Below are 134,137 nucleotides of genomic sequence, written 5' to 3' on the forward strand. Positions count from 1 at the left end.
AGCCAAGCGGTCCCATGCCTGGTTCCCACTGTCTCTGTTGGCATCGCACAGGCAGGATTAGAGGGGCTACGTGAGTATTCGAGGTAGGATTGGGGGTATGTGGGGCTTTAGGGTGCAGCCAGCCAGACCCCCACGTGGGATTTCTGGATGCGAGAGAAGAGGTGATACATCCTCCTGGGCCAGAATGAGGTGGATAGGTAAGTCAAGAGAGGCTGGGGCATGGTTACAAGCCCAGATGGCTCAGATGATGCTGGGGACTAAGGCAGGTGGAGAGAACTAAGCAAGTCCCTTACCCTGGCCCTTGCCTCCCTCCAGTGTCAACAAAGGTGATGTGGTTTCCCCTGTGGTCTGTTGCCCTAGACACCTGCAGTTCTTAGTATACGTATATGTGTCTATGTGCCAACAGCGACATGGGGGGGACATAAGGAGAAAGCGGTGGGACAGAATGGGGAGGGGCAGGAAGCCAAAGACAGGGTCTCCTTAACGCCAAGGTAAAGAAAGCGGAATGAATGCAGAAGATGGCAGAGGTCCCCCCTTGACTACTCTGGGTCCCCAACCGGGAATATCAGGAGAATCAGGGCTCTGGGCTGGAAGTCAGGGGACTTGAGTTCCAGACCCCGTTCTGCCATTCACTTCCTGGGTCACACCTTTCTAAGTGTCAGATTTCTGCTGTGTAAAATAACAGTATCTTCGCAGGGCTGATTCTGAGAGCAAGTGAAGTACTTATTCAGACATTTGTACCACTGTGAGTTTTAGAATTATTGTCCTGATAGCATAAGAAAGATTACAGTTGCCCCTGGGTACACAACACACACACACACACACACACACACACACACACCACAGTGGAGCTAAAGAACGTTAAAGGCAAAAACAAAAACTCAGCCTCTGCCCTCATATTGATCACAATGTGTCGAGGAAACAAAACAAACCTAAAATCCTTGAAAGCTTCTTGTGAAGCCAACTATTTTTAAAATCTCACTGTCTGTGTGATCTTGGCCAAGTCACAACCTCTCTGGGCTTCAGTTTTCTCATCTATCCAATGAGGGGAGCCGGTTTAGGTCACATCTATTTATTTTTCTGAGTCGAAAGCAGTTTTCTAATCCTGTTACTCCAAGCGTCAGTGAGTACGCAGCAAAGAGGAAAGACCTGAGCAGATCACGGCCCGAATGAAGTAGGGAATTTTGAGCTGGGTTTTGGAGGAGCCCAGAGATGTGAATCAGTGTGGGGTTAGGGGGGTGACATTCCAGGTAGGGTGAATGGCGTGCGCAGGGCGCAGGGCGAGGCGAGGAAGCAGGGGGGTGGCAAACAGATTAGCGAGGCTCAGGAATGAGGTTGGTAAGGACTGAAGGAATCTGGAGAGGAAGTCAGGACCTGAGGAGGAGAAGGGGCAGTCACCGGGCTGAGGCAGCTGAGATGAGAAAGTGGGGGAGGAATATGGGTGGGAAGACACTCTCTCAGCCCCAGAGGTGGGTGCCAAAGCCCATCCAGCCAAACTCCACCCAGGAGAGAAGGAAAGAAAGGTTCCCTTGCCAAGAGGCCCCACCCACCCTTCCCTCCTCTCCCAGCCCCACTCCCAACCTCGAGGTAAGCCAGGGCCCCCTGAAGCCAGAACCTCCATTAGTGATGGGAACAAGCAGATGGGGGCACTGCCTCGTCCCCCCCATGGCAATAATACCAGCAACAAAATAGCAATTATAGTAATGAGGATCCTGATGAGACCCACTCCCCACCACCTGCCCTCTGACAAACCCCTCAAACCTCTTGGTATGACTCTTCCGTTGACTAGGATCTTTGCTTCTTATAAGATTTATAAGATTATCTGGTCTATAGGATGCCCCCCAAAGCTGACATTATAGCAAAATCACTTAGAAGAATCTGTGAAAAACAGATCTCTGGGCCCCCTCACGGACTCAATCAGACTCTTCGGGGTGGGGGGTGCTCAGTAATCTATGGCTCCCCAAGTAGTTCTAAGATATGGTCAGGTTTAGGGTGCTCTATCGAATCCACACTACTCCTTTTACAGATAAGGGAACTGAGGACCCAAGGGGGAAATAATTTGCCAGACATGACACGGTTAATCAGTGACGGGAACAGGCAGAGAAATCAGGTGTCCCAGCTTCTAGATCAGTGCTTCTTCTAACAGCCCACATTGCCCAGGCCCGGAGATGCCTGTGCCAACAGAGATTATGGTCAGGGAGGCAGCCACTGGGCCATACTCTAATCATGAGCAAGAAGAAATTCGTCTGAGTTGCATAATGCCTTTCTGCAGCCAGCTCACAATTACTCGCTCCAGTGGGCCCCCGCAGGGATGCTGTGGTCCACCCACTGGTGAGCTTGGGGCTTTGGCCTTGCCACATGCCCCCAGCCGGACCTTCTGTAGCCCCAGTGGCTGTGCTGGCTGGAGGGCAGGGTCGACTTTTACAAGTCTTAATGGTTCTTTTTTGGAAGCACTTATCACTGGCACCGGAATCTCTAGGGAGACCTTAAGGACGTCCTGGCCTAGGGACATATACCAATCTTCCCTAGAGGCATCTTTCAGGATTTAGACTGCGTCCCTGTGGGCCAGGGGTGTAGAGGCAGGAAAGGAGCGAGGAGCTGGGGTGAGGCTAGCTAGTCAGGATGTGAATGGAGTGTCCTTGCTAGGACCTTGAAGTACCCCACTGACATGTGACCACCACTACCCTCTTTTTCACCCAGCATAATTTCATATATATTGAGCATCTTCTCTGTGCGAGGTTATTGGGCACAGAGGCCAAAGGAGCCACAATCGCCATCACTGAGGAATTCTGCGTCTCCTGGAGAGCAGAATATGGCTGGCGAAAAGAGCCCGGAGTGGAGAAAACTGGCTGACCATCAAGGGTCTCTGACACCCATGTGGTCAAGGACGTGCTGGGGTCTGAGTCCCAGAAGTTCCATGTTAGAAGGGTGTTGATGGACCACGGGGTCCCGGTGGGCTAGGGCAGTGGCCTTGCTCTGACCTGTTGCCCTCTGTGCCTAAAGCAGTGATTCTAGAAGTCTCTGTCTCCCTCACATTCCTCACTCTAGCTCTTCCAGAGTGGCAAGGGGTGGGATGGCACAGGAGGCAGAGAAGACACCCCTCTCCACTTGGGCAGATCCTGAGGCTGGGCTCCACGCTCCTCTACACTGAACTTTCAAGGAAACATTTAACAACCTGTAAAGGAACAGCTAAAGAGAGGGCATGTTGTGCTGTGGTTCAAAAAGCAAGAGTTTGGGGTCAGGCTGCTTGGGCGGGAGTTCGTTGCTGGCCCACTGCACGACCTTACAGATGTTATTTGACCCCTGGGATGCTTATGTCCTCATCCTCAGACGGGGGTCCAAAGTGCCTGCCCCATTAGGGTTGACATGAAGACCGACTGGATGGCCGGTGAAGCGCTTCATTAAGAGTCTGCCCACATTGGGCTCTGTTCCGGGTAGCGCTCAACGCGGACCTTAGTAATAAAGGACAGGGTCCTGTCCCTCCGGCCCTCTCAGTCACAGTTTTCCCCTACAAACTCAGTCTTAAAATAAATACTGCCCTAATTTATGCAAAGAAATCCAGATAGTCTAGCCCAAGCTGACCCTTCTGGAATGTACGGAGTAGCTTGGCAGGGCTGTGGGAATGGGGAGAATATGTGGAACCTTTCCTGACCCTCCCGAGATACAGGTGTTGGCTCCGAGGCGGCTCACTTGGGGGAAGTCTGGACTGTGCTGCAGAGAATGCCCGAATGCACTGCAGAAAGGGCCTTGCCGCCTCTCTCGAATCCTGGCACTGTGCATCTGGAGCAATCCGCACATCTGGCTGCATCCCTGGGGCAATGTTCACAGCTGCTGACATTTGAGGGAGGAGAGATGCAGCTCCTCAGCCAGGGCCTAGGGGGCTATAAATAACTAGCTAAGAAGACCAGGGGGATGAGGTTGACCTTGGGGGGGGGGTGCGGGAGCGGCTGGTGACTTCCCCCACCCCTTTGGGTCCAGAGCCAGGCTTTTAGCAAAACAGGAAGAGGCAGCAGCAGCTGCTGGGAAAGTAGGAGTGGCTTCCCTTCCCCCACTTGCCTGGGGCCTTCGGATCCCAGCCAGGACCTGGGAGAGGTGGAGCCATCCAGGAGGGGGGAGGGAAGGGCATACCCACGCAGACTGAGGCCCCGCTCCCAGTGCCCTCCTATGGCTCAGCTGGGGCACAGGCAAGGGAGACTGAGACAGACAAGAGCAGCCCAGGGGGCAATGTCCACCACCCCGGCCCCCTCCTGTTCCCTTTCTGTTCCCCTATCAGTGGGACAACAGGAAGGACAGGCATTAGAAACTGAGCTTAAAATATGTATGCGGGGCAGGCAGTGTATCTAGAGGCCCAGTGTTATGTCAAGCCCACCTTCCTCTCTCATCCCTTCCCAGACCACATTTGGGCTGAGCCTAAGCCCAAGTGGGTGGGAAAGAAGACTCTAAACTGGAGGAAGGATGCCTCTGGGCTGCTAGAGGGGTCTGGGGCCTGGCCCCAGTGGAATGATGGAGAACTTCTCCATGAGCTGTTGGGGTGAGGTGATCCAAAGTGCTGGGGTGGCTCTGGGTGACTGTTTTCCTGGAGTAACAGGGCATCCAAAAGGGTGTACTCTAGAGAGCCAAGGCCTAGGTCAGAGGGCCTCATGAAGTCCAGGATTAAAGAAGTTATCCCAGAAATGTTGCTTTGCTTTGCCTTGCCTGAGGGAGACTGGCCACTGAGAGTCTGTCCTTGGGTGCCTGACCGGTTGATGACATCTGTTTGGAACTTTGGCTGGCCCACATCTCCAGTGGGGTCTGTGTCAGAATCTGTCATGACCTACCATTGCCTCTCAGCCTGGAGCCCCTTGCTTTTCCTGCTGGAACAGCCTAGACCAGCATCATCCGATAGACACAGAATGTGAGCCACGTGTGTAACTTTAAATTTTCTAACCACCACCACCACCAAGTAAAAATAAATAGATGACGTCAATTTTAATACTGTATTTATTTAACCTTATATATGTGAAATATTATCATTTCAGCATGTAATTGAAACAAGAAATTGTTAATGAGCTATTTTGCATCCTTTCTGCATACTAAGTCTTTGGAATCCAATGTGTATTTTACACGTGCAAGTAGTACATTTCAGTTCTGACGGGCCACGTTTCAAGTGCTCCATGGCCCATGTGGCTGGCAGCGGCTGCTATAGTGCACAGAAGAGGTCTAGATGGCTGGTAGCTGAGTTTCTCCTTCAGCCCTTCTAGTCCCTTGCTGGGGAAGGGGCCCCAGAAGTGGAGGAGGGGGCCAGTGAGGTCCATGTGAAGGGTTAATTTGTCCTATGAGGGAGGCCCCCCCACTTTGATTTTCAAGCATCCACCGCTAGACCTGGAACCAAGTCCTAACATTTAGGCAAGCAGGGAAACTGAGTCACAGAGGAGCCTCTTTCTAGACAGCCAATCTTCTCCTCCTCCTCTTCCTAGATCTCTTGCTCTAAGCCGCAGGTTGGTGGAAACCTATTTCCTCTCCAGGTGTGCTAGCCTCCTGCCCTCCTCTTTCCCCTTCCAAACACAACCCCAAACCCAAAGCAATTCAGTCGGCAAAGTTAGGGAACATGGAAGGAGACGTGAATCTGGAGGAAATACAGAGTCAAGCTGTGGATGTGTGGTGTGTAGAGGCCGGTGGGACACTCAGGGGATGTTGGATGGACAGTTGTTGTCTGAGGGGGGAGGGAAAAATAAAGATCTGGGATCACCAGTGAGAGCTGGAGTTGTAGGTAGGAGTGGATGAAATCATAAGAGTAGGGAAAAGAGGGGGGTAAGGGGACAGGAACCGGAAAGATGGCTAAATACAGAAACTTGAGAGAACAAAGGTTTTGGGTGGGCAGGGGGGTGGCAGCCAGGGGAGGAGGCTGAGAGGGAGCAGTCAGAGATTTAAATGAAGCAAGAGGAAGTGCCATGTCAGAATCCAGAGTGGAAGAGAAGGTTGAGGAGAGATCAGCACTCAGTTGCAACTGATGATGCTTTAAAGCTGTTCTTACACAAAGAGCTCACACAAATTGCTAATGAACGCTAAAACAGTGGTAGACTCAAGTTCAAAGCAAAGCAAAGGCTCTTCAGGGAAAGAGGAAATATAGCTAGTAGGTGAGGTAGGGGAATGTTCAGCTTAATTGTCATCAAAGTAATGCCAATTAAAATGAGATGAAGGCTGGGGCGCCTGGGTGGCTCAGTCGGTTGAGCATCTGACTCTTGGTTTCAGCTCAGGTTTTGATCCCATGGTCATGGGATTGAGCCCCCGCATCAGGCTCTGTGCTGAGCGTGAAGCCTGCTTAAGATCCTCTCTCTCTGCCCTCCTCCCCCCCACTCTCACTCTCTCTCTCTATTTCTTTTTTTAACTTTTAATGTTTATTTATTTTTGAGAGAGAGAGACAGAGAATTAGTGTAAGCAGGGGAGGGGCAGAGAGAGAGAAAGACACAGAATCCGAAGCAGGCTCCAGGCTCTGAGCTGTCCGCAAAGAGCCCGACGCGGGGCTCGAACTCACGGACCTCGAGATCACGACCTGAGCTGAAGTCAGACGCTTAACTGACTGAGCCACCCAGGCGCCCCTCTCTCTCTCTCTTTAAAACAAACAAAAAATAAAATAAGACGAAGGTAGACACTGTTTTCAAACATTAGTGAGAGTGTGGTGACATTGACATGTTTTGAAATCATGACTTTCACCCTTTTGAAATCAATTTGGCAATATATAGTAAGAGCTATACACCTTTGCTCAATTATGCCGCCCAATGTACCCTCAACTAGATTTCCACAGCCAGAATTCAGGAGGGGGCGTGGAATAATGATGCTCACCACCGCACTCTGTAGAAGATGGAAAGTTCAAAACAACTTGAACACCTACAACTGGAAAGTTGTGAGGCAAATTATATTTCCACTTAATAGAAAATTATGAAGCTGTTAAAAAGATGTTTATGAACGCAATAGAGCAGCACAGGAGAATAGCGATTTGTTTATGCACTGTGGTGGCAACTGTATTAAAAAAAAAAAACAACCCACCAGGGACATAAAGACAAAGATCAAAAGGAAATACCCAGCAGGCGCTGATTATGTAGGGGAGTGAGTACACATGTTTTTCCGGTCATTTACTGATCGTCAACACGGTGGGGACGGAGAGTGGGGATGAAGGTTGATCCTAAGCCTGGACTGGGCAACCAGGAGGGCCGTGGCAAGGAGGTCACGGATCCGTTCAGGCAGCGGGGTTATTTATGGCGCTCTGTGCACGTGCCAGGTGCTGTCCACTACGTTCGCACAGCACTCTTCCCGTGGGCAAAGCTCGGATCCCCTGTCTGGGTTCCAAGCTCCCGGAGCTTCACCGGCCCCTGGGCCGCTGAAGGGGCCTCGTCCTGGGCGTGGAGGGGCAGACCCTGGAGGACAGGACCCAGAGAAGTCCAGAGAGGGCCCTGGGGAAAGGGAGCAGAGTGTGGGGGTAGCGGTGGCCCCGGGGAGGTTAGGGGAGGGTTGGGGGATCACCAAGTTGCTTAGGGGATGGGAGGACCGCTCTGCTCTGGGGGAGGAGTTGGTGGGCTGTGGTTGCCACCTACCCGCTTCATGTCTCCTCGAAGGTGACAGGAGATGGGAGTGGGCCACCACCTCCACAGCCCCCACAGGAACTCTACCTGGGCCCCACCTACAGGCACCATCCGGCCCGAGCAGCCCGCTGTTCCTCCCCCTCGGCTCTCTTAATACATCGGCACACTGGGGCCTTGAAATAACACATCTTTATTTATGCCCTCATTTCCACATAATTTGCCTATGATTCACTTGTTGTCGAGAGGCATTAAAACCTCCGTCCCCAGCTCCCAGGCACCTACCAGTCCCTGCCCCACTGCCCCTGTGCCCCACTGCTCCCTCCCACTATGACTTACCTGCTCTCCCCGAGCCCCCACCCCAGCTGCTCCCTACTTGGCCTTTGTTGGGGGGGGGGGTATGTGGGAGGCAGGGGCTGGGGCTGAGAATGGCCCGGGTCCCCAGCCCAGAACCTGGCCCGAGGGAAGCCCTGCTGGGAAGACCCTGTGGTGTTAGGACGAGAGGTGACCTCTCACAAACAGGAAGGCCAGGAAAAGGGAAGAAGTTTCTCTGGCTTAAAAGCTGTAGAACCCCCAGCCCCAGAGGCAGCCCCTTTCTGCGACCCCCCACTCCACCCCCTCACTTCCTCAGGCTGGATTTTCCTCATACCTCAAGGCTGAGTCCCTGCCCCCCACTCTGTTTCCTTCAGGGCACAGGGGTATAGAGTTTCCACCATGTGTGTATGTGTGTGTGTGTGTGTGTGTGTGTGTGTGTGTGTGATTGAGAGAGAGAGAGAGAGAGGAGGGAGAGAGAGGGAGAGAGAGAATGTGGAGAGTGTATTAGGGGATAGAAAGAGTTGTCTTCTCACACCCTCATTACCCAGTAGGGCCATAAAGCTTTATTGCCCCCACCCCAGAATCTAGGTGAGTCAGGAGCTACGATGTGGGGGAGGCAGGGGAGGAAGAGGTGGAGGAAGAGAGCAAGGGGCAAGGAGGGGGCTACTGGAAGCCGAGTAGGGGTGAGGGGAGCTGCTGTGGTTGGGTTATCTGATGTGAGGAGCCAGGTGTGCTCTGGGGGTGGGGGAAGAGCAACCGAGAGAGGCAGAAACTGCCAACGCAGCCCGGAGACACAGAGAGGCAGGGACAAGAGAGACAGAGCAGCCCTGAATCAAGAGGAGGACCCGAGGGAGACTTTAGATCTCTCCCCATGGTGGGGGGCGGGGGCAGTCCCTGGGACATCTGCCCCCCCCCCCCGCTCCCTAGCTCCCAGAGAACATGCAGCCTCCTCTCAACACCCCGTGATAGAGGTGGGGGTTGCCAGGGAGTGTGTGGAGTGGGGACAAGTGTCCAGCCCTTATCCCGGAATCAGAGCAGTTGGAGACAGTTGAGGGTCTATAATCTCGGTTGGGGGTTGATGGGTGGAGGAGGCTTTGCAGGAGGAGATAATGGGGTGGAGCAGAGCCCCGGTCTGGAACAGGGTGCCCTCGAGCCAGGCATGGTCAACCGGCTCTCCCGCATCTGCTCCTCCTGCCTTGGGGGAGGGAGGGGGCGCTCCGCTCAAGCAAAAGCTGCCCTGCCAGCAGGTGCTAGAGCCAGGGGGGAGAGCAGGACCGGGAGCACCGCTGGAGTGCCAGCCCGGTCCTTGGCAGGCCCACCTGTGAGTTCCAACTTCGGCCTCCTCCAGCCACGACTTGGCCACGGATGCGCGGTGAGGGGAGGGTGCTCCTTCCAAGCAAGAGGATAGCGCCAGGCACTATTCTAAATGCCATGTGTTCATTCACTCGGGCTTCATAGCACCTACGCGGTTAGTATCACTATTATCTTTGCTTACAGAAGAGGATGCTCTGCTTCACTAGCTTGGCTGCTTCCCTGCAGCCAGGAAGGCAGGAGAGAGGGCGGGAGAGCCCCTGAGCTCCCTGTGTCTATGCTGCCCCCTTAGCCTAATACTGTGCTGGTTTGGGGTAGGAGGACCTGGGTATGCATTTGCTCAAAGAATGAACCAACAGGCGAGCACGGGTCCCCTCCAAAGGCCACAGGTATCCTGCCTTTCCTCCCGTCCACTCCCCTGCCACCTGGAGGCCTGCCTGTACACAGGGCAGAAGGCAGGGAGCCCCTGGGGTGGGTCCTATCAGAGAGGAAGTGGGGCTGGCTTCTCTCCTATCCCCTTTATCACTTCTCCCCATCCCCACTCTACCCACGGCTGGCTGTTCCACATTCCCCTCCCTGCAGCCCTCGCCCCAGGGCTCCATGGTGGGAGAGGGGAAGAAATTTAAATCCGAGGGACCGGGGGTGGGGCTGGGGGTAGCTGGAGGAAACTGAGGCGACACTCTCGGAAGGGGTTTCCCTGGCACTCTGAACTCGGTGCTCACGGTCCTCCGCACCCAGGCCAGGCTGACCTGGGCTGCCAAACCTTTCCTGATGGGCTGCTGGAGCTGCCCGGCCCATCCTGCCCATCGAATGGACGAAGGGAGCTGGGCACAAACACAGAAGGGCAGCCCTCTCCTGACCCTCCTGCTGCCGCAGATGTCCACAGGCATGGGCAGGATTTTCAATGAGGTGGGGTTGGAGCAGAGTGGCCCGGGCCTTTCTAGGTGTCCTATAGGATTCTGTGTGCAGGTGAAAAGGGCAGTGGGGTGGCCTCATGAAGCCAAATGAGGAATGTGGGACCGGGCTACTCGTGACTTCTCCACTCTCCACTGAGGTGTGGGTGCCGAAGGAGAATTCTGCCCACTGCCTCCAGCCTCCCTCTCCTCAGAAGCAGCACCTGGGAGACGAGGCCTTTCTGCCTTGAGCCCAGCTCAGATGGAATTTGCAGAACAAACCAGCTGGGAATTTGATATGTGATCCCTCTGTGCATTCTCGATATCAGATATCCCGGGATCTCCGATCCAGGGCTCAGATCAGGTATGTTCAGGCTTGGGTGATAACGTTGGGTCCCAAAGAGGGGTGGACTGTGGAAGCACTGACGAGTTCCCCCAACTCCTGTGGGCGCCTGAGCCTTTCCAACCACTCCCGTCTCTCGAGACACAATCTCTCGTTGTCTGCCCCCTCCCCTCGCTCCCGGTGAGCAACTGAGCCGAAGCGTTCCTGGTCAGCGAGATAACGTCCACCGCAGCGGGGCGTAGTCTTTGGCTCTGCCTTGGTCAATTCGGCACATGGTCCACCGACCTAAGTTTTGGAAGCTATAAGGCCAGGGGAGATGGTCGGAATATTGAATGACAAAATGAGGATTCAAAGGACTTGAGCAGGCTAAGATGTGGGATAAATCAAGTCAGATACCTATGGATAGAGGCAAGTACGAAGTTCTGCATTTTGGTTCAAAACCAAACTGTCCACACACAGAATGAGGGGGACGTGGCAGAGGCTTTAGGGAGAGGTGGTTAGTGAGCATATGGGTTCTGAAGCCACAGGGACTTAACTTCTCAGTTTCCAAAGTTCAAGGGAAGGTGTTTAAATTTGCATAAGTCCGTTTGCATTTCATTTTCCAGCAGGGACCCGAGCAGAATTTTTTTCACTTGACGTCTGTTGTGAAGATCAGATCTTTTAGATGCTAACAGAAGGTGGGCAGCACCTTGCCTCGGATGCATTCATTCATGTGTCCATTTATTTGGCTGCATTTTTGGAATCGCTCCCTTATTCCAGCCTGGCAGGGAGCCCCAAAGGCAAAACAGAAATTTAAAACCCACTACAAGAAACACTTCATTCTACAAAGCGGGGGTGGGAGGAGGTGCACCCTTCTGCCCTCTGGGAAAAGAGGGTAAAACAGCGTGGTGAAGTTCCAGGAAGAACGTGTGAAAGCCTGAGCTGGCAACGGAAGAAGTGGTAGGAATTTGCTCAGATGAGAAAACTGGGGGGATAAAGAATGAGAGGAGGGCGTGGAGGGCATAGAAGAATGTACAGTGAGGGTCTCAAAGCATAGTCTGGGGATCCCTGTGTGCCGCTGAGCCCCATTTAGGGGCTTTGTGAGGTCAAAACTGCTTTCATAATAATACTAAGGCATTGTCTGCCTTGTTACTCTCATTCTTTCATTGGGTACACAGGAATTTTCTAGAGGTTCCATGATGTGTGATATCCTAACAGATGGAATGCAGAACCAGGTATGAGAATCTAGCTGCCTCCTATTGAGCCAGACATTAAAGAGATTTGCAAACCTGTAAAACAATACCTTCTCGCCACTAAATTTGTTTCCCTTTGGAAAAAGTTTATTATTTCATTTCATTTCATTTCATTTCATTTCATTTCATTTCATTTTTTAAGTAGGCTTCACGCCCAGCGCAGAGCCCGACGCAGAGCTTGAACTCACGACCCTGAGATCAAGACCTGAGCTGAGATGAAGAGTCGGACACTTTTTAAAAAAAAAAAAATTTTTTTAACGTTTATTTATTTTTGAGACAGAGAGAGAGCATGAACGGGGGAGGGTCAGAGAGAGAGGGAGACACAGAATCTGAAACAGGCTCCAGGCTCTGAGTGGTCAGCACAGAGCCCGATGCGGGGCTCGAACTCACGGACCGCGAGATCATGACCTGAGCCGAAGTCGGACGCTCAACCCACTGAGCCACCCAGGCGCCCCAAGAGTCGGACACTTAACTAGCCGAGCCACCCAGGCATCCATGGAAAAAGTTTATTTTTAATAAAAAAATGTATTATTTATGTTAACTTACATTCATTATTGTTATTTAACGTTTTTAAAAATTTAATACATAGTTTAAAATTTTCTCAGTTTAAATTTCCAACATGGCAAATATTGATAGGTATAACCCACATAAACAGAAGTTCCCTGGGGGTCCTCTTTTTTTTTTTTAATATTTATTTATTTTTGGGAGAGCACAAGCCGGGAAGGGGCAGAGAGAGGGGGACATAGGATTCAAAGCAGGTTCTGTGTTGTGCTGAGAGGCTGACAGCAGCGAACCTTATGTGGGGCTCAAACTCACGAGCCACGAGATCGTGTCCTGAGCTGAAGTCAGGCACTCAACCGATTGAGCCACCCAGGTGCCCCAGGGTCCTTATTTTTAATAGGGTAAGGGGGTCCTAAGACCAAGACATTGAGAGCCACTGGCGGGGAGGCAGACCACCGGGGCACATGGTCAGAGAGCGGCAAGTGGTTGGACCCAGTAGGAGCTTGAGTTTCAACATCTGGACGGTGACACATGGGAGGCAGACAGGCTGGATCACCGTGGGCTTTGGACCTTGCCAAAGGAGCAAGTGTCTAGCGGATACTGGTAAAGAAAGACCATAACGGAAAGAAGCTGGGGACAGTATAACTAGAGTTCCATGAGTTTCAGATTTATGTGCTTATCTTCCCATCTCTTCCCCACACTTTTCTCTCCAACACGACTGTGTAGGTAGGGGCTAGTTTTGGCTTATTAAGTTGCACACCCGCCCTCTGGTGGCCAGATGGCGGTGATGCCTTCCCCTGGCTCTAACAGCTATTTGAGGAGCAGTTGCCCACAAGTCCAGAGGCTGAGATATGGAGGAGGGGTCAGAGAGTCCCTCTGGATGAGTGGCCAGAGGGTGGGAGCAATGTCAGCTCCTAATGAAAACTTATCTGACCATCCCTCCGCTCTGCAAAGTAGTAATGATGCTGCCCGGCATTTCTGAGTCACGGCTGCATCCAGGTAGCGTGATAAGCTTTTTACCCAGATCATATCGCAACAACAAACCTAGAAGTAGACACCGTTTCATGGCCCTTCTATAGAGGAAGATTCTGAAGCTCAAAACCATTAAGGAACTTGCCCAAGTTCCCACAGGTAGCAGGTGGCAGAGCCGGGACAGGGACCCAGCAGTTCATGACATCGAATGTTCTGCTTGACATCTCCTTGGTGGCTTCTGCTTGTGCCGCTGGGGGACGGTCTGTTTGTAGGTCTGTCTTCTCTGATTGGACTGTACCTCTCGTGGGGGCAGAGACTGTCATTCGTCTCTGTATCCCCAGCATTGAGCTCAGTGCTTGTGCTTGAAAGCACTGAAGGGGACTGCACAACCAGGCTGGATCTCAGAGGGAACCTGGAGCCAGCATCGAGCGTGTCCAGAGGACATAAGAGCTCAACCTGGGGGGGGCTCTTGGCTAAGGTGTGTCAGATTCTCCCCTGGCTGTGACTCCAGAGGCAGTCTGGGAAGCCAGACAGCAGGTCCCTGGTCCGTCCTGCTTAGTTCCTGGCATGAGGAGATGTAACAGCACCAGGTGCCTCCAGCAGCAGGGAGCCAGAGCCTTGCTGGATCTCAGCCACCTTCACAGAGATAAAGGCCAGAGCAGGAGATAGAGGGAGGAGCAGTGGGGGAGGGGGGGTGGAGGAGAAGCCAAGCAAGTGGCTCAAACCTGTCCCTGTAGGGCAGTAGCACCACCTAGTGGTGAAGATCAAGATGATTTGGGAGAAAGCACTAGATTGTTTCTAGCTGGGGAGAGGCTGGGGACACCCTCCTCCCGGAAGGACCTCGGGGACTATCAGAGAGCCAAAAGGCAGGGCCTTTAAGCCTTCTGCCCCCCTCCCCCACCACCCCGAGGTAGAGCAGCCCGCTCTGAAAGGCCCTGCCTGGTTGTACAAAATGTGAAGAACCCCCCACCCCCACCCCGTCCTACCTGCCCTTGGCTGAAAAGAGCCACCTAGCTCAACTCAAGGTCCCGTTAAGGTCACGCTCCCTTCCTGGAGACCGCCTGCATCCAATGACTACCTAATAATGCAAGAATACAAGAGCCGGCTTCCTCACCCCAACTTGGGGCAACGTGAAGGGTCGTCCCAGTTTCAGAACTCCCCATAAGGGTCAGTTGAGGCCGTGACTGAGACCGCGCGACAGCCGGACTTCTCCCTCTCCCCGATCCTATGGGCTTCCCTGCCGCCAAAGCCAGCGATCCTGAGGCCGCTCTTCAGGAAACTCCCTGTACTTCACGCCGCATTGCAGGGTCCGCTTCCCCCGGAACCTGACCAGTCGCACTCTCACATATCCTGTAAGACGTGTCTGAATACGGAGATTCAAAGCAGTTGTCTGGAGCAGTAACCCCCACCGGCCACTGCTCCACATTCCCCCTCCCCCCTGGGTTCCTGGTCACTTGGAGCACAGGCTCCTCCGGGAGCCTCCCAGGCTTCTTGCCTGTACCCGGCACCAATCCCCGAGAGGGCATCGGCAGAAAGAGGCATCCCCTTGGCCACACTGGGAGGTGGGCCCCAAGCTGCAGAGAAACTCCAAGGCACCCTGGCACATGAAGCAGGAGCCACCGACTGGTGGGTTCTGTCTGCCAGTCCAGATGGGCCCCGTTTGCTTGCACCCCCGGGCCGAAGGAATCCATATTTCCCGGCACACCGCCGGCCTATTTATGCCACGTAAAGCTCTGAGCTCTCGACCCCGTGGCCTGTGAGTGTTTTCCCTTTGTGTCTTTTTTAAGGAGCAGACCTGTTCACAGCAGTCCGGTTACAGCCTTGCTCGATGTCAAGGGAAGCTTCTGGATAAAGCTGTGATTTAGAAGCCTATCACCCACGGCTGGTACCAGACGGGAATGCCCTGTGCAGACGAGCACTTGCCCAATGGGTTTTTGTGCCACGAGGGAAGCGTCCTGAATCTGCACTGTCCGTTCCCGCAGCCCTGGGGCTATGGAGCGCTGGAAACGCGGCCAGTGCAACGGAAGAGCTAAACGTCTGCTTTTATTTTACTTTTTCATGAATTGGAATTTAAACAGTCACCTCTAGTGACGTTACTGAAGAGCACAGGTATAGAACCAAAGCTTGCACTGTGAGAACTTAAAATCGCTCTATTGTAACCGTAAGGTCTGAGGGAGGCACAGACCCCCGAAGCAGGCTCCAGGCTCCGAGCTGTCAGCACGGAGCCCGACGTGGGGCTCGATCCCACAAACTGTGAGATCATGACCTGAGCTGAAGTCAGATGCGTAACGGACTGAGCCACCCAGGCGCCCCTTCTCTTCACACTTCTCCGGCCAGAGGACGCCCTTGTATGTAGCTGGAGATTTCCTTCTCTAAGCCCGTTCGTCTTTCATGACAAAACAGCCTTCAAGCTCGATCCCTAATTCTTCTCCTACTATCCCATCTCATGGCGACACACTTTAGCCTTTCACTTGACGTCTTGTCAGATACTGCTGAAAAATTAAAGTAAATCACGTCTGGGGCGCCTGGGTGGCGCAGTCGGTTAAGCGTCCGACTTCAGCCAGGTCACGATCTCGCGGTCCGTGAGTTCGAGCCCCGCGTCAGGCTCTGGGCTGATGGCTCAGAGCCTGGAGCCAGTTTCCGATTCTGTGTCTCCCTCTCTCTCTGCCCCTCCCCCGTTCATGCTCTGTCTCTCTCTGTCCCCAAAATAAATAAAAAACGTTGAAAAAAAATTTAAAAAATAAATAAATAAATAAAGTAAATCACGTCTACAGGTCCCCAGACTAGCAGACTTATCCTGAAATAAACACACGGATTGAGCACAATTTCCCCACTCACAGATCACAGCTTGGTGTCTTTGGTCGGTTATTTTTGCTTGCTGTGTTTGGGGGGTGCTGCCTGTATCATAAACCTCACTTCCTCGGGGAGTGGAGCGGGGTGCATGGGCTCCTCCGGGTCTCCTGGGAGTCCTGTGTAGGCATAGGACTCATTTGCAATTCCCCAAGTCACCGGCACCGCATGTCGAACGCGAGGCACATTTTTGTCAATAGTGGTTTTCACTCTTGAGGCTCTCAGGTTAGTGCCACACTTGTTCGGACCCAACGCATGTGACCACATGCTCTCTGCGAGCAGAGCGCTGTTTGACCCACCGCCGCCCATTTCCCCTTGTCAGGACCTACTTGGGGAGTGGGAACCTCCCTTACATCCTCTCTAGTAGAGAGCTGGCAAGACTGTCCTTTGTCGGGCTCCTCGACTCAGTGGGAAGCAGAATAGGGCAGCAGTTAGTTAATGGCTTCTGGAGCCAGCTGCCAAGGGTTCAGATCCCATCTCTGTCACTTACCATCAGTGTGGATTTGGGCAGTTACCCCCTCTGTCAGATGGGGCTCACAATAACCCACCTCCACCAGGGTCTGTGGAAGGATAAAGCAAGTTGGTTTGCGTAAGGCATTTATTTACAGTGGTTCTTGCCATAAAGTAAGTGGTATGTGAAGTATAAGCCAATTGCGTTCCCATAAGCAAAGCGCTCTTCATTGGTTTATTTGACAGATTTCTGGCAAATTGTTACTGTCTTGGAAATCACTCAAGAGACACTCGTTAAAGTCTTCTTTTTCTCCTTTATTCCTTGCACCAGATCTGTCTTACATTCCAAGCTTCTCTGTTGGCCTCCCCTGGATTCTCCAACTTGCTTCTCGTTAGCCAGCAGGACTTTCCCATGTCCCAGGATCTTGTCTTTGGCATTCTGGTGCACACTTACCAGCATTTCCAATAATATACGTTAAAGGTTTTAGACTTCTAAATGTCTGCCTTCATTCTCATATTCTAAAACAATAGGTGATAATATTTTCTCCCAATTCAGTCCTGTGAAACCTCACTTTTCCTCCAGTCTTTTCCTCCCCTACTCCTAGACTTCCCTTTGGTAGTGAGCTGGTGCTGTGGGCCCCAGAGCTGAGCAGCTGGTGTTCCCAGGGTGGCCGGTCGGGTGCCCTGGAGAAGGCAGGGGGAGAGGGGGAACTGGGAAAGTAGAGACATTACAAACACAAATGCACTTTATTGATAAGGCAACAGCATGATACAGAGATGAGGCAGAGACCCCGTTCGGCCAGGGCCACGTTAGGGGTGGGGGGTCTGATTCACATTGAGACACAGGCTGAGGTGTCCCTCCTCCTCCTCCTCCTGATGGGTCAGGAGGGTGACAACTCAAGGAAGGAAGGCAGGGGTCCAGGATCTAGGTTTGCTGTCTAAAATCCAGACCTTCCCCTAAGGGACCAGGTTAGCCTTCAGGGGCCCGAGCTTGAGCGTGGTTTGTGAAGAGAACACTGGTCTGGGGGTTCACAGTCCAGGCCAGCTCCGGACCCCTCCTAACTAACTGTCTGAGCTTGGCCAGCCACACTTCCTTCTAAACGTCCGTTTTCCTTAGCAAGGGAGTTGAACTAGTGTAGCGATTTTTAAACCTTTTTTCCCACTGACTAGCCAGTGAGACCAAAGTCTTCTGCAGAATCCAACCAGGCTCTCGCCCTAATTTGTAAAAGAAAAGCAAGGACAATACCAATAACCGGCGTATGGAATTTTTACAAAGTAAGTGTTTCGCCCAGAAATATCTCATCAGTGGCGTCTACCACCTGCTACATTCGAACGTAGTACAAAACGGAGTCTGATTCTGGAAACGGCTCACGGCTGATGAATGTCAGACTTGGTCATACAGATGGTATTGTGCGGTAAGAAACGTGGCTCTCAGGTGCTTCCCCACTGGAAGAAACACTGGGCCCGGTGGACACGGATGGTGCTCACAGTGTGAGTCTGATTGCTCCCGGGGCTTTGGGAGAACAGAGGAGGGTGGAGGCGGCATCGACTGACAGGGACTACCCAGCCCCCCCCCCCACCATTGAGATCTTGAACGCGGCTGTGCTCCCCAAACTCAAGCAGCGACCCGAGGGACCCTCTCTGACTCCCGGAAGAGCCCCGTCTGCAGTGGTCCCACACACCTATGACTCACGTACCCGGGGACCCCACCCCAGAGTAAACAGAACAAGAGCTCCCACCTCCTGGGCTGGGCTAGCTCTGGAAGGGAAAATGGAGTCGGAAGTTAGGTACCCCCCCCACCCCTTCCAGATTTGGGGGTGGTGGTGGAGTGAGAATAAGATGGGAACCAGCCCCACGTGACTCCACCCCTAGGTCCTCCCTCTGCCTAGTCCCCAGCAGCCAGCCCGCTCTCCCTCCTCCCACAACGAGGTGTTGGAGCACTAGCTCCTGGGTCTCTGGGGGACGGCAGTCTGGGAACTACGCCCAGATGGGCGGGGGGAGAGCGTGGCCTGGGCTGTCGGGGTCTGTCTGAGGGTTCTTCTCTTCCATCCTACCCTGCCAAGTGGAAAAGAGGTGGCCTGCTGGCACGCAGAGGGGCACTGCTTCTCCAGACTATGAAGTGTTTGGGAAGGTGCTCCCATCTCTGCATCACACTTGACCATCCTCGGGTGAGGCTCCTCCAGCACCCGTGGCCACCGGTTCTCTCTCTCCTGGGTGGGAGGTAAGGCACTGGCAGGGCTTGGACACCAGACAGCTGTGGCCACCACCCACCACCCCCCTGTGAGGCTGGATTTGCCTGTCCTCTACCTCCTAGGCCCTGCTCTCTTCTCTCCTTGGGCCTCTCAGCAGGTGGGCTCTGGGCTAGCGGCCCCTGCCAGGAGGAGAAAGCCCATCTTACCATAGCGACTTCCAGGGAGACTGTTACCATAGCAATGAGATGAAGGTGGGCATTGAAGTGTCGGGCAGGTGCCCTTTGGCGAACAGAGAGGGGTGGGGGTTGTGACCTCTGTCACCTTGTTTTTGGTCATCCTTGGCAGTAAGTCTCCTGGACAGGCCAGGGTGGGAAGGCAAAGGGAGGAGCCCCGCCGGTGGCACACTGCCTGGGACAAGACAGCACAGACTGGCAGTAGGCTGAGATGGGGGTGGGGTGGGGGTGGTGGCTAGTCATGTACCATGGGCGGGGCAGGGGGAAGGAGATCCCCACTAGGCTCTGGACATGGGGGCCTGGAGTGGGGGGAGGTACAGGTATCTCTGTCCCTGAGGAATGGGTGCGTTGCTCCTGCCCAACTGTCCCCTCGGCATTGGCCAAGCAGTCACTTTCGGAGCGGTAGGGGCATCCCTGGGCAAGACCCCACCTTCGGCCTCTGCCCTCTACCCCCATTTGAGTTTCTTTGTCAAATAAACAGCAACTCCTCACGACTGAGGTCCCAAGGGCTTGGGGGCAGCCTGTGGTCGGCAGGAAAGGGAGACCTGGTGTTAGGTTGGGCAGGAGATGGGAGCGACTGGGGAGGGAGGGGCGGTAGGGGAGGAGGGGTTGAACTCCAGACGGGGTGGGAAGGGCTGCCGGGCAGCAGCCTGCCCCAGGCCAGGGCACAGGGCCCCAGAGGAGCAGCACTACCCAGGTGCCCCTGCCAGCCGCCCTGGTCAGGAAATCTCGTTGCCAAACACCTCCAGCACCAGCGGTGTGAGCTTCATGCTGCACTCAGGCTGGAAGGAGAGGCAGCGGTACTGCTTGGAGTGCTCCTCATTGAGGCTACGCAGGTCAGCTAGCTTCTGGATCATCTTGGCGTAGAGCAGGTGGCTGCCGGGGGGTGGGTGGCGGCAGCGGATGTAGGTCTGCAATGTGTTGGACAGGCGGTCCTGGATGGCCTCGACCAGCGCAGCATCCTGCACGCCAGGACGGTCTGTGAGTACAGGGAGACAGGGGGAGAAGGCATGGGAGCTCTGAGCCAGGTCCTGTAATATTCAGTCTCTCCAGTACCCCAATGTCCAGACCAACGCCCAAGCTTAGCATCCTCCTAGGTCACCCCTGTATGGCTGCTGACCTGTGACACCATCATCCTCCCTAAAGCCTCTCAACCACTTCCTGTTGCATTTAGGATCAAGTCCTAGGTCCCACCTGGCCCTGTCTTCAGCTCAACTCTCTCCCTCCATCTCTATGCTCCATCTTTCCATCAGTATCCTGATATGTCAAGTTCTCTGGCCTCCAGACCTCACATTTGTGTTCCCTCTGCATGGAACTTAGCTCTTGTATCTTTGACTCTTACTGATTCTTCAGGTCTTCCTCAAGAAGGCCATTCCTGATGACCCCCTACCTCCATGGCCCAGACTAAATCAAGTTCTCTCCTTCTATTATACCCTGCTATAGTATCACTTATTTATTTTTAAAACTTTCATCACATTAAAATTAGTCATTGAATAGTAATTAATGTCTCCTCCTACACTTTGTGGAAAAGAAGTCTGTGTCCTGTTGGCTGCTGAATCCCTATGCCCAGCACAATGCCTGGTACTTAGCAGGTGCTCAATAAATCATTGCTGAGTGTATGAATGAATGAACAAATGAATGAATGCTGCATGGGCAGGGGGAGGGTAACCCATGTCCATGGGTCCCCAGCCCATCCCTGATCAGAGGCCACTTTCTTGTTCCCTCAGCATAGTCCAGACTGAGGCACCCTGGCCTCATCACCAATATAACATCCCCAGGACCATGACTCCCTCTTCCTCAACCTCTCTCTCCACCAAACCCAATAGACAGAAGAGCTCAAGGACCACAGCACACTGCCTCGAAAATCAGTCAGGCAAGCTTTCTGGGCAGAATCATCTATAGGCCCCAAGTTTTTGTACCCAACCCCACAGGGGATCTCAGGTAGGTCTGCAAAGTTCAGTCCAATTCACACAAGAGCAGAACCTGCATATTGGGAATATCCAGACCTGTCTGTGACCTGAGAAAACCCATTTATCTCGTTCCTCAGAGTTCCACCTATGGTCTCAGGGTCCAGGGCAGTGAGGGACCCCTCAATATACACACATCGTATGGGCTGTGCAAACCCAGCAAAGTGGTGCTTCCTCGTCTGTCTCTCCTTCTGCTCACTCCTCCCTCCAGACTGCCCTGCTGGCCCTCAGGAGGGCTCAGTGCCTTCTATTTCCCCTTCCCAGGTCACCAAGTTCCCCACTGTTGGGCCCCATACCTGGGGAGACAATGCAGATGGCCATGAGCAGGACATGCTCCTCCTCATGCAAGTTCAGCTTCTTCAGCCCCACCTGGAACTTGATGAGGGGCTCAATCAGCTCCAGGCTGTGTCCGGCTAGGAGAGAGATGGCCAGATGCTGTGGGCAGAGCTGAGGAGCCACACACCCAAACCACCCCACCCCGCCCCCAACCTAGACTGGGCCTGTGTCTCACCCTTGTCTCCCCATTGCTGTCTAGCGCCCTCCCATGTACCTGATCAGGGCTCATGACCCCAGGAAGGGTGGAGCCAGAGTCTGGGAGCTGGAGAGGGTGGAGGTGGAGCCTGAATGTACCTTTGGTCACATCACTGATGCGGTACTTATAGTCCTGGCTGCCACAGGTCCAGGACATGTCGTCCATGAGGAAGGACTGGTTAGAGCGCAACATGATGACCTCAATGGCACTTGACTTCAGCAGCACAATCTGGTCCTCAGAAGTGAGGTCTCTGCCAGGGAGGGCAGGGAGGAGTCAGGTTACTGGTCAAGGACTTCAAGTCAGGCAAATCAGTGTATGTTTTGACAGGTGCCTGCCAGGTGACCCGCATGTGCCCTGGGTCCTCCATTGAGGAGCTGGTGGCCTGACTGGAAAGGATAAAACTGTCTCTTGAGGGAGAACAACTCAAGCCTGTGTTTGTGCACCAATGCTGAAGGTAAATTAGCTCAGCGTCTAAGGCAGGAGAACCCAGGGACGTGCCAGTGCCTCCCAGGCCTAAGCAGCCAGCGCTATTAGGGAAGACGAGCCTGAGGAAGCTGTGAGGGTTAGAGCGTGAATGCGGAGGTCTGCAGGAGGTGTGGCCATGGTCATCTTCAACGCCCCTCATGTCCTCTGGTCCTTCTCAAAAGTACGGCTCAGCCAACTCTGTCTCCAGGACATCTCTTGAGCCTTTGACCTCCTTCCCACTATGATCAGGACTGCTCTGGTTCAGAGCTCCCTCATCTTTTTCAGTTGCCTCTTATTAGAACTCTGGAATCAAGTCTCTCTCCTCCGTGTTTCTTATTGCTGCTTCAGGGAGACATCACCTGTGTGCGGAGGAACCTTACTGCTTCTCGACCCCCTCAGGATCAAGCCCATACGCCACCACTTGGCTCCAACCCGTCTTTCCAGTACTCCTCCCTTCGCAAACTCCAACCCTCCACTCTAGCAACTTCAGACTATTCCACGTTCAATGTTGTGTGTTCTCACACCACCTTGCCTTTGGGCGTGGGACAGCTCCAGCCAAGAACGCATTTCTTTTACTGCTCCACCTTACTGTCCTGACTCTGAACCCAGTGAGGTCTCCCTCAGTGCCCTCCACCCCCTGGTTACCTTCAGAAGCATTAGTGCCATTTCTTCACAGCCTGTGGCTTATGCTCCTACTTTGCTCTTTCCACCTCACCCCTTCTCTTCATATGCTTGTGTGTGGCTCTCACTGCAAGCTACTTAAGGGCCAGCACCACTTCCCAATCACCTTAGAGTTGCCCACACAATGATTATTGAACTCTGAGCACAACGAGAAGGTCACATCTTTACGTGCTGATGAGTCAAGAGGCCAATGACTGGTTCCACTATTCTGAGTCACGAGCTGGGCTTGCCTGAACAATGACAAGGAAAAAGCAGCACCTGCAAACCAACTTGCTTCCAGTTTTCCCTCCTTTTCTCTTCCTGTGTATTTCCACCCAGCTATCTTGTGGGAGGGCAGTCATCCTCTCCATGGCCACACTTTGGTATGTGGAAAGGTGGGAAGCAGATGTTAACTGATGAGAGGGCTGCATCAACAGGTGATAGATGGTGGTTAGGATGGCCGCAAAGGGTCTGCATTGAAAAAGAAGTCTCAAAGTGCTAGAGTTGGAAGGCACTTCATGGAGGCTACGTGCTCCAATTCCTTCTTCCGCATTCCTAACAGATGCAGGATCCTTCCGGGGTCAGGAAGCTCATGGTCTCTGGATACAGCCATAGGGTTGTTAGCTCCTGGGTTAATAGCTTCTTCTTCTATGGAGCTACACCCACAGGAGGACACTTGTACTTCTGTCCTCTCAAGGAACACAGCACCAGACTTCTCCATTAGGCATGGGGCATCCTTTAACTATTGAAAGTTACCCTGGGCCCCTGTGTCTTCTCCAGGACAGACAGCCACAATGACATGGGGTCTAGGCATCTCACCATCCTTGTCACTTTTCCTTCGATGCTCAACTCACATTTTGAAAATATAAACTAATGTCCCATTTTGGTTTTAACTCATTAGACAATAAAAGATGCTCATTATTAAATCTTTGGAAAATACAGGAAAAATATCAAAGTGAGTAAAAATTGCTGTATAACCACAATGACCCTTTTGGTGTATTTCTTTCCTATCTTTTTTTTTTAATGCAGATACCTCTTTTTATTTTTATTTTTAAAATTTTTATTTACATATTTTAAGAGAGAAAGAAATAGCATGCATGAGCTGGGGAGGGGCAGAGAGAGAGTGAGAGAGAGAATCCCAAGCAGGCACAGATCCCGACTCAGGGCTCAATCCCACCAACCGTGAGATCATGACCCGAGCGGAAATCAAGAGTCAGACGCTTAACTGACTGAGCCACCCACGTGCCCCTGAAATCTCTTTTTAAAACATGCTTGAGTTCATAGTAGTTCTGTGTCCCACTTCCTAAACCATGAGCATTTCTGTAGCCCAGTTCATAATGAGTTGCATAAGATTGTATTTCATCAACATACTGCGGTTTATGTAATCAGTCTCCCATCCACCTATTTTTTGGACATTTTTGTTGCTTCTAATTTTTGCTATTTTTAGTAATTCCGTGAGGCATATTTTTTGTACATAACCTTTAGTTCAATGGCCCACTCAAAATGGATGGCCAGAAGTGAACAAACATCCCACGTGAGCCTTGCCAGAGAGAGTTCAGTGGCACCCTGCCAATTGTGATCCAGGCACGCTGCTTCTATGAAAGCAAACCTAGAATGACCTCAAATTACAGCCCAGAAATCCAGGGACTTTTTAAGTGCAATTTACGGCCAGAAGTGGGGATGGCGGTGGGCAGGGTACAGGTGGAAATAAAGGGGATATCAGCAAGAGATCTCGTTCCTGCTGACAGGCACCAGCTCAGGCTCTGTGTCTCCTCTCTCTGACCTGTGTCATATTTATACCCGGGTCAGTTTTCACACCAGTAACTGGCTGCTTCTGGGCATCTGCAAGGTGCTCTGGAGACCCACTGTCTTGTCCCCCCACCTGGGCAGAGCCCGGCCCCTCCCCACTTGCATTCCCACAGTATCTCCAGCAGGCCTCTCTTGGCTCTTATCTCTTTATAGCAGTTGTCTCAGTGTATATCTTTTCCATCAGACACTAAACCCTGGAGGCCAGGAACTATGTCCTAGTCAACTTGTAGCCCTCACAGGAAGAAAGTTATTTGTTACAGAAATGAACAAGGAATACAGAACAGAAGGCATAGGAAGAGGGATGCACAATGACCCCAGGCCTTTGACCCAGGAAGGATCCCCTGGGAATAGAAATGGCAGTGAGGTCAAAGGCCTCACTTTTGCCCAGAAGGCTGGGCCCCAGTTGGTTTGGCCTAGTCCCTCTTATACCTCTTGGCAATGAAACCTGGGGGTCCTCGGTTCTCAGATCCAAGATGGCTCCCGGCCATTTGGATGCCGCTCCTGATGCCACTTCCTCCATGCCTTACTTTTGAAGTGCTGAGGGAGGGAGATTTGTGGGATGCAGACTGAGAGGTTGAGGGAGGGGAGGTGGGAAGCAGGAGCAGGCCCAAGGCCACATCACCGTGCAGTTCACACCCTACACACTCATTCAGTCCCGCCCCACTCTGGTCCCAAGTATGCGCTGGAGTCTCAGCCTCTCCCCTCCATCCCCCTGCACTCACCCACACAGAAGTTTCACTCTGCCCTCCCCACACCCTCCACCCCTGCCTACAGGCAACAGGATCAAAGCCAGGATGCAGCCACTGTTCTCTCACTTCTTGGGAAACCAACAGAGCTGGAGACCCACCTGGGTCCCACCAAAGCCTGGGAGTATCCACATCAGTGTCCTTTCCCCTCACCCTCAGAGCTCTTGCCAAGGCCGGCTCCATTTTTACTGGAACACCTTCCATTCTGAGATTTCTTTTTACTTTTTTAAGTTCATTTATTTTGAGAGGGGGAGGGAGAGGCAGACAGAGACAGAGAGCGAGAGAATCCCAAACAGGCTCCATGATCTCAGCACACAGCCCAACTCGGGGCTTGAACTCAGATGCCATGAGATCATGACCTGAGCGGAAATCAAGAGTCGGATGCTCAACCACCTGGGCCACCCAGGTGCCCCTCATGCTGAGATTTCTTAAGTCAGGCTGAAGAGAGAAGCCAACCCAAGCATGTGCAGGATCAATGTAACTGATTTTGGATCAATAGCTGGAATGATTCAGTGCCTGCTTCTCTATACCTTACTGTGGCCATGAATGCAGGGCTAGACTAGGGAACTCTGGAAATGAGCCTGGATATGGAGGGACGGGGAAGACTTCAACTCATTCTTGGAGAGAGACACCAAGGGGCGGGTCATGCTATTTGTGTCAGGGCGTATGTGGCAAGGGTAAGGGATGGGGGCCAAGGGCGTGGGAGAAAAATGGGGGCTTGGGTTGCTTACTGCAGGGGGCTGCCTTGGGGTCACCTGGTTCAACAGATGGCTTTTTTTAGGACAGTTTCCGCATGTGTGCAATCCCCGCCACCACTCAGAATCAGCAAACGTGAGCATCTGGACAGAGCTTCAGGGGCGCTCTCCCCCAGCTCCCCACCAGCCCAGGAAAGAGGAGCACTGCACACACGGCTCCCTGGAACTAGGGTGGAAGCCGGGTGCTACCGTGTATCCATCGGCACCTTGAAGTGTTTTTGTCTCTAGCTGTTTACACAAAACAAGACTCTGGAACCAAGAGAGTTTGCAAACACTAACTGGAAGAGTGTAGGAGGGAGCTGGAACTCGCGGGAAGTGGAATGTGTTGTCAGTTCCAAGGAAAGGCTCTGGAGGGTAGATCCCAGGCCCAGTTCACCACTCAGCTCACAGGTGACACTCCGCAGCTCATTCCTGCCGGATGCCACGGTGACCCTGGATTCTTTGGCCACCGAAACGTGCAATGCAGTAAGAGCGTCTCAAGGGTGTCTCATTGCAGTAAGGGCGTTTCATGCTTTTCTCTTCTTTACAATTTTCACGTTCATTCCCAGGGGAAGAGCATAGGAGGGCCGCTGGTATCTGAGTTGCTGACAGGCATAAAATAACACAGAGCTAGCCGTCTCAGGGCAGGTACACACTGGGCAGAACTGTGTTTGGCTCTGTAAGCTGTCACCATCTAGCTGGCGATGCAGTCATTTAGACAGTAGCCAATGGCACACTTGCATGGCAGAGAGATTCCCAAAACAATAAATAGCATGTCACATTGATTTCCATCCAGAGCTGACTAATGTCAGGTCTTTCTAGGCTCCCAGAATTCCAGCACTGAATCTGAGCATCGGCCTCTAGAAAGCATCCGAGGCCCCTTCTGCTGCAATTGCAATTATTGTTCCTGAAATTGATGCTTTATAGTGCACGTTAGTGATTTCTTTCTTTCTCTCCACGACATTGTGTACGTATTGCATGGCAATGCTCCAAATGATATAAATCATACGTCAATATGTCAATATAACTAGCTCCCCACATTCTACTGAAAGTGTCAACGCTCTATTATTTTGAGAATATTTAACACTGCACGGCCATTTAAATATATGTGCCATTATTACCAAAACAATAAAACAGGTGAATGAATGAAATTTGTAGCAATGAATCCATAACAGAGGATCTTTACTCCAGTAGAACTCCTCATACCTGTCTGTTTTGGCAAAAGGTCTCAGTATGGTTAGGAAAAGGGCTTTTCATGGAAATTGGGGTGAAGGAGGCCCCGGTTACGTGTGCCAGGAAAACTGTCTCCCTCTGGGATTTGAAATCACTTCACAAGTCTCCTTGCCCAACCCTTTCTCCTCTCTATCACTTCATTTGGGTGTCAGCATTGGGTGTGAGAGATTAATGGAGGTTTAATTTAAAGGATTAACATGAGGGTTAGACCCAAGCCAGCTGGAGGGGAAGTGGCAGTGAACTTGGAATTCTAGACCTTGGCTCTGACACATACTGACTCTAACACTAGAAGATGATCCTGGCTGGCCACTGACCCTCTCTGGGCTTCTGTTCTGTCATCCAGAAACTGTGGGAGTATGGATAGCTCTCCAGTGCTGGCCTGCTGAGTGATGCTGGATGGGCTGTACTTCCCAGAGATCCTGCTATAGGAGGTCTGGGGTAGGGTCTGAGTCTCTATTCTGGGAAGCAGTGGATTGACCTCCAGGCCTTCTTCTAGCTCAGTCTAGGATTCTGACTCTTCTTACCTGAACCCTGGAATCATCTTGGCAAAGCCAATGACCTTTTGGATGCTGTAACTGACCAGGTCAGCCAGGTGGGGCAGCATCGAGAGCTGGGACAGGTCCAGGGTCACAGAAGGGTCATCTGAATCTTCTTCCCTCGGATCCAGATTGGAGAAGCTGGTCGGTTCCATCACATCTGAGGAAGGATGAGGAAAGAGAAAGAACTTCTTGAGGATACGTGAGCCAGACACCCTCCTTCTTGGCTCCGTGAGGACCTCCTGTGCCCTAGCAGCAGGTCTGGCCAGGAATCCCATAGTGACTGCCTCTCTCCAAGGTCACTCTTCAGTCCAGGCTTCCCTCTAGGATTCCCCGGGAATCCTAGAAACTTTGAAAAGAAACTTGAAAGAAAACTTTCAAGCAGAGCAAGGCAGTGAAATCAAAGATCAAAGATGCCCCAAGAAATGAGACTTCCTTGAGCCACGATGTTACAGACCATGTATTTCTAATGACCAAATCAAACGTGAATTTGGAACCAATGAACTTATGGAAAAGATCGTTCTAAGTTGTAGACCTCACTGGTGATTCAAGATCTACAACTTAGAACGTCTACACTTTTCCTCAATAAACTAGAAACAAATGTGTTTGGTGCCAGTGTTTGTAAAGGTGCAGGGAATTAGTCAACCCTTGTGACACGGGGTGCTAAAGGAAGCATAAATTCATGCAAGTAATCTAGAGAGCTATTGGACAGCAGGCATCTGCAACCTACAATTACGTATGCCCTTTGACCAGTAATCTCACTTCCATAAATTCATCATAAGGAAAAAAGTCTGGAATAAATGCAAATCTTCAGCTACAAGCATATGATTATCTTAATGAAACACTGGGACACAATCTAGAACAGATATGTTATTGTATATTCATACCCCAGAATACTAATCAGCTTTAAACATAATATAGAGGTATATTGAATAACATAATGTAGAGGTATATTGAATAACAGGAAAATATGATATAATATACTGTTAAGAGAAAAAAGCAAGCTATGTATATTGTGTCCAGCATAATCTCACTGCGTAAATATACATATGCATTTAAATTTTTTAAAAGATAGGAAAGAGATATATCACAGTGTTAATGGTGACTACCCTTGGGTAGTAGGCTTAAAGATTTTACATATATAAATATATATATTTATTGTGTGTATATATATATATATAATTTAGTTTATATTTTCTGAATGTCTCTAATGAACATGTATTACGTTTGCTTTAAAAATGTTAACTAGTTTGGGGCACCTGGGTGGCTCAGCTGGTTAAGCATCTGACTTCAACTCAGGTCATGATCTCACGATTCGTGAGTTTGAGCCCCATGTAGGGCTCTGTGCTGACAGCTCAGAGCCTGGAGCCTGCTTCAGATCCTGTGTCTTTCTCTCTCTCTCTGCCCCTCCCCTGCTCATGCTCTGTCTGTCTCTCAAAAAACGAAGTAAATATTTAAAAAAAGTTAAAAACGTTAACTAGTTTGATTTATTTATTTATTTATTTATTTTTTATTTATTTTTTTTTTATTAAGTAATCTCTATGCCTAACATGGGGCTCAAACTCATGACCCCAAGATCAAGAGTCACACACTCCTCCAATTAAGCCAGCCAGGCACCCCTTTAAATACACACATGCTATACTGAACATACCATTGGTGGGGGTGAGCACCTCAAATCAATTAACCTCTGAGGGGATCAAAACTCCTAAATAGTATGGAATTATTCAAAGCTGAATGTATAACATGCAGACTGATCCTCATTGGTGCAAAATGTGCCATTAAGTGACAAGAGCAGCTAAGTGGGTAGAGAAAATTAACACACGGGAGGAACCCCTACAAGACAAGGGGCTCACAGGGTCAGTCAGTCTGTGAAATGGCCACTGCTTTTCTTTAGTCCCTCACCACCTCCCTCCTGTCACTCCTGGGTGGGTAGACACAATGGTCTGGTTCCATGGCTATCCTCGACCAGCTGCACTGAGACCCCTCCCAATGCTTTTGGATCTGGGCACGGAAGCACCATATCTGGGGTTCTAGTTCCCCAGAGGGAAGGGGCTTTCCCATCCCTGTCCTTTTGCAGGACTCGCACAGAGGGCAGAAGGGTTGGGTGAGAGGCAGAGGGATGAAGGATGGGGAGGAGAGGGGCAGGACGATAAAGAAGAAGGTAGAAAAGGACCATAAGAGGAAAAGCAAGCAAGTGCCGGAGGTGACAGGTCCTCCCGCGCCTTGGTGGTTCCCCCAGAGCTCCGGGGGGGGGGGGGGGGGCTGGCGGCGGGTGGGGGGGAGGGGAGGCTATGCTCGGACCCACATGTTCTTCCCCTCGAGTACCACCCTCCAAGGCTCTGAGGACTATACTGTCTCGTGTATTTGGAAATTGCTAAGAGAGTCGATCTTGGAAGCTCTCGCCACAAGGGAAAGAAAACTTTGTAAGTCTGTGAGGTGATGGAGAGGACCTAAACTTATTGCGGTAATCATTTTGCCACACCTCCATGTATCCAATCATTACGTTGCATTCCTGAAACGAATATAACGGTCCATGGCAATTATATCTCAACTAAACTGGAAAAAAAAAACAACCAAAAACAGAACCCCTGAGAGGCCCAGGCTCAAAATACCATTTAAAGGAACCAGGTTAGCCCCAGGGAGGGAGGCAGGGGCAGAAGCCTTGTTTGGAGGAAAGAACAGGGACTCTGCAGACAGACCCCGGCTTGGCCTCACCCCAGCACCGGCCCTCGGGCTAGTTAGCCCTCTTCTGTTTAAGAAAAAAAGAAAAAGAAATACCCCAAAACGAAGCAGGGTGGGGGGTTGTTCCGAGGACACTGGCACACAGCTACCCTGCCATCCGCAGCCAAGGGCAGATGGGCTGCGGGAGCTCTGGGCCCTCCTCCCATGCTGGGCTCCCTGGGCTCCCTGGGCTCCCTGGGGGCGGCAGTGGGCTCACCGAACGAGGCCGCGTAGTGATCTGAGCAGGTGGAAGACGAGTCCCCCGAGAGGCTGGGCGTGTGTCTGGAGGAGGGCCTTGAGGGACGGCCGCCGCCGCACGCATCCCCACGAACCGGAGGCTGGAAGGGAAGGACGGGGGATCAGAGGCTCACATTTGGGGGTCACTTTCCCACCTTGCCCCTGATCTCTGGCAGGAGGGGCTCTGAGGAAGGCTGACGGGAGGGGGAGGCCTCCCCGGTGCCAGAGGGACGGAGCAGCCCCCCTTCCCTCGCTGCCCCGGTCTGGATGGCCGTGGTCCTCCGCGCCCACTCCCCACGCCCCGGCTCCCCCTGTGGCTCTTCACCACGCAGCTCATCCTTCCCGGCCAGCCGGCGAGCACGCGTACCCGGAACTGGGTAAAGTCGGCATAGGTGGGGTCGTAGGTCTTGTGGTGGGCATCCAGCAGGATGGCGATGATGCGCTGCTGCTCCTCCGAGAGCTTGGGCCGCAGACTGTCCTTCAAGGCTTCCTCCTCCTTCCGCTTCAGGATCATCTCCCGCTTCCGCTGCACCTCTTCGTCCGTCAGGATGACTGGGGGGGGGGGGGGGGGTGGGTCAGGAAGAGGGATGTGAAAGCTTCCTCCAGGTGCTAACGGCACAAGAGGGGAGGGGCTGCTCCCCTCACCCTTGGAGCTCACAGGGCGGGCGTGCTTCCTGCCACAGGTCCACCCCACGGATGGGAAACTGGGTTTCCCATGGTGAAAAGGCAGGTGCATGAGAGAGGAGGAGAAAGGATTTGAGTGGTGGGATGCTCAGGCATTATTAGCGAGTCCGGGTTCTCAGGAACGAGTGATATGATTCTGGGCAAACCGTGTGAACTCTCTGGGCTTTCCTCTCATTAATCAGACCAAGAAGTTTGTTCCATCATAACTCTTCTAAGGTCCCTTTTGTTGTTCCTGCCTCCGAAAAGCGCGTGTATGTGGGGTGGCAGTGATAACCCCTACCTTGAAGGATGGGCTGTTTTGAGAACTGAATGCATGCCTAGCACAGAGCGGCTGCTCATTCCGGTCTCTTCTCCCCCACCTTCATTGCGCATGATCTCGAGGGAGACATTGGGGGAGGAAGGGTGAGAGGCACTGTGCGGCCAGTCCCAGTGTTGGAAGCTGGCAGATGCGGAAAGGCCCCTCTTCGGAGCCATTCCCACACCCAAGTTTCCAGGCATGGGACTCGGGCATCTGATCTACTCTGACCAACTTAGAAAGACTTTGCTCTTCGGTTCCCGCAAAACAACCCCTCCTCCGGCCTGTCTAGCCTTGAAACTTCTGCCCCAGGAAGTTTTCGAGGCCTCTAGAAGTCCCGAAGATAACACCGTGAACCTCTGATTTGCAGTTCTTTCCAGCTGCTAGTGAGGGTGTCTGACAAGGGGGAGACCCCACCATCAGGCTGTGCAGGGGCCCCAGGGCCGTGCCCACCTCGCCGCACTGGGCAGCTGCCTGGGAGGGCGGGGCTGGGAGCAGGGACGCCTGGCACAGCAGCCGGGCAAACAGACCTCCCGGCCGGGGCTTGCAGAGTGCTGGCGGCGGGAGTGGGCACTGGGGCCCTCGGCCTGTAGCTACTTGCTCTGTGTTGGTGTCGCCAGCGCTTCTGCCCACAGACCTGGGGAGTTTCACAACAGCAGGGAGAGGAAGTAGAACCCCAGGGTGGGTGGGTTCTGGGCTTTAAGAAAGGCCCACTGGCCCGGCCCCCTCAGGTGGGGGGAGAATGCACGAAGCTGGTGGGAGGGGAGGGAGAGCCTAGGGGGTGGGGTGGGCACCCAGAGCCTCGGGCACGGCAGGAAAGGAAGCCTGTGGCAAAGGATGTTGAGTTCCCTCCACAGCTGAGGTAAGCCATACTAAGAGGACCGCAGGAGGCCACGCCCAGGTTATTGACTCACCTGCCCAAAGAGCTGCCAGGCCTCCTCCCACAGAGGGTGTCTGCTCAGACTCCAAGAGGTCAAGTGGGGTGAAAGGGGAAGGAGCAGGGAGCATTCCATTCAAGGCAAGGTGCAAGGCCCTAGCCTGGGGAATCCAAGATTAGGTGTCTGGTCTTTCCTGCTCCCCTGAGGGGGGGTGCTCTGCCTGTCACACCAGACACCCCAGAACGTGTTTCTCAGCCTGACTAGGCTTTGATATCCCCTTGCGATTCTATGACGTCCCTCTCCCGCTCAGAAACCTTTTCTGGGTCCTTCCTGCTTACCACGGTCCAAATTAAAGTCAAGATTCTCCATGCTTTTACGTCTTCCTAACTTTGCAGCGTCACTTCCCAGGGCCTCTGGACACACCGCTTGTGCTCTGGTCACGTCAAGATTGCTGACCTGTGAACATGACCCGCTCGCTCTTGCCACCTCATTTCCACTTACGCTGGATGCCTGTCCAGCTGGGTCTTCTCTCCCCTGTAGTGGTGCAAGCTCTGTCTATTCTTCAGCCCCCAGGTTACAGTCCTCTTTTACCACGAAGCCTTTCTGGATTGCCCTGATCTGCACTGTGCATTCATTTCTCGTTTCTGGGGCATGTCTACTGTCTCCCACACACTGGCACCAAAGTATCTTCCACTCTGTAATATTTATGGTTAGTACAGGCTCCAGTAAATGCCTGCGCAGATAGAACCTAAGATGTTCAAGATCTCTTTCACTAGGGGCACCTGGGTGGCTCAGCCAGTTGGATGTCTGACTCTTTTTTTTTTTTAACTTTTTTAACTTTTTTTTTTTTTTTTTTGAGACAGAGAGAGACAGAGCATGAACGGGGGAGGGGCAGAGAGAGAGGGAGACACAGAATCAGAATCAGAAGCAGGCTCCAGGCTCCGAGCCATCAGCCCAGAGCCCGACGCGGGGCTCGAACTCACGGACCGCGAGATCGTGACCTGAGCTGAGGTCGGACGCTTAACCGACTGAGCCCCCCAGGCGCCCCTGATGTCTGACTCTTGATCTCACTCAGGTCATGGTCTCACAGTTCCCGAGTCAGGCTCCATGCCAATAGCTGGAGACTGCTTGGGATTCTCTCTCTCCTGCTCTCTCTGCACCACCTCTCTCTCTCTTTCTCTTTCTCTCTCTCAAAATAAATAAATAAACTTAAAACATAAAGATCTCTTTCACTAGAACCATAGGATACCTAAGGGGGTGGCGAACATCTTACACTTCCTGTGGTTTCTGCATAAAGGCTAGCCCAGTGAGGCTTCCTGGCCATGGTGTTGACTCCATAGTCTGAAAGATTGCACACCCAACACATCTACGCTGATTGTACCTACCATGTGCTAGTCATTGTCCTTTGCTCAGGAAATGATAGTGAGACGTGCACCAGCACTGCATGTACCCTAAAATGGCAGGATGGCACACATTGAATGCCAGTCCACTAGATAACTGAGCCCAGCTTGCCTTTTTAATTTCAATAATTGTGACTGAAACATTTTCAAGACAGAATACCTTGTAACAGAACACCTGTAACATCATATTACCTTTTCTTGATGATTCAGAGGCATCATCATTCAGAACAATTACTGGACTTTGCAGGAACAAGGTTATAACCTCAGAATTGTATAGGGCTGTGTCCGTGCACTATATGACTTAGCCTGCTATGGTTTGGAGTTCTTTTTCTTTTTTAATTGAAAAAAAAATTTTTTTAATGTTTATTTATTTTTGAGAGAGAGACAGAGACAGAGTACGAGTGGGGGGAGGGGTGCAGAGAGAGAGGGAGACACAGAATCCAAAGCAGGCTCCAGGCTCTGAGTTGTCAGCACAGAGCCCAACATGGGGCTTGAACCCACGGACCATGAGATCATGACCTGAGCTGAAGTTGGACACTTAGCCAACTGAGTCACTCAGGTGCACCAAGGAGCTCTTTTTTTTTTTTTTTTTTTTTTTTAATGTTTATTTATTTGAGAGAGAGAGAGTGAGTAGGGGAGGGGCAGAGAGACAGGGGACAGAGGATCCAAAGTGGACTCTGAGCTGACAGCAGAGAACCCGATGCAGGGCTCGAACCCACAGACTGCAAGGTCATGACCTGAGCTGAAGTTGGATGCTTAACCGACTGAGCTACCCAGGCACCCCTGATGTGGAGTTCCTGTGCTACCTCACATAGCTTTCAGTCGCCCCCTCTCTGGTAAGCTCTGTGTTGTCCCTTTGTATCAGTGCCTGCCTTTCTTCCCATAAACAGCTAACTTCTAGTCTGTTGGGGAGCTGGAAATCCTGGTAATCAAGTTTTATGAAGAAAAAAAAAACAGTGGTAATAAAAATGGATTAAAAATATAGAACTTTTTATGTGCCGGACACCATTCTAAATGTTTCTTAAACATTAGCTCATATATTTAGTGCTCATAAAAACCTCTTAAGGCAGGTGCTATTATCCCCAGTTTGCAGATGAGGGAATGGAGGCCCAGAGGCTATGTACCTTGTTCAAAGTCATACAGCTAACACATGGTGAAGCTGGTATTCGGGCCTGGGCAATAAGGCTCTAGAATCCGAAACTGTAACCACTACTCCCTACCGCCTGTGATTACAATTGGCTCTACTTGCTCAGTGGGACTCTTGTCCTCAGCCGTGGAACACACAGAGTGTTCCAACCCGTCTGAAGAGCATGAAAAAGTAAATAAAGTAGCAAAGTTTGTAAATGATTTACTTTCAAAGGACAAAGTTAAGAAGATCCAAGGTTAACCTTATGCCATTGTTCTTCTCAATCACTGTATCAAATAGCTACTGCCTTCCTGTGTGCAGTGCTAGCGAAGGAAATGCTGAGACCTGCCATTTTCTAACGGGGGCTGCCAATCCCCCGAGCCTCCCTCCAGGCAAAATTGTCTGGAGACCGAGTAAGTCACAAGTGTCTCACATGTGCAGATGCGCATTGTGATTTATCAAATAGGTCATTGTTTAAAGGGGTTGCTAATTTCATGGGGAATGGTGCGTTTTTTAAAAATCACTTTCTCAAGAAATTGCTACCGAAAATGCAGTTACCATGATGTAGGAGGACCCATGTTTTGGAGTTGAAAGCCTTTGACCTAGAATAAGAGTGAACAGGTTCTGAAAGAACATTTGATGGGCTCTCCAGTGAATAAAGCACATGAGCTGTGTTTATAGATTTTGTGAAACCCACATGGCTCCTCTGTAGCTTCTCTGCCTTCCGTCTAGGTTGCCTGCTGAGTGCTAAAATGGCTTTGCACACGGTGCTCCCATGCAGGACGTTCCCTGTTTCATGAAGTCTAGAACTGCATTTGGAAGTCAAACTCTGGAAGCGTGATCAAGTGAATGACACGGACAATAGCAGATTTGGGAGATCTTTCTGATCTATAGACCCGTGGGAGATACAGAGGTACAAATGAGCATAATGGGGAGCTAATGTATTCAACACGTATTTATTGAGTACCTATGCTGTGCCAGGAGCTGTGCTAACTCTGGGTAGGAGACATACATCTGTAAAAACATGGAACAAACTAACATATAGGTGTTTCCACGCAGGATAGGTCAACCAGAAGTAAGAATTCAACCATGGAATTTCTTGGGCTCCAAGGAATAAAGTCAACTAGGACTTGAAGAAAGAGAAAGGGAGTCTTCGGTGGGAACAGTCTCTTAAGCCCATCCCTTTGGGCACCTGGAAGGTGCCTGGAAATGCACAGTGGGGGAGCTCTGGCCCACTGGGGGTACCTGACGGGCCACGCCAGGGTGGAGCCCACTCACCTGGCCCTTGGAAGCAAACAGACCTAGGTCAGAATGCCCATACCATACCAACTTATTAGCTTAAAAGCATGAAATTTTAATTCCTCTGCGCTTCCCCATCTATGAAAAAAACAACAGAAGTATGTACATCTTTAGGGATTCTTATGAGAATTTAACCAGAAACTGCATGTATCTTGCACTCAGTAGGACTTCCCACACCCAGCCCCTTCCCCTTCCTGAGCTGCCTCTAGGCAAGGGCCCCCTCTCTGCCCCTGCCAGAAGGGAGCCTGTGTTTGCAGCTCCCTTCCTAGCGAGTAGCGAGCCCGCCGGGAGGTGTCCGGGGGTTTTACAAATGTTGATACAAAATTGTCTCTGGGAGGCTGAGCCTTAAGGCAATCACCAGCCCAGGTGATAAATGAGCGGCTCTCCTAGGTTTCTGAGTTGGGAGCTCTAGGCTCAGACACTCTGACAGACTTCTTTAAGCTGGGCTAGATTGACGCAGAGAACTACAGCTCTTCCTGAAGGACCCTCCCTTAGAGCAGTGGCAAGAACGTGCCTAGTGCTAGCTCAAACTTTCCATGTAACAGGAGCTCTGGGGCCCAGACTCCAAGAGCTCAGCTCTACCAGCCCACACCTCACTCACTGGAGCTCCCTGCGCGGGCATCCTGAGACTGGGGGACACAGGGCTGCCCTGGCCATACAGCAGGGTAGGCGTGTGGGCCTACAGTGGATATATAGCAGCGTGAGGACCCAGGACTGTCCTGGGCATATAGCAAGATGGGAGCACAGGGTTGCACACAGTAGGGCAAGGACACAAGTGCCCTGGGCATATAGCAGGGCAGGGGTGTGGGATTACTGTGGATATATAACAGGATGGGGACAGGGCTCTGTTGGGGAAGACCGAGGCTGTGTTTGGGATGGCTGAAGGGCAAAGCTGTTGGGAGTTGAGGGGTGGGCATCCATTTCTGGATTGCTGCCCCCACCCACCACCACACGGTGTTCTTGGGGGGAGGCACTTGGACGCACCCAAGACCTGTTCATCACCATGGATGCAGAGCTCTCTTTGCGGACCAGGAGGGATCTAGAAGCAGACATGGAGACTCGCTTTCTGACTCCAGTCCTGGTAGTCTTACTTTTCTGGGTCTCAGATATTTCCAAGTGTTCGCCCTATTCTAAGTGGATGCAACACCTCCTTCCTCCTGAGACCTAGGAGAGGGGCTTCTGGAACAGCAGTGAGGCTGGCACCGACCAGAAGTTCTGGGGCAGAGCCTTACTGAATCCCAGACGTGTAACCCATGGTGGTTCTTGGTTGGCAAAAGCCTGAGACCCAGGCTCCCTGCCCTGTGGAGGATGTGCGCTCCTTGGGGGCAGGAGCAGGGGCTCTAAGTACCGCATCTCGTTTGTGTCCACCCTCGTGCCTCACACAGAGGAGGCCACACTAAGCCAGTGTGTGAGAAGCCGCATGAGGCACTCAGCCTTGGCCTGCTCTGCTCCAGGATAAACACGGGAGTCGGGTGGGGCAGGGGACTGGGCTAGGAGAGATCAGCATGTCCAGGCCTGCCCGCTCCCGTGGGGGCGAGGAGGAACAACAGCCTGGAAACTTCTTCCAGAACTGTCAGTGTTGACTGGGGAGCCGGGATCAGGAATGGAGGGCTGTGATCCCCAGGCCCAAGGAGGAGGCTCCAGGTGAGGGCCTTCACGCTGTCTCTGTTCCCCAACAACAGAGAAGGGTTTTTTTTTCCCATTAAGGAAGAAACTTTCCATCCCCTAAGCCCTATCCCGTGACTCTTCCCTTGCTCCGGACACATCTTCCCTGTACCTGCCTCCCTCGCTCCCCAAAACGATAGCCTCATAGCCAGGAGGGCCTCCCGGGGTGCATGCATCTGAGCACCCCTCTTTAGCCTCCCCGGGCCCACAGGTTAGCAGGGCACAAGCCTTGTCCCGGGGCCAAGGAGGGGATCAGCGTGCAGACTGCAGACAGGCAGGGCTGAATGTGCAGGGGGCACCCATGCCCAGGCTGGCCCAGTGCCCTGGTCTCCAGGCCGGGGAGGGCCAGGCTAGCCCCTCCCAGGGTCTGCTGAATTTAATGGCTACTCTAGTTACCAAATAACTGATACCGCAGCTCAGAAACAAAGTCCAGGGGCTGTTTTTAATCGAGGGTTAGAACAAACGAATTTGCTATTGGTCCTCTCCTCCAACCCCAGAGCTGGACGGGAAGTCCTAGGACCGCTCCTCTCTCTCTCTATCTGGATCCAGAGGGTCATCCTAGAGTCCGGTGCTTCCCCTCACAGACTCTTTCCCCTGGTCTCCTCTAGGCTCCAGCCGGCAGATCCGCCCAGGGACCAGAGTGGCAGGAAGGCTGCAGAGGCAGAGGAGGGGGGACAGACCCCGGATGCCAACTGGGCTCTCAATATTCTCCCCACCACTCCTGTCCCTCCCCAAGCTCAGCAGCTCACTCTCCCAAAGTCCAAAGAACCCTGGGTCATTGAGCAGGTTGGTGAGTATAATGATGCCCCGCGCTGCCCTCCTCACAGGCCTCACTCTGGAGGGGCTGTCCCAGGCCTCTGAGACGCATATACAGACCCTAGAGAGGCTCGCAGTACCCTCTTGGTGCCTGGACCCTGCTGTTCTGGCCTCAGGGCCCCAGCTCCACATGCAGGGCGCCAGCAGCCCCAGGGGAAGGACCGCACACCTCTCGGGCCAAACCTGCACGAACAGCAGCACGAAACCTTCCCCTTCTAGTGCCGACCCCCCGCCCTGGCCCCCGAGCACTCACACTCCTTCATCATGCCGATGTCCACGCAGCGCTTGAGCCGGCACGCCTGGCAGTGGCGGCGATTGTCCTTGGTGATGCGGCAGTCGCCGTTAAAGGGGCAGGTGAACAGCGCCTTCCGCTTCATGCTTCGCCTGCCGAGGGAGAGAGCACCTGCCACCTCTGTGCCACCCACCGTCCAGCCTCGGCCCTGGCTGCCAGCAGGGACTGTGACCACCCAGGCCTGCCGGCAAGACCCCTGGGATCTCCTCGTCTCCCACAGAGGGTTTGGGGCCCGGCCCCGGCCGCTCTCAGTGACCACCGCTCCCTCCCCCCACACTCCAGGCTCCTCCTCCTTCTGTCATTGCCTACTCTGCTCCCATCATCGCTTTCATTTATTTATTTTATTTACTATTTGAAAGGATTTATTTATTTATTTATTTATTTATTTATTTATTTATTATTACTATGATTGCTTTTTTTAAAAAGTAGGCTCTACCCCCAGGGCTTGAACTCATGATCCAGAAATCAAGATCTGCCCACTTTACCCACTGAGCCAGCATAGCGCCCCTGATTTACTTTGATGGCACTCTACTTCTCACTCTATTATTATTATTATTATTATTACTACTACTACTACTACTACACAGGAAATACATCAATGTATTAGCCTAGTGAAATTTTTAAAAATACTGGGGAGTCTGGGTGGCTCAGTCAATTAAGCGTGGGACTTCAGCCCAGGTTACGATCTCCAAGTTGCTGAGTTCAAGCACCCCCACCAGCCCCTTGGGCTCTGTGCTGAGAGCCCAGAGCCTGGAGGCTGCTTTAGATTCTGTATCTCCATCTCTCTCTTCCCCTTCTCTGCTGGAGCTCTGTCTCTGTCTTTCTCAAAAATAAATAAACATTTTTTTTACTAAAGAAACAAAAATCCTGAAATCTGTAGAACAGCCCTCACTGCTTTTAGTGAGCCATTATGAGAGGTGAGGGCACTAGTGGCCACTTTAAGTCATCTAGAGCCTGGAGGTCTGTGATTAGAGTGTCCCTGGTCCAGGAACAGACACGCGCACGGGTGCGTGGAGAAGGGAGGAAGGGCCCAAACCGTAGCTTTAGGCATCCAGGTAACACGTCCAGAGAGAAAAGGCCAGATGAGCGGGCAGAAGCCCTGAGGTCTGGCCTTGGCTTTCCAAAAGGCAGAGGAAGCAAGGATTCTTCAAGGACAGAAAACTACCAAAGGTTCTTAGCTAGGAAGCTGGTCTCCCTGGCCGCTGGTATTCTATGTAAAATTGTGTGTGTGCGTATGTGTGTGTGTGCGCGCGCCTATGCGTGCATGTGCAAGCTTGAGGGCTCATTTTCCTTAATCTGGCTTTCTCCCCTGCTGCCAGCCACACCACATGGGATTTGGGGAGGCTGCATCATCCGTGTCCTACAGGTTCCTCGTGCTCTTCCCAGCCCTAGCAGGGGCAGGCCCCACTTGTTTGCCCCAGGACGGGTGACAGGAGTTAGTTGGGGCGGGATGGTGGCAGAATCACTTTCTCTGTGAGCAGCAGCACCTTCCAAGGAGCTGTGGCGATAGATGCTCAAGCCTTGGAAGCAAAGGCCCGGGTCCAACCGTTTCTCTCCCTTAGAGAGGAGTTGGCCACACATTAGTTTTATTTCTTGGTGAAAAATGGCTCACTGTTCACATTCATTAGAAGACATACGGAGTTTGAGACAAACATACTCGTTGGCGGATAACGGACAGATGGTTAGGGGACCCAAGAGACTACTTACTGGTGGACCTCCTCATTTCATAGATGGGACCACCGAGGGGAAGAGACTTTTCAGTGAGGTGATTTAGCAAGAAGTGAAGGCTCCCTGGTTGGCTGTTAGAGATGTGAGGCTCAGCTTTAGCTTCGTGTACAACCCCTCTCATCTCTAGAAACAAGGTGCTCAGTGAGGTGGAGCCCACAAGCAAAGAGCTCCAGGCGGCTGGCTCTTGAGAACAACTCAAGGCCAACGATGACCCAGTGGCTCACGAGGTAGCTGCTTTTGGTTTTGGACCTTGGCTGCCCGTACCCTCCTGTTATGCCTCTTCTGACCCAAGGGGGCCCCAGTAGACAGGGCTACACAGGGAGGTGGAGAAACATGAGGCTATGGGGGTCAGGTCCAGACCACTAAAGGCCACATCCACCCCTGCAGTGACTACCCAGGGAGGGACTGTACTTTAGGCTTTTGCCTGCCTTTAAGAAGGGCTTTAGAAAGCCCTTCTCCTTGAGCCTCCATCCATCTATTGTAGTTCTCCAGAGGGACAAGCAAATATGGAGGTACCCTGGCTACCCCAAAATGAGATACTGCCATTACCACCGGATGTGCAATGGATTCACTCCTTTACTCCTCCCCCTCTTTCCCACTCGTGGCTCCTGTGGCTCTGCCTATTACCACAAAGGCTCAGGCCCCAGAATGCCTGTAATTCTCTAAACTTATTCAAGGGCCAGAAGTTTCTAATTCAGAGTAAACTCTCATTTCCTTTTTTTTTTACAACTAGGCATTTTGCCCAGAAGTGAAGGGTCTGCTTTTTCCTTCCACCCACTGTCTTGTCTGGCTCAGAGCTCTTCCTGTTCATTCTCCAGGGTTTGGGGCACCAGGAGGAGCCTACATGTGGCACCTCCAGACACGTAAGCCAAAGCCTCCCACCAGCCCTGTGCTGGGGGCTGAGAGCTCCCTGAGGCCCCCCACAAGAGGCAGCCTCACATCCCTTGGAGGCCTGTCCCTCCTTCCTCGGGCTCTAGTGCACCTGCCTCTGACTCTCACTGGTGGGCACCTCCCCCACCTGCAAGGTCGCTCAGAAAGAGATGTGGACCATGACCATCTTTCTTTTATCTTCCTCATTGTAAATCTGAAGCCCCCCCCCCCCCAGGCTTCCACACACAGAGGACTTGGAGATAGCCACTCAGCCTAGCATTGCCTGACAACAGGAGTGGACTCTAAACAAGGCTGGGTTGGAATCCAAAAAAAAAAAAGCAGATCTGGCTTAAAAGAAAACACTGGGGAGGGAGGACCCAGTATCCTTGCTTCCAGCTTTGTCTCTGTAGCAGGAAGTACTCTCATGAGTACTGAGAAACAAAGCAGGAGGAGGAGGAGGGAGAAATGGAGAAGAAGGAGGAAGAGGAGGGGGAGGAGAGGAAGGCAGGAAGGCAGGAGGGAGGGAAGGAAGGAAGAAAATGTTAAAAGCCTTCTGGCCAGGCACATTATCTCCTAGTAAGGCTCAGATCTGGGGTAAGAATGTCACTTGTGGGGGCACCTGGGTGGCTCAGTCGGTGAAGCATCTGACTTCAGCTCAGGTCATGAACTCACAGTTCGTGAGTTCAAGCCCCACGTCGGGCTCTGTGTTGACAGCTCAGAGCCTGGAGCTTGCTTCAGATTCTGTGTCTCCCTCTCTCTCTGTCTCTCAAAAATAAACATAAAAAAATGAAAAGAATGCCGCTTGTGCTTTTCACCGTTTGCCACACTTTGTCCCAAAGCCCACCAACTTTGCTGCGTGTCTGCACATTAGTTGAACAACGCAGAAAGGAGCCCATAAATTCATGCAGCTCTTAATTAGTATGCAAAATTATAGTAAGCAGCTCTGCCCTGGCTTCTCTAAAGACAGAATCAGAGGCAGGACCCTGGAATTGTAGCCAGGAAGATGGAGGTTAGCCATCACAAAGAACACTGTCACACTCTGGAGCGTGGGTCGGTGTTCAGGAGATGGAAACTCCCTCGCCGCCTCCGACGGCCGGACCCAGGTCCTCTTCTGAAATGGCTTTCAGGTACGCCCAGTCCAGCCCAGTTGCCGGGCCGCAGGTCCTGCGAGCTTGAGACCCGGTTCTTCCCCGATCCCCTGCCTTCTAAGGGCACTTCCACACATGTGGCTGTCATCTAGCCTCTGCCCACAAGGAGTCGGAGCAGCCAGATTGGCCAGCCGTGGCTCTGTGCTTTGTCCTAAAGATCCACGCCCTGCCCTGTCTTCCTCCCAGTGCTAATTGCTTGTGAGCTGGTTCGGTTTTGAGAAACAAGAGCTTTGAGTTTCCGTGGGAGCCCATCGCCTTAGCTCCTCTCTAAGCCTGGACCCTGTCATCCTCTGGATGGTTGGCAATTATACCCCAGCTCAGGAAGGAGGGGTAGGGGTGGTGCAGCCAAGCTAAATATAGACACAGTTTCTAGAAAGTCAGGGGTGAGAGAGGACATTGACCAATTCATCAAAACATGACAGGCAATTCACAGAAGCCTGAAGTGCCCAAGGCCAGTGTCTCGGGCTTGGGACAGTAGGGTCCTTCTCGGGTAGGTGGCCCCATCACCAGAGACACACCTTGTGAAACCCAAGCCCGGGGCCAAGTACCAGCTCTGGGCTCTGTCTCCACCACAACGTTGAGTGTCACAGAAATCTTGGAGCCTGGAGCCTGTGTCTCCCTCTCTTTCTGCCCTCCCTTGCTTGTACTCTCTCTCTCTCTCAAAAATAAATAAAACATTAAAAAAAATTTTTTTTAAAAAAGAGAGAGAACTGGTCCAAGGGCGCCTGGGTGGCTGAGTCGGTCCAACACCTGACTCTTGATTTCGGCTCGGGTCACGATCTCGCGGTTCTTGAGTTCGAGCCCCGACTTGGGCTCCGTCCGCATGGACAGTGCACAGAGTCTGCCTGGGATTCTCTCTCTTCCTCGCTCTCCCTGACCCTCCCCCGCTCATGCTCCATCTCTCTCCAATACATTTTTAAAAAGAGAGAGGGAACTGGTCCATCACATCATAGTATATCCTTGCAAGATGACGGGGCTGTGGAAAGGACAGAGGAAGAACGTGGAAACGGGAACCAGCTTGAAGAAATGCTCTGTGGTAGATAAAACCAAGTGCGGGAGGGTGAGTTTAGTATATATGCCCACCTCCCCGTGCACGTGCGTGCCTGTGCACACACACATAAACCCGCACACGTGCTTTCATATAAAGAGTCTGGCAGCGAACACAGCGAGCTGGTGACAGCCACAGCTTCTGGAGGAAGTAGGGGCACGGGAACTGGGTAGGGAAGGAGACTTGCTTGTCACTTATATGCCCTTCCGGACCATTTGCTCCACTGCTGCTGCTTCTTTTGAGCCGCTCACAGGAGTTATTTACACACACATTCCAGGTTCCGCGAGAGAGGAGAGGAAAGGGCTGTCTGTTCTCAGAGGCAACACACTACAAAAGGACGATGGTAATAGCCTCCGCTTCCCGAGAGCCTTCATGCCAGTATTTTGCATATTATCTCCAAGGCTATCAACGACGACCTTTCAGGATGGGCATTATCCCTATTTTACAGGTGATATGAAAAGGACTGGAGGGTTAAATCACTTGCTTCACATCACGTGGCTAATAAGTGTGAAAGCAGGATCCGAATCAAGATCTGTTTGATTCCAAAGCTTCCAGTATTCTTACATAACATCGTCCTCCTTATGAATATACCGTACCTCAATCCAAGCCAGAGTAGCCATCAAAACGTGCCCCCTAGGGGCGCCTGGGTGGCTCGGTCGGTTAAGCGTCCGACTCCGGCTCAGGTCATGATCTCACGGTCCGTGAGTTCGAGCCCCGCGTCGGGCTCTGTGCTGACCGCTCAGAGCCTGGAGCCTGTTTCAGATTCTGTGTCTCCCTCTCTCTCTGCCCCTCCCCTGTTCATGCTCTGTCTCTCTCTGTCTCAAACATAAATAAACGTTAAAAAAAAAATTAAAAAAAAAAAAAACGTGCCCCCTAAAGTCCAGGAACATGCAGCAGAGGCTGTTTGGGGGTCTCCTCTGGCACAAAGCCATTGGGAGAGACACAGTCCCTGAGAGGGGTGGTTTGGAAATGAGGGGTCACCGCTGGCGGTCCTCTCCACTGGCCCTATACTGCCATAGCACAGGGACGACCCCCGCGTGTGCCGAGAGTAACTTCCTGCCAATGAGCCTTGATGAGAGAGCTGAGTTCCCCCCCAAAACGTAAGATCTTCTTCACATGCCTGCAGCTGCCTTTCTTGACAACTCCAGTGACATTCCCTCTGCAAATAATCCGGCCTCCTCTACCCAAGCTTCCAAAACTACTCTTGACCCATCCGCGGACAACCTTCCTCGTTCTCTTTCAGTCACAGTCTCGAGCGGCCATGGAAGAAGCTGCCAGCTGCCAAGCTGAACTGGACAAAGTTTTCTCCGGCAGCCCCGATGTCGTGGGGACACATTTACTGGCGCTCATAGAACGCCCTGCTCCTCTCTCCTCTCTGTTTACTCCAGTGCTCGTAAGCCCTTTGAGTTTTAAGTCGTTGGCCATCTGCCTCGTTTCTCTGCTCCCCTTCACATCACGGCTCTTGCAGTATCAGCTGGGGGGACTTCCCGAAAGCCAGAACATTCCTCGTGTTCCCGGATCCTCACCAGCCTGCCTTTTGCCCCCTGCACTCCACAGGACTCATAATTAACAAGGTCCCTGAGCACCTTGAGGCCCACAAACAAGAAGGCATTTCTCCACTCTGTGTTTGTTAGCTTGGCACTTGCAATGCACGCCTTCACAGTGTCTGGATTAAGGAGGCGTCAACAAGGAGGAAGAAGACAAGAGGAAGAGGCAGTGATCTGTTTCTCAACCCTGCATTCCAAGACCACCTTTTTTATTCCACCTTTTTTATCTGTATTCTTTTTTCCCCTTATTTTATTTTATTGTATTTTGAGACAGAGAAAGAGAAAGCGAGCATAAGCAAGGGAGGGGCAGAGAGACAGAATCTCAAGCAGGCTCCCCACCCAGCACAAAACCTGACATGGGGCTCGATCTCACTGCTGCCAGCTCATGACCTGAGCCGAAATCAAGAGTCGGAGGCTTAACTGACTGAGTCACCTAGGCACCCCCCAGGACCACCTCTTAAACTTCACCATACTCTTAATTCTCTTCTTCAAAGAGGTCCCTCGGATTTTCTTCTGTCCTTTATATCTTTTCCTTTATTTTATATTAGAGTCTGAACTAAGCCACTCATGACCAGAGATTCATTCACATCCACAGATCGTATAATATATATATATATATCCTTTGTAGTAGACCTACGTATTTTTCCCCTCCGGCCCTTACTTATGCTCTGGCTGTTGACAGAGCCAAGACATATAACCTTTTACAAGCCTACTCATGCCATTTTATTCACACTGGAAATATCATTTTTCCCCCCAGGATGTCCATGTATTCCAGAGGAACATGAAGCAGAAACAGCATGAAATAACTTGTAGGACAAATTGGCCAACAGTGGTCTCTAATGGTCTCTATGGTCTGACCATAGATCAATAGAACTGTGGTCACTGTCCAACCTTCATAATCCCATTTTGGTTTGATTATGAATTCTGGACCTGCTGGGATGACCACAATGAGCTCCTATGGTAGGTTAGTTTGACTATCTTGGAAGTCAAACCAAAGACTGAATGGTCAGACTGGTCCCCAGGGCTTGGTAAATAGCCAGTGACTCAGCACGAAAGGGATCCTCTTTCCTTGAGAACACCATGAACGGGTTGAGTGAACTCCCCAAGAGCAAGGACTTGGTTGCACTTATCTTTGTGTTCCTAAGGATGTGGAACCTGACACAGAGAAGGTACCCCCCCCCCCCCAAACGTAGACCTTTCTTCCTGGGATCAGGATTTCACAAACAGACATAAGTGGCAAGGGGGTTCTATCTGAAATAGACTAAAAATAGAAAAATACCAAATAGAATTTGGATGAAGTAAAGGAGAAGCAAGGGTAAGGGGGAGAAAAGAAGAGCAATTATGTATATTTAATTGATTTTTCTTTTTGGCAACAGTTATGTTCTGTGAGGGCACCATGAGCACTGAATTAACACATACTGAACCACTGTTCCCAGGGTTAGCTTCCTGGGAGCCTCTGGTCACAACATTTTCATCAATCAGTACATAACCTTGTTTCACATGTGCTATTTAAAGGGACCTTACTTAATATATATTGTTGATTCATTAAAACTGAACTCAGCCAACAGCACTGTAGCTCATGTCTGAATGAAGCTTCTTGAACACTTGTTTTCTTTGTAAGGCACATCGAAGCTTTCTTGTGCTTAGTTAGGACCACTTAATGGCACTTCAGCACTATGCGTGGGGCCATCCTAAACAGTGGAATCACCACCAAATAGCACAAAAATGCAAAAACTGTGGTACTAAGCAGCCCACAAAAAGGACACTTGTTTGTAGCATGAGAGCTGAAACAAGAAGGCAGGATGTCACCTTGTTCCACCTTGGCTGGGAATGTGTGCGTCGTGGGTCTTGAAGTTTTCACCACTCTGACACCACCATGACCACAAAATTCTGCAAGTATTGATGTGGGGACTACAAGGAAGTTTTAACAAGTGGCCAAGTTTGCAAATACAGAATCTACAAATAACGAAGATTGACTGATTGTGTGTGTGTGTGTGGTGGGTAGGTGGGGGGTGGGTGGGTGGGTGGGTGTGTATTTTTATCAAACAAAATCAAGACAAACAACAAGAGGTGTTGGCTCTTCAGAAAGTGCATCCTGGCCCAGTCATCACGGCAGGGACAGTAAAGACACAAGGCAGACAAGGACAGGGTAACAGGACAAAAGCAGAATGCTGCCCGTAATACCAGCACTTCCACACAGGGGTTGTTGGAAAGGGGGCTCAGGGTGGGTGACATACAAACGTACCATCCCTGTCCATTTTGTCATTTCCCACACCTAGCCCTGGGCATCAGGGAGCCTGTCCTCCCTCTACCCAGATGCCTGCCTATCATGGTCCTGCCTCAAGGAGTAGTGGTGTGTCTGAGGGGAGGAAGCACAGGTGCATGGGAGTTGGAGCCACTCTGGCAAGGAATTGACCTCCAGTATGTCAGAACCCAATAAGCAGCCACCTAAGAGTCTCATCTCCCAGAGCTGAACCCCAGGGATAGGTGACCTAGAAAGAGAGGGGGTTGGGGACAGGGATCTAGGAATTAACCAAACAGCCCCAAGAGCTGTTGGAGACCTTTGGGTTGCAGATGGGTGACGTATGACCTTTGGTCAGAGTCCCCATATTGCCAGCTCTTAGCCCAGTGCCTTGATAACAGATGCTCATTAAAATCCATTGAATGAGTGTGTCAAAGAAAAAAAAAACAAAAGGAAGGTGTGTGGCTGGAGAGACGTCTGTTTATTTCATGAGGGCAGCGTTCCATGAAGGACATAAGTATTGACCCATCAGGTTCCAAAATAACATATCATACTTTATGTTTTTTAAAGTACTTTTGTATATGTCATCGAATCAATCCCCAGACTAACACTATATACGAGAGGAGTCAGATGACAAAGTCAGGTGCATGGTTGAGGTAACTGAAACAGAGAAGTCAAAAGATCTGAGCAAGGGAGGGCAACGGCACGGCCACCGCTATAGCTCACACACTTCTGGCTCCTTTTATGGTAGGAAGCAGCCCTGATGTGCGCACACACCCTCCTTCCCCATTATTACTTCGGAGGCCGTGGCAGGAAAGGGTCCAGGTGGGGCTCTGGAAGGCCCACCCTGCAGGAAGTGCAGAGGAATGAGCCACACGGCAGCAGAGTCTGCAGCCAGCGATGCTGCTGGTCTGGTTCCCCAAGCTGGGGAGCAGCCTGCCAGGAAGCCAAGTGGGCAACCCGCGCCAGGCCAAACAGTCAATTAGCACCCACAGAAACCCCGCTGACCAGCGACTGCTCAAGGCAGGGAAACTCCAGGCCAGCTGGTTCCCAGGACAGGGGGCAGGTGAGTTGGGAGCTGTGTTCACAGACGGCCCACGAGTCCTTGTGCTCGGTTGGGGGAGGGGGGGGGGCAGGGCAGGCATCTCACAATGTCCCAGGCTCTGATTCACTCTGCCCTCAAAGCCAGTGGGTGGGCCCTTCAGTTCAGACAACCAGGCCGACCTCTGCCTTCTTGTTCTGGACCTGATTCACTCTTTCCTCTCTTGATGGCCAAAGCCTTGTCCTTTTCTTTACTCACCTCCAATTAAGACTCATACAGAAGCTCTTTTTTTCATGTTTTCTTCCAGGCTTCTCTCCTGCTTGCTCTCTCTCCAATATATGCCCAATGCTCATTCCTCATGTTTCTCAGTCCTATACTGCAATTCATCACCTTCCCATCCTTCCCTCCTCCCTTTGGATGGGAACACCCTTCATTCAGCCTTTCCAATACCTTCCCCATACTGTTTGCACTTGTGACACTGGGCTCGCTGGAGAAGAGAAGAGGCAGCGGGTAGAGAAACTGGCCCTGACTGAACAGGACGGCTGGCACGTTGCTGACATCGCCTGAGCTTTCCATCCTGGGACAGCCAGCCATGGGTGAAGATATGGGCACAGATCAAGCACAGAGGTCCAACCAGGGTGCTATTTCCCTTGTTCCAAGGAATGGTTTCATGTGGATGGGAGGACAAGCTCTGAGGCCAAGTTCTAGGACGCCCCCAAGGGCACGCCTGTGGTCATCCATCTGTTAGGAGGCCCTGTCACTCCAGGACAGACATGTGGGTTAATAGAGGGGACTATGGGTCAAGGGGTAATGGGAAAGTGGGGACCTAGATGGAAACCTCAGGAAAACCATTTCTGAGAAGGTCAGAGGACGTAGCTGGAGCTGAAAGGAGGGGAGGAAGAAGATACTCTCACCCAGACCCTGTTACTCCCGGTGGCTGTAAGAGCTCGCATGTTCCTTGGGCATGGGAAGGACAGAGACAGGGAAGATGCAGGGGTTCTCTTCATGCAGGGAAATCTTGCTTCCTCTCCTTCCGCTGGCCCCTGGGGAGGACTCACCTGAAGAAGCCTTTGCAGCCTTCACAGGTCATAGCGTTGAAGTGAAAGCCGGTGGCTCGGTCTCCGCATACCCCACAGATTCGGGGCACATTCCGGTCAAAGTCGCCAGGGTCAGGCAGGGAAGTGCTGGCTGCCATCGCTTCCGTCCCTGCAAGAAGAGCAGGCAGGCCAAGGCCAGAGCCGGAGTCAGTGCCAGGGCTGGCTGGCATCCTTTGCACCCCTACCCCCATCTGCCAGGAACTCGGCGAGGTCGGGCAGCTCCCCAGGCTGCAGGCCTGAGCAGGATTTCTTTGGCGCCCTCGTCTCGTGACGCGCCACACCACAGCTTACCCTCCGGACTCTCTGTGGAGCGGAAGATGGGTTCCTTCACCCAAGTCCAGAGCGATCTGCGGGGGGCGCTGTGGTGAGGCCGCTCAGAGCGTGGTTTGCGTTCAAAGGCTGCATCTGCGGCCTACTAGCCAGGCTGCTGTGGGTGAGGTGTTCAGCCTCTCTGTACCCTGCGATCCTCACCCGAAGAGTGGCGTTTTCCTTTACAGGCTGTGAGGCATTGACTCACCTCACGAGCAGCCCTGAAGCAGGCCAGAGGCCTATTCTGGGTGCTTCACCCAGAACAACCCCCCCAAGAGAAAAGGGGGCCCCTTCCCCCCCAAGTGCAGATAGAAGCCCCCAGCCCCTCTGTCTGGGGAACGGACTAGCTCACATGCCCGAGTCAGACCTTGATATTCCAACCCCCGCTCCGCACAGCCACGTGGCTCGGAACTGACAGCCCCGTGTCCCTGCGCCGAGGTAATCAAAATCTTGTTCCCTCTTCTTTTCTCTTTTCTTTTTCTCTAGCAAAAACGTAACACATTGATTTGACCGAATCGTCTTTCCGAATACCGCGAGTCATATACAGTGAACTAATCTTGTTTTCAGAGATGGCTTTGATAAATAGGCATTATCATCTACAGATGGATTTCACACTTGAGGAGCGGGGAGGACCGAGGGAACACAACCTAGTAGCTTTCAGAAATCCTTCTCGGGAAGCGGTTGACTTAACTCTTCCATTAGGCAGATGGGGCCCTTGGCTCCACGCGGTTAGACTCAGAGCTCCTCCGGCCTCCCTAAGATGCTTCAGACCTTGCTGCCTCCTAGCTGAGTCTATCTGAGTCTGAGACTATCTGAGTCATCACAAGAGCCATCGCATGGCCTCTTGGCCCCAGGGCAGGAGGGTCCCCGGGGCAGAAGAAATAGAGGAGAGAAAGCCAGTTAGGAACCAGTACCATGTTCTCCCACCCTGTAGTGAGAGAGGTAGCTTCTGGAGGACCCTTGGGAGTTTCTGAGCTTCTTTCCAATGGAATCTCAGGGCTATGACTTGGCATTTCAAAGCCCGTTTGAGCAAATGGGGTACATTTGCTCTTCAAATCACCCAACGGGAGGTAAGTGCTTTAATGTCACCCTTTACAAATGAGGCCCAGAGAAGCCCAAATCTTACTTAAGTTTTTTTTTTTTTAATACTTAAGGTTTTTTTTTTTTTAATTTTCTAAAAACGAAGGAAGGAAGTGGGATGGATAAGGATCAGGGTGGAGGGGACCCTGATCACAGATGGGTGTAGATCCCGTCTCTCTTAGCTTTTCTTTTCCTGGGAACTTTGATGTACTTATAGTGACACTATTGCCTGTCCCCATCACAGCTAGATTGACATTTGTTAAACTGCAGTGTTTAGATACACACACACACACATACACACACACACACATACACGCACATGCACAGAAATAAAGACTCTAAAAAAAAAAAAAGAACAAAGGAATGATTAATAGAAACCTTTGAGGGACTGAGATCAGGGACAGGCATGCAGAGGCCTTACATAGGCACTATATCCTATTTCTTTGAGTGGTAGGTATAGGCGTCTTATTATTTTTATTGTTATGAATGGGGTTCCTGGGTGGTTCATTTGGTTAAGTGTCCGACACTTGATTTCAGCTCAGGTCATGATCTCACGGTTCATGAGTTCAAGCCCTCATTCAGGCTCCATGCTGACCATGCAGAGCCGGCTTGGGATTCTCTCCCTCTCTCTCTCTGTCCCTCCCTTGCTTGCTCTCTCTGTCACTCTCAAAATAAATAAACTACAAAAATTATTAAAATAGGATTTTACGTTTAATAGGCCCATCTGCGTATATAAAACATTTCGCAATTTTCAAAGAATTAAAAAGCAAGGATAAAGCACCCGTGGGTTTGTCAACATCGTCCCTGTAGCCCATCCCAAGGCCAAGCCAACTCCCCAGGGCTTCTAGAGTGCCGCACACATCCAAGTTGTGGGCAGGGATCCCAGAGGCCCAATACCATTGTGGGGCAATAGGAGAAACTGTTTAGGATGCTTGTGGCTTAACCCCAGGTCAGCTGAGATGGTGCAACTCTCAGTCATCATGACGTTGCTACAGGGTCTGTGTCACCCAGGCGACTAAACATCTGGTGGCTTTGGTGGAAAAAGGAGAAATCAAATGTGGGTGTGGGGGGAATGCCAGACAAATCAGTCCAACGAGGGCTCATCACCACCCGGGCTCGCTGGTGACGTCATGATGCAAGGGCATCAGGACAACAGCCTGCCCCGGCATGACAACTGTGCCTTCCTGAAATGGGCTGAGCTACTACCTTGACATCAGGAAGGCTCCTGGCCAGGGGTTGGGGGGCCTGGGGCCCCAGTGCAGCCGGACAGAAGGCTGGACCCCTCAGCTGGAAGCCCACAGAAAACGGGACCATTTCAGGTGAGCTGAGAGAAAACTCAGCCGGCTTGGGGTTATTTGCTGCTACCGAGGAGGCAGGGCCCGGGACCGGAGTCCAGAGGTGCAAAAGAGACCCAGGCATACATGGCCAGAGAGCTGGCAGGAAGAGACTGTGGAGGCAGGAGAAGCAAAGAGCAGACTGGAGCTGAGTAGGAAATGTCACTATACTGGACAGCTGCCTGGTGTCCTGTCCTGAGAGGCAGCAGGCCTTCTCCCTTCTGAGCCCCTCTCTGAGCCCCTCCCCTGCCTCCGGCTGGCTCTGGGTCTGGGCTGCGGGCTGCTGCCGGTTCTGCTGACACAGGATCCGACCCGCATTTGTGAAGCCTGGGGTAGTATCCTCTTCCTTCCCTTGTCCCCCCTCCTTCCCATGGCCCGCACCTGCTCCTGGAAAACAGCCAGCCACAGAGGTTGTGGCTAAAGAGGAAACACCCACCTGAAGGGGCAAGGGGGAGGGGATGCCCGTCTGTGACCTCACAGACACGTCCAACCAAAAGGACTCTGAAACGAAAAAGGGGAAACGCTTTGTCTACAGCTTGGCACTGACCTCATAGCCAGTCCTCTGGCGAGTCAATAAATGGTACAGGAGGTTCTCTCAAGAGACTTTAGTCCTGAGATTAGGGATTGAAAACTTGACAGAGTGATTTGTTGGGCACAGGCATGCCATGTCATCGCTGGCAGGGGTGAGGGGGTGGAGCCTGGCAGCAGCCAGGACCAGCCCTCCCTCGAGGCCGGGAGTAGCAAGAAGCAGTGGGGAGGGATGGGGGGGGGCAGCAACCAGCATGTAGGCAGATGGAAAGAGCCTCCCTATTTCTTCCACTGCAGAGGGTGTTGAGAGGGAGGGAGGGCTTTTATCTAGGGGAGCTCTGCTGCTCCTGCTGCTCCCATGGACCCCCCCACCCACCCCAGATTTGAAGGATCCTCCCGGAGGGGGGAGCAGAGTCAGAGGATGGCCTAGCATACTGCTGATGGCAGGAAAGAGATCCCACCCCAGCTAGGACTGCCGAGACCCCTCAGGCGCACTGGGAAGGGTGCAGGCTGGGATTGCGGCACAGGGCCTGGCCTCTTGGGACGGCTTCACAGACAGGTGTTCGAGATCCTCGTCTGTGCAGACGGTGTAGGCGGAGCGAGCGCTGCAGGGGTTAAATACAGCAACTCGCTGCTTTCATACAGGATGTTTTCTGCCACTTTTAGCTCTTCCTGAGACATGCTCCACACCCCCGACCTCAGTAAGGGCTGAAGGCGGGCTGACTCTGGTGCCCAGAGTCTGTGTGCTACTGGCATGCTGGGTCACCAAGATGGGGCTGGCAGAATTTCACCCGTCCCACTTCTACCCACATCCAGCCCTGCTTGTCTACCCATAGAGACAGACAGACAGACCACACACACACACACACACACACACACACACACACACATTTCCTCCCTTCCCTGATGCCAACAGAAGGTGCCTGACCCTGAAACCTGGCAAAAGCCTTCAAGCTAATCCCCAGATGGGGAAGGTCCAGACCCCTAGCTTTTGTTCCTCTGCCTCCTAGAGGCCCAACTAGGCAGGGAAGGGAAGAGCCCATGGGAATTACAAACTGTGGGCCCTGGGGCTGTCAGCTCCCCGAGCCTATTGACCATCCCCTTGGGCACTGCCAGCCCCCAGCAAACACCCAAGGAAAATGCCGGTGGATGGGGGAGCCTGGGTGACTCAGTCGGTTAAGTGCGTGACTTCGGCTCAGGTCATGATCTCACGGTTCGTGGGTTCGAGCCCCGTGTCAGGCTCTGTGCTGACAGTTCGGAGCCTGGAGCCTGCTTCGGATTCTGTGTCTCCCTCTCCCTCTGTCCCTCCCCTGCTCATGCTCTGTCTCTCTCTCTCTCTCTCTCTCAAAAATAAATAAACATTAAAAAGAGAAAAGAAAGAAAAGAAAATGCCGGTGGGTGATGCGCTGAAATAACCTGAGCCAGGTCGGCCGGCTCCCAAGGGCCGTGGGTGGGACGAGGCACCGCTGCTGGGGACAGACATGCTGTCACTTACCCCCCAAGCCAGGCTCTCCTTTGCTCCCCGTACTTGTACCGTCCATCGCCTTCAGCTGACCACACTCTTCTGGATTCTACCCCATGGCCTTATCGATTTCCCAGAATCCCCGCTTGCTCCTCAGAGGCTGAGGTGAGGGCCAAGTCGGCACAGAAAGGACCACCGCTTCCTGTCCTCAACCCCTAAGGTTTTCAAAAGCCAGACTTGAGACCCAGGTAGACTACCACCCTTGAGCTTAAAAAAAAAAAAGAAAAAGAAAAAGAAAAAGAAAAAAGAGTGTATGGAGTATCTACTATGTGCCAACCTGCCAGGCTCTAGCCGCATGACCTACGTAAGCCTCATAACAGTCCCGTGAGGTGAGGAGCAGTCCCATTTTACAGATGGCAAAACCAAAGTCCAGGATGACTTGCCCAGGGCGCCATGGCCAGGCAAGTGGGGGGGCCAGGGGCCACACAAGGCAAACTTAGCGCCATGCCCGCGTGCTTCTGCTGTCTCCTGCTGACCCCTCCCATATCCCAGTGATAATCATCAGCGGGGACATGGCGGTCCGCTCTGAGCCCTGCTCTGGGTTCTCCAGTATGCTCTTTCATTCAGTCCTCACAACACCCTCATCAGGCGGGTCCCGTTATCATCCCTTTTCTAGCCATGGGAAAACTAAGGCTCAGGGAAGTTGTTTGTCTTTGGAGTCCAGATTTGAACTTAGACCCTTTTGCCTTGAGTCCCCCCTCTGCTTGCCTTTCCTAAGGGAGATATCTCAGTCATCTCATCAGCCCTAAGTCCTGGAGGCCCTTCGCTTCCACCAAGTCCAGGGGCAAAGAAGAGAACAATCCCCACAGGTCATGATGGAAGAATGCCATGGCGCTTTTCCTTCCAAAGCTCCCAAAGTCTCAGGGTGGCAGGCATTAGCCCGGATCCCCTTTCTGCCAGCCATCCCCTCTTACCGGGAAAACCTCGTTCAACACGCTGGCCGCTCCTCCCCATGCAACTGCGCACTACTGGATGGTCCTTTTAGAAGAGGTTAACCTAGATTTAGCCTAAAGTTCCAAGTGCGAGGAAAGTGGGTCAAGGATACAGGGTAGCAAAGGAGAAGTGGAAAAATAAGCGCTTAATATCACCCTCCTTTGCCACATCATACAGCTCCCCACCCCTGCCCGCAATTCATGTTCTGAGTACACAGGACATCCCATTGCTTCTACTGGGGCTGTCCCCAGAGCAACCCCCTCCTGCTCTTGGTATTAGAAATACCCAAGTCCCTGACACTGAGCCTCAGAGAAACAGGGTGGGAGCTCAAGTCTGCAGAAAGCCCCTGGCTTCCATTCCTCCGGGGACTGCATCCCACATCAAAACCCCTGCCTGAGCCTGACCCAGTCCTGACCTTGCCTTAGCAAGAAGTGAAGAGATAACATGTTTCGTTCCAGTCATCGAAGCCATAACCACTGCCTCTCCTATATGTCTGCCTGTCGGTGCACACAACACACGCCCCGTCTTCCGGGGCTTCTGCTAAATGGGCATCACCGGGGCAGGCTGGCCTAGAACAGTCTCGTGATATGGTGGCTACAGGGTGTCCTGGGAAGAGACTGGGAAGACAAAGATCAAAGTGCTGCTAGACTCACTTTAACCCCACCACACTCACTGAACCCTCCTCGGAGTCCTGAGGGCCGTAAAGCTATGGCCTGGAGGATAAGTGGTAGACAAGAGATCTGACTGCTAAGGTCTTTTCCACCTCTGAAAGTGTGCAACTCCAAGGCCAGATTTCCCATCATGATGAGGCCTTAAGACCACTCAGAAAGTGAGATTCCCTCACTGAGCTTTCTCTCGGACCCCCTCAGTTGAGCCCCAACAGCATGCTAGTGCAAGGGAGGTTCACTCATCCTCAGATGCCAAGGACCAGGAAGGACATGAGCAGTGTGGCCCCGAATGGGCCCCAGGGAGAACGGGAGCCCAGGACAGGGGGCCACGCTCAGCTGGGCTGCGATTGGAATGACCGAAACTGAGCTTTCTAATTGTTGACATTGGCTCAGAGCTCCCCCTCCTTCTAGAAAGAAGCGGAAAGCTAAGTGATTTCCCAGAAAAGGGAGAGAAAAATTCTTCTGCCTGAAATTGGCACACACAGAATGAACCACGTGGGGGGCTCTCTCTGGAGTGTGTAGGCCAGCAGTGCTGCACGTGAGCTTATGTGCGCACAGCCATTTCTCGTTGGTTTTCACTTCATCATCCTTTCAACTCTGTCCACAGAGTGCTGAGCACTGTAGGATCTAACTTAGTGTTGGTCGTCTCTTTATTCTAGTGTAACTCAGGCACAGCAATGTCACAGCCAGCTAAGGTGATGTCTTTTCTTCCTTCCCACCATCCCCAACATATATACACATTCTTTTTTCCAGAACAGTCTCAGCATTACCTCCCAGAAGCAGCTGAGGAGGAACAGAGTGAAAAAGAGGGAAGGGGGAGAGGAAAGCATATTATATAAATAGAATTTGTCTAAATATTCCTTGTCTCATTGTCTCCCCAGCCCCTCCACACACACACATATTTTAAGTATGGATGAGAATGGTTGGATTATTTTCTGCAGACTGTAATGTCCAAAGTAAAACCCACTAGCTAGTCAGTCACCTCAGACATCTCAGGATTGGAAGGAAACTCTACCTAGTCCAACCATCTTAAATCCCCTCTATAATATTCTAACCTGTACGTGAATATTTTTCCTAACGGAGCACTATCTCCCATGGCAATCTACTTTCCTTGGATGACTGTATGCTTAGAAAGTTCTTCACTATGCAAGATGAAAGAGCCCCTGTAGCTTTCAATCACGGGTCCTAGACAAACTCTTTACAGCCATCTAAGATGGCTGGACATCTAAGAGGGACATAGAATGAAGCTACTAAGCGATTCCCACAGCGTCTCTGGAGGAAGGCTTGGCCAGACCACCACATGGTGCCATCGTGCAAATTAGAAAAGGGCCCATTTCTCATCTGCTAGAAAACTGTTGTAGAAAGTAGAAAAATCTATGATGTTTATGATGTGAGTGAGACTGCAAGGGAAAAGCAGAAAAGATAATGGGGACTGCATTTAATTCTGGCTTAGACCTCATAAACTTCCCGGGTATGATCGTGATTCCCACAAGGGCAGTAAATAAGGGGGTGAGTGCAGCGTCTGCCTCCATGGCCTTCACCTGGAGAGAAGAGTTTGCAGTCCAAGAAAAGGGCTCTGCGAGAGAGCGTGAGTAGCTGAATACACCCCCCCAAGCCTGCCTGCCCTCTTCTGTCTTTGGCTCAGCCATCTCCAGGGGAGGCTGGCCCCCAGCACTACAGCACTAAGAACACAGGCAATGTGTCCCTAACTATCTAAGTGACTGATGACTCAACAGTCGCAGGAAGGAGTTTATCCTGAAAGTGCTTCTAAATCAAACCTTTGGGGAGATATATATCACCTTTGAGAACCTGATAAAGGTCATGGACAGACATCCCACGCAATGCCAAGGGTTAGTGGGTCACTCCTTAGAAACCATGCTATCAGCTCCCATTCTATCAGCCATCCACTGAGACTCTTTCTTGGCTGACTGTCCTGATATTCTTGGGAGTGCTGGCAGCTTCTAGGAGCTGAGCAGAACCCAGAGGCAGGAACACACAGGGCCCCAGACAGTGGGGCTGGAGATACATAGCTTGCTGAGATATATTTCCACTTCTTATCGACAACAATTATTCCTGCAAGCTGCTTTTTTTCCAATGGAAACTCTGCCCTTAGCTTTGTCAACAAGATTTCTGGGTTGATTACAGTTCTCCAGGTAACAAGCAGGCCAGGCCCTGTCACTGCTGGAAAGCGTGGGCAGTGACAGTGTGTGCTGAAGCGTAGGGAGCTGCCCATTCATAATCTGCAGTCCAATCTCTCTGGTTTTAGAGCAAAGAAACTGGGGCCATCAGAGGGGGAGAGGCTTGTCCCAAGAGTACAAAGGAAAGAGAGTGTTTTTCCACCTCCACCCTGGGCAAGTCCCAAGACCTCTCATCACCAGCCCGAGCAGCTTCCAGGGGTCAGAGTGGTGTGGGAGAGAAATGGGCCATGGGAGGAGGCATGAATGTCATCTCTGGAGGAGGGGAGTTGTGGGAAGCCATGGGGGAGGCCCTGAAGCACACTGCAGTGGGACCACCCAGCACCGATGCCATCCCAGACAAGCAACACAGAGGAACAGAGTGAGGGTAACCCAACCAGCTCTAGCTCCTGGCTCTGGCCTCCATGGCCTGAAGAAATGGACCCAGACCCAGAGAGGTAAGGGGAGATCTTAGACAGAAGTGGGATGTGCCTGGTGTGCTCTCTCACTATTCTGGGAGCCTCTCCTGGACACTAGGATGGGGGTACTTCCCTGGGATATGTGCTCCAGGTCAAGGTTGATGGGACAAGGAGGCTCTTGGTCCAATTACTTGGAAACCAAAGAATAGAAATTGGAGCAGCCCAAATGGAGAACACCAAGAATACAGGGGAAGAGGTTCTAGCCCTCCTCTGGGGAGACCTCAACTCCTATTATTGCTAATGTAGGCGATGGCTAAATGGGATTTAAAACAACAACAATGGCTTCGGGACATCAGGAGAAAGCTGCTTCTTTCTCCCAAGAGATTCCCAAGCCCAGTTCTAGCGTCTCTGTGGCCCTCTACCCAGACTAAGCATCTTTCTTATTGCTGGGTCCCCGGCCCAGGTCCACATAGACCTGAGTCTGCCCCTGCCCAGACAGATAGCTTTGAGCCCACCGCCCACCCCCAAACCCGTCCATCCCGGCCAGCCTTCTTCTCTTCATTTTCCTCTGGGACCAATGCAGTCTTTGTGTCACTCACACTCTTTCTGCACTGTGTCAGTACCCAAAGGGCCAGGTCCTGCCGGCACTGAGATACTCAGAATCCTGGGCGTCAGATCCCTCGCTTACCTCCACAACCGCCCTGGCCAGCCTGATGCGCTTGGCAATGTGACTACCGTCCAGCGTCCCCCAAAGCCCACTCCTGCATCCTCCTCTACAAATGCAGACATGAGAGAGCGCCCGGGTCACAGGGCTGTTACAGGACCAACATCTCTGTCTAGCACTCAGCACTGTCCCTGGCACAGTGTGGTTGGATGTCAGCTGGAGCTCACTACTAAAGCTGTAACTGCTGTCAGTTCAAGACCAGAGCCTGGGAAATCAGGAGACTTTCAGGCCCCACAGAGGGGCCATGGAGGGCAGCAGGCCTGCTCTCAGCCCCAAACATGCTACTCCAAACAAACGTTGCCCAGAAAGCCACATTTCCACTGAACTGGGAAAAAACTGACCACCCCACCCATTGGCTGTGGCTTCCAAAAATCTGGCTTCTCAGGGTGGGGAAATTTTCCCCAGCCAGATTTTTGGAAGCCACAGCCAATGGCTAATCTCTCCCCTATATGCAGAGAAGCTGAGCTACACATCTGGACTTTTCCTCTGCAAGAAGGATAAGACCCGTGGCTCCCGAGGTGCCACTGAGTACCAAGCCCTTGTGCCCATTGCCTTTCCCTTCCTTTCCCTCTGTCCCCCAATGCCATCTCTCTCCTACTTCTTCTGTCACCCAGGGCTTGTCATGCATCCGTCACATATCTGTTCTCCCCTAGTGGGACCTGAGGCTCAGTGGCCCCATGAGGCTGCCTGTGTGTCATCAGGGCAGTGGTACTTCCTCAGCTGCTCTTGCCTACCACCGAAAGTGCAGAACGCAGGGAAGGCTGAGGTGGAGAGCCAAAGGCTGGAGCCCAGAGGCAGCAGTGAGGGCTGCAGCCGCCCTGGCAATAGGGAGGCCCACCGTGGCCCCTAACCCAGACACTGGGCTAGCTCTGGCTCAGGGGCCTGGACTCCTGTTTGCCTCTGGCCCTCAGGGGCCCTGGAAGACCTTTCACTTACACTATTAGACTGTTAGGCCTGTGTCAGAACCAGTGAAGGATCCTGGGTCTTCTGAGATACATAGGACGGCTCCAGTTCCAAAGGTACTGATCTACCCAAAGGCATCCTCTCTATCTTCTAGATTATTAGCGAGGTGGTGGACACTCCTCATGTATTCACGAAGCTTTTCAGGGCCTAGACCAAATAGGTTCCCATTCACTTTAGAGGGGCAGTGCAGTCACTCCAAGGGGACACCAGCTGCTCCTCAGTTTCTGATTAGAATGGTTTCCCCCTAACGGTCTTTTCCAGAGCTTCTGTTTTGCCAGAGTTCCAGCTATCCTGCTGTGTAGATTTCTTCCTGGGGACCCCATCGGATGGCCAGGGAGCTGTAACATTCTTTCTTGGCCTCACACCGTGGTGGGCATTGGTTCTGGCCTTCGATGCCTTACTTTTGACGGTGACCCCTGGTTGGTTTTAAGCACTGAGACCATGGCAAGCCCTGTCCTGGAAGTCAGAGACACAATGGAGAGCCACACACAGACCCTGCCCTCTTGAAACTCCCAGTCCACTGAGGGGGGCAGACAGGTAGGATCCATCCTACGATATAGGTAAGCACACGTGACCAGAGTGTGCAGGAGAGCTCCTGGCTTTGTGCCCATAGGGTAAAGAAGGCTCTTCGGAGGAGGTCACTTCTTAGCCCGCTAACAGAGACAGGGAGGATCACAGTTCAACACGGCAGTGGTAAGAAGGGTAATGAGGGTTTCGGGCAGACAGCGCGTGTGCAAAGGCCAAGAGACAAAAGGGAAAGAGAGGGCTGGAGGCAGGAAAACTGGTTCTGCATGGCTGGAAAGAGAGAGAGCACCAGGAAGAGATGAACCAACTGACCACATTCATTGTAATAGAAAGTGGATTCCATTCTTTCCTCCACTGAGTACTTCTTCTACCCGTTGAGACTTGAATACCAGGAATTTTTAATTATTGTAATGATATTTGAACTGAAGACTTTCAGAGTCCAATCGGATTCCCATTCTGACCTGAACTGAGCTCCAGCCTTATACGGAAAGTAAAAGTAGGGCTCTGTCCCCTTGATTTATTGAGAAAGCGCCCCAAGGTCAGCAAAGCAGTGGGCCTCTTCTTTAGACAGGTGAGGTCCCAGCTGGTGCACACCCAGGGCCACCACCCTGCAGGGGAGCTCCTTTACCCCGGGGAGCAGGGGGCAGGTAGGACCAGCATAACTGAGCTGAAAGGCAGAGACAAAGGAGACAGTTCTGGAAAACTCAGCCCGGCCGGACAGGAAAATAAGTGTTCTGAGAGAAAACCAAAGAAAGAACGAAAGGCTCAACAAGGGCAGACGGAAGTTGGTGACCCACTCAGCTGCATGTCACCAGCTCAATCCTTCTTTAACGCATCAGTCTGTCCAGGGTGGCCAGATACGGTTGCTCGGCAAGGGGACTGCTGAGTTACACACAGCTGCCCAATCCCCGAACCTGCCTCCACTGTTCCACGTGGCTCACTGCTCTCTCCCGGTCAACGAGGTCACTTCCTTGTTGCCAGGAATCGCTGTAAGGAAGGGCATCAGCCACAGACACACAATGTTCACAAACAGCTTGCACCACGGACACCTGTGGAAAGTCCCTGACCTGTGTGGGCACACACCAGCCCGTACCCTTAGTCGGAATGTCCATGCTCACTGCTAGCAACAACACATGCCGGGCCTTCCCCTCAGAGCTATAACTGAAGATGACCTTGTTTCGAGGTTTCAGGCCCAAACGTCCGAATCTGTCGGGAGGCTTCTTCCCCAGAGCCACCAAGTGGTAGGAAATAGCTGCCTTTGTCCTCACCCGTGAACCCTCTCCAAACTATAGTCCCCTCCCCCAGCCCTATCCACTGGCCATCTTCCTCTTCCTTGTTTTCCTCTGATACCCAGGGGCAAAGAGGGAGCAGATTTGCCACACAGAGCCCCTTTCGGTGGTGTCGCAGGGCACGCAGGGCCTACCCCGGGGTCTCAAGAGGAACCACCTCATTCCCTCCTCAACAGTCAGCCGTGTGCGGCCCCCCTGCTGCCCTGGGGCCGGGCCTGCTGCCCACCTGGGCCTCTGCTCAGGGTAACAGAGTCACAGCTCCTTCACTCAGCGCTCTTTCCCGCGGCAGCAAACATCCCTGGAGAAGGCACTTGAGGGACCAGCTCAAAGGAGGTGGGAAGGAGACCTCACTCCAGCTGGCTGGGCAGGCTCCACTCTGTCAGGCAGCCCGTGGGCAGCATGGAAGGGCAAGAGTCCAGGGGCCTGTGGCCCATCATGGCCCCCTCCTCCCACCGCCTCCCTTTACCCACCCCCTACACCTTACTTTTGCCAGAGCTCCCCCTGACCTCAAAAACAACTCTGCAGCCAGGCTCTGCAGGAGCTCAGGATTGAAGTTTAACAGAGACAAAAATAATTCCCTGGAGTGAGCTATTTTCTGCCCAGCTTTGGGAACAATGGCTTGAGGTGGCAGGCAGGGGGGGCAGGCGTGGGGAGGAAGAAGCTGGCCACGGGCCATCCATGGGTTTGGGGTCATCCCCATGCCCGCTCCATACTCCCCCTGGTGTGGGGTTTTCAGGGAAGGGGGACCTTCATCAGGGTCTGAGGCACCTTCCCCCACGTGTCAACCCCGGGTAAGGAGTGAGGACAGCGGGGATGAGGAGGCCTGTGGGGACCTTGTACTGCCTGCACCCTGGGCCGCAGTGCTCTATGGCTACTCCTCTCTTGTGGAACGGAAGGAAGAAGGGAGAGAAAACAGCGCCACTTTACCAAGCCTCAGAAGGGGGATTCTACACCCATTTGTCTATCTCACAGCATAAACACCTCACGATATTTATCTGAGACAAAATATTTAAAGTGTTTTATAAAATCGTGATACCCCATAAAGCTGTTACTGGTTGACCATTATTGCCCCAGGTTTTAAGAGGAGGAGGAAATTCAGGCAGGAAAGTACAAGGCGGTGAACACACGCTTTGCAATAGTACAGGGAGCACGACCCTCACGGCACCATGAGGCCCTCACAGTCTGGTAGGGCAGCGTAGGTGGGCTCGTCATTCATTGCCTACCAACCCCAATCCCCACATTCCACTATGCTTTCTTTTTAAAAAAATTTTTTTTAATGTTTATTTTTGAGAGAGAGATACAGCACAAGCAGGGGAGGGCAGAGAGAAAGAGGGAGACACAGAATCCGAAGCAGGCTCCAGGCTCTGACACAGGGCTCGAACTCACAAGCCGTGAGATCATGACCTGAGCCACCCAGGCTCCCCATCCACTATTCTTTCTATTTTTGTTTCCCTAGAGACCCTTTGCTTAACCGTTGGTTTCTTTTTTATTTCTCTACACAGAGCTTTCCTGCTAACACCTCTGGAAAAACACCTAACTGGGAATATAGAGTTGGGGGGAGGACGGGCAGGGGAGTGGGGGAGGGAGGGGATTCACTCAGGGAATATCTTTAGGCTGATTTCATTATAAGTCTCCAGAAAGAGACGGTCTGCATGACACAGTATTATCACGTGCCAGGAAGGGGACCCATGGAGGGTGATCATGCCTTTCGTGAGAAATTCTACATCAGCAAGGGCCTTACGGGTCCCACTCTGCCTAACGGTCCCGTGTTCAAAGAAAGAAACTACCGGAAGACATCCAGGGCCGGTGGGGGGCGGGGGGCAGGGCTGCAGGCTAAACCTAGCCATGACTGTGTTCACTCTGCCACCGCCCACCATCATCACCGGGTCGTCGTAAATTTTTTAGTTAGTGGTCAGTGTTTTTGAAAACTGGAGAGATTTCACTTTTGGAAAAACTCTGGATGTCCAGCTTCCTCGTAAAAAAAAAAAAAAAAAAAAAGGGCTAACGTGGCCACACCGGGCTGCAGTTCCCAGGGCAACGCTGCGGGCCTCAGGTGGAGCTAACCCTCCAGACCAGGCTGTGCCACTCCCCCCTCCCCCCGCCCTTGCACCCCACCAGGGTCTGCAGCCCTCCAGCCTCACTCATCACCTGGCTCTACCCCCCCACCCGGCACCCAGCCCTCAGCGACAGCCGAGCTCTGCATGCAGGGAGACACAGGTAAGAGAAGAGGGTCTGGAGACAGCCTGAGCAACAGCAAACCCTGCCTCCCCACACACCTCCTGCCCGCTGTGTCCGCAGCTCTCTAAGCTTCCGTTCCCTTGCCTGCAAAATGAGAACAAAACGACAAAACCTACCTCATTTGTCTGTGAGGGTCAAATGAGATAATGCAGGTCAAGGGCTCAGCACCGCGCCCGGCACAGGGTACCTGCTCAGGCAATGTTAGTGCTTGTTATTCTGCAGGATTGGCTTCAGTAATGGGAGAGAAGTCCTCTGAGTTGCAGCCCAGCTTTTTATAACGTTTTAGTCACACAAAGCTCCTGCCCTTCAACTCTCTTCAAAAGAGAATTTTTTTTAGCGTTTGTTTATTTTTGAGGAGAGAGAGACAGAGACAGAGAGAGACAGTGCGAGTGGGGGAGGGGCGGAGAGAGAGGGAAATACAAGAATCCCAAGCAGGCTCCAGGCACTGAGTGGTCAGCACAGAGCCCGACGCGGGGCTCGAACTCACGAACCATAAGATCACGACCTGAGCCGAAGTCAGATGCTTAACCAACTGAGCCACCCAGGCACCTCAACTCTCTTTACATAGCTCAGGGGTCCCTGTCTACCTACAAACACATTTCCATTCAATCAACAGCCATTGAGCATATCTGTGATGAGTTAAGTATTGCGTGGAGTAAGGACACTTCAGATATAGGACCCAGCCCTGTTCTCAGGGCCTCGCAATCCAGTGGGTACATGGACAATCGAACAGACAGGCACAGCCCTGTCAGGTGGAGTCAAACAAAGCTCTCCCCTCCGGGCCCTGCCCCAACCATCCGGGAGCTTGGCACTGAAGGAGGAACCAGGGGTGATTCTGACTCTCCTTCTCTTCCTAGGTTCCAAAACGTTCCAGAGCTTTACTAAAAGACACTTACTGGTAAATTAGCCCCACTTCCCCCTCTAGTTTCTCAGGTTCCACACCTGAGTTCCTCCACTGCACACTGGTTAACATAATTTCATCTCAACGAAGCCATTCGGATCTCAGATGGAGTTCATTACAGTGGAATTTTACCTGAGGCTGCCACCCCCCACTTCTTCACATCATGGCACCCAAGATGTCGGTGTGCTTGCCAAATAGGCTGGGCAGAGGTACCTTCCCACCCCTGGCAGAAGTCCGGAAATTGAGAGCTGTTTGGAACAAAGAACTCTGCCCCGAAGGTGTTTTCCAGCATCATCCTGGCCAGCCTGGAACCGTCCCATTCACCCTCGGCTGGCACCACTTACTGCCTCTTTCCCAGCCCTCCTCAGACAGGAAGAGGAGGGCAGAGAACAGAGCCGAACAACTGTGCAGGACAGGTCGTGGGCAGGTGAGGCAGGGGCAGACGGCCCGGGCTACAACAGATCCGAATTTAAGTTCTGGTTCTGACTTAGGAGCTCAATGACTTTGGGCAAGAAGTTGAACCTCTTAACTTCTTTCAACATCAATTTCCTCTTCTGTGAAATGGGAATAACAGTATTGCCTACCTCATAGCATTATTGAGGGGCCTGGGTGAGAAAATGCATGAAAAAAAATTAACACGGTGCCTGGAACGTGTAAGTTAGAATAGCCATTGGTTTATTACGATTGTCAGCTTTTATATGATATATGATTATGTCAGCCTCACAAAGGTCAAAGGTTGGTGTACAGAGAGACACTGGGGCAGAGTTGGGGTGGGAGGTGATTGAAGAATGGGTGGGGCCCTACCACCGAGCCCAGCATGGGTCTAGTGACCAAGATGAGGCCCAGGGCAGAGGCACTCACCTGCCCCTGGAGCTGACAGGCACAGACTGGCTGGGTAATTACAGGATTGCGGCCTCGGGTGTCCCATGCAACTGCCCAGCAAGCCACATTCTTTTGTGGGCGGCTGGGTGAGTGGGCAGCTGGCTGTTTATGTGGCCGCCAGGACACTGGGTCTACCTAACACCTACTCAACCCAGCACCCCCAGGCAGAGTGTTCAACCTTGGAAGAGGAAGGGATTCTCTGTGGGCATTCTGCTCCTTTCCCCAAGGCGCCTCCTCTGTTCTCTCCACCGCGACCCTCTAGCACCCTCTGCTTCTCAGATTGGACAAGTCAGTGGGTCAGAGATCAAGGCCAGACTCTGAACAATTAGTCTTCAGTTTACTTCACCTGGAGCTTTCAGATGACCAAAAAGCCCTGGACAGATGTAAATCCCATCACTGCCCCCAGCACCCTGAACTCTGATTAGCTAATAAAACACAAAGTTCTGATACTTCCACGTCCTGTTCTCAAAATCGATACCCAAGGAAAAGATACCGTCTCAATACCCTTAGCAAAAATGCAATCCGGTGGGTACTAACTGGTCACCTAGTATGTGCTCAGCACTGACACTAGGCTCTTGGTTGAACTGAACAGGACGCCAAGTACCGGGATGAACAGGACGCCAAGTGAGCCACGGGATCCCTCCCTCACTGTTGCTGGAAGGTTGCAAGGAAGGGCTTCAGCCGCACCCGGAGACCCTGAGCAGAGCTCACAGAGTCAGGCTGACACCTGTACAGGACCACCTGTGCGTGTACCACACGTCAGACAGGGGTACACATATAACCGGCCGAGGATGATTCAACTATGAGAGCTGAAAGCGACTTTAGAAACTTGTCTAGTCGGACAACCGTTTCATTTTAGAAATAAAGGCTATGTCAGGTATTGAAAAGGATGGGGCACAAGGGGAGCTTTTAGCCACTGCCGAAAGGAATGCTTTTCAGTACAGCCACTGTGGAAAGGAGTTGGGCGCTGTGGAGCAGTGCCAAACACAGAATCCCAGGTGCCCTGGCCCCATGTATGTGCCCTGGAGAACCGCCCACGCGCACATCAGGAGACCAGCACAGTTACCACCAGCAGTATGACCGTGGCAACTCCAAACTGGAAACCACCCAAACGTCCATCACCAAGAGGGAGGACATACAAATTGCGGCACATCCTTACAGTGGACGTCACCCTGAGTGAAAACTAACGAACTACCTCTGGGTGTGTCAACACAGGGGGGAGTCTCAGAGGCACGACACAAGGTGGAGGACGCACATCACGGGGAACATGTATATAGGTAAGCTCCGTAGACACGTGAAGGTAAACAATATATTGTTTTGTAAGACGCACGTAGACGATAACTTACGACGAAAAGGAAGGAAATAACTAACTAACATTCAAAATATGGGTGGGGTGGAGAACAAGGAAGGAGATGCAAATGGGAAGAGGGACGGGAGCTTTGAAGGCGCTGCCGACGTTCCATTCTGCACTTGGGTGATGTGTACAGAATATGCTATATTATTCTTTAATCTATACATAAGCATATGGTATACCTGTGTGCGCATGACATATTTCACAGTCAAAAAAATAAGTAAATAAATAAAAAGAATTGAAGAACCTGAGTCTCAGAGAAGCTAACTAACTTTTCCAAGCTCATCAGCTAACAAATGGCTGGAAGAGAAATGTACCAAATCCAAGTTCAGCCAGGTGCGAAGACGGCCATTCTTGGATTCTGAAGGGATCTCTCACAACGATGAAGTTTCTGGTCTAGCAAATTTGGGAACAATTGCAAGAGTCTTTATTTTTCCCTGTGAAGCTCCCAGCGTCTTGAATAATGCCTGTCACACCATAGGTCCTCAATGCATATCTACTGAACAACCCACGCTTTTCGAAGGCTTACTGCCCGCCAGACACTTGACTTGGGTCATCTGGAATCCTCATACGGCTCTACAAGGGAGTTATTCTTATCCCACGTAACAGATAAGGACACTGAGATTCAGAGAGATTAAGAAACCTGCCCAAGGTCACAAGCTAGAAAGCGACACAGCTGGGATTTGAACCCAGGCATGTCTAACTCCAACCCCACGTTCTTCCTGTTCTTCGAGGCTGTTGGCAAAGCTTCCAACAGCACTACCTGACATTTCAGAGATATACCAAGGAACCCAGCTGAGGGGTAGGCTGAGCACTTTCTCTTCCTTCTAACCCCGTCTCCAGGCTCTGGCACGGAGAGTGGTTCGCGTGGCCAAGCCCAGCACTAACAGCAGTGTAGCTCAGTGGCCATGGGTTAATTCTACAGCATGGCAGGTTGCGACATCTCTTTAAACCTTGGTTTCCCATATCCATGCTGGGGAGAGTAATAGTAGCTTCCTCCAAGGAGAAGCTGTCAAGATGAAAGGAGAGAAGGGAATCACACTGCCTGGCAGAGGCTGTCAGATGTGGCGAGAGTCCATCTCCCCTTCCAGGCAGGCTAGGCTCACGCGTGCTCCTTAAGGGGTAGCTAGGAGGGGAAAGGGCAAACAGGATGAGCTTAGCTCCAGTTGGCCAAAGGGACAATGGCCTTTCCTTGGTGCCCTTAGTCCAAAGTAGGTTATCAATGAAGTGGCTTGTTTGACATTGAAAGAGTATTTGTCATTTGCCTTCTAGACCGTTCAAATCTTATCTGATCCCATGCAATCTCTCGGCACAGAACTCTCTCTCTCTCTCTCTCTCTCTCTCTCTCTCTCTCTCTCAGGTTCTTGTCTGCTGTTTTTACCCAAGTTAGGTACCCAGTAGTGCTGGAGAGGCACTGAGGCCTGAGGGTACTGGCAGAGGGAGCCTCCTTCTGAGAGGCCACTGTCCCCACAGTAACCTCTGGGCAAACCAAGCTTGCTTCCAGGTCAACTTGTTCAAACCAGTTAGTAAATCTAACCCTGCCACTCACAAACATTTACTGCAGGCCTATTATGTCCAAGGCATGGCGCTAAATGCCCTGTGGGCTCCCATGAATGCAGAAGTGGTAGGGTTCTATGGAAGTTAAGACAGACCCAAGTGTGAGTCCTGACTGTCCCATTCATCAGCTGTGGCACCTTGGCACATGGCTCAACCTCACCAAGCCTCAGTTTCCCATTTGTGAAAGGAGCATAACAGTGGTTCCTATCCCACAAGGTTGTGGCAGATCTGGGAGGCCCTGCATGCAACGTACCTAGCACAGCACCTGGTGCAACTGAGCTGAGCACTCAGTGAATAGCTGTTCCTGGAGCTGCAACTCCAGTGCCAGCAGGTGGCACACACTGGATGTGTCACCAGCAAAGCCTAGGGGCTCACGGGTGCCTCATAGTGCCTGGAATGTCACACCTTGCATAACACCTCAAAGCTTCAACCTGTGGTCAGAAGGCCAGTGAGAGGCAGCAGCTTCCCAGGAACCGGCTTCTGGGTCCTTCCCAAACTCCACTTGCCCGCTGGTGTAGCTGCCCACACCCTGCTCAGGACCAGGACTCTCCCCTGTGCAGAATGGGGACTTTGTGTGGCACCTGGTTCTGGAAACACTGCTTGGTCTATTCCTTGGCACAGGACTTGCAGGGCAGGTTTGCAAACGTATGACACACACTCAGACTCCCCCAGTGCCTCTCACTTTTGCCATCTACTGACAGGCCACCCCCCCTCCTCCCCCTGCCAGCCCAAGGAGTCTCTCCCCTTCCCTCTCCCCACAAGTCACTTCAAAGGGTGGGACTTCCCAAGAGGTCTTCACCTGCCCTTTTCATTTGTTGGCGATGAGAACAACTTCCTTCCTGCCAGAGTAAGACAGTCACTACACCATCATTAAGGAGGCTCCACCCCCACACCAGGCGCCCCTGATCACTCTCATGCTGGACCTCTGCGGACTCTCCAGGGAGCCCGCCTTGAGCATCTCGACCACAAGGACCGCGGACGCAGAAGGGAGGGCAGTTTCTTTTCTACGTGTTACAGCGTCACGATGCAGTCGCTGCCACCAACGCCTATAGCTTGGGTTGAGCAAGAACAGCCTGTCCCCGCCCTGGACCATTTCCCCAATATTCAGACCTGATGAGATAGTCAAACTCCAGTGTCCGGGAGAACCGACTCCCTCTCCTGCTAAGCAGTTTTTCTCTGGCTCTGCCCTCCACCCTGCTCACCATTTCCCCGGAACCTGACTGCAAGTGACCTGTGCCCTTTATCCACGTGAGCAAGGTTTGACTACCCTTCCCTTCTTGTTGTTTACCCACTTGAGAGCTGGACTTCCCTGTGGTATGGTGTGTCCCCCAGAGATCTGGGAAGCTGGAGAGACAAAATGAAGAGGCTGCAGATACGGGGGAAGAGGGAAGAGGAAGCATGAGGCTAAGTCTTGGCTCCATTATAAATCCCAATTCCCCCAGGGGCAGCGGAAGGGGAGTTGGCAGGCCCTCCTGTCCCCATCGGAGGTAGGGGTGGGGCAGGAAAGCCGAAGGTGAGGCCAGTCATAAGTCAAGGGTGAAGGGAAGTCACACGAGCGAGCGAGTGTGGTAGGTTGGGTTCTAGGAGAAGGTGGCTGGGAGCGGTGCTGCCCTCAGGGAAAACACTGGAATTGGGTGATAATACCAGGGAACAAGCTGGGGTGTTGGGGCTGCCCTGAGAATTAAGCTACTTCCATCCTCCCCTCGTCATTAGGCACCTTCCCCACCTTGTCTTCCTCATTAAACCCACTCCCACCCATCTTCCCCTCGTCAGTGTAACCTCAGATGGGTTCAGAGTGCTGTTCACCATAATGACTGAATGTTTCAGTTGGCCCTAGACAGTTGTGGTTTATGTCAATTGTCCTGACAGAACCTACTAACAGCACTCCTTTGCACTCTCAAAGCTTCCCAGTTTGGACAGGGAATTATACGCTCCCCCTCTCTGGCCCACCAAGAGGGCACTGACACAGGAGAGGGTGAAGAGGGAATTAGAGAAAAGCATGACTGGAAGCGAGGCCCTGAGGTCCAGAGCAATAGCCAGGCTAGCTTCTGCCCACCTGGATCCTTTCAGAACTGGGCCGACAGCAGCTGCCCGTCCTGGGGCTCAGACCATCTCAAGGAAGAGGGCTGATTTGGGGGGGTTCTGTTCCTGTCATCCCTCAGAGGGTCTAGCACCAAGCTGGGTGCACAAGAGGCATTTAATCAAAACTTGTCATTTCCTTACTTCCCTCCACCTGCATCCAAAGCAGACCTGCAGCCGTGGCCAAACGGAAAGCTGGACCACTGCAACTCCTCCTGTCCGGCAACGAACTGGAACATCATCCTGGCTCAGACTTCCAGGTGCTCCTGACTCTGGCCCTCCAGCCACCAGCACCCAACGGCTAGACAAAGGCAACAGGGGGTTTCTAGCAGGGGTTCCAGAAGCAGATCTCGGCCGGGATGGCTGTCGCCTCCTGGGGATGCAGGGTGAAGAACTGAACAGTGGCGCTCCCTCTCCTGCTTGGATGACCGCCTGATCTGGCCCCCAAGCCCCAAGTCAAGCATGGAAGACACTGGCTTTAGACACTGGCTATTTGGTCTGAGAGTGGAGGGTGAGGGTCCGGGAGGGCCTCTTGGTACTTCCTCTGGGACTTAGTCCCAAAAAAGATCAGTTCTGAGGGGGGATGGGAGAGAAGACAGAGAAACCATAAATACAAATAACCAGAGCACCCCAAACTACACCAGGCCTTCCACGATGTTTATACAAATGAAGTGTGAAGGCCTTGACTGAGGAGCTGTGAGGGGTCAGGAAAGCTTCCTAACTCTCTTTCCCTCCTTCCTTATCTCACCCTCCTCTTTTCTTACCCTTTTTCTCTTCCCTCCTTTCTTATTCTTTACCCTGGAAAGGGTCCAAGTCGTGGCTAATGAGGGACCAGCCAAACTGAAGCCATGGGGCCCAGCCGGAGTACAGTCTGTGAATCCCCAGCATTTTGCAGTTTGAGTCAGCCCCGCACCACAGCCTCGTCGTGGGCTTGTCTCATATGGCTCCAGAGAGGCCACTGAGTGGGGGGCAATGGACTCTGGGGCTCCCATTTCTGCTCAAGGGTCTGAAGCACCCAAAAGAAAAGCCAGAGAGAAATGTACAGTCTTACTACCTCCGGGTCTGTCTGTATACCGTTCCAGAAGGACCCTCAGTCCTCTCCAGCACTTTGACAAGGACAGGATGGGGAAGCCCTCCCCCCCCCCCCACAATACACAATGCCCACAGTTCACTGAGTTGAGGTTCCAGTGTCCAGACAATCCATTTCCACCTCAACAAACCCCACTTCTTACCCTGGCTTAAAACTTTCTTTGACAACACCATGCCTTCCCTAGTCCCAGAACCTTCCTGACTTCTTGTGCACACCCACCTGGCTAACAGAGCCGGGCTGCTAACAAGATCACTAGGCAGAAATGGAATGGGAGGCTGGAAGTGTACCATGCTGGATGTACCTCCTGATCCTAAGAGAAGGATAAGAGATGAGGATTTACCGCAAATCCACAAGCTCTTCACTGTCAACCCTTCTGGAATCATACCACAACGATCCCATAATCATCCCTGTGTTGGGTGTTCCCTTCAGAGGAGTGGCCACCACTGGCCACGAGGAAGAGAGCCTTCCAGCAGGGAGCTAGAGTGGAGCTGACTCTGCCTAGGAGAGCTTCTGCAATGCTCAGAAAATGCCTGCCCAATTGCTTGCCTGGGCTCTGGCCCCTCTGGCTGCAACTGAGCCCAGACAGGAGGCTGACTCACTCACCGCAGGGAGGAGGAGGAAGAGGAGGAGGAGAAGGAGGAGGAGGAGATGCGGGAAGGGCCTGGGCTGGGAGACCTAGTGCCCTCCCAGACCGGGTAGCCTGGGTCTCAGCTTCAGTGGTCTGGGGGTGTGGGGGGGGAGAGGGGGTCAGGATCCACTTCTCCCTGCAGACCACATGCTGTTCCCTCCTAGATACTTCCCCTAAACTCTCCCCCACCACCCACAGACGAGGGACCCTTCACTCCCCAAACAGAAACTACTCCCTGAGCTCCCTCCCGGATTAGATGTTTGCCCCCTGAGTTCCTCTGAACATCTATGGACAGGCTTTCCTGAAAAAAATAAATACAGTGCATTAGGGCCAACTAGGTCTAAAATCATTGGCGGTTTGAAAAGAAAAGAAAAAACTCTACTTAAAAGATCCAACTCCACCATGGCAGGTGACCGTACACAGGTACTAGAAGATGATAAAGCTTCACACACTCCGCCTCCAGCGGACCTTAGTACCATCGACAGTCGATCTCCCTTTCTTATTCCTTCACTCCGTGCCAAGGCTCCCCAACAGAGGAAGGAAACAAATGCTTCTCGTTGCCCAAGTGCTGAGCACTGTGTAGCAGAGCATTTGTGTGATAAACCGCGTGAGCACCGAGGTCGTTGCCCCTCTCGCCAACCTGGCACGAACTTTAGCTCTTTCTCAGACCTCAGTGTACCGTCAGTGCCTCAGCCTCATGGCACGACAGCCCGGATCTCAGCAGCCAAGTTTGCCCCTGCGATTTACCCTCTAGTGTTTGCACCCGGGCACTCAGGCCCGGTACCCACCCCCCCCCCCCCCCCGCAGCTCTACCCCGGGCCCAATCCCGATTCTGGGACCCCACTTCCCCGCTCCTACCGGTTCCGCACCTGGTCAGGCGGGTGGGCACGCAGCTCCGCGCTCCCGGCGCCTCCCGCTCCGCTGCTGCCTTTTGACAAGCAGAGACAACCCAGCACCTGGCCCCGCCCCTCTCGAGGCCCCGCCCCGGGCCCGCCCCTCCCCTTGGCCCCGCCCAGCGGACCTGCCTCGCTCCCCGAGAAGGCTGGCGGCTTCGCAACCATCTTGACTTGGAATCAACCACTGGGAGACTCTGCCCGGGGTAGTCCTCCACGGCTGCGGTCCACAGAGGAAGGCATGCTGCTTCTCTGTGCCTGAGAGTTTTCGAGAGTGATGTGTGTGCAGATCCACGCTCTGCCCGCGTTAATCTGTGATGCGTTCGCCCACCTCCCGCCTTGGTTCCACCTAGCTGCTGCGCAAGCCTCTTCCAGGTGCGTCACCCCCACCTGGGTTGACCCGACCCGGACCTCACGGTCTGCCGGGCTCTGGGGGCGTCTGCCGCGGGCACCGTCGGGCCTCTGCGCTCGTGGGAGATCCCGGGCGCCGCTCGCCGTCGCGTTGCTTCTGCAGAGCGCCTGGGAGCTCAGCCCGACCCCACTCGATAGTATAAAAGCGCAAACGGAAAGCGCGGCCAAAGTGGCTGGAGCTGCGTCATCGTCCCCCCTCGCCCGCGGCAGATCACGTTCTCGGCCTGTCGCGAACCTCATCCGAGCGAGCGAGCTTAGTGTCAGCTTCCCGGGACTAATCCCCAGTCTCCCGCCACCCGTTCTATACGACACTGGTGTGAAGAGAAGAGAGGAGTGAAAAAAAGTCTATCATGAGACCTGGAATTGTAGTAGATGGGGGGAAATACGCCATAGAAAATGTTGGCTAGAAATTATTCCGCCTCCTTGGCTATGTGCTAGGCACTGCATCTGGAGGAGAGATAAAAAAAAGATGTGGTTCCCTCCTTCTTCGAGTTCACTGTCCAGTGGGAGAATGTATAAATAAATAGTAATTACAATATAATATTCTATAATAGAGATGCCCACGAAGCCATCCAGCAGTTGGTGAGCTCCTTTAGGCAGGGGAGGAAACCGTGGCTCAGAGGGACAAGCTGAACAGGTGGAAAGTCGAGGCATAGAGAGGTTAACCCAACATTACATTACACAGCTGTTCAGTGAAGGACAGTAGTACAGCCCAGCAAATCTGCTGGTACAAGAGCCTCTGAACCATTTATGAAACAGCTTTGCTAGACTGTAGGATAACCAGCCCCCCTCAAACTCTCAGTAAGGGGATCAGGAGAAATGAACTGAGGCTAAACAGAAAGAAGAATCTTCAAACAGCAAAATTTGTTAGGCACTCAAACAGTTGATTAAGAGAATATCATGGAAACTTTCTCTCTGGAAAGGTTTAAAAAAAAATAGAAGAGACACAGACTGGTGAATTGAGAAATGGCCCGTCTATCCTGAGAAACAGATGAAAGGAAGTGCCCCTTTGGGGGCCCTGCCAGTCTGATGGATAGATTCCCCGCTTGTAATGAAAATAAAAGAAAGAAGCCCCTTGCCCAAAGCATCACGGGAAAGCCAGCAGTGATTCTCATGGGAAGAAAAATAGAACAGGAAATCTCAAATAACCAACACCTTGGGACATTCTCAGGGAGTTCCATGAGCCTCTGGAAGAAGTCACTTTTGTGGTGCTTAATTGGCCAGATGAGTGAACCTAACATCTTGAAAATAAACCTTATCATCGCAAAGGGGTAAAGGATGACTGCTGAGTATTCCTTAGCCATTGACCGTTAGTCTCTTCACAGCTCTCCGTCTGACATTCATCGCCGCCTTTTGAGTCAGGCAGAGTAGAAAATACTCCAGACCCTGTTCTCGTGAAGACGTGACAGTCAGCATTCCTGTGCTACAGAATAGCTTTGAACTCTTCTAGCTTGACTGCTATTTGACACGTGCTAGAACCTCTGCAGAAAACACGAATTTTCTTTCTTTTCCGTGACGTTAACATTTCTTGTGTTCTCATGGTGCCTGGGAGGGGTGGTGGTCCTTACAGGATGCTCATATTGTGTTTTTGTCAGTATTCATCTCTGAAAAGTTACATCAGGGAATATCTAGTAGGCACTTGCTGTGTGCACCTTGCCATGCTATAGTGCTGTAGACCCAAGGGGCTGTAGAGAAACAAAAGAGCCCTTCCAGGTGTGATTTGCCTCGGAGGAAAGATTCCAGAGGTGCCAGGCTGAGGCCACCCCTGTGTACTTCATTTTACAAAATCTGGGGAAAGGCACAGCCTGGCTTCTCAACCTCTCTACCAGGCTTCCGGCGTCTGTGGTGGTCTAGGCAGGCCTGTAGCCAATCCTCAGCTAATGGGCTCCCCTTTTCTGTTGGGCTCCCCTGTTCACTGTCCTTGAGGCTGCCTGACCCTCTCTGAACCTCTCGTCATGGTACCAGAGCTGGAGTGGATCATGCAGTCCCCACAAGTTTCTGCAGACCCTGTCCCTATAGACAGTTTATAAGCTGTCCAGAGGCAGCAGTCCAGGTAAAACTGTGCCCTTTGAGCTCTCTGGAGCATTCCCATCTGCTTGCTTTTCCACTTTTTTTTTAGGGCTCTTTTCCCTCAAATATTTTATAGTTATGAGCCTAGTGGGAATGAAGGGAAGACTCTCAGCAAACTCCCAAAGAACATTCAGAGAGACACAAAGTCATGGGTTCCAAAGACAGAAGCCACCAGGCTTCCTTGCAGTTTCCTTGTTTTAGAGATTAAAAAACATTAGGTCCAGAAAGGTTAACTCATTTGTCTTCTAACCCATGATAGGAGTGTTCACTCTGTTTATGTTCCAGATGGTAAAAATGGAATGAATAAATGCAAGAAGCTGTAAGCAGTGAAAGCAACCCAAACAAAAGAGTCTCCCCAGGACAGTGTTTTTCATATTTTTAACTGCAACCCATAATAAGAAATAAGTATTAATTATGACCTAGTGTCCCCATGCATACATATAAGTTTTATGAAACAAGAGATGCCCTGCAATATTTTCTATTCTTTTTTCCACCCTTCCTTCCTATCTTCCCTCCCTTCCTGCCTGCCTGCCTTCCTTCTGGGAAGGAGACCCATCAAATTGATCGTATGACTGACAATCAGTTAACCTGAAGTTTAAAAAGTCCCTCTCACCATGGGATCCCCTCATTTAGAACCTGCATCATGAGATTCCCAGAAAGGCCTTTGAGAGACCAGGTTGGCTTATACACCGCACCCTCAGAATCCATGGTGGCTCCAAGGCTTTGGAGGATTCCTTCTCCAAGGCCACATGGTCAGGGTTAGGTCACTGAGACAGTATGTATCCCCTCAATTTTTGTGGCCTTAACTCAGCTATTTTACCATGCTTACCATCTTTCCCAGCTTTGAGGGGGTTCTTTTACCCTTAGGAAGTTTTATGGCATCTCAGAAATCCTGATTTCTCCCAAACAGGACAGCTTTGGAGGAGTTGTGTACCCTGGCATAGTGAGTGTCCGTGGAGAGTCTGCTCAGAAAGAGTAGGGCACTGATCATTATTCAGTCCAAATCCATCTGGCTCCAGGGCTCCATTCCCAGTAGCCCAGCTCATGTCTCCATCCCTGGGGCTTTTGGCACTTGTTTTTCTCACCTGCTCCCACATCCTTGAGCCCTAGGCTGCCAGCCTGCTGGCCCACACACAGCGTCTGCTGGCATGGTAAAGCAGAGCCTAGGGGCCGGATGAATGAAGGTATAGACTCCCACCTGCACCTCCAAATAGAGGCAGCTCCAGAGCTCTCCCAAGCTCCCAGGTATTTGCTGGGCTCCCATCCAAACCCCAGCAGACAGTGATGACTCTTCGAGCCCCGACTCCACCATAGAGACCAGCAGAATAAACTAGAAGCTCGGGATCCTTTCCCCTCTACAACTGCTTGTGGCTATAAGTTTTGCAACAACTACAATCACTCTAGTAGGAGATGAAGAGACCCCTAGCCCCTAGTCTTTGGATAACTCTTATTTTGCTCTTCTACGGAAGAGTGTCTTATGGGAAAACCTAGTAGGGGATGTAAATGGAGGGCCCAATGGCATAGAGAAGGTGTCTTGGGAGCAGGTGAAAGCATGGGCACTGTCATATCACTGCTGCAAAGGTCCACAGGGGAAAGCTGACTGTTCTCAAAAGAAGCCCCCTTCCGCAGAGGGGAGTGTCCAAAGGCAATTAGGCAATGAGCTCCTTTCCTTCATACCAATGAGCAGAAGCCCCACAAGCCTCATCCTGGGCAAGCCTGCTTCTTTCTCCAGAACAGGAAGGACATTCCATAAGTAGTCCAGGAATGCATTAAACAACTCTCCCCTGGGGCCCCAATTCCAGATAGATGTGGCTGTTGACAGCTCCTCTCCTTTGCCTTTGGCCTCTGGCCTAGGACAAACACTGCATAGCATGGATGCCCCTTTGTTGTATGTGCCTCATTGTCCTTTGTCATTAAAAATGCCACCATTGTTGAAACTGTTGTTTCTGGTGTCCACCTCCACTTCCAATAGACTTTTGATAGTGGGCTCATGTTGGTTTGTGTCATCCACATGTCCTACAACCAAAAAGTGGCCTCTAAACATTTTTATTATAAAAACCTATTGGCAAAAAATGTTGCCATCCCCATACATGAATATGGTTTTTAGAGTTCTATCATTACCTCATATCTGAAGCCACACTACACAGGGGGAGATTCTTTATCAACATTAACAAATATAAGTATTTCAAATCATAATTTCATATTTCAATTGATGTTCTTGATACTTTTGAAACTTTTTACTCACTTCCCTGACACTCCTTCTTTGCATTCATATACCTCATCCAATATACCTGACATGTGGCCAAATGAAAGAAGGACCAAGTGAGGGTGCTGGTGTCAATCTGTATATTAAATGATTAAAGCTTAATTAAAAAAAAAAAAAAGAAAGCCTCTAACACTGTCCCCCTGTATCCAGTAGATGATGTAGCACATCCTCCCCTGGAGACTTCTGCACTAGATAACAGAGGTAGGATATAGACCATGAGGGCTCAGCAAGTTTAGGTTACCCATCCAAGTTGACAACTGGTGAGTCGCAAAGCAGAACTAGAGGCCAAATCTACTGCCTTGAAATCCAGGTCTTGCTCTTTGCATCACCCTGTGCCTCCTTTCTTCTCTGCTTTGTGAAGAAATGGAGGCACACTGAGTATGAGAGAGAGAAGCTCTTGAAGGCTAAGAAGCTGAATTCTTTGATCCGCTTGGCTTATTGAAGCAAAACCTGAGGCAAGATCCATGTAGGATCCACTGTAGACTGTATCTGGGACCACAGCTGCCAAAAGTCAGATGCCACAGGCCCCCAAGAGATTAAACCAGAGAGGCAAACAGGACAAGTTCTCCCGGCACTGGCTACTAGCAGGGAAGGCTGTGGTGGCCTCTTGTGTGTATTTAGTAGCACAAGAGTAGCCCTTACGTTCTTAGCTTGGCCACCACCAAAGACCTGACTTCAACCCACATTCTCAAGGAGAGTTGTCGCTCAGTTAGAGTTCATAGAATCTGGCTGTCCAGCTTGACTAACCTCTGAGTGGTAGTTGCCAAGCCCAGAAAGAACATGGTGAAGAGGCCTGAACCACCAGGGGGTTCAATCTTTTCTTCACACGCAAGCCTCACCTCGGTGGACTTTTTACCCCAAACCTTCTCCTCCCCACCCTTCTCTGTCCAGGCAGGCCAACTACGCCTTCTTAGAACTTTCATTCCTGACCTCCCTCTGCTCCCAGCTTACCTCATGTATCTTTGTGCCTTATTCATCACCAGGCTTCTCGTCTGTCAACTGGTGAGGAGTTTAAAAGCTGATGGTCAGTGAGTCTATGACAAGGACCTGTTGAAATAGAATAATATTCCAGTTGCCAACACTTCCCCACATTCTCTGTGCCTTTCCCTCTAGTGAAACCCAAAACATGGGTGAGGATTGGGTCAAAAGAAAACATTTAAGCAAGTAGTTCAGGGCTCAGTCATGAAAATGCCTGCTATTGGCTCCTCACTGGGTTGGAATAGAGGTTCTGAACAGGATGCTGGACCCAGAACAATGAATTACTACAACTGAGTTTGTGTTCTATGTCCTCAAAGTAATCTCAGTATCTCAGTTTCCTGTCCTCTTTTCCTCCTCCCAAGAACCTAATGCTTGGTCTTGACAGGAATTAGAAGTGAATCTCAAAGGCAAATGTCAAAATCTCCACTGTTGGTTCCTAGACGTCATTAAAGTAATTCAATCCCTTCCGCCATGTTGGGAGCTGGAACTCTAGAGAAACACATGCCGCTACATCACCTTCCCCTCCCCCAACTCTTCCCCCATTCCATAAGACTTAAACTTTGGACTGATATGGTATACCCTGTCAGTTGTGACAACGCAATCTGCCTGATAGAGAGGCTGATTTGGTGCCTGCAGCTGGTTTACTTCCTTTTCAAAGCCCTGAATGTGAGTAGACACAATCCCTGCTTTGTGATTAATAATAGTTTCTCCTCTTGTTATCTTACTGCATTAGACTATCCGTTGACATTTGATCTGCAGTCATTAAAGATTTATTGCCATGTTTCTTTCTCCCAAACAACGCACACCCTTCAAATAGAGGGCATTTGAGGACAAGTGGTGTTGGAACCAGAACAATCGACAAAGAATTGTATGTGTCAAGGTTGTGTTACCTTCATCTCAACCCCAGCCTTGAAAAAGATGTTTCATTTCTTTTTCTTTTTTAAGTATTTAAAAAAAGTGTTTATTTATTTATTTTGAAAGAAAGAGAATGCGTGCACACAGGGGAGGGGCAGAGAGGGAGAGAGAGAATCCCAAACAGGCTCTGCACGAGTAGGCTCCACACTGTCAGCACAGAGCCTGACTCAGGGCTCCATCTCATGAATGGTGAGATCATGACCTGAGCCGAAATCGAAAGTCAGACGCTTAACCGACTGAGCCACCCAGGTGCCCCAAAGAGGTTTCATTTCTACCAGTGCAATGAATCAGATACCCTCAATGACCCGCTCAGTTGAAATAACAATTTTAACGTTAATTAAATAACGTTAAATAATCTTAATTAATTAAGATTAAATCTTAAATGTATCTCCACACTGAGAAAAAAAGAAAGAAATCCAAAGAACTCAAAATGAAGTGAAAGTAGGAGCAGAGATTGGTAAGCAAGGACCAAAACTGGTCTTCAACCTGAAAGTGTCTTTAGAATCTTGGAAACCTTGAATTTTGGTGGTGGCTTCACAGCGTGTGGAGACAAGAGTTACAGTCAAGGGATTATCTTGCATAAACTTGGGCTCTCAGAAGGTGCACTCCAAAACTCTTTATGTAGGGAGAATGAGAAACCTTCACATAGAAAGAGATAGTAAGGAAATTGGCCTAAATTACTCCAGATGACAGGAAAACTCATAAATATTTCCTTAGAATTCACAACCACAAACCCAGGCTTGTAGTCCAAATTCATATCCTGGGTGATCCAAAACAAAAACAAAAACAACCCTCAAGGAGAAATTTTAAACTGATCCTAGGTTGGTAATAACTCAGGCAACTGGCTGAATCAAATTTAATCCTCTCCATGTAAACTTGTCCTCATCCCAGTACTCAAGGATTTGCCACAGGTGAAATTTCAAGGAAAACTACAGTCCGTGATCAAAGTCACAAAATGGAAACAAAGCACACTGGGTGGGAATCAGCAGAACTAACTCACAAAGTCCTCAGATGTTTAAATTTTTAATAACAAGGCATAAGATAGCTAAGTCTAATAGATTTAAAAAAATGAAAAAGAAGCTCAAAAAAGTTAGCAGGGAATAAGAGACTATAAATAACTAATCAGACTTGGAAAAAAAATAATTTCTAGAAATAAAAAGCATTGAATCTTAAAACTCAGTGAGTAGATTGAATAGCAGATGAGACATGGCTGAAGGAAAACTTAGTAAGCTGGAAACTAGGACTGAAAAATTATCTAGAATGTAGCCCAGTAAGACAAAGACATGGACAATAATTAGGAAGCTAAAATAATTCCAAATGCAAATAAATGCATTAATAACATAGCCTCAAAAATATGGAAGAAAGTAACAGGATGAAAAGTAAATGATAAATCAACTACCGTAATGGGAAATTTTAACATCTCTCTCAGGAAGGGATAGATTAAAGACATAAAAAATTGGTGAGGATAGAGGAGACAGTTAACAAACTTGATCTAATGTTCATTAAAGGAATACTGCACACAACAGTCAGAGAACAAATACTCTCTTCAAGCCTACATGGAATGTTTATGGAAATCTGCCACACGTTAGGTCGTAAGGCTAGTCTCAACAACTTTAAAGGATCACTTTCAGACAGATTTGTATTCTTTGACCATAATTAAATTAAAATAGAAATATCTGGGACACCTGAGTGGTTCAGTCTGTTAAGCATCTAGTTCTTGATTTTGGCGCAGGTCATGGTCCCAGGGTCATGCCGGAGCCCCCCACTGGGCTCTACACTAAGATTCTCTCTCTCCTACTGCCGCTTTTCCCTACTTATGCTCTCACTATATAAAATAACATAAAAGAAAAGAAATGAAATTAGAAGAAAAGAAAAGAATAAAATAAAATAAAAATAAAATAAAATCAGATAGAATAGTATAGATCATGCTATAGAAACAGCATCAAATGTACTAACAACATCTCATATGTTTCCCCAATCCCTGGGGAACTGAGCTCAGAGAAAGGGAGAGAACACAGAGAATTGCAAGCTGCTTTCTTAAATGCTTCTACTCACATTTCATTGACCAAAGTAAGTCACTTGGCTGTGCCTAACGTCAGGGGTCAGTGAAGTGTAATCCTCCCAAAGGTCCATGAAGACAGGCACACTGGAAATACTGATGAATATGGTAGTTAATACCAAAACGTTCAGGGGAAAAAACCTTTTACAACTGGAAATTTTGAAACATACTTCTTAAGAGTAAATTCTAACATAAAGGAGAAAACACAAAGAACTTAATAATTATTAACAACACTGTATCCAAAATTACAGAAGCAGGTAAAATAGTACTTAGAAGCAATATACAATACTAGCATTTTCTTAGCATTTACTATGACAGGCATTGTTTTGTGTGCTCTACATATTTTACTCATTCAATTCTCATAACAACACTTGAGGCAGGTGTCAGTGAGGAACTGAGGCGCAGAGGAGCAACCTGAAGCCACACAGCAAGCAAGCAGCAAGAGCCAGGAATTGGACTCAGTCAGGCTGCAGGGTCCATGTGTTATGATTGCAAATGCTTACATTAGAAAAAATTTTAAGGCTCAGAATTAATGCATTAAGACTCTTATTTAAGAAGTTAGGAGGGAATGGGCACCTGGGTGGCTCAGTCAGTTAAGTGTTCGACTTCGGCTCAGGTCATGATCTCATGGTTTGTGGGTTCGAGACCCGTGTTGGGCTCTGTGCTGACAGCTTGGGGCCTGGAACCTGCTTCGGATTCTGTGTCTTCCTCTCTCTGCCCCTCCTGGCTCATGCTCTGTCTCTGTCTCTCTCTCTCAAAAATAAATTTAAAAACATTAAAAAAAAAAGATAGAAAGAAACGTAAGAGGGTTCCAGTTGCTCTACATCTTCAACAACACTTAGGAATGAGTCTTCTTGGAGCACCGGGTGACTCAGTAGGTTGAGCATCTGACTTCGGCTCAGGTCACGATCTCGTAGTTCATGAGTCCGAGCCCCGCATCGGGCTCTGTGCTGACAGCTCAGAGCCTGGAGTCTGCTTCGGATTCTGTGTCTCCCTCTCTCTCTGCCCCTCCCCCGCTCATGCTGTGTCTCCTCTTTCAAAAATAAATAAACATTAAAAAAAAAAAAAGTTCAGAGGGAAAAAGCAAAACAACCCAAAAAGCAGTATATAAGAAAAGAAAAAATAAAAAGAGGAAAAACTAAGTTGAAAAAGATATAAAAGAAAAAAAATCAATCAAATCACAAACTGGCTCTTAAAAACAACTAAAAATATAGACAAATAATATAGATAAGATGCAAGAGAAAAACATGAGGGACTAAAGGGGCAACTAGAGATGCTGTGGAAATGAAACAGTTGAGAAAATACTATAAATAGTTTTATGCCAATAAATTTGAAGTTGTGGAAGTGAATAAAGCCTAGACAAATACAGTTTGCAAAAACTGACTTCAGAAGACATAGAAACCTGGACAGCTATATAAGTATCGGTTATAATCTAATACTACATCGTTTATTTTGTTGCTCCAATTGTTCTAGCTTTGGCCATGGAGAGCTCTGAAGGTTTCTGTGTCCCTTTGACATACCCCCCAATGATGGGGGGTGGCGGGGCGGCGTTTGAGCACATCCTTACGTTTTTGGCATTGTAAGACACTCCAGGCTCATCTTGCATATTTCCTGCCCAGTCCTAGAATCAGTCATTTCTCCAAAGATTCTTGGATCTGAGCACTGGATGTGCCCATTGCTATTGGGGTATTGTAGAGCCTCTCAACAGACAGAGTTAGGAAAGACATATATGTATGCTATATATGTATATACAGTTATCTATACATATTTCTATTTCTATCCACCAGTATTTATGCTAAGCGAGACATGAGTTCATGTTAACCTCTCCAGCTCTCATCCAGAGCCACGTTCCCTTGCTTGTCCTTAACCTCCCTCTCCAATAGTGAGAAATTTGTCTCCCACAATCCATGTTCTGTAAACAAATATCTATAATAAATATTAATTAGTGCTTGAATAAGTAAATAACTGAGGGAGAATAGACAACTATCCTCTACAGAAAAATTCCAAATACCTTATAGATACTCCTTCCTCAAGGAGGTAGAGCATAACTCCCTACTCACTAAGTATGGTACACATACTATGCCTTCTTTTTAGAGTACAGGATGGAAAGGGGTGAGAAATGTAACTTTGCAGTGGAGAAACCTGACGAACACTACCTCAGCCAGGTGATCAAGGTTGACATTATCAGTGATAAGTAATGCTAATAGCATACACTTTTTTTTTCAATATATGAAATTTATTGTCAAATTGGTTTCCATACAACACCCAGTGCTCATCCCAAAAGGTGCCCTCCTCAATACCCATCACCCATAGCATACACTTTTAACGTCATATGATGAAAATGGCATTTTACCTCTGTGGTCCTCTTCCTGAAAACCCATAACTCCTGTCTAACATGAAAAAACAAACAAACATTAGACAAACGCAGTTGAAGGACATATTACAAAATACTTGACCAGTACTCCTTAAAACTGTCAATGTCATCAAAAACAAGGAATGTCTGAGGAACTGTTATGGTCTAGAGGAGCCCAAGGAGATTTGATGGCGAAGCATAATGTTGTATCCTGGATGGGATCTCAAAACATAAAAACTAAGGCAAACTTAATAAAATACGGACTTTAGATAGTAACAATGTACTAATATTAGTTTATCAGTTGTGACAAATGTCCTGTAGTAATGTAAAATGTTTCTAGGAGAAACTGGGCATGGGATATATAAGAACTGTTTCTGATACTCTTACAACGTTTCTATAAATCTAAAACTATTCAAAAATAAAAGCTTCATTGGGGTGCCGGAGTAGCTCAGTCAGTTAAGTGTCCGACTTTGACTCAGGTCATGATCTCGTGGTTCGTGGGTTCAAGCCCTGCATTGGGCTCTGTGCTGACAGCTCAGAGCTTGGAATCTGCTTCAGATTCTGTATTTCCCTCTCACTCTGCCCCTCCCCTGCTCACACTCTGTGTCTCTCTCTCTAAAAATAAATAAACTTAAAAAAAATTTTAAGTTCATTGAATGTTTAAAAGGGGGTATTCCTTTAAAAAAGAGTAAAAGAAAAAAACTAAAAAAGAAAAAACTACTAATTTTGACTGTATTAGAACAGAGAACTTCTTTTTATAAAAAGACATCATCAGAAGAGTAAAAAGAGAGGCCAAAGAGTGGAACAAGATATTTGCCACACAGACAACCAAAAAAAGATCATTATCAAGGATATATAAAGAACAACCACGAGTCAACGAGAAAAATACAAACAGCAGCATACAAAGACGATCAGAAGACTTGAATAGGCATTTCACAGTAAACACAAATGGTCCATAAACATATGGGGAGACAAAGTCCAACTTCCTCAGTAATCAGGGAAATGCAAATTAAAACCGGAATAGAACACCACTTCGTATCTCCCAAATTAAAAAGTCTGTCAACTCAAGTTTGAGTATAACCGTGGGGCAATCAGAACTTTTATTCACTGCTGAAGGCAGGGCCAATTGGAACTACCATAAGGAAGAGTTTACTTCTACCTAGTGAGGCTTAACATGCTCAAGCTTTATAAGCCAGCAAAGGCACCCCTAGCTAGGTAGTTTCCAGAGAAACTCTTGTTCGTGTGCACCAGGATAAAGGTACAAAAACGTTCACTTAAAAAAATTATTTACAATAGCAAAAAGCAAACAAACAAAAAAATCACTGGAGGAAAACAGATCTCCATCAATGGCATAGTGAATAGGTAAATTGTGGTAAGTCCAAAAAAATGGAACACCATACGGCAGTAAAAAATGAAGACACCCCAACAGCACATATACACATGGGTGAATTTCAAAAATAGGATATTGAGCAAAAGAGGCAAGTGACAGAAGAATATGTCCAGAACAGCTTCATTTATTTAATGTCCCCAAACATGCAAAATCATATCATCTTATAGTCAGAGTTAAAAATGCAGGTGGCAAGGGGCGCCTGGGTGGCTCAGTCGGTTGAGCGCCTGACTTCAGCTCAGGTCACGAGCTCGCGGTTCGTGAGTTCGAGCCCTGCGTCGGGCTCTGTGCTGACAGCTCAGAGCCTGGAGCCTGCTTCGGATTCTGTGTGTCTCTCTCTCTGCCCCTTCCCCACTCATGCTCCATCTCTCTCTGTCTCTCAAAAATGAATAAACATTAAAAAAATTAAAAAAAACCCACACAGATGGCAAAACTATAAAGACAAAGAAATTATTAAAACAAAGTTTAGAATGATGGTGACCTGTCAGGGGAGGAGTATTCAGGGGGCTTTTGATGTACTTATACTATCCTCTTCCTTTTTTTTTTTTTTTAGTTTTTTAAAAATTTTAGTTTCTTTATTTTTGAGGGAGAGCAAGCAGGGGAGGGGCAGAGAGACAAGAAGAGAGAGAGAATCCCAAGAAGGCTCCTCACTGTCAGCACAGAGCCTGATGTGGGGCTCGAACCCTGGAACCGTGAGATCGTGACCTGAGCTGAAACCGAGAGTTGGACGCTTAACTGACTGAGCCCCCCAGGTGTCCCCTGTCCTCCTTCTTAATCTCGGTATACGGGTATTCATTGTAATGGTAGTACTGGTATTTAACTGTGCATACAATAATACATTCTGGTACCCATTACACGTGTAACCATTAGTCAATAACAACTAACTAGCTTCATGAAAGACGTGCTGATGAGCAAGCTATGTAGACGCATTGCTGGCGGTGGGAGTGAGCTGGGAGCATTTAGTCGGTAGAATCTCCACATTCTCTCACTAGGACTGACTCCATTATCCAATATACCCAATTTCTCATTTAAAAAACTGTTTTTAACGTTTATTTATTTTTGAGAGAGAGAGACAGAGCGCGAGAGGGGCAGAGAGAGAGAGAGACACAGAATCTGAAACAGGCTCCAGGCTCTGAGCTGTCAGCACAGAGCCCAACGAGGGACTTGAACTCAGGAACGGCGAGATCATGACCTGAGCCAAAGTCGGACGCTTAACCGACTGAACCACTCAGGAGCCCCCTCAATTTCTCATTTTACATGTGTGTTTAAAAGTCTTCATTTTCCATCTGGTCATTCCAGGTGAGTGTCAATGTCACCTTCCCCAACGTTTCTGGGCACATGCTTCCTCCTGAGGCTGCACGATCAGATCTGCTCTACACCATTCCCATCAGGACTGGGCTTGTTGATGCCTGGACCTGTCTCCGCATTCCCAGGCTGCAGGCTCTGCTTTCCAGATCTGTCCTGTTACCCAAGGCTGAAGGCCTCCTTGTTTCATGTGAACTCCTAGTCGCCTTCTTCTGTGGGAATCTTGCCCGCTCACGACATCCCAGCCTTCTTTTTGTTCTGCTGTTTGTATTCTTTCCCTCTCAAGACAAGAAAAAAGTTTGGTTTAGTTTAGTTAAGTTTAGTTTAGTTTAGTTTAGTTTAGTTTAGTGTATCCTAACCTGAGATTCCTTTTCCCCACCTTAACTTCAAATTCAAAAGTTAATGATCAATGTTTTGCCTCCCTGTTTTGCAGGTATAGCGTCGTGATTAGTATTATGATTCTGGACTCAAAGTGATCTAAGTTTGAATCTTAGACCTGCCATTTAACAATTGCCACCTTGAGCTATTAATTTGACCACCTGCTTGCCCAGCTTCTTCATTTATATAATAGGGATAATGGGTTTTTCCCACTTCAAACTGTGCCATGAACGTTAAATTAAAAATGCACACTGGGGTGCCCTGCTGGCTCAGTCAGTTAAGCATCTGACTCTTGGTTTCAGCTCAGGCCATGATCTCACAATTCGTGGGTTCAAGCCCTGCGTTGGAATCCCTGCTTGGCATTCTCTCTCTCCCTCTCTCTCTCTCTCTGCCCCTCCCCCACTCACACTGTCTCTGTCTCTCTCAAAATAAATAAACTTTTAAAAATGCACACAAAGCACTTAGCAGGTGGTCTGAAATGTAGCAAGCACTCAATAAATGTCAGATATTATCCCTTTGTTTTTATCTTAATATCACTGATCTGTTTTGACAGCTGTCTTCTTCATGGTAAAATTATTTTTTGTTTACCTTTCTGGACTCTGAAATAGTCTTTTCCCCTAAATTTCTTACCTTCCTGCAGTCACTTCCACTACCTTGGCATCACAATGAGATTCCAGGAAGTTAAACTGAAATCTACCCAGATAGGTGGGGAGCCTGCCCAGGTCCTAACAGGCCCTTGAGTGCCCAGAACATTCTATACTACTTTTCAATAATTCCCTGCAGTGCCACATCCTTCTGCTAGTTTTTTTCTTTCTTTTTTTTTTTAACGTTTATTTCTTTTTGAGAGACAGAGAGGGATAGAGCATGAGCAGTGGTGGGGGGGGGGCAGGGGGGAGGGCAGAGAGAGAGAGGGAGACACAGAATCCAAAGCAGGCTCCAGGCTCCAAGCTGTCAGCACAGAGCCCGATGCGGGGCTCGAACTCACCTACTGTGAGATCATGACCTGAGCTGAAGTCCGAGGCTTAACCGACTGAGCCCCCCAGGCGTCCCCCTTCTGCTAGTCTTGAGCTCCTTTCTGATCTCTGACTTCAATCCCTTTTACTGGGGTCATGGCCATTCGCTTATTCTTTCCTCAGTGGCCTTAATCTTTACCTCTCTGGGACTAGCTGAAAATTCTCCATCCGCCTTGCTCTTCTCTCATCCATACAGACGAATCATAATTGTCTTGTCTCTCCCTTCCCTTTTTCTGTCATCCATTGACACGGATTTCAAAACCTTTTTAGGATGTAATAAAAAAGAGCCAACATTCAAGAAGCTTTGGCACTAACATATTTAAAACTTACAAAAATAAGAATAACACACATTAATACATTACATAAATAACCTTTCATAAACTTTTAAGATAACCTCTGACAACCAGGACTTGTTTTATCATTAAAATAAACATCAAAAGAGGAAAGAAAAGAACGTACTCTCCCGTGTGCTAGCGGAAGTCTGCGGTTTCACTTTTGAGCTTTATTCTGTTGGAATAAATCCCTGTTAGAACACAAATTCCTCCAAGAGGATGCAAATATTCTGAGAGAGATCATGCTTCAGGCTGGGTTTTCAGACTATGATCCCCAGCTTTCTAGTTCTATGGGAAGTTAATACATGTTTTTAGACTGGAAAAGTCTTCTACGGTCAAATAAGGTGGGAAACGCTGGGTAAATACCTAGCTGTAGACGACAAGGTCCTGAATGATGTGGCCCCTCCCTACCTCAGATCTCACCTTGTACTGGTCCTGGATCTCTCTATTCCAGGTGCACCTGCCCCTCATCTTTCAGACCCCCAACATGGAAAGGCTCACTCCAACCTGAGAATTGTTGCATTTGCTAACCCCCCTGCCGGGGACACTCTCCCCAGATCTTCGCAGAGCTGCTTTCTTCTGGTCAATTCAGGTCTCAGTTCAAATGTCACGTCCGCAGAGGGGGTCTTTCCCGACCATACCATTTAAAGTAGATACCCCACCACCACCACATCACTCTTCACAGCAGTCTCTAACTGTTTTACTTGTGTGTTATCTGCTCCCCCAATTAAAACAGAAAACCATAAGTGTTCTATTTATTGCCAGAGCTCTGGTGACTAGAATAACATCTAGTACACTGTAGACACTCAACAAATATTTGAATGAATGAATGAATGAGTCAATCAATCAGTATTACATAGATTTCTTCAATACAGGACTTCTCAGGGCCTTTCATATGTGAATCCACGTTAGAACTCTTCACGCAGAAGATGTAGTATGCAGAGTTTTCCAAACCTGAGTGCTCCCCAGAGCATCTAATGGAAAACTTTTTCATTGTTTGTGACTTGGAGACACTGCCTTGTTTATAAACGACTTTATACCCAGATGAATTTTAATTTCTGTCTCTTTCTAATTTAGAGGATTAGAGAATCCAGATGATCCATGAGGCTGTAAACAGAGGGAAGGTGTATGGACAATGGCAGCAGGGGTGGAAGAGATCCCAGAAGTAGCAGGTAGAGACCTTTGCCCCACGTTGACCCCAACATCTAGATCGTTAGATCTGTCTTAAGATGTATCTTTGAACTGAGGTCTTGCTCAGCCCAACCCTATCTAGTGTTGGATGCACTTACTTCTGCTGAAGCTTTATTTATAAACAGGAAGGTTGCCACCCTCAATAAAAACAGAGTCACACACACCTAACATACACAATGTCAATAAATGCTCCAAATTACCTCCTGCGGGTGAATTAGAATATAACTAGCAAGGATGTTATTTTGTAACTAACGAGGATTCCTGCCTCACTGACATTATGGCTCTTCCTTATCTGAATGTCTCAGCAATTTCCTTCTTGCTGCATCCACCAAGGACTGACATCAGGGCAGACTGGGATAATGCCAGGGAGATAGTTTTCTCCACTTTCTATCTGCTGGAGAGAGAATACTGAAATGTTCTCGAAAAGGTCTTCCCGAACTTCTTGACTGCTGCCAGAGGAACTGGGGAACGAGAAGGGCATGGGAGTAGCTGAAGAGAGGACGCTGCTTGCTGGGGGCATTAAGATAACACCTCATTCTCCATCTTGGATGAACTGTAAACAGGTTCGATATTTTAATTTGCTTGAAAAATGCTTTTGCGAAACACTTCTAAATTGGCTTAACGGCTCAGAGGAGAGAAAATGATTGTTACAGAAATCAAGCCCCAATTAAACCAGGTACTAGCTGCAGAAGTACTATAATTGAACTTAAAATGCAGGTATTATGATTTTTTTCTGGAAGAAGCTATCAAAAACTGTCAACAGTGGGTGAGGGATGTATGAAGGGAACTTTTTACTTTCTGGCTTTCTGTTCCACCTGAGTTTTACCATATACACATATTACATTTATTATTCTCTTATTTTTTATTTTTATTTATTTATTTTAATATTTATTTATTTTGAGAAAGAGAGAGTGGTGGAGGGGCAGAGAGAGAGGGGGACAGAGGATCTGAAGTGGGCTCCATGCCGAGAGCAGAGAACCCAACGTGGGGCTCAAACTCATGAGCCGTGAGATCATGACCTGAAGTCGGATACTCAACTGACTGAGCCACCCAGGTGCCCCTATTATTTTTTTTAATGTCAATGCATAAAAAGGATGACTTCTTTTACCTGGGTGGCCTCTCTCCATTTTGGTACTTAGATCTGGGGTAAGAAGAAGGAAGAAACGGGAACTCGTAGGAAGAACCAGAAAGGACCATCTTTCCCACAGGAACTCCTGCGGGAGTTGGGACCTAGCTAAGCCCTGGGTTTGGTGTCACTTGCCTTATCTGAAGTGTGTGGCAATCCATACTTTATTACTGAAAAAGAGAAGGACTGTGTTAATGGGATCATTGCTAGCCCCCTCCCCCCTCTTCGGCTGGTAGAATACAAGCAAGAACTCATATACCCTATTGTTGAAAAGGATGATTCTCCAGATAGAAAACGATTGGATTTTTCTCATTTCCCTCAGAACCCTGATGCTAAACTCAGAGACCTTGCCTGGTTTACATCTATCTGAACGGGAAAAATGCCCACACCTCCCAGACTGTGTCCTTTGTGGCCTGTCCTCCTGGTCCCTGCCCTGTAAGGGTGGGAATGACCACTGGGCTTACACAATTTGGGATCGACTTCTTGAATTGGTTCTTTTGATGAATAGACTGTGCACTTTGCTAGGAAACAAAGGTGTAAAAACATTAGTCCTTGCCTCCTGGGGTAGTTAAGAGGTGTGGAATCTAAAAATTTTCCAAATCAAGTGTGAAGAGGAAGAAGGAGAAGGAGGAGGAGAAGGGGTTTAAGAAGGAAAAAAAAAAAAAAACTTAAAAAAAAATGAAGCTGTCCTAGTATCCTTGATATCTTTATAGGAGTGTATCCTTTAACCAGGTGACCTTTCACATACTTGTCACTATGTCTTTATAGCGTCTACCTAGTCCAACCTCCCTCTCTCCCTTCCTTCCTTTCTTTCTACAAATGTTTTTTTAATATTTGTTAATGTTTTATTTATTTTTTTACTTTTTTTTTTAACGTTTATTTATTTTTGAGACAGAGAGAGACAGAGCATGAACGGGGGAGGGTCAGAGAGAGAGGGAGACACAGAATCTGAAACAGGCTCCAGGCTCTGGGCGGTCAGCACAGAGTCTGACGCGGGGCTCGAACTCACCGACCGCGAGATCATGACCTGAGCCAAAGTCGGCCACTTAACCGACTGAGCCACCCAGGCGCCCCAATGTTTTATTTATTTTTGAGACAGAGAGAGAGACAGAGCATGAGCAAGGGAGGGGCAGAGAGAGAGGGAGACACAGAATTGGAAGCAGGCTCCAGGCTCTGAGCCGTCAGCACAGAGCCCGACGCGGGGCTCGAACCCACGAACTGTGAGATCATGACCTGAGCTGAAGTCCGACGCTCAACCGACTGAGCCACCCAGGCGCCCTCTACAAATGTTTATTGAGCACCTGCTAAGTGATACGCATTGGTGTAACAGAAGGTACAAAGATGAATAAGACAGGTTCCCATTCTCAAATTGCTCGTTAAGACGATGTGATAAGCCTAATGGAGTGCTGTACAGTGCCAGTACAGTACAGTACAGAGCAGTTAGGTCTGAGGAAGGCTTTACAGCTGCGATAACATTTGAACTCAGGAAAGAAGGTATGGGGAGCAGAATTTTAAGATGGTCCCCATGACCTTTAACCCCTGGTGTTACTCCCAAGATGATATGTGGCAAAAGGGAAATTATCCATGTGTGCCTAATCTAATCACAGGGGCCCTTGGAGAGCCGAGGCTTTTGTCCAGCTGGCAGAAGAATAAACCAGAGAGATCTGAAGCACGAGCAAGACTTGACATGCCACCGCTGTCTCGAATACAGAGGGACCCCCTGAGAAAGAATGCGGGTAGATTTAAGGAGCTGTGAGACACCCCGCTGACAGCCAGCAAGGAAATGGGAACCTCAGTCCTGCAGCCACAAGGACATGAATTCCAAAAGCCTGAAGGAGCCTGGAAACAGATTTTTGCCTAGAACATCCAGATAAGAGCCCACCGTGGCCAAAGCCTTGATTTTGGCCTTGGGAGGCTCTAACTAGAGAATCCAATGAAGCCCACTTGGACTTCTGACCTAAAGAACAGGGAGATCACAAGTGGGTGTTGTTTTAAGCCGTAACATACATGATACTTACTACACAGCAATAGAAACCTAAAAGAGTCTCTATTCAGAGGGAACAGCAGGAGCAGGATGATATGTGAGTGCTCTGAGCCTTTGCGGGAGAGCAAGTAGCTCTGAAACTCAGGGTGGAAGGATGCACAGAGAGGGGCATGGGAGGTCTACCAAGTTGAGTTTGAGCCAGATTGGCAAAGTCATTGAATTTCATGCATGTCAAGGAGTGTGGGCTTTATTATTTTTTTTAAGTTTATTTATTTATTTTGAGAGAGAAAGAGAGAGCATGGAGGAGGGGCAGACAAAGAAAGAGAATCGCAAGCAGGCTCCACACTCAGCATGGAGCCTGACGCGGGGGCTCGATCTCACAATGGTGAGATCATGACCTGAGCCGAAATCAAGAGTCAGACGCTTAACCACCTGAGCCACCCAGGCGCCCCTGGACTTTATTCTTGAGCACTGCTTCTTCCTCCCCTTTCCACCCCAGCTACTTCACCTCCTGCCCAGCATGGAAATACTCCTCTTATTTGACTAATGTCTGGGATGTCCATACAGTTTTTTTATGCTTCTCTCTTTCTTTTCTGCTTAATACCCACCTGCTCATCCTTTCTGGTGTTATTCCTTTTCAGGTGGGTGATGCCCAGTCCTGCCTGATGATGTGATGGGAAAAAAGATATAACTATGTGGCCAGAGCCTTGGCGATGTCCTTCTGCCCACCTCCACCAACGTCCACCACCAGGTCCTTTTGAAGGGGACCGGTTGATGGTGAGAGGGAGTGAAATCAGCTTCCCTAAATAGAAGGAACAGCGTGGACCAGAACCCAGTATCAGAAAACGTACAGGCTGCAAGGCTCTGACCAGTGACTCAAGGGTCCTATTAGAGAAGTGCTATCTGTTCAGAAAACGGGAGAGGGGAGATGCATTAGCCAGGGCCCTAACAGGAAAGTAATTCACCCCCACAGGGTCAAATGAAGAGACTTTGAAGAAAGGTCAGTTAACAGATGTGTGGGCAAGGTTAAGGGAACAAAAATGGCATGTGGAAATGGCAGGAAATCATTACCACCTCGACTTCTGGGGCCCAAGGGATAAGGGAAGAAATAGTAATCAGAGCCCAATGAGAGCTGGAATTTCAAAGAGTGGGCTACCTGGTGGGAACTGAAAGCCACAAAGGCATGGGACTATTGCCAGAGAATTACTTTGAAGTAGGAAGAAGTAGGGGGAAATACCCAGCTTCTTTCTCCTCCCCCTGATCCTTTGAAAGTGCCTCTCCTGGCTGGACCCAATCAGAAGCCAGTAGGCAAGGGGGCCCAGGGAGATGTGGTCCAGAGGGGTCAGCCTCCTGGGGCATATAAGAGAGCAAGGAAAGATGGATAATGGATCTGAGGGACAGTAAGAGTGAGGAACAGAGAATGATCGGTGTATAGGGGGACCAAGAAACTCATTGGTCTTGCCATAACATTGACTTTGCCATGACCTGGGCCATGTATGGGCTCAATCATGACCTCTTTGAACCCTTGAATCCTCTCTATGGCTACCCTGTTGCTGGTGGGGCCCAGGGAGAGACAATCTGAAAGGGGGAAAGATCCCATGACAACAAACCTCACATCTTGTCCCTCCAGTCCAGAGACCCTCTGTGAGTGCAATCACCTCCCATAATAGGAGAGGGTTTGGGAGAACAAACACAGGGGTATCATATGTCATCGTGGAAGCTTCTAACCCAAGGACATTAGGGGCTTCCCAGAGATGGCAGCCTGAACTATTTAGGGTTTACATACTCAGAGTGGTGGGAAACCATGTGTAGAGCTGTGGACTGTACTGACAGTTTCTGCCGGGGCTGTAAGGCTGCGTTTTGGAAGGAGAGGGGCAGCAAAGAGATCACATAGGGGAAGGATGTGGTTAAGTCCTTCTTTCAGGGCACGGCTTATTATCTTTTGGGTCGAGAAAATTACAGGTCATTGATAAATTTACTAGGACAGCAAGAATCACACTATTTTTTTTTTCCAGCTTTACATAAGGACATTCTTTTCCCAAAATATTCTCGTTGGGCTTAGAATGAGCCTAGGAAAGTTTCTAACCAATTAGAGACTTAAAACTTAATTCTGATGAAGAGCCACGGTCACTACTATTAGGACGGATGGAGTCTTTGGACAACTCAGATCCCACTACACATACCACCAGGCTTCCTTGCCCAGTTTAGGCAACCCCCTGCTCCCTCGCAACATTGGGCTCAGGAAGGTTAAGTATTCTGTCTCCCGTCTGGCCTAACCTTACAGCTGGCCCAGTGCCCTGGGCTCACTGAGGCAAGCTTCTCTGGCCCAGTGGGGACTTTAAGGACCAGTTTAGCGACCGTGAGCAAAGACAAGCCCAGATGAAGGGCCAGGGAAGGTGTCAGGCACGAGAGAGGACTCACCCTCTGGCTGAGTGCAGTCTTCCCTCCCTCCAGATGGTGCTGAGTGGCCTGGCCCACCGGCCCTGGGTCTGGACACTGGGCTCTCTCCCTCAACCTCAAGCAACTGGCCAGGGCTGTCCTTCCCAGGAACGCAGACTATTTACTCTACCCCCATGGCCCAAATTCCCTCTTGAGCCCAAAGAAAGCCCCGACAGCAAGGTCTGGCCCCAAACTTACACAATCAGGCCCTCTTCTCTGGGTCCCCAGACACAGGGGAGACCAGGCCAAGACAGGCGTGGGAGGCCCGGGTCAGCGTGGCCAGTGGGGAGGGTGAAAGATGACCCCCAGACCACGCTGCCCTGTGGTATCTGCAGCCTGCCTGAGACCGCAGGCGAGACACACACAGAGGCGTCACAGCCCCTGCCATCCGGCCCTCCATGGCTCCCCAGGGACTCCTGGAGCCAATGGACTTGGCGTGAAGCCTTCAGCCAGACTCTGTATTCATTAAATGCAGGCTGGGAAGATGGGTGGGGGGACAGAGGCTGGGCAGGGATGACAGCCATCATCAGACCTTCGCTGCTTTGATGCTGAAAGATAAACTAAGGGCCAGACGCGGCTTAGAGTTTAAGAGCTTCACTCTAAGTGAGAGAACCCCCCCCCCCGTGAACAAAGTCGGAGATCTCTGGGTACCATCAGCGCCTCCATCCTTGCCCTAACCCCCAACTCCAGCTCCTAAGTTTCCCGAAGAACAGATGCTTTCTCCTGGAGGCACTAGGTGCTGGGGTTCTCTCCTTGTCAACAAGCCAGCTTTCAATTTCCTAACCTCACTTTGTTAAGTTCAGCACTGCCCCCGCCCCCCCCCGCACACCTCCGCCCGATTACACACGTCACCTGCCATGGCGGGAATCAGTAATCGGGCAATTACTCTAACTGCCAGGTGCCGGGTTGAAGGGACCCACCCACACACCCGCTGCTGAAATACTTTCTTCCAGAGCTCTGAGTGGGGCTGATGCCTGGGTGCTTTGGGGGAACTTGGTGTGCCCTCTGCCCCCAGTGACTTCCCTCCCCACCCCACGGGAGAAGATAGGGCTCAAGGCAAGTCAAGGGAAGCAGAGGGCACTTCCCTGTGTCCAAGATGCTATAGACAAACTTTGAGTCTGTCTCAGCGAGCAAGTGGGCAGCACGGGGGTGATGTCTTCACAGAGTCCACCCAAAGATCTGGGTTTGTGCTGAGCTGCCCGAGACACATATCACTGTATGCTGTGGGCTGCTGCCCCCAGCCCGGGGTTCTTGCTGCCCTGTTCCCAGGGCCAAGAATGCTATCCGGATCTGGCTGTGTCCATCCAGGTCAGTCTGGACCAACTGATGCTCAGTAGCTTGATTATATCTGCACGTGCCTGGGGATGAACAGAAGTAGAGGAGGAAGTTACCAAGTGAGTATATGCCCCCCCTCCTGTTGTAGATAAGAGCCAAAAAGCTCACTTAGGATTAGCACATGTGGAAGCTTTGATCTCTTAGCTCAATTAGTGGAAGGTATTGTATGGGTGGGTCCGCCCACATAGTTACTGCCTTTTATCCCATCCTGGAGTACTGAAAAATTGGTTTATTGGCCATAAGTCATTGTTTAGAAATTGTTTCGGTGTACCCAAAGGTCACTGATTTATGTGCACATATATTTTTAATGGGGTTGTTTGGTTCCTAAGCATAGATTATAGTTTCTGAGAACCCTCTTGTTACCAAGAAAACCTGGCCCCTTTGATTGTTTCCTCCCACACCCAGCAGGAAGGCTTTCAAGCAATGAGGACCATCCCCTGCCCCACCCCTCAAGCAGGGTCTCTGCCTAGATGGTCTTCAGATCCTGCAAGTTCAATACCGATTGGATAGTGGCCATGGCCCTGATGATACTCATATGTAAAGTCCCCTTTATGACTCCTACCCCAGAGTCTGTCACTCTGTTGTCCCTGTACTTCACCTGGCACCTGATCAGGCTCTAAGAGAGGCCCCTTTTGCCTAGCCAGGGGGTAGTGTGCCACGGTGGAAAGGTTAGGTGCTCTTTTGCTCACAAGGTCTCCTAGGCCCCCTTTGACTTGCCCACACTGCACCACCACCACCTGCAGGCTCCTGACCTGCTGCATGCACACCAGGGCCCCTGCCTGGGCTTTTCCCAGACCACAGACATGGCCTCCAGTTTCCAACCCCTAAGCCACTAGGGTGGGACTTTCAGAAATGATACCACCTCCCGACTCAAGCTGAGCTCAGTCTTATGAGGTCGAACCTCAGGTTGGATGGGGAGAGAGCCTGGACACCTCAAGCCCAACCCCTTGTGGGCGGGAAATATGGGACTCACAAAGAAGCAAATATGGCTTCATGAATCTCCCACACGGACACCATTTGGACACTGGATCAGTATTGCTACCTGCCCTTCGCCTCTCCTCACCCTCACCCCAAACATCAGAGTAAAATTCTCTGCAATCAGTTCATGCTGGAGCCAGCATAGAAACTTGTGGGTGTGTGTGTGTGGGTGTATGTGTGTGAGCATCTGTGCGTGCAAGAAGGGGGGTTGTGGAGGCAAATATCATATGGGAAAAGCCACAGTGACACAGGTCAGGAGGACAGAGGAAAGTCCAAAGCCTGGGAGAACAGAGGGTTTGGTTCAGACTTGAAGGTGTCAGTGCTGAAACAGGTCCACACATTTGTGGGTCCCTCCTATGTGCTGAAGGAAATGGACGCACGAGTACAGTGCCCTTCTGTGGATTGTGGGAGCCAAGCAGTAGGGGATGGAGCCACACAGGACAGATCCAAGGTCAACAGATGCAGGTGGCAGTGAGGATGACTGCATCTTACACAGCAGATAAAGAGAACATAAGTGCAGGTAAAGTAACTTCCGGGGCCAGGACTCAGGAAAATTGTGAGAGAGTAATTCGTGTTGGCTTTCCTGGGACTGGCAATGTCATTCCCAGTTCCTCTGGGCACCTCTGCCAGGCACGCTAGAAAAGTGAATGTGGACAATGCTGACAGACACATCGTATCTGCTAAAGGACCGAGACTGTCAGAGTTTCAAAAGTCAATCTATAGTTTGTTCATAATTCACGGTAACACAAACATGTTGTAAGTGAAGTGATATAAAAAGAAAGTTGGGATAGCAATATTAATGTCAGCGATAATAATATTAATTAATAATTAATATCAAATGGATTTTAAAGCAAGAAAAAATACAAGCATTGCAGGGATCAAGAGGATCATTACTTAGAGAAGCTATACCTGGGAAGATACACTAGGAACTAAATCTTCATGCATTGAGCAAGATGGTCTTGACATACATGAAGCAAAAATTGACAGAATTATAAGGAGAAATTAAAATATCCAAAATGAGGAGCACCTGGCTGGCTCAGTCGGTAGAGCATGCAACTCTTGATCTCAGGGTTGTGAGTTCAAGCCCCACGTTGGGTATAGAGACTGCTTAAAGATAAATTTTTTTTATCAAAAAATATTTTGGGGACACCTGGTGGCTCAGTTGGTTGAACATCCGACTTCGGCTCAGGTCATGATCTCACAACTCATGGGTTTGAGCCATGTGTTGGGCTCTGGGCTGATGGTTCAGAGCCTGGAGCCACCTTCAGATTCTGTATCTCCCTCTCTCTCTGCCCCTCCTCTGCTCGCACTCTCTGTGTCTCAAAAATGAATAAACATTAAAAAAAAATTAAAAAAAATTTTAAGTTTATTTATTTTGAGAGAGGGCATGGTGGGAGGTGGGGGGGAGACGGGCAGAGAGAGAGAGGGGGAGAGAGAATCTCAAGCAGGCCCCACACTGTCAACACAGAGCCTGATGCAGGGCTTGATCTCACAACTGTGAGATCATGACCTGAGCTGAATTCAAGAGTCAGATGCTTAACTGACTGAGCCACCCAGGCACTCCAAAAATAAAATCTTAAAAAAACAAACAAAAACAAAAACAAAAAACCTTAAAACATCCAAAATGAGAATGGGAGATTTCCATTTATCTTTTCCAGAAACTCAAAGCTCAAAAAGTCAAAACTTGAATAATAACATAGATCAGAAATCATAAAAATAGAAATTTAAATCTTGATCTGAAGGACATATTTAAAGCCTTGCATCCCCAAACTGGAGAATACATGTTCTTTTCAAGAACATATGACAAAATATTTACAAAAATGGACCATAAAGCAACTCTCAAAAAAAAGACCCCCAATTTTTTTTCTATATTCTGTGACCACAATGATGTAAAATACAAACTCAATCTCAAAAGGATAAGTAAAATCTTATTTGGCGAACTTCAAGTACTCTCCTAAATAATTTATAGGTCAAAGAAAAATAATTACAGTTATGAAAGTTATAACCAAATAATAACAAAAACAATACACATCAAGCTTTGTGGATGCAGCGAAAATAGTCTTTACTGGAAAATGTACAGTTTAAGATACATTGATAATAGCATACGATTGAATGTTAATGAGCTACATATTCAATTAAAGACTCAAGAGGACATTCAGAGAAAGCAGAAACAGAAATAAAAGCAAAGATAAATGAACCAGGAGACAAACTCAAAAGCTGGTGTCTGAGATTACTGAAACTGACAAACTTAATATGAAAAATAAAGTGGCAAGATTCATCAGGACAGAAAAAAGAAAGAGGTGGTGGAAACAGCCTTCAGGTCACCTAGAGATGGTGCAGATAGATATAAGCTGAGGGACTCTGATGGCCTTGGAAGAAACACATCTCCCGCTCCCCTCCCATCTGGCCATGTGTCACCCATGTTTTTATTTATCTTTGTATCTTCGTTGGCTAGCTGTCTCATACATGATAGATATTCAGTGGGTCTGTTGTCTGAAATCAAATTCCCTTCTTGAGCAGACAGTGCCTGGCCCCAGTGTTGGACCAAACAGTCCATGGACAGAGCCGTCAAGAGATCACACGTCACTGGTTGTTCGTAACGTTAAATAAACCACCTAAGTTTTGGAACACCATACTTTAAAAATAAAAATTAAAAAAAAATAATATAAACAAATCAAGGTTATCGTTATAGTAATAGTCTTCTCCCTTACTTAGATGAGCCTGGCCTGAATGAGGGAGAGAAGGATAGAGTCTAGCTGGGGCAGAGGCAGGGGAGAGAATGATATTCGTTGCCCAGGACGCTCAGAGACTGTGTGCTACATGTAAGCCCCAACTGCCAAGCTGTTGAGGGGTCAAGGAGGCCGAGAACCCCTGGTTGATAATGACGGCTGTGCCCAAGCTCTATATGGCCAGGCAACCCGGATGTGCCAGATTTTCACATCAGTCTTTGAAATCAGAGGGTTGGTCTCAGCTTTCACAAACATCCAGCATGGGTCAGGAGCAAGAGCCAGAAGGCACCCGGCAAGGAAGGAATATTTCTGGCTGGAGATGGAAAATGGCAAGGCATATAGAGGCAGGACACTGATGTCTAGGACTTCAGAGGTAGTAGAGAGGCCACCTAACCCCTTCCCAAAACACCACCCTCTCCAGGCCCTGAGGCTTAAACCACTCCTCTGTGGTTCTACCCCCCCAACCTTGGCTTTGTCCCCTGAAGAGAGGTCACCCCCAGGCCTTATCAGCCATTGCTAACTCTGTGAATTCGAGGGTCAGACGCTTTCCCCACTTGAGGTTTGACGGGGGTGGGTTGGGTGGAGTGAGTTGAGGGCAGGAGGGCGTGAGGACGCTGGCTGCCTGAGGGAAAAACAGGGAGTCAAAACCGCCTAGTGCAGAGTTCTGCCCAGGGCCAGCCCTGAGTTTGTGGTGAGCTAAAGGGAGAGCCCACAGGCTGGGAGCCAGATGCCTTCCGGATGCCCCAGCGCAGCTGGAAGCCATGTGGCCTCTGTGGGTCAAGGGCCAGGAGCGCAAGCAAAACAGCAATCAAAGGGCGGAGGGAGACACACACAGAACATCTGGCTCTGCAAATAACAGCTTCCCGGGAAGCGGCTTCACGTGAGTGCGCAGTGGACCCGCGGCGAGGATGCGCACAGCAATCACTCCATCATCTACCTGCCAGGTCAGCAGCAGCGGGGAGTCTTTGAAGGCAAAACCCGGCAACCCCAAAACAGTAATAACACACGTTTGTAAGGCACTTTACAACACGGACAGGGCTTTCAGATGTGTTATCTTCTATAGCTTCACAACATCCTCTGGGAGTATATATTTAAGACCGTTTTTATTTTGCAAAAGAGGAAACTGAGGCTCAGCAAAGATAAGAAACTACGACAGAGCCGGGACTTCTCGCTCAGCCCCATATAGTTTATGCCTTTGCTTCTCAAAGTGTGGTCCACAGACCAGCAGGATCAGCCTACCCTGGGAGCTTGCTAGAACTAAGGAAACTCAAACCCAGACCTTAGTGAATTGGAATCTGTATTTTAACAAGATTCCCGGAGAGTCACATTTAATAGGCCCATGAAAATGTGAACAATAGCATTTCCACCACATCAGACCATTCCTCATCAACACCCGATGATCTGCTCGACTTATACACTCTTGGGAAGTCTCAGTAGTTTTGAACAGGAAGGAGCTTCTCTTTTAATTTTTTAAATTATTTTGGAAGGAGCTTCTCAAAAGCACTTGCACCTACTCCATCATGGTAAATGTGATGACACTGACAAATTTTCAAAAACCAGTTTCTAGCGAAACTGAGGTGAAAACCCAAATCTCCTCTCTTTTGGCTCAAAAGGCTTCCATTACACCTGCTACCCTCTTCCTATTTATTTATCTTTTAAATTTTCATATTTGGTAGTTTCCATTGGGGGTTCTGTTTTATTCATTCATTCATTCATTCATTCATTCATTCATTTATAAGTGGGGTCCACACCCAGTGCAGAGCTTGAACTCATGACCGTGAGATCAAGACCCTAGGACCAAGACCTGGGCTGAGATCAAGAGTCAGATGCTTAACCAACTGAGCAAACCAGATACCCCTGGGGTCTGTTTTAAAGGCAGGCTTTTGGGGCCCCTGGGTGGCTCAGTCGGTTAAGCAGCCGACTTTGGCTCGGGTCATGATCTCGCGGTCTGTGAGTTCGAGCCCCACGTCGGGCTCTGTGCTGACAGCTCGGAGCCTGGAGCCTGTTTCAGATTCTGTGTCTCCCTCTCTCTGACCCTCCCCCGTTCATGCTCTGTCTCTCTCCATCTCAAAAATCAATAAAAAACGTTAAAAAAAATTAAAAAAAAATAAATAAAGGCAGGCTTTCTTTGCCAATTACATGCAATTTAGGCTAATAGTAAACTTCATTGCATTTTCTTTCTTTTTCCTTTTTCTTAAAGTTTATCCATTTACTTTTAAGAGAGACAGCACGAGTCAGGGAGGGGCAGAAAGAGAGAGAGAACCCCAAGAGAATCTGCTAGCACAGAGCCCAATGTGGGGCTCGAACTCAAGAACAGTGAGATCATGACCTGAGCTGAAACCAAGAGTCAGACGCTTAACTGACTGAGCCACTCAGGCACCCCACCATTGCATTTTCTGAGCACACATTCTTAGAGAATAAAAACAAGAACAAGAACAGAAGCAATGGTGGCATTCTTTTTGTTTAGTATGTGCTACTTTTATCAGATTTTATACCTATGGTTCCATCACATGACAGGCAGCCGTAGAAAACCAGCCTGGTATGAAAGATTGATCCTGGGTAATCTGGGACAATCACTGGGTTGGCTGCAAACAAACATTAGATGTAATAACATGCTGAGAGAGATACTTAATAATAATGTGTGAAGAGATATCTATGGATCTGCAAGGATTCAGGCCACCCTAAAACTCGTGTCTGTCCAGCACAAGTACAGGACTTCAGCAATTTTCTGGTTAATGTGCTAAGTCTAGATGGCCAAACCAGATAATTCAGGCCAGTGGTAGATTTTTGAACCTAAATATTCTGGTTTGGCTGTCTTCATTTATAAAGTTAACCTGATACTTGCCAAATCACTGAGTGTGAGCTCTATCAGGGGGAAAGAAATGCTCATGTGAGTGGGAACGCACATTGGGTTTTCACGTGTACATTTACATGTAATTCCACTTGGGCCATTTTGCTCTTTGAGAGGATATAATGTCGACTTCAAAAGTCATCCCACACGTGGTGGGAAATCCAGAGTCCCTCTCCGTATTGCCAGGAATGTTTGGGGTGGGATTAGGGTTGGCTATATTCTCCCCCTCCCCACCCAGTCACTTCTAGCTCCTGGTACCTGCTTCCATAAGTTTCTCTCCTTCTTATGTCTTGTCTCCTATGCACATTTTCATGCCCCACTTGCATTGAATCAAACATCTAACTCAATCCATTTACCATGATTTCTCCAAAACATCACTCATCGAGACCAGTGGATACAGGAGACTTTCCCTGTAGACCTAGAAGCAATTGAGGGGCTGTTCTTTGCTGCACAATAGAATGGAGCGTAATGTTGATTACTAGAATCTTTGTCCTTAAAAGTCTTTCAGCTATTCCCTTTCCCCACATTGCCACCATGGGGTGGGGAATTGTCTTCTCGGGCTCAAGCCTCCTTCCATGTTGTGCTTCATTCTTCATCCAAGTTCCCTCTAAGCTAAACAGCTCCCTCCCACACATCCCTATTTGGGCATCTCTTTGTCTCAGTCCAAGCCACCCCATTCAGCGACTGCCTCCACAACCCAAGTGGCCTGTCATGATGTTCATTCAGCAAATGGCCCAAGGATGAATTCTCCCGCAGATGGTCAGTGACAGTGGGCCCCTTCCTGACACACCAATGCCCTTCTGTTACAGGACAGATAGATGGATGGCATCCAGGTGCTGGTGTGTGTGTGAATGTATGTGCAAACGTGGGTGAGAGAAGGTTTACGTGCATGTGTGCATATGTGTGATTGTGTGTGCACGCACACATAAGAAGCAGCCCTGGGAATTAGACCACATGTGGTTAGAAAAATGTGTGAAGTGTATGTCTAGATCCATTCATGAGGTGTTGGATCCAGTTCTGGGGAACCCCACGTGTCAGTCCCATACTCAAGGATGGGATCCCCCACTCCCAAGCTACATTTCCTTGGAACAACATAGACACGAAGGAAAATAAAGAGGTAGAGCCATGGGGAACTGGAAAGACAAAAAGAATTAGGTGAACGGCAAGTTCTAAGGTCATGTTGGTTCTCAGAGACCTGAGCTCAAGCCTCCTACTATGTACCACGCACCTACCATGTACCATGGCAACCTGCCACAAGCACCAGTGGGAAGGAAAAAGCTGGGTAGAAGTTTCTACTCCTTAGGCATAGAAGGCCCTGGGGAGGGTGAGCAAGATAGGCTGTGAAGCCTCTCCTTCCCAGGAACCTCTGATGCCCCAGGAGCCCACTTGTCAAAGCAGGGGAAGGGCCCGGCCTCCCCAGAGGGAGAAAGGCAAGAACGCCCTGGGGGAACCCAACCTGACCCAAGAGTCTATGACACATGGGTTTCAAGGAAAGGAATGTGAGCCCAGCTATGGTCCAAGTTAGAAGGGACAAGTGCCCTTGGAGTGGAAGGGGGGGCAGAGTGGGGTTAGCGTTTCACCAGCCCCTTCTCCCACACTGCTTCTAATCCTCAGGGCTTAGTTACCTCTGGAGGGCTGAGGTCACGAGACGGTATGTTTAATGTCACTGGGAGAGGCTGTGAGACCAGGATGCCAGTGGCCGTGTGTGGATGGCCTGCCTCATCATGTGTCCAGGCAGCTCTATTGGGCCTGGCTGTAAAGAAGCTGTTAGGAAGTCTGTGCCCTAACCCCTGCTGCAGGGCAGCATTGTCTGGGGGAGTCCTCTCTCTGTATTGCTTCCTCCTTCCCCACAAGCCTTTGACCTGGTCCTGACAGCTGAGATCCTCCAAGAGGAATGAGTTCTTCTCCAAGGGATTAAAAAACCAAGTTTGCATCCAGCCCCATCACTTACTTCCTCTGTGACCTTTGCTACGTTACAGAATTGCTTGAACATGTACTTCCTTCTTTATGAAATGGCAGCAAGAATGCTTTACTCTGTGGGGGTGTCTGGAGGATTAAATGAGATAAAGCAAGGAAGGCTTCCAGCCCTGTTTCTGGGAACAGTGGATTCTGGTGATGGCTTTCCTCCCAGGGCCAGATCATGTTGTCCGGTGCTCAGGGACAAGTCTTACTCATCTTTTATGCCCTCAATACCTGGCCCCATGCCCAGCAATCCCTAGGGTATCCAGTAAGCATGTGTTGAAATTAACAAAATTTGAGGACAAGTCAGAAGGTCATGGAAAAGGAAGGTTCTGCCTGTGACTTTAGAAAGGCGAGGACCTGAATCCCCATGGCCACCCCAGGGCCGAGCTCCCCCAGGTCTCAGCCAATGTCTCCAGATCTTCCTCTTTACCAATCCCCCACCCCCCGCAGGGTGCTGCACACCCAGCTTCAGCTGACCAGAGGCTCTGCATACCGTCCCTCCGCCCCATGATATGATCAGGCTCCGAACCTGCTCCCATCCCGCCCTCCTCCCTCACCGGGCTGCGAGGTAAAATGCAGGATGGCCAATTAAATTTAACGTCAGACATACTTATACTGAAAAATGATTTGGTGTATATCTGAAATGCAAATCTAACTGGGTGTCTCATGTTTTTATTTGCTAAATCTGGCAACCCTGCACAGGAAGTATCATTCTACCAATGATAGGCTTCCCTTCCTCCATACCTTCCTTCCAGCCCCACCAGAACCTAACTGACCGTAGCCGCCGAGACCACTCATTCATTTATTCACTCACTCATTCAACACACTTTACTGTCTGTCTACCAAGCCCCAAGCCCTCTGCCAAGTGCTGGAGGTACAGCAGTGACAACGTCATAGCTCCTGCCTTCATGAAGCTTATATTCTAGATTAAACAAAGAAATAACATGACGAGTGTAGTAAGGCAAGGATTATGAAAATAAACTGAATAGAGGGCTGAAGGTGAAATGAAAGGAGGAGGGCTGGTTTGGACAGGATGACAGGAAAATCTCTCTCAGGAGACACTCCAGCTAACCTGAAGGATGAGAATGGGGTTGGCTGTGTGGGGGTGTGGGGGTGGGGAGGGATTCTAGGGCCCGAGGCAGGAAAAGAACTTTGACCATCAGGGACTAAAAGAAGACCCAGATGCCAGCCAGAGGGGAGGGCATAAGACAAAGCGAAGCAGGAAATGAGAACAAAACAAAACAAAACACTTAAGGCTATGGTCATGTTCTGAACACACACACACACACACACACACACACACACGAAAATTGAAAGGCTCATGGGGAAAGGGTTTATGGTCAGAACGATCATTCTTTTTTTAACAAAAGTTTATTTATTTATTCTGAGAGATAGAATGAGTGGGGCAGGGACAGAGAGAGAGGAGATGCAGGGCTCAAACCCATGAACTGGAGATCGTGACCTGAGCCGAAGTTGTCCACTTAGCTGACTGAGCCACCTGAATGATGATTCTTAATGCCTCATTGAGACTGAAATGGAGGAGGCTCAGTTGGAAGCAGGTAAGAGTCCAGGTAAGAGAGGAAGGTGGTTTAAAAGAAAACAGGGTGGTGGTGGCAATCAAGAGAAATGTTGGGACTAGACGTGGTGGAATCTACTTTGGAGGTAGGGTTTCCTGGACCTGATGGTAAATTGGATGTAAAAGGTGAGGACGAATCGAGGACCACAGTCGTTAGTGACTAGGAAGGCGGAGGTGATACAGGCAAGACCGGGGTGAGAATCAAGCATTCTCGCTGGGACAGGTCACGTTGAAACATCTGGGAGACTTCAAGTGGAAATGTCAAGTCTGCTTGTAGGAGTCAGAGCTCAAAGAGGAGGCGTGGGCTGGTCAGAAGTGTGGACTTGCCACCACACGGTGGTGCCTGTAGCAACGGACACATGGAGAGAGGAGCTCAGGACAAAGTCCAAGGGCACTGGCGTTAGAGCCACTTTTGAGAGGAACCTGCAGGAAGAACCCCAGGAGACCACTGTGCGGGGAAACCCAGAGAGCGGAGCACATCAGGGCAGGGGCCAGCTGAGTTCAGGCTGCAAAGAGAGGGGGTGAGTGAGGCCAACAAGTGGGCACTGGGTTTGATGAGCTTCATATGAGTGGTTGTGGTGGGGTGGGTGGTGGGGCAGAAGCCAGAGGTCGGGGTAGGGGTGAAGAGGGAATGGCAGCGGGGGAGATAGAAGCAGCCAGTGGCACCCATTCCCGTAAGGAGTGGGGCCGTGGAAGCAGCAGGGCAATGGGTCTTGGATGAGGGATACAGCATGTTCACAGGCTGATGGAACATTCTGGCAGGAAATGGGAGAGTAAAGACGTGAAGTAGAGAGGGGTTAACCCACCCTCAGATGGCCCTGGCTTCCCCAACAGAGATGAGGGTGACCTTGCCCCAGGCACCTGGCCCCTCCCTGGGCTGGATGGAGGGGAAATGCCCACAGCCTGGGGTACAGGCGGCCAGGAGGAGAGGGCCCTCCTTGCCCTGGAAATGGAAAACCGACACCGGTAACTGAGTAACTCCTGGAGAGGGGGCAAAGGCACTGGCCAACTCTGAAGGAGCAAAAATAATCTGTCCCACTTGGGCAGTGAGGCGGATCCAATGTGGGGTGGAGAGGCCTGGCCCCCAGCATCCCTCCTTGGCCCACCGGGGCAAGTACTGTTCTCAGTCTTGCTCTGGCTTCCCGGGAGCGATGGTGCCCGGGAGGCAGAGCATCAAGTAAAGGTCATGCACTCAGCGACCAGGCAGCCAGCTCGGTTCCCTCTGCCCCACAGCCACCGCCTACTCCGCACTTCAGGCAAGCGCACCACCCAGACAGACAGACAGACAGACGGGGCAGAGCGCCACCGAGCCCCAGCCAGGCAGAGGAGCCTGAGCACAGGGTTCCGGAGAGGCTGCCCACATCCTCAACCCCACCGGGCACTCCCTCTCCAACCACCCGAGCTGGTCAAGTCTTAATTTGCCATCCACCGCCCCCCTTCCCCTTCTGAAGCCCCAAAGCTTGTGCCACACACCTCCCCCCACAGCTAGATTGCAGGGTCCTTGGGGGGGGGGGGGCGCTGCTGATCGTCTCACAGCATCTGTGAGTGGACTGAGTGATGGGCTGGTTTGGGATGCAGAAGCTACTGACGGGATCTGGGCCTTCTCCCTGTTTGTTTCGGCACCTCTGTCCTCACCTTGAGGCGAAGGCTGCCCAGCTCACCTCTAAGATCACAGGAAGCCAGAGCGCATCTCCTGGGCCGACAGCGCCGGGAGATGAGCGAGGCCGAGGCGGAACTTCTGCCCTGGGTTCAGCTCCCAGGCCTGCCCCTCCTCCTCCACAGTGCATCTCGTCTGCCTTGTCCAAGGAGAGCAGGGCTTTGAGGGAAAGAAGGTGCCAGGTTCCAGAGAAGGGGGTGGGGCCCCTCTCTGCTGAGGAGGAAAGGAAGGTGAGAATCACTGACCTGAGAAGTTTTCCATGAACCTTGGCTAAGGGGGAGAAGGGAAGGGAGAGGGCAGCAGGAGCCCCGCCAGGCGTGGGGGGAGGGAGGCAACCTCGCAAAGTGGTTTCCTTACCATAAACTTCTAATTGGATTCCGTGGTAAACAGACACGCTGTACCTGCCCTGAGGAATAAGGGCTGGGCACGGCTTGTCACTGAGACACAGGAAGAGTTAGAGGTGTTTGGAGCAGGGGGAATCATGGACCTGGACAACTGGGGGGGGGGGTCCATCCTGGGGGAGGGGGAACAGCTGGCCCAGGAGAGGCACGAAGGCCGCGCCCACCATCCCTGCACCCTCTGCCTCCCAGCTGGGAAGTGTGGTCTGTTTATCGGTGAACTACGGGCGAGAGTGAGAGAGAAGGGCTTGTGGCTGGTCCTTGCAAGCACCGAGTTCTATACCCCCAGCCGCTGACTCAGCCACTTCCCCCCCACCTCCCCCCACCTCTCTCCCAAGCGGATGGGAACAAAGTGGCTGCAACTTTCCAGTTGTAAAAATCGGGGAGGAGCAATCAAGAACAAAGATCAAGGCTTTGGATTTTCCATGACACTCAGGCACAGTTCCCATCGCCCATGCCCTCTGGGAAACAGGAAGCTGCCATGTGGGCACGGGGCAGTGCCTCACCATCTGCATGGCACCCTCTCCTGGGGCGGCCTTGGCAGGAGGTGAGCTTACTACCTTGCACGTTGTCTACACAGAGTCTTCTGAACTCTGGGTTCCCCTGGCCCCAATTCCTCCCAACTCTCTGAGATCAGACAGCCTCAGAGGCCAGGAGCTCACCCAGCAGCCCCCAAACCTGCAGCACTAGGCAGAGGTCAAGGGTCAGAAGGGAGAAGGGGAAGGGGGCCAAAGACAGAGGACAGGAGAAGGAAGTGTGGACACTGGGGTGGGGTGAGGTTGTCAGTTGCTTAGGAGGTCAGAAGGCAGCCGGGCCTGGGCTGCCTCCCAGGGTAAGGACAGTCCCCTTGTCCTAACCCTCCCCTCGCAACGTACTCTCTCCACTTCGGGAAGACTGGGGGAGCTGGGACACAGAGGGACCCACCCCGCCAGACACATGATGGTACATCTGTTTAATGGAGTTCTCTTCAGCTCTTATGAAGAAGTGAAATAAATCCATACATACTGACAGGGAAGATGACCAAGGTATACAGTAAGTGAAAAAAAGTTGACAAACAGTATGTAGATTCGGAAACTATCTTGTAATGGAACTTACAACTATTGCCTTTAGATATGTATATCTAAACTACTTGAATGGGCTTGGAAAGAAGTACAGAAGGATACATGCCAAATTGTTCAAAGAAATTATGTCTGGGATCGGTCGGATTAGAATTAGAGGAAAGGAGACTTTGTACTTGAAATTTTGAGAAGGATGTATAATTTTATAACGAAAACCAAGAAGCTGAGGGTGGGGGGAATGGGTCCAAGCAGTCCAAGCGTGTAGATAGAGCTGGGCCAACGGACATGCCAGCTGCATGCACACTCACGCATGCTCACACCGACCACACCTGGCCCACCAAGGAGGGCACACCTGGAAAGTCTGGCAGAAACTTGGGTATATACCCAGCTCAGGCATATCCTCACGGTCCCGGGCTCCCCTGGCATGGGTCAGGCAGAGCCCTTTCTAGGTGTCCATCCCTCCCAGATCGGCTTGTAGCTCCTTCTAGCTTCCTTAACCTCCAGCTGCTCTCCCCTGGGCCTCTATCCCTTCTTACCAGGTACTCACTCATACAGCAGGAGCCTGGGGAGTCCGGAGAGTCAGCACATCCGGGAGGGGAGCACCTGGCTGGCTTCGAAAATGGCCTCTCCCTTCTCCGAGCACTGGGAGCACTGAGACCCAGCCATTCTCCAACTCCGGAAAAGCCCCAGGCTTTCCCGGGGATTCTGATTTGACTAAGAAACCACCCGGGGGCGTCAGCTGACCCAAAGATGCTCTTGGTTCTCTGCTTACTTGTTAGGTGGCCTTGGCCTTGTTATCTAACCTTTCTGAACCTCAGTATCCTCATCTGTAAAGTGGGAATAATGAGGTTGCTGTGAAACTCAAAGATGATAATATCTAAGAGACTAAATGCTTTGGAATATAAACAAGGAAATGATGATCACAAAACGCAGGATGCTGTTCCCTCCAGGGCAGAGGGGTGGGGCTGACCAGGGAGCCCCGAAGCAGGACTTCTGGGGTGCTGATGGTATTTCTTGACCTGGGCTGTGGAAACATGGGTGAATGATTTGAATTATTTATTAAACTGTACGTAGATATTTAACATAACTATATTATGTTTCATAATAAGAAAAAAAAATGCTTTGCAAAGCTTTATGTTCAGCATACATGTATTAGGAAGTACAAATTCCCATTCTCATACCCCCTGAAATCCTCCCGGACTCTAACTGTTGCTGGGGTCCGAGTTAGCCAGTGGCAAGGACCACCGCTATTAATAAGCAGCGATTTCAGTTACAGATTTAGACTCGCATTGTCTGCCTTGCTGGGGGAGACCTAGGAGGGCAGGTGTGCCTAGGGGGGTGTGTGACCTTACGAGGGAGGCCTTGAAGACCGCTGTCAGTCCACTCACCATCCTGAGTCTGCTCTTCCCCCTTCCCCATGGCGCCTCCCCACTGCAGACTGCTGAGCTTCGCAGACAGACCCTCCCACCCAGACTTCCCGACCGGAGTAATCCTCACCCAGCAAAGAGCAAAGCACTCTGAAACCCAAATCGCCTCCTTTCCACCCGCACCCACCACTCCTGATTCTTTAACAGCACTTCCTTGGTCCTCCGGCCCAGTGATTTCCTGCTTGGCTGGCACCCCACCTCGTGCCCCAAAGGTCAACCTCTCAATTCCCAGACTTTCCTACCCCTGCTACCGGCCCTCCGAGACTGCCAGGCACTCTGACCCCCACAGCTCCTCAAGGCCCCAGAGCTCAGTCTGCGCGGGGGCGTCACCCACCCCCCGCCCTTACTGGCTCTGACTCCAATGGAGGGAGGCCTCAGGAGAGCCTGGCATGGAGGGCAGGAATTCCCTCTCCACCCAGGCCTGAGACCCCATGCCGTCCCCCCCTGCCCCCCCCCCCCCCCCACCGCTCACCCGATGGCACCAGGCAGCCCTCAGGGCTGAGCCCACCCTGCCATCAGAGGCCACAGGAATTTCCATGTGGGCCTGGCCAGGGGCACTGCCTAGTGACTGTCCCTACCCCCACATCTGACTTGCTCCCTGTTTTCTGACTCGGCTTCTGTTCGACTCTGTGATTTACTTTCTCTCCCATCCCTGAATTTCTGTGGGTCTCTGTTCCTCTGGGGCCGGCACAGGGGCAGTGTGAACCTTCCATCTGCGTGTGGGCCGGCCGGCCGGTGGCCCCTGCTCCTGGCCCTTGGCCTGGGCCTCTGCCAGCTTGGGTGGTCTCCCTGGCTGAGGCCCCACCCCAGTGGAGAGGTGACTAAGGTGACAGTTTTGGAAAAGAGCCTACAGGCCTCAAAGGCAGAGCAGAGCTGAGAGGGAAGAGGGCACTGATGAAGCCAGGGTTGCGGGAGGATGGCACACTGCTCTTTCAAGTTCAGGAGCAGGGGGTGCTGTTGGGGGACAAGAAGAGCGACTGGGGTGCACCGGGGGGCTCTCCGAGCTATTATATAATAAAGGCTGAGAAGGAAGTCAAGTTCTGGAGAAAAACAGGTCTTGGGTGAAATAAGGGTGGGATTCAGGGATAGGTTGTGATAGAAAGTTCTTTTCAGTGTCTGACCTCAATCCCACCTGCTGCAGACCCAACTCTTTCCATCTGTTTATTTCTTGCCTCTTCAGAATTCATGCGAGGCCTAAGCGAAAGCGAGTGCAAGAGGTGCTTGTGAGGGGCAGAGAGGCTCTCTCCTCAGCCGGTGAGGCCACCAGAGTGTCCCCCCGCCACCCCAATCACCTGATAGCTCCCCAGTCCTTGGCAAGTCCTAGAGACCAAGCTGCCGGCAGTGGCAGCTTCAGGCCATTTAGACAATCTTCCTTTCACAGGTTTATTTATTATTCTCTTCCCACCTCTCCACCCCTTCCCCACCAGCTGCTTAAAATATTTTTTCAAGCAGAAAAATGCAACCACAGCTGGAAACCAACCCTAAAGTTAGTGGAGAACGTGGGAGCTGCCAGGGAAAATTGTTGGAGTTCAGGCGGGGCTGTGAGAGGAAGGGCCCCAGCCACGGAGACAGCCAGCTCTGCCGGGGCCCCAGCGGTGGGGCTGCGGACGAGGGGACAGGGCACTCGGGTCCCATCATCGTTCCACAGCCTGCGAGGACCCGCTGTGGGGGGGACCCTCCCCTCAAGGAGTTGTGGGAGGAGGTTCGCCCAGACACAAACATGTCAGTGACGACAACAGCATCCGCTGAGCGTTTCCTACACAAGGTCCCAGCCTAAGCACTTCACATGCATCACCTCGTTCAAAGCCCTATCAGCCCCTCAAGGAAGGTATTACTGTGACCTCCAGCTTGCAGAGGAGGAAACTGAGGCACACAGAAGTTAAGAAACTTGCATACCGCCATACGACTGGTAAACGGTGGAGTTGGGCTCTATGCCCAGGCAGTCCAGAATCCAAGCTCTCAGCCACCGCGCTAGGCCGCCTCCATAGGATCACGCAAGGGGTGAGGCAACCCCCCCCCCCCACCCCACCAAACCCGGAGAGAAGTATAAACAAATTAACATGAGAATTCACAGAAGAGAGAGAGGGTCCCTGGCAGAGGGTCAGGAGAGAAGTGCTTCATGGCGGAAGTAAAATTAGCACTGCTTCTGGAAGGAGAGCGGGAATTGAGGGCCCGTGCTCTGTGGCAGGGACAGAACCGTAAAAGAGAAAACTGAGGCACGAGCAGAGGCGGAAATAGGACCCAAGAGGCCCCGCTCCCAACATCTGGCCCCCACCACTTGAGAGACTGTCTTCACAGCGGCCCAGGGCTCAGAGGGAGGGATGCACAGGCAGGCCAGGCAGCCATTGTGGACGGCGACTCAGATCCATGCTCCATTTCTCCAGCACCTTCTGCTGCTTCCCACCTCCTCTGACACCTCCCTTGCCTTCCCAGTTCTCTCACTCCTACTGTTTGTACTGCCCCCTACAAACCTGCCCGTAAGGAGGAGTGAAAGACCAAACAACAACACTCTAAAAACCCTTTATACTATAAACCTTTGGTGCCGTTTAATTTGGATAAAAATCACAAGCTGTCTTGGTTGGGATGGACGGCCCACTAGAGTGGCCACACAGCCATGTGGCCCAAAGACCCCAAGAGATAGGGTGGCGGGTCACTGGACTGGCCCCTGCTCCATGCCCCGCCTCTATTTGTCGCTGTGACCTTTATCAGGTCACTTGGCATCTCCGGGCCTCAGTTCTCTCTCTGGATCCGTCTGGTGTGCTGCCTTTCGGACCCGAAAGCCCCATGAGCTCAGAGTACTGGGTACTCTCCTCTACGCCTAAGGACTCTCCATGGAATGACCAGCTGGGTGGAGGCTCAAAGTCAACCCAGAGATGGTGACATGCTGCCAGGACACAGGTCCGGCTGTTCTCCTAAATGCCTTCAACCACAAGCTTCGAAGGACCAGTTGATAGAGAATCATCATCACAGTGATAGCTGTGATTTGTCAAATCCCTACTACCTGACAGGCACTCTTCCAAGAGGCTTTCGTGGAATAACTTATTCTATTATTTTAACAGTATTACGTGTGAGGAAACTGAGGGACAGAAGTGGTTGAGGTCAGTGCCCAAGGTCACACAGCTAATGAGGGCCTGAGCCAGGATTCCCATGCAGACGGTCTGGCTCCAGAAGCCACTGGAAGGATGCCGGTGCAGGGCTTCCGTGGAGGAGAGGGGAGAACCTGGAGGGCAGGGACTATGTCCTGTTCGTCACTCTCCCAGGGCCCTGACTCCCTGAAAGATTGGGTTGGATTTGGCTGGCCTGGGGTAGAGCAGGAAGGCAAAGGTGTGAGTTCTAACGAGTTGCTGATGTCCAGGAGTTTGTGCCAACTATCTCGCCCCACGCCTGTGATATGAAGGCCTCTGAGCCCATTCCCAGCTCTGAACCAATTCGATCCCATCCATAGCTGCCTGCTGCGAGCACCAAGGTGGGCCTTTAAGGCTGAGCTTCAGGGAGAAGAGAACTTCCAGTGTGGAAGCCCCGCGTCCTGGGCCTCCCACGCCCCCTGGCGGAAGGAACAGAGCTGGGCACAGGCCTGGGCTGCCACCTAAGTCCAGCCTTCCCTCCTCTCTACTCCCCTTCTGTCCTCTCTCCTCTTGCCTCTAGTCATTCATCCCGACTGCACGTCTAGTGGGCACCGCGCACATGACATGAGATGGGGGCACAGAATGTATCCTGTGGCTGTGACACTATCCCTGCCCTGAGGTGCCCCCCCCCCCCCCCATTCATTCAGTCAACTCACTCAACAAAATATTTATGGAGCTCCTACTCCCTGCCAGGCTTTCTTCTAGGCTCCAGGGACACCAACCCCGCCCTCAGGGAAAGCACAGGTGCTAGAGAAGAGTCCACCAGACAGATGTGGCGACAGCTGTCCTCACACTGGGCAGTGTGTGTACGGGAATGGCAGGAGATAGGTTTTCAGGGAAGATCTCAGAGTGACATCTGGGCTGGGCTTGGAGGGTTGTGTACGATCTCTCTGGGTGCAGGAAATGGGGTGTGGAGTGGGGTGGGGCAGGGAGAAAGGAATATCCTATACAGAGAGGGCAGAACGAGCAAGCACGTAAAGTGCCAGCATGTTTAGGAAGCTGCAAATAGTCTTCTGCGGTCAGAGTGTGTGGTTAGTGGCAAGAGAGCAGCAGGAGAGGAGAAAGGGCCTTGCGAGATGTGGAAGGGTTTGGGTCTTTTCCTGCAGCCTGGGAGGAGCCTCTGAAACTTTTAAGAAACAGGATGATATGACCCCATTTGCATTTGATTAAAGGACCGCGAGGCTAGACCGCTGCCCCAACGGAGTGTGGACGAAGAGCTGGAAGGTCAAGCGGCCAGAGATGGTGTGGTGTGCATATGCCAGCTGTGTGACATGAGGCAAATCACTTCACTTCTCTGAGCCACAGATGCCCCATCCATCAAATGATGATGTTGAAACCCAGCCTGACACATAACAGGTACTCAATAAGTTACTTTTTTTAAGCCAGGAAACCACCTAAGAAGGCCATCGCATTGCCTAGGCAAAGGGTGCAGAGGACCTGAATTCAACCGCTGACTATCGATGGAGGGAAGACACCTATTTCAGACAGTTGACTTCTGGGATGGGATTGAGAATGGACTCGGCTTTTCTAACATTCTCTTGGAGTTTACCTGTGCCATCTGTCCTCGGGCTCGGCCCCGTGGCTCCCCCTTCCTATCATCCCCTGCCCGTGGTTTTCGCTGCCTGCTTTGTAAAGGGTGTCGGTTCATTCACTGCCTGTCCTTCTTCCATTCGTCTGGCTGGGTCTCAGACAGAGGCCGCTGAGGCCAGAGGCTCTGCTGGCTGAGGCCCCAGGCACGGTGCCCAGCACAGCAGCACACGCAGACAAGAGTTTAACGGCAGTTTCTGACAACAGTCAGGTGTGAATCTGTTTGGCCGCCAGGTTTGTCCCTGCGGCTGGCACAGGAGGTGGCAGTGCTAGGGGAGGTCGACCAGGAAGACTGGCTGACTGCTGCCGGGTTTCATGGAACACTCATTGAGGAGTTAAAATGCAGCAAGCCCACCCTTGGCCTACCCGTTAGGCAGATTTCCCGGCCTAGGCAACTTCTCCCATGGCCTGAGGGTGCCAGCTCCCGACACAGTTCCCATTCAGGGGCCCAGAACTTCTAGGCGAGGGTACCTAGGGGTGGCAATTCCTGGACGGGGTGGAGGCCATGTGGTTTACATTACATGTGCATTGCACGCACACTGACATGACCCAGAGTGTGTGTTCCTCTGAGGTTGCCAGCAGTAGAGGGGGACTTTGGGCATCTACTAAGGCCCAAGGCCCTCACAGCCATCACATGGACCTTGGGGACAGTGGCTAACAGTGTTCAGGGGCCAGGTATTCATCTCCCCAATCTGTAAGTCCCGCTACGAGAGAGTCTGGTTCTCGTGTTTGTTTTAAGATGTTAGTTGGTGTTTTGGTTTGCCTTGTATTTCTCTCCCGCATTCCAAGGAGATAACAGTCCTTTGGGTTTCTTTGATTTCTGTGGGGTAGAAATATTCTTCAAAGATCGTTTTAAGAAAACTCCCTGAACTGTCTTCATTCAATGGCTCAGCTCCTCAGAGAGATAATCCCAGGTATTCCTGAAGTGCCATTGAGGAGAGAGGGGAAAACACGGGGACAGCAGGGAGAGATGCAGCCCACAGTAGGCAGGGAAGGGGGCCTCCGACGGGCCAGCCTGCTGGCAGGTACAAGAGGATTTGAGACCTCTGCCCTGGCATCGCTGTGGGGAATGGCTGCGTTGTGTACTGGGCATGCCCGCCCCTGGAACCCAGCTCTGCCAGCCCAGGCAACGATTCCCAGGCCCCAGGAAAGCTGTCACATCACCCAAACTGGGGGCCTGTGGCTCTCTGCACAAGGAAGAGAGAACGTGACACGGTGGCCTGCTTCCGGGGCTCTAAGAAACAAGGGCCGATTCTTTCACTTACTGGGTGTCACTTAACCTCAAGCAAGTTCTCCCAAGCGTGGAATAGATAAAGGGAACAGAATCAAGACCTTGCAGAGCACTTCCAGCTCTAAACCCTCAGCCTCCATGTCAGCGCAGACGGAGGTTAACATAGTCTTAAAACACTGCCCTGCACAGTCCTGTCCCCACGTGTGAGGGGGAAGGTGTGCAGCCTAGCAGAGCCGGCTCAGGTCTCTACTGCCCTTGGCCTGTGAGGCCAGGTGTACCTAGTGCACATGGAGAAATTGAGGAGCCTGGGAGTGCAGGGATCCCCGGACGGCCCCACTCTGCCCCGGCCCACCCGGAGAGCCCCAGTGAGCTCATGTCTGCAGTAACCTCACTGCTCATAACCGGGATGGTGAGACAAACCTGGAATCCAGGCAAAGGTGAGAAGTGATGGGTGTCTCCTCAGGAATGTGCTGCCCAATTAAACCTGCCTCCCGGATGGTGCAGGCGGATGCTGGGACTACTCCCCCAGGCAGCGCTGGCCAGCCTCCAGGCTGAGCCATTCTGCAAGCATTTGTTGAGAGCCTACTATGCACCAGGTGTCGAGCTGGGTGCTGGGGAGACAAGGAGATGGAACAGCCATACTGGAGAGTGTAGGCTATCCGTCCCAAACACACTTTCGGAAGCAGACTGCCACAAAGCCTCAGGGGTTCTGCTGGTTAAGTTCCCAGGCCCCCTTCACAGTCCCCACCAATCCAAAGCCCTTTTTTTCCTCACTACAGGCCCAAGGGCTTAGCCTGTTCCCTTTCCTTTTCAGAGCATCCACAGCCCTCCACCATCCTCTGGCCTCCACTTCTTCTTAAGCGGGTATGAACCAGGCCGCTGCCTCTTCACCTTCGTGGCGCCCCGGACAAGCCTGGACCCTCTGAAACATCCATCTGTAGTGTGGACATTAGTCCTTGGCAGGGATCCAACAGAGGCCTCAAGGTGAGGCAACACCCATGTGACTAAAGGATGGGCTCATTCCCCAGATTCCCCAGGTGAATTCTCTGTCAGAAGTGGGTCCTCGGACAAGAAAGCTGAACTTGGAAGAGAGGCCTCAGACAGGAAAGAGGTCTCCCTCTAAGAGCAGACTTTATTATTTTTTTTTAATTTTTTTTAATGCTTATTTATTTTTGAGACAGAGAGAGACAGAGCTTGAACGGGGGAGGGTCAGAGAGAGGAAGACACAGAATCCGAAGCAGGCTCCAGGCTCTGAGCTGTCAGCACAGAGCCCGACGTGGGGCTCGAACTCACGGACCGTGAGATCATGACCCGAGCCAAAGTCGGACGCCCAACCGACTGAGCCACCCAGGCGCCCCTAAGAGCAGACTTTAGAACTAGAGGCTAGAAACCTAAGAGTGGCCTACATAATGTGTGATTAAAGCAGTCAGACTGCTTGTGTTAAAATCCAGGCTTTGTCTGTCTGTATCTTTATTTTTTAGGATTGTATCCCACTGTGAGAGGCACCCCCCCAAAAACACAATTTTGGTGGGGAGTGGTTATTTTTCTCATGTAACAAGAAGTCAAAGATAGGTAGTCCAGGGCCTGAGTGTGGCTCCAAATGCCATAGGAACCCAGGTTCCTCTTATGCTTCTACCCAGCCTTCCGTAGCATGCATTTCTTGCCTCACGGTCACAAGATGGCTGCCCCATCTCCAACATCAAATCCAAATTGCAAACTGGAAGAAGAAGGTCAAAGGACCAGTTAAGTCTCCATCCCTTATCAGGAGCTTTCTAGCAAGTGCCACACAACCCTTGCCTATATCTCATTGGCTCAAGCTGTGTCACGTGGCAAGACAGGTGGGGAGATGTATTTTTTAATTGAGCATATTGTTGCCCCGAACAAAATCAGATTTGTATAAAGAATATAAATTGGTATAGAGATTGCAAAGAGAGAGATGATGACCAGATTTCAGGAAGGAGAAGGTATGGGCTAGAGGTAGAAAAGAGTAACAATGCCTCCTTGCTGAGATTAAGGTTCTGATTAAGATTCTTTGCTTGACCAAACTTTAGTCAGGCTCCTAAAACTTCTCCTAGGCCCTTCTGTGTGCTTATCGTAGAATGCAGTATGAGCAAGAACTCTGGACCCTGGATACCTGAGCATTCTCCACCATCCCCCAGGTGACATCTGATCATCCTGGCCTGTCTTCAGCAAGAATCCTGTTAGGTCGGTTTAGCCAGAATTCTCCCTACCCCTGATGTTTCCTCTTAGTAATTTTCCATCTGCTGACCACCCACCCTGCTCCTTGCCTATGAATTCCTACTTGCCCATGTTGTATTCAGAGCTGCACCCAATCTCTTCCCCACCCCCTCAATGCAAGTCCCCATTGCAGCCGTCCCTACACACATAGCCATGGCCCCCCTTTAGTAAAGTCTGCCTCACTGTCTTTAAACAAGTGTCATTTACTATTTCCTTCTTTAGCACTTCTTACTCTAAAGGCTCAGGGGATCGGCTGTGACCAGCAGTTGAGCAGGTAGCAGGACAGCAGAAGGGGCACCAGCGTTCCCTAGAGCATAAAGGAAGAGTTATGGAGGTGGCAGAGACTTTGGAGGTCGACAGCTTCACTCTCCATTGCCAAGCAGGCCCTTCATCTGTCGGGTTCACAATCTCTCCTCTCCCCCAGCAGCGTCGTAAGCAACGTCACTTAATGTCTGTCCTCACTTTCTTCTGCTGCAGGCTAAGAGTATGTGCAAAGAAACCCACTCGTTAAAAAGCGTTCTCTAACCCCTTCTGCGCATGCCTTTTTGTGTACTGATGACTAGGTAAGGGAAGGACTAAGCCGGAATGGGGGCAAGTTCCGTGTCTTCTGCATCTCTGCACCCTCTGCGTCCACACAGCCCTCGGACCCAAACGATAGTTGAGAATGGCTTTGGCCGCCGCCGGCTCCTTCCTCGTCCCTCGGCAGAGACACGCGGCTCCGGAAACTTGACTCAGGCCCTTCCTGGAGTTTCTGGGAAACTCTGGAGTATCGCCTGCTCTCCCGGGCCGCCTCGCGTCGGCCGAGCGGGGCACCGCTCTCTGCCGCCCTCTGCCGGCGCCACAGTTGGGTTGGGAAGAGCGCACGCGCGAGCGCACGCCAGCGTCCCTCTCCTCCCCCCCCCCCCCCCCCACGCGGCTTGCCCTTCGGCGCGTGCGCGGCGAGTGCTGGCAGGACGGAGGACCGAAGAGGCAGGTAAACCCGCTGGAGCGGGCAGGTGGCGGTGGGTGCGGCCCAGAGAGGAGCTGCCGGGAGTCGGCGCGCTGCAGGTCCGGGGACGCCGGCGTTCGCTCCCGTCTGGGCGACCCTGGTGGGCTCGCAGCGTCATTCAGCCGGGGGGCGTGACCTGAGCCCGCCTCCCGGGGCTGGGAGTGGAGGGGGATGGGGATCTCTAAGGCCTGTTACTGATTTGGTGCCTGTTGTTTGTCCGGGAAGGTTTTCTCGAGGAGAGTGCAGAGTTTGCGAATAGCGGGCAGGAAGGGGTGAGGCTGGGACCAGGTTGGAGCTGGGGTGCCCCGAGTCCACAGGCAGTGAGGAGCTGGGCAGGTTGGTGGAGGGAGCTCTTGTTTCTCTGGCTTTATGGGGCGGGTGGCAGCGGTTGAGGAAGATTGCTACAAAATGACGATCCTGGTAGAAATCGTGCAGGTGTTTGAAATCCCAGGACGGCAATTTGGTCTCTTTTTTGTGTGTGTTTTCACTTTCTGACAGAAAGAGGCAGTTCCTTCTCTCCGGGCTCAGCGTGGCCACTAACATGCGCTCACTTGCCTCTTTGCGTCTCAGGACATGATACAAGTGGCACATCCGGGCCATGGGGTCCCAGCATTCCACCTCTGCTCGCCCCTCTTACTGCAAGCGAAAGAAAGAAGACAGGGAGGATTTGCTGGCCGAAAGGGAGCAGGAAGAAGCCATTGCTCAGTTCCCATATGTGGAGTTCACAGGTCGAGATAGCATCACCTGTCTCACGTGCCAGGGGACAGGCTACATTCCAACAGGTGAGCATCTTTGGCAATCGGGGGAAGGATTCCCAAGGTACCCATAGGGCTGCTTCTGCCGCCCAGACAGAGCTTCTCTTCTGGTGGTGCCATAGTCATAGTGCCCTGAACAGAAGCCAATTTGATAAATTTGGGTAGGTTGCACAACTTCTGTTGGTCTCCTTATATCTGAAAGCCTCTCTTGACTTCCACTCTTTTGTTCTTTGTGTCCTTGGTTTGGAACATGCAGTTGGCTCTACGTTGTGGGATTTGTTGACAGGCACGTTTCTTTATTGCTCTCACTTGTGAGGCCTGGCACAGCTTTTCAGGGGAGCCATCTTGGAAGCGTCTTTTCAAGGAAGTAGATAGTAAATCATTAACGGCCTAAGGTCTGGAAAGTATTTCAAGTGGGGAGAGAAAAACACATGCTCAGGAGGGGAGCCTTGATTAAGTGCAGGATCATCTGTCAGTAAATTGGTCCTCAGAAGGTCTTCGCAATTTAGATGGAGAGTCACGGATGTTTACAGCTGGTAAGAACCTTAGAAACCATCTACTCCAAAGCCTTCATGTGACACATGAGGAGACAGCAGCCTAGAGAGGAAATGACTTCCCCAGGGCCATTCGGCAGCTCAAGGCCATGCGGTGAAACTAGAACAAGATCTAGATGTCTCAACCTCCATGTCACTGCCCTGGTAGGATCAATAGATGTTTTGTAATTTGTGGCACAGTCTGTGGATTTACTGGTTTCTTGTTCCTTAGACCCAAAATGCGGAACTAGTATAGAAATGTGTAATTCCAGGCAAACCTCTGTTGTGACAGGTTCGTTTGTGACGTAAAGGAGAGTATCACGAGCACATGGGATTTATTTTACCAAAATAATTGTTTGGTTCTTTCCTAGAACAAGTAAACGAGTTGGTGGCTTTGATCCCACACAGTGATCAGAGATTGCGCCCTCAGAGAACGTGAGTCACGTGTCTCTCCTATTAATACCTACTTCTGTCCTTCTGTCCCTAGTCCCATATATGTATGAGTGCCAGCTACTTTTTGAAAAATTTTATCTGTTCTTGTAAATTCCCCATTTCCTTTAATACTATCTGCTCGAGCAAGATATCTCTGCCCCGTCACAATCTGGGGAAGGACCACTGCTAGAAACATTCTGAGGGCCAAGTGAAAGGCATTGGAGAACAGGGGTATCCTGGGAGGTGAGGAACTGTTTCTGTCCTCCGAGCTCCTCCCTTCAGCTTCTGTTTCCAGATGATGGATGGCATTCAAATGAGTTTTTTTTTTTAATTTTTTTTTCAATGTTTATTTATTTTTGGGACAGAGAGAGACAGAGCATGAACGGGGGAGGGGCAGAGAGAGAGGGAGACACAGAATCGGAAACAGGCTCCAGGCTCCGAGCCATCAGCCCAGAGCCCGACGCAGGGCTCAAACTCACGGACCGCGAGATCGTGACCTGGCTGAAGTCGGACGCCCAACCGACTACGCCACCCAGGCGCCCCTCAAATGAGTTTTTAAAGGCTTCTCCCACTGCACTCATTCTTGCCTGGTTTGTTGTTCCTGGCTCTTTGTACTTTCCTTTTCCCTTCATCCCTGGTTTTGCATTTAATCTTGACTAATTGGACCTTGATATCTGACTGCCCGGGCCAATCATGTGCTGTGTCATTTGCAGTAAGCAGTACGTCCTCCTGTCTGTCCTGCTCTGTCTCCTGGCATCTGGTTTGGTGGTTTTCTTCCTGTTTCCACATTCAGTCCTTGTCGATGATGACGGCATCAAAGTGGTGAAAGTCACCTTTAATAAGCAGGACTCCCTTGTAATCCTCGCCATCACGGTAAGACTTAGCGCCTTGCTTCCCAGATTGTGCACCTACAAGTCTCGGACCCAAGACACTCATACTTGTTTCCTCCCTCACCCTGATGCAGGCCACCCTGAAAATCAGGAATTCCAATTTCTACTCTGTGGCAGTGACCAGCCTGTCCAGCCAGGTTCAGTACATGAACACAGTGGTTGGCACATATGTGACCACTAACGTCTCCCTCATTCCACCTCGGAGCGAGCAACTGGTATGCTGTTCTTTTAGGACCCTTGCTTCACAGGCTTCAGGAAATAGTAGGGGCCGTGGGGTGCTGTAGCCTCAGGACTTTGCTTTCCATCTTCTCATTTCCACTGGCAGCGACTGGTTGATGAGGAAAATTTGATGTGCTCTGTAATTATGAGAAATAGGAAAAAAAATCAGCTGGCATTTGAGTGTTAGGAGAACAAAAGAATTTCTAACAGCAGGCAGTTCGCTACAAATCGAGAAGAGGCAGTCTTATAGTCTGAAGTCTGTTGGCCTCTCACAAGGGAAGAGGTTGCAGGCGTTGTTAGAGGGTCATGGTCTGTGTCAGGGACAATCTCGGGGAAGTATTTTGTATGTGATGGATGAATGCTCTCAAGTCTATGGATTGCTGGTAACAGTGCTGTTCTGTGTCGAGCCTGCCTGGGCCACAGACTGACTCTGGTGTCTTATTTTCAGGTGAATTTTACTGCGAAGGCTGAGATGGGAGGACCGTTTTCCTATGTGTAGTAAGGACAGCATTGTCTATATCTGTGCTCTCTGCTGGATGGAAGGGATTCAGAATGTACTCAGTTGATTGGGGCTGGTCCTACCTTAAGTCCCAGCCTTTGGCCTGTAGGTTCCCTAAGCTTTGGCCATCTTGGGGTTTGTGTGGAGGATGTGTTGTTGGCCTTCGACCGAAGTGCTGGGATTTCTAAGATCATTAAGCCACTAGAAACATTTACAGGCTCCGGCATTTATATGGTGGGTTTGAAAAAGCAAGTATCATGACGTGGGAGGATGTGTGGACTCTGTGGGGACTCAGAGCTAGTGAGCCCTGGAAGCACTTAGGTCAGAAGGGTGGGGGAGCAGAGGAGCCCCAAGCAGGGCTGACCGTGTCACTCAGCGCTCTTCTGCTAATTTTTTTTTTTTTCTTCAAACCAATCTAACTGTTTTCGTATTTGCTGTTTGGTAGCTTCTTCTGCACATTACCCGGTATCGTGGTGCACAACATAGTGATCTTCATGCGGTACGTTGCTCTTCTCCCTGTCCCCGTGGCCTTTGCGTCTGCACCTGGACCATCAAGCTGTGTGACCTCACCACCTTTGCTCGGGAGATGCTGTGTGACCCACAAAGCAAAGGCACCTAACCAAAGAGGGGACACATGATGTCTTACAGGCACAAATACAGTGGACCCTTGGGTGTTCTCTAGATGCAGTGTCCAATTCCCTTCACAAATCACCAGATTCACAGTGATCAGGTAGACATAAAGTTTTCTCCATGAAGTAGGGTCTGGTTCTGTGATCCCTTTAGAATCCAAGTGAGACTAGTAAAGAACAGAAGAACTTCTCAAGGCGTGGTAAGTACTGGGCATTTGACCAGACTTACTTTCTGTCCACACAAATTACCATATGTCATGGGTCTTATTTTCTATAAATAGAGTTGGTCCTAGAACCCTGACTGTTCAATTTGCGGATGACAAGCATCTTCTAGACATTTGAAATAGGAGGGTCTAGAGCAGAGCTTCTCAGCCTTGGTACCGTTGACATTTTGGATATTGGGACATTTTGGACACCGTTAACAGTTCTTTGTTGTGGGGGGCTGTCTGGTGCATTGCAAGTTGTTTAACAGCATCCCTAGCCTCTACCCGCTAAACGCTAGTAAGTCACCACCTCCCCGCCCCTCAGTTGTAATACCCCGGAATGTCTTCAGACATTGTGGAAAGTTTCCTATAGGGTAAAATTGTCCTGGGTTGAGAACCACTTATTTAGAACCACTTCTTCATGCCATAGGCTTTCTGTGAATGTAGAAAGATCCTCTGGCCTCCTGGTTATGTAATCGTGAAGATATGCATCTGGGACCCATGGATATTGTTGCTTGAGCTTGCTAGAAATTATTTGGGCAACTTTTCTTCATCTCAAAAACAGAACTTACTCTTCTTGTTTTTTTTTCCCCTCCCCCTAGAACTTCAGTGAAGATTTCATACATTGGCCACATGACACAGAGCTCCTTGGAGACACATCACTATGTGGACTGTGGAGCAAATTCCACAGCTGTTTAGAAACTGCTCTTGGTTCTTCCATGGCAGCACCTGCCAGAAGAGACACAGCACCTGTTCCCAGGGCCTGAGTTTCATACCATGTCGCAGGTGGTAGAAAGAGAGGAGAAATTGGTTCTCTTGATCGCCAGCAAACACCCTCCTGCCGCTTGGTGGGGAGAGCTCCTCTTGGTAGCGCCATCTGTGTTTCTCAGAACCAGCAGACTCACTGCGCGGTGCCTACCCTGTGCCCAGCAAATAGTAGGCACTCGGAAAGTTTGGAGAATTGAATCCTGATCTTTTCGGCTGTTCTTGGGGCATTACAAATAGAAATCATACCGTGCTTCTAGGTTATCAATGCACAGAGTGACGTGGAGATTGGACTGTTAGTGCAGCTGCAGGACTGTCCTACTCGTCTGCACAGAAGAGGCAGAGGGTGGGAACATTTGAATACATAAGGAAGCACAGACCCTTTAATATGGGAAATTTTTTCATCTGTTCACAAATGCCTAGGAACTTAAAAAACCTTTTTTTCCTGTAGAAAGCTCAATTGTTTTTAGCAAGAGTCTATGTGAGGCTTGCTTTACCCTTCATCCATTGGCTGGAACATGGATTGGGGATTTGGTAGAAAAATAAACCCTGCTTTTTTGATTCACCTACGTTTCCTCTGATTGCCTGGATGTCTTAGGAGCCACCTCTGGGGGACTGTAGAATAGTTGCCTGCTAAGTGGGTCAGCACAGGATGGGGGAGGGGGGAGGAAAAGGAGTCCCCACTGTACTGTCCCCTTGAGCTCCCATCACTGAAAGAAAGCAGCCTCCTGCCACAGCAGCCTGGCTCCTCCCCATCTGGCGCCCCCCTGTGGTGACAGGCTGCCCTACTGCTCTTGGAGAACAGACCACTTAGTGCCCCCTGGAGGTTGCTAGAGGTAGGGCAGATGCCTGAGGAGTGAGCAGCTGCTTTCCCTAAGGAGGAATAACGTCCCCCACCAGTTGACTGTAGTACTGATTAAGAGGACCTGGTTTGAAGCTGAAAGTTTTGTCCACCCTCTTGGCGTCCAAAGAATGGGCTACATACAGCCCCACGATGGCAGGGAATCTAGTCGGGTAACTTGAGTAGTTAGGTTTCAGGATTCGGCGGAGGTGGACTCTAGCTCCTTCACTGGTGGCCTCGGAAACCCTAACAGAGCAACAGGTGGTGGCAGGGAGTCAGTATTAGCTTTTGTCCCCATTCCTGTAGGTTGATTATATTTGTTTAATGATTTTTGCACTCAGAGTCTTCAAACTAAGGTTAAATTTTATGATTCTTTGGCTGCTGTTGACCATGATGGAGTAACGCAAAGCTCAGGGTTGAAAGCCGAGTTACAGTGTTCTACTGGATCCTTTAATGGTCTGTACTGTGTGTCGATGAGGGAACACCACCACTTGTGCCGGAGCAAATCCCCTTTTCTGAGAACACTATCCTAAACAGAACGTGCCCTGAACAAATGAAGAGGTTCACAATTACACATTTTCTCTTTAGTTTTACCATTTTCCAACTAGTCTCTAGCACCTCTTTTCATGTTACTCATTAGTACTTCAGTTTGGAGTCCCATTTTGTGGCCGTGTACCTCCACAGCATTTCTTCTACATATTACCTTAGAATTCAGGTATGATCTTCAAGTGAGAGCACTTAAATTTTTTAAACAGGTCCGACTGCATAATGCTATGAATTCTCCTACCTACTTATATCCTAGCATCCCAAGCTACACTGTGGGGTGTTCTGCGTGGTTTAATCATGCTCTCCGTCAGTTACTGATTCAATGCATACAATTTGCGGTCAGCAACACCAGAATAGAAAGGGCAAGCGGTTGGCTTGGGTGTCCTCGCTATCACTGTGGTTTTCCTAGCGCGTTGAGATTTGGAGAGTATGTTTCTTGGACACGGGGCTTCACTAGAGATCATTTCTCTGCAGGTTCTGGTGTGGCCTATGTTGGGACCTTTCTTGCTCTCACACTACTTTCACCGTGTCACCTGGTTGAAATCTCCATTTGTTCATTTACTCATGCCAGGAAAATGTTTATTGAGCACCTGCTGTATGCAAAGGATTGCATTTTCTGATGCATTTTGTTCAGAACCATAGCAGAAGTTCGTCTACCACAAGCTTTTGATATTTGCCAGGCCCCATATAGGCCACAGTTTGCCTCCACTGTCTATTCCGCAACCTTAGTTTCCCCAAAGCAGGATCCCCAAGATCTCTGGATCTGCTGCTCTAGGAACTCTAGCCCCAGGTGTGAACTAAATTACTTAAAAGACTCTGCCTATTTGTGGGGGCCCTGGCTGGCTCAGCCAGTAGAGCATGCGACTCTTGATTTGGGTCGGGGTGGTGAGTTCAAGCCCCATGTTGGGTGTAGAGCTTACTTAAAAAAATTATGAAATTAAAGACTCATCCTATTTATAAAAACTCTGAATGAATCTAAAGGGTCCCACATACTTCCTCAGAGCAAAGTAGTTCTTATTCTTGACTTTACAAGTAAGATTCTTTGTTTTATTTTAATCTCAGCGTAGTTAACATACAGTGTTATATTAGTTGTAAGTGAACAGTATAGTGATTCAGTAATTCTGTGCATTTACTCAGTGCTTACCCTAAGTGTGCTCTTAACCCTTCTCACCTATGACATCCATCCCCCACCCACTTCCCCCTGGCAACCATCAGTTTGTTCTCTATAGTTAAGAGTCACTTTTTGGTTTGTCTCTTTTTCTTTGTTCATTTATTTTTCTTCAGCTTCGCATATGAGTGAAGTCATATGGTATTGTCTTTCTCTGACTTATTTTGCTTAACCTAATACACTCTAGCTCTAGACACATCGGTGCAAATGGCAAGATTGCATTTTTTTCACGGCTAATACTCCCGTTTTGTGTGTGTGTGTGTGTGTGTGTGTGTGTGTACACACACACACACACACACACACCACTTCATCTGTTGATGAGTTGATGGACACTTGGGCTGCTTCCATAATTTGGCTTTTATAAATAATGCTGCAGTAAACCTAGGGGTGCATATTTCCCTTCGAATTACTGTTTTTGTATTTTGGCGATAAGTATTCACTCATGAGTTTACTGGATCGTATGGTAATTCTATTTTTAATTTTTGAGGAACGTTCATATTGTCTTCCACTGTGGCTGCCATGGTTTATGTTCCCACCAGTAGTGCAAGAGGGTTCCTTTTTCTCTGTATTCTCACCGACACTTGTTGTTTTTTCTCTTTTTGATTTTAGCCATTCTCACAGGTGTGAGGTGATGTCTCATTGTAATTTTGATTTGCATTTCTATGATGATGAGTGATGTTGAGCATCTTTCCATGTGTCTGTTGGCCGTCTGTATGTCGTCTTGGGGGAAATGTCTGTTCATGTCTTCTGCCCATTTTTTAATTGGATTATTTGTTTCTTGGGTGTTGAGTTGTATCTGCTCTTTATTTTGGACACTAACCCTTTATTGGATATGTCATTTGCAAATATCTTCTTCCATTCAGTAAGTTGTATTTTAGTTTTGTTGATTGTTTCCTTCACTGTGTAGAAGCTTTTTATTTTTGTTTAGTCCCAATAGTTTATTTTTGCTTTTGTTTGTCTTGCCTCAGGAGACCTCTCTAGAAAAATGTTGTTATGACCAATGTCAGAGAAATTACTGCCTGTGCTCTCTTCAAGGATTATTATGGTTTCAGGTCTCACATTTAGGTCTTTAATCCATTTTGAGTTTATTTTTGTGTATGGTATAAGAAAGTGGTCCAGTTTTCATTCTTTTGCATGTGGCTGTGCAGTTTTCCCAAAACCATTTGTTGAAGAGACTGTCTTTTCCCCATTGTATGTTCCTTCCCCGTTTGTCAAAGATTAATTTGCCATATAATTGTGAGTTTATTTCTGGGTTTTCTATTCTCTTCCATTGATCTTTGTGTCTGTTTTTGGGCTAGTACCATACTGGTTTGATGATTACAAGCTTGATCATATAAGTTGAAATCTGAAATTGTGATGCCTCCAGTTTTGTTTTTCTTTTTCAGGATTACTTTGGCTATTCAGGGTCTTTGGCGGTTCCGTACAAATTTTAGGATTGTTTGTTCTATCTCTGTGAAAGATGGTGTTGGTATTTTGATGGAGATTGCATTAAATCTATAGATTGCTTTGGGTAGTACAGAGGTTTTTTAAATATATGTATAGGTATATGTATATTTTTAATTTACATCCATGTTAGTTAGCATATAACGCAGTAGTGATTTCATGGGTAGTACAGACATTTTAACAATATTTATGCTTCCTTTCCGTGAGCACGGAATATCTTTCTCTATTTTTGTATCATCTTCAATTTCTTTCATCAGTGTTTTATACTTTTCAGAATACAGGTATTTCACATCTTTGGTTAAGTTTATTGCTAGATATTTATTTTTTCGGTGCAGTTGTAAATGGGATTGTTTTCTTAATTTCACTTTTTGCTACTTCATTATTAGTGTATGGAACCGCAACAGATTTCTGCACATTGATTTTGTGTCCTGTGATTTCCCTGAATTCATTTACCAGTTCTTATAGTTTTTCAGTGGAATCTTTAAGGTTTTCTATATATAGCATCATGTCATCTGCAAATAGTGAGAATTTTACTTCTTCCTTGCCAATTTGGATGCCTTTTATTTCTTTATGTTGTCTAATTGCTATGGCCAGGACTTCCACTACTACTGTCGAATGAAAGTGACGAGAGTGGACATCCTTCTCTTATTTATGATCTTAGGGGAAGAGCTCTCAGTTTTTCACCACTGAGTATGATGTTGGCTGTGGGATTTGCATATAAGCCCTTTATTATGCTGAGGTATGTTCCCTCTAGCCCTATTTTGCAGAGGATTTTTTCTTTATAAAACTTTTTTTTAGTTTATTGTCAAATTGGCTAACATACAGTGTGTAAAGTGTGCTCTTGGTTTTTGGGGTAGATCCCCGTGGTTCATCGCTTACATACAACACCCAGTGCTCATCCCAACAAGTGCCTTCCTCAATGCACATCACTCACTTTCCCCTCTCCTCCACCCCCCATCAACCCTCAATTTGTTCTCTGTATTTAAGAGTCTCTTATGGTTTGCCTCCATCCCTCTCTGTTTGTAACTATTTTCCCCCTTTCCCTTCCTCCTTGGTCTTCTGTTAAGTTTCTCAAGAGCCAAATATGAGTGAAAACATACGATATCTGTCTTTCTCTGACTGACTTATTTCACTTAGCATTATACCTTCCCGTTGCATCCACATTGCTGCAAATGCCATGATTTCATTCTTTCTCATTGCCAAGTAGTATTTCATGGTATATATAAACCACATCTTCTTTATCCATTCACCAGTTGATAGACATTTAGGCTCTTTCCATAATTTGGCTATTGTTGAAAGCACTGCTATAAACATTGGGGTACATGTGCCCCTATGAATCAGTCCTCTTGTATCCTTTGGATAAATTCCTAGTAGCACTATTGCTGGGTCATAAGGTAGTTCTATTTTTTAAGGAACCTCCATGCTTTTTTCCAGAGCGGCTGCACCAGTTTGCATTCCCACCAACAGTGTGAGAGGGTTCCCATTTCTCCACATCTTTGCCAGCAGCTGTTGTTGCCTGAGTTGTTCATTTTAGCCACTCTGACAGTGTGAGGTGATATGCAGTGTGGTTTTGATTTGTATTTCCTTGATAGTGACGTTGAGCATCTTTTCATGTGTCTGTTGGCCATCTGGATGCCTTCTTTGGAAAAGTGTCTATTCATGTCTTCTGCCCATTTCTTTACTGGATTACTGGCTTTTCTGGTGTTGAGTTTGGTAAGTTCTTTGTAGATTTTGGATACTAACCCTTATCTGATATGTCATTTGCAAATATCTTTTCTCATTCTGTCGGTTGCCTTTTAGTTTTATTGATTGTTTCCTTTACAGTGCAGAAGCTTTTTATCTTGATTAGGTCCCAATAGTTCATTTTTGCTTTTAATTCCCTTGCCTTTGGAGATGTGTCTAGCAAGAAATTACTGCGGCTGAGGTCAAAGAGGTTGTTGCCTGCTTTCTCCTCTAAGGTTTTGATGGTTTCCTGTCTCATATTTAGGTTTTTCATCCATTTTGAGTTTATTTTTGTGTATGGTGTAAGAAAGTGGTCTAGTTTCATTCATTAGCATGTTGCTGTCTAGTTCTCCCAGCACCATTTGCTAGAGACTGTCTTTTTTCCAGTGGATACTCTTTGTCAAAGATTAGTTGGCCATACATTTGTGGGTCCAATTCGGGGTTCTCTATTCCATTGGTCTTTGTGTCTGTTTTTGTGCCAATACCATATGGTCTTGATGATTACAGCTTTGTACTAGAGGCCAAAGTCTGGGATTGTGATGCCTCTGCTTTGGTTTTCTTCTTCAATATTACTTTGTCTATTCGGGGTCTTCTGTGGTTCCATGCAAATTTTAGGATTGTTTGTTTTAACTTTGGGAAGAATGTCAGTGCAATTTTGATTGAAATTGCATTGAATGTGTAGATTGATTTGGGTAGTATTGACATTTTAACAATATTCTTCCAATCCACGAGCATGCAATGTTTTCCCATTTTTTTGTGTCTTCTTCAGTTTACTTCATAAGTTTTCTATAGTTTTCAGCTTACAGATCTTTTACATCTTTGGTTTGGTTTATTCCTAAGTATTTTATGGTTCTTGGTGCAGTTGTAAATGGGATCAGTTTCTTTATTTCTCTTTCTGTTGCTTCAGTATTGGTGTATAGAAATACAACTGATTTCTATACATTGATTTTGTACCCTGCAACTTTGCTGAATTCATGTATCAGTTCTCGGAGTCTTTTGGTGGAGTCTTTTCAGGTTTTCCATGTAGAGTATCATGTCGTCTGCAAAAAGTGAAAGTTTGACTTCTTCATTGCCAGTTTTGATGCTTTTTATTTCATTTTGTTGTCTGATGGCTGATGCTAGGACTTCCAACACTGTGTTAACAGTGGTGCGAATGGACATCTCTGTGTGTTCTCAATCTCAGGGGGGAAGCTCTCAGTTTTTCCCCATTGAGGATAATATTAGCTGTGGACTTTTCATATATGGCTTTTATGATGTTTAAATATGTTCCTTCTATCCCGACTTTCTTGAGGGTTTTTATTAAGAAAGAATGCTGTATTCTGTCAAATGCTTTTTTTGCATCTATTGACAGGATCATATGGTTCTTATCCTTTCTTTTATTAATGTGATGTATCACATTGATTGATTTGTGGGTACTGAACCAGCCCTGCAGCCCAGGCATGAATCCCACTTGAACATGGTGAATAATTCTTTTTATATGCTGTTGAATTCAATTTGCTAGTATCTTGTTGAGAATTTTTGCATCCATGTTCATCAGGGATATTGGCCTCTAGTTCCCCTTTTTTGCGGGGTGTCTGTCTGGTTTGGGAATCAAGGTAATGCTGGCTTCATAGAATGAGTCTGGAAGTTTTCCTTCTGTTTCTGTTTTTTGGAACAGCTTGAGAAGGATAGGTTTAACTCTGCTTTAAATGTCTGGTAGAATTCCCCTGGGAAGCCATCTGGCCCAGGACTCTTATTTGTTGGGAGATTTGTAATAACTGATTCAGTTTCTTCATGGGTCTGTTCAAATTTTCTATTTCTTCCCATTTGAGTTTTGGTAATGTGTGGGTGTCTAGGAATTTGTCCATTTCTTCCAGGTTGTCCAGTTTGTTGGGGTATAGTTTTTCATAGTATTCCCTGATAATTGCTTGTATTTCTGAGGGATTGGTTGTGATAAATCCATTTTCATTTGTGATTTTATCTATTTGGGTCCTCTCTCTTTTTGGGAAGTCTGGCTGGGGTTATCGATTTTGTTTATTTCTTCAAAAAACCAACTCTTAGTTTCTTTGATCTGCTGTACTGTTTTTTTTTTTTGGTTTTTTTTTTTTTTTTTTTTTTTGGATTCTGTATTGCTTATTTCTGCTCTGATCTTTATTATTTCTCTTCTTCTGCTGGGTTTGGGGTTTCTTTGTCGTTCTGCTTCTAGTTCCTTTAGGTGTGCTGTTAGATTTTGTATTTGGGATTTTTCTTGTTTCTTGAGATAGGCCTGGATTGCAATGTATTTTCCTCTCAGGACTACCTTTGCTGCATCCCAAAGGGTTTGGACTGTTGTGTTTTCATTTTAATTTGTTTACATATATTTTTTAAATTTCTTCTTTAATTGCCTGGTTGACCCATTCATTCTTTAGTAGGAT

The 134,137-nt window shown here is 49.9% G+C and overlaps 2 protein-coding genes and 2 long non-coding RNA genes across 13 annotated transcripts; 2 read left to right on the plus strand and 2 right to left on the minus strand.

The window, feature by feature from the left end:
* Positions 1–17,147: 17,147 nt before the first annotated feature.
* Positions 17,148–74,132, minus strand: VDR (vitamin D receptor). 4 transcript variants are annotated; one of them, XM_027035981.2, is made up of 9 exons: positions 73,881–74,132; positions 49,627–49,774; positions 38,905–39,035; positions 30,856–31,040; positions 30,469–30,589; positions 27,519–27,690; positions 21,446–21,597; positions 21,112–21,228; positions 17,148–19,827 (listed from the first exon to the last, which is right to left on the minus strand). In XM_027035981.2, the coding sequence occupies exons 1-9, from the start codon at positions 73,918–73,920 to the stop codon at positions 19,568–19,570; spliced, it is 1,326 nt and encodes a 441-aa protein (XP_026891782.1). In that variant the 5' UTR covers positions 73,921–74,132; the 3' UTR covers positions 17,148–19,567. The 4 variants fall into 4 exon arrangements, with proteins under 4 accessions (XP_026891782.1, XP_026891783.1, XP_026891784.1 ...); XM_027035982.2 differs by lacking the exon at positions 73,881–74,132 and adding an exon at positions 73,729–73,823; XM_027035983.2 differs by lacking the exon at positions 73,881–74,132 and adding an exon at positions 73,718–73,815.
* Positions 74,133–107,166: 33,034 nt separating this feature from the next.
* On the minus strand, positions 107,167–109,365 carry LOC128316389 (uncharacterized). Its single transcript, XR_008300226.1, has 2 exons — positions 109,052–109,365; positions 107,167–107,733 (listed from the first exon to the last, which is right to left on the minus strand). It is a non-coding gene; the product is annotated as an uncharacterized LOC128316389 (long non-coding RNA).
* LOC128316390 (uncharacterized) lies at positions 107,770–121,001 on the plus strand. Its single transcript, XR_008300227.1, has 3 exons — positions 107,770–107,911; positions 118,688–120,078; positions 120,334–121,001. It is a non-coding gene; the product is annotated as an uncharacterized LOC128316390 (long non-coding RNA).
* Positions 121,002–121,011: 10 nt separating this feature from the next.
* Positions 121,012–126,589, plus strand: TMEM106C (transmembrane protein 106C). 7 transcript variants are annotated; one of them, XM_027035986.2, is made up of 8 exons: positions 121,012–121,084; positions 121,670–121,881; positions 122,759–122,822; positions 123,533–123,692; positions 123,784–123,924; positions 124,377–124,426; positions 124,873–124,926; positions 125,862–126,589. In XM_027035986.2, exons 2-8 carry the CDS (start codon positions 121,698–121,700, stop codon positions 125,956–125,958), a joined length of 750 nt encoding a protein of 249 aa, XP_026891787.1. In that variant the 5' UTR covers positions 121,012–121,084; positions 121,670–121,697; the 3' UTR covers positions 125,959–126,589. The 7 variants fall into 7 exon arrangements, with proteins under 7 accessions (XP_026891787.1, XP_026891788.1, XP_014921307.1 ...); XM_027035987.2 differs by having other exon boundaries at positions 121,032–121,084; positions 121,598–121,881; XM_015065821.3 differs by having other exon boundaries at positions 121,036–121,158.
* The last annotated feature ends 7,548 nt before the right edge of the window (positions 126,590–134,137 follow it).

The sequence above is a fragment of the Acinonyx jubatus genome, chromosome B4 (assembly GCF_027475565.1).
Source record: "Acinonyx jubatus isolate Ajub_Pintada_27869175 chromosome B4, VMU_Ajub_asm_v1.0, whole genome shotgun sequence".
NCBI lineage: Eukaryota > Metazoa > Chordata > Mammalia > Carnivora > Felidae > Acinonyx > Acinonyx jubatus.

Bases quoted from the DNA above. Each gene is read 5' to 3' on its own strand.
- VDR (XM_027035981.2), bottom strand. From the start codon at position 73,920: ATGGTTGCGAAGCCGCCAGCCTTCTCGGGGAGCGAGGCAG. The intron at 21,229-21,445 runs GTACATTCAGGC...TCTCTCTCCTAG, and splicing joins CATCAGTGATGTGACCAAAG to CCGGACACAGCCTGGAGCTG. The intron at 19,828-21,111 runs GTATGGGGCCCA...CTGTACTCACAG, and splicing joins CATCTGCATTGTCTCCCCAG to ACCGTCCTGGCGTGCAGGAT.
- TMEM106C (XM_027035986.2), top strand. From the start codon at position 121,698: ATGGGGTCCCAGCATTCCACCTCTGCTCGCCCCTCTTACTGCAAGCGA. The intron at 121,882-122,758 runs GTGAGCATCTTT...GTTCTTTCCTAG, and splicing joins GACAGGCTACATTCCAACAG to AACAAGTAAACGAGTTGGTG. The intron at 123,693-123,783 runs GTAAGACTTAGC...ACCCTGATGCAG, and splicing joins TTGTAATCCTCGCCATCACG to GCCACCCTGAAAATCAGGAA.